The sequence below is a fragment of the Loxodonta africana genome, chromosome 3 (assembly GCF_030014295.1).
Source record: "Loxodonta africana isolate mLoxAfr1 chromosome 3, mLoxAfr1.hap2, whole genome shotgun sequence".
In the NCBI taxonomy this organism is placed as follows: domain Eukaryota; kingdom Metazoa; phylum Chordata; class Mammalia; order Proboscidea; family Elephantidae; genus Loxodonta; species Loxodonta africana.
This window is the reverse complement of record NC_087344.1, coordinates 44,495,970-44,639,491: the sequence shown is the minus strand read 5'-3', so window position 1 is coordinate 44,639,491 and position 143,522 is coordinate 44,495,970. Positions and strand designations below refer to the sequence as shown.

General features: G+C 45.1%; 3 protein-coding genes across 11 annotated transcripts in view; 2 read left to right on the top strand and 1 right to left on the bottom strand.

Moving 5' to 3' along the window:
* Positions 1 to 19,073, bottom strand: part of NMNAT1 (nicotinamide nucleotide adenylyltransferase 1) — a 41,084-nt gene extending 22,011 nt beyond the window's left edge. The window contains exons 1-2 of one of the 5 annotated variants that reach the window (XM_023552071.2): positions 18,518 to 19,073; positions 18,054 to 18,191 (exon numbers count right to left, since the gene is read on the bottom strand). The gene's annotated coding sequence lies outside the window, so the exon portion shown is untranslated. The other 4 variants (XM_064281252.1, XM_003413479.4, XM_064281249.1 and 1 more) reach the window with 4 other exon arrangements.
* Positions 19,074 to 19,295: 222 nt separating this feature from the next.
* On the top strand, positions 19,296 to 35,202 carry LZIC (leucine zipper and CTNNBIP1 domain containing). 2 transcript variants are annotated; one of them, XM_064281254.1, is made up of 7 exons: positions 19,296 to 19,365; positions 24,714 to 24,822; positions 26,711 to 26,846; positions 27,214 to 27,312; positions 29,028 to 29,123; positions 29,297 to 29,378; positions 29,878 to 35,202. In XM_064281254.1, exons 1-7 carry the CDS (start codon positions 19,311 to 19,313, stop codon positions 29,934 to 29,936), a joined length of 636 nt encoding a protein of 211 aa, XP_064137324.1. In that variant the 5' UTR covers positions 19,296 to 19,310; the 3' UTR covers positions 29,937 to 35,202. The 2 variants fall into 2 exon arrangements, with proteins under 2 accessions (XP_064137324.1, XP_064137323.1); XM_064281253.1 differs by having other exon boundaries at positions 19,309 to 19,422.
* Positions 35,203 to 58,730: 23,528 nt separating this feature from the next.
* On the top strand, positions 58,731 to 140,305 carry CTNNBIP1 (catenin beta interacting protein 1). Of its 4 annotated transcripts, none has more exons than XM_010593136.2 (5): positions 58,731 to 58,794; positions 99,172 to 99,257; positions 105,325 to 105,445; positions 106,414 to 106,504; positions 134,074 to 140,304. In XM_010593136.2, the coding sequence occupies exons 3-5, from the start codon at positions 105,350 to 105,352 to the stop codon at positions 134,130 to 134,132; spliced, it is 246 nt and encodes an 81-aa protein (XP_010591438.1). In that variant the 5' UTR covers positions 58,731 to 58,794; positions 99,172 to 99,257; positions 105,325 to 105,349; the 3' UTR covers positions 134,133 to 140,304. The 4 variants fall into 4 exon arrangements, with proteins under 4 accessions (XP_010591438.1, XP_023407842.1, XP_064137316.1 ...); XM_064281246.1 differs by lacking the exon at positions 58,731 to 58,794 and adding an exon at positions 80,038 to 81,010; XM_064281247.1 differs by lacking the exon at positions 58,731 to 58,794 and adding an exon at positions 98,405 to 99,022.
* The last annotated feature ends 3,217 nt before the right edge of the window (positions 140,306 to 143,522 follow it).

The window sequence follows — 143,522 nt, the reverse complement described above, 5'->3', positions numbered from 1 at the left end:
AAAAAAACCAAACCCAGTGCCGTCGAGCTGATTCCGACTCATAACGACCCTATAGGACAGAGTAGAACTGCCCCATAGAGTTTCCAAGGAGCGCCTGGTGGATTTGAACTGCCGACCCTTTGGTTAGCAGCTGTAGCACTTAACCACTACGCCACCAGGGTCTGTGATGTAAAAATGCAATTGTGTGTGTTCCCACACAGCCGAGTAACAGTGTTTTTGTTGGCACTCACTGCTCTGGCTCTCCAGTTCTACGTTCTGCTAAGGTGAGTTCTTTCAGCATGCAAGCATCTGACCTGTGGAAATGGTCTGAGTGTTCCCTGTGACTCCTGCTACATGTTTAATTGCTGCCTGCCCCATTCTTTTTGCCCCTATTATCAATGGCAGTCACCTGCTTCACCTCTTCAAAAAGGTAACAGTCTCAATGTCAGCAAGTACAGCTGGGATTTGGGCAGATTAAGTTTAATTTTTAACTGACACTTATTTCTTCTAGTATAAGAAGCCATTAAATGGGAAACAATGAGGGCACCAATGTTTCAATTTATGGATTCCCTACAGACCAGTCCCAACAGCTGAGCATTAGCCAATGTCTACAGGCATACTCAGTGAGGGGATTATGCCTTGAGACTTTATTTCAGAGTCTATATTAGAAATTAGTCCTGGGCCAGAAAAAGTCAGTCAGTCACTAACTTTGTCATTGGGCAAACAAAGTCAATGCAGTTTGATACATTCAAAAGAAAAAACTGCAGTTCTAAAAACCTGGAAATCCTAAAAAATCTTAGAATCCACGTAAGTGGTGGGGAGGGTGGGATGGAGGAGAAGCTGCAACACTCATTGTAATTAGCCTAACTCAGACTTGCCAGCTTCTACTGCAGGTCTGTGAGCAGCAAAGGCTATTTCTTTGCTCTAGAAAACCAGAATTTCCACAAAATGTTTTTTTCACCAAAATAGCAAATTAACATGAATTAGAAAAATGGCAAACATTATTTGTTCACTAATTATATACATTAATAACTTAATATTACCTGTAGGCTGTTTTACAGCATTAATTTACAGTCATGGTAAAGGGAGGGGCCCTGGTGGAGCAATGATTACATGCTTGGCTGCTAAATGAAAGGCTGACAATTTGAACCCAACCAGTGGCTCAGAGGAAGAAAGACCCAGTGATAATGCTCCTGTAAAGATTATAGCCTAGAAAACTCTATATGGCAGTTCTACTCTGTCACTTGGGGTCACTAGGAGTTGATATGGACTCAATGGCACCCAACAACAACAACCTTGGTAAAGAAACCAAGGTTCTACAGAGATGTGAATTGCCCAGAGCTAAGATGGACCTGGTGGTGCGGTCGTCAAGAGCTCGGCTGCTAACCAAAGAGTCGGCAGTGCACATCCATCCGATGCTCCTTGGAAACCTTATGGGGCAGTTCTACTCTGTCCTACAGGGTTACTGTGAGTCAGAATAGACTCAATGCCAAAGAGCTTTTTTTTTTTTTTTTAAGACTCACCTACCACCAGAATTAGGATTAGAATTTAAGGGTTAGTGCTTCCTGGCATTGTGCTTAAACCATGGATTTCTTGTAATAAGTATAAAATTAATTTATCACCAGTGTATTGATTTTTTTAGGCCCTGATCTTCTTGATACTGCAGCCAACCTCTCCTGACCAACTTGGTTGGTAATATCATCTTTACCTTCTTCACAATTGGTGAGTTGTGCAGTCACTCTGTCAAGTGCTTATTAAGTGTCTCCTATTTCCCAGACACTTTTAGAACAAAGATGGGGAAGAGAGGGCTCTCTGCTCTTCAGGAATTCACAGGCTGGATTCTTAAGAAAAAATTCACATTTAAAATTTAGGTCAAGGGAATTTTTTAAAAGTTCCTTAGTAACTCTTTTAGTTATCCTATTGAATATGAAACCAAATTAAATACAAATACTTTGTGTTTTAAAAGTCTTTACAATTACAACGTTAAAGTGCCAACTTATTCATTCATTCAATAAATAGTAACTGAGCAGGTGACGGCAGAGACCCCGATGACTTTAAGTCCGAAAGTGATACGGAAGAGTTGGACTCTGAAATGTGCAGGAGTTTTAGGAATATCTTAACTAATGCATTTTGGTTTTATTTTCCTTTATGTGTACTTATAAGAGTGATGTGTAATTTAAATAAAGAGTAAATCTAAATTTTTAAAAATGAAAAAACATTTATTAAGTGTGTCAGGCACTGCTCTAGGCCTAAGAAAGAGTCTCCCACTAAATCACTACTCAACAAGAGGCAGCGTAGTGTGATGGTGAAGAACACTGGCTTTAGAGACAGAAGAAGGCCAGTTCAAATCTTCCCTCCCTCAACTCTAGGACCTCAGGTGCGTTCCTTAACCTCTCTGAATTTCCCTTTCCTCATTTATAAAATGGGGATAAAAATATTTGCTTCACGGTTTTGCTGTAAGGCTTAAATGAGGTAATGTATGAAAAGTCCTTGGCATGCAGGAATCATTCAAAAAATAGTCACTGTCACCATCACTGGCATTGGCAATAATAAGAACACCAAACCCACTGCTGTCAGGTTGATTCCAACTCATAGAGACCCTATAGGACAAGGTGAATTGCCCCATATTGTTTCCAAGGAGCGCCTGGCAGATTTGAACTGTTGACCTTTTGGTTAACAGCTGTTACACTTAACCACTATGCCACCAGGGTTTCCAATAAGAACACAGCCTATGTCAAAGGAAAAACCTAATTTGGCCAGGTTTTGACCATTTTTGTTCCATACTAGGAAAGCCAGGAAACAAATTATATTTGGGTTTGCACTCAAGAATATATTTCTGAGATGATTCAACCAGTAAAGCGATGCTGTTTCCCTACCCTTTTAGGTTTTACCGTGCTGCTTATTCAGCTGGAACCGGTCCCGTAGGCAATAAAGAGGATGTTTTTAGTATTTGGTGTGGGATCCTTTGGTGAAGGAGTCTGCACTACAGGGTTAACAGTTTTGGCAAAAGACTGTGTATGTGTTATTTTGTTTTTTGTTTTTGTAGATACATTTTTTCTTTATTTATACTATGCTTTAATACAAAGTTAAAGCTATAAAGCCATGGTCATCAAACTAACCTTATAAGGTAACCAACACTTAAAATCTTGCCACAAGGAAATGGAAATCATATTTCCTGCTAATTTCCTCAGATAATGCCCTGCTTTGCATGAATGGGAAGAAAGGCATTTTGAACAAAAATTTTACATCCCTCTTTATCCTGTTTAGCTGTTGTTCTTGTGTGCTGTTGAGTCGATTCTGACTTACAGCAACCCTATATGACAGAGTAGAACTGCCCTACAGGGTTTCCTAGGCAGCAATCTTTTTTTTTTTTCCTTAAATTTTATTTATTTTGTTGTTGTTGTTGAGAATATACACAAGCAAAGCATTCATCAATTCAACAGTTTCTACGTGAACAATTGAGTGACACTTATTATATTCTTTGAGTTGTGCAACCATCTATGTATGTTTTTTAATATTGAATTTCTAATGGTTTATCTCATCCGTAAGCTTGGCTATATACAATATACCATTGGTCTTCAATACAGGCAGTTCATGGGTTACAAATGTCTGATTTACATACACCTTAGAGTTATGAATCAATCCCCATAAAGCCTATTATAGTAAAAATTCAATGCATATATAATGGCTTGTAATAACAAATGGACACTATTTTACAATGTGCATCAAAACATTATTATTATTACTGTCTTATTATGTTTAAGATGTTTTAGTGTATCTGAAGTGTTTAATGTTTTTTATGCATAGAAAGGTACACCATATACTGAGATAAATATTTGACTAAATGACATTAGATACAAACTGTACCTAACTGCTCCCATTTATGTACAAATTCAACTTAAAGACAGACTTAGGAATGGAATTCGTTCATAATTTGGGGACTGCCTGTATATATTTTCTACTTAAAAATAGAGACATGTAGATATAAAACAACTAGGCTTAACAGGCATATATAGAAGACTACACCCAACAACAGCACGATATACATCCTACTTCAATGCATATGGATCATTCTCCACGATAGACCACATGTTAGGTCACAAAGCAAGTCTTAATAAATACAAAAAGATTGAAATCATACAAAGTATTTTCTCTGACCACAATGGAGTGAAGGTAGAAATCAATAACAGCTGGAAAATATACAAACATATGGAAATTCAATGACACAAACATAGTGAAATTAAATGACACACTATTAAACTGCCAATGAGTCAAGGAAGACATCACAAATTTCCTAGAGTCAAATGAAAATGATAGTGCAACATACCAAAACTTATGGGATGCAATGAAGGCAGTACTCAGAGGGAAACTTACAGCAATAAATTCCTACATGAAAAAAGAAGAGTGATATCAAATCAACAGCCTAACTCAACAACTCCAGGAACTAGAATGAGAAGAACAAACTAAGCCAAAACCTACCAGAAGAAAAGAAACAACAAAGATCAGAGTAGAAATAAATAAAATTGGAAAAAGAAAAATGATAGAGAGAATCAATACAACCAGAAGTTGATTCTTTGAGAATAACAATAAATTGACAAATCTTTAGCTAGATTGACAAAGAAAAGATGCAAATAACCAAAATAAGAAACAAGAGAGGGGACATTACAACTGACCTGATAGAAATAAAGAGAATTATGACAATATTTTGAACAGCTATATGGCAACAAACTGGATAACTCAATGAACAATTTATTTTAGAAAGATCAGCACAAAGCTGGTTCCTATGGGGGAATGGTTAAAGATATCCTAAATGTCCATCTTTTCCAAACTGCTGTATCACTCCATCATCTCTAACATCAACTACTCCTCCCCTTCTCCCCTTCAGTCTTTGGTTCCCATAATTTGCTGCAACATCTCACAGAATTCACAAACTGTCAAGGAAATGGCTCACACAGTTGTGGAGGCTGGTCAGTCCCAAACTGGCAGGTCAGATGACAGGCTGCTGGCTCACAAGGCTGCTGAAACTGGCATATCAGGTCAGACTACAGGCTGCTGGCTTAAGTTCCAAGAACCAGAGGTCAGGTGATGACGAGCCAGATACAGGATCCAGAGCAAGAGAGAGAGCTTTGCCAGAGCATTCATATACATATATATATATATATAGGAAATAGACCATACCCTCAAGGATATTCTCCTTACCTAAGCAAGGCAGTACAAGGGTGTGACTTGAATAAGGGTAGTAAAGGTGGTGATTGGGGTAAAGTGGTGACTTGAGTCACACCCTCCAGTAAGGTGGTGACTCAAGATACATCTCACCCTAATCTTGCCTCATTAATATAATGGACAACTCACTCCCAAATGGGACCATAACCACAGGCATAGAGGCTAGGATTTACAACACATCACAAAATGGCGGATAATTACATCAAATTATAAAACGGAGGACAATTACATCAGACCACAGAGTAAAGTATGACTATGTAATTACATAACTACCAAATTATATCATTACGTAACTTCTAAACCACTGAAAATCATTGTCCAGCCAAGGTGACACATAACCTTAACCACCACAGGTTTCATACACCTTATTTGAATTAGCAGCAAGCTGTCCAATCACCTTGGTGGGCCAGAAGCACCTTATTTGCATAGTCCCACCCAATCCCTGTGTGGAAGTCATAAAAAATGGCTACAAGGACCATATTAAGTAATTCACTGCACTGCAATAACCTTTGAAATGGACTAATTTCTTCGAAGCACACAACTTACCCAAGCTGACTCAAGAGCAAACAGAAAGTCTCAACAGACCCATGACAAGAGAAGAGATTGAATCAGTGATCAAAAACCTCCCAACCCAAAAAAAATCCTGGGCCAGATGGTTTCACTGGGAAATTCTACAAAATGTTTACAGAAGAATTTACACCAGTACTGTTTAAACTCTTCCAAAAGATAGAAAAGGAAGGAAGACTCCCTAATTCGTTCTATGAAGCAAGCATAACCCTGATACCAAAACCAAAGGCACCACAAGAAAAGAAAACTACAGGCCAATATTGCTTATGAACATAGTTGCAAAAATCCTCAACAAAATACTAGTGAACAGAATCCAACAACATATTAGAAGTGTCATATATCATGACCAGATGGGATTTATTCCAGGAATGCAGGGATTAGAAAATCAATCACTGTAATACATCACATTAAAAGAACAAAGGAAAAGACCACGTGATCATGTCTATGGATGCAGAAAAGCATTTGATAAAATCTGACACTCTTTCTTGCTGTAAACCCTAAAGAAGACTGGAACAGAAGGGAATTTCCTCAATATGATTCAGGGCATATATGAAAAGCCAACAGCCAACATTATACTTAATGGAGAAAGACTGAGAGCATTCCCCTTGAAATCAGAAACAAGACAAGGGTACCTGCTCTCATCATTTCTATTTAATATCGTATTAAATGTCCTAGCCAGAGCAATAAGACAAGAAAAAGAAATAAAAGGTACCCAGAATGGAAAAGCAGATGTAAAATTATCTCTATTCTCAGATGATATGATCCTATATACAGAAAATCTCAAAAAAGTCCACAAGGAAACTTTTAGAGCTAACAGAGGAATTTAGCAAAGTTTCACGGTATGAGGTCAACAAACAAAAATCAGTGGGGCTATATACTAGCAATGAGAAATCTGAAAGGGAAATTAGGGAAATAATTCCATTTACAATAGCATCTAAGAGAACAAAATGCTTTGGAATAAACCTAACCATGGATGTGGAGGACTTATACAGTGAAAATTATAAAACACTGCTGAAAGAGATTAAAAAAAAATAAATAGAAAGATGTTCCATGTTCTTGGGTTGAAAGACTTGATATTGTTAAGATATCAGTACTACCCAAAGCAATCTATAGATTCAATGCAAACCCAATCAAAATTCCAACAGCCTTCTTTACAGAAATGGAAAAACCATTCCTCAACTTTATGTAGAAGGGCAAGAGGCCCTGAATAGCTAAAGCAATACTGAAAGAGAAGAACAAAGTAGGAGGACTCACACTTCTTGATTTTAAAACATATTATACAGCTACAGTAATCAAAACAGCCTGGTACTGGTATAATAGTAGACACATACACCAATGGGAAAGAACTGAGAGTCCAGAAATAAATCCACTCATCAATGATCAACCGATTTTTGACAAGGGTGCAAAGTTCATTCAATGGCGAAAGAAGAATCTCTGCAATAAATGGTGTTGGGAAAACCGGTTTTCCACGTGCAGAAGAATGAAACAGGATCCATGCCTCACACCATACACAAAAAAATTCAAAATGGATCAAAGATCTAAATGTGCAAACTAAAACCATAAAATTCCTAGAATAAGAAACAGGGGTGGCGCTGTCAGGTCTAGCTTTCAACAATGGATTATTGTGATATAATAACAAAACCATGAAAAGCAAAACACAAAATAAATAAATGGGACTTCATAAAAATTAAAAAATTTTGTTCATCAAAAGACTCTACCAAAAAAGTGAAAAGATAAGCTTACCGACTGGGAGAATATCTTCAGAAACCATATATCTGATAAGACACTAATAACCAAAATATATATAAAACTTCAACAACTTAATAAAAAGACAAGTAACCCAATCATAAAATGGGCAAAAAACTTTAACAGACATTTCACAAAGAGGTCATTCAAATGGCCACCAAACACATGAAAAGATGCTCAATGTCATTAGCCATCAGAGAAATGCAAATCAAAATCACAATGAGATACCATTTCACTTCCACTAGGATGGCTAAGATAAAAAACAGAAAATAACAAATGTTGGCAAGGACATGGGGATATTGAAACCCTTATCCATTGCTGGTGGGAATGCAAAATGGTACAGCTGTTGTGGAAAACAGTGTGGTGGTTCCTCGAAAAAACTAAAAACAGAACTACCATATGACCCAGTAATTCCATTCCTAGGTATATACTCAAAAGACTTGAAAGCAGAGACTCAAACAGAGACTTGGGCACCAATGTTCACTGCAGCACCATTCACAATAGCTGAAAGGTGGAAACAGCCTAAATGCCCATCAACAGATGAATGGATAAACAAAATGTGGTACATACATGTAATGGAACACTACTCAGCTAGTAGAAGAAATGAAGTCTTGATACATGCTACAGTATGTATTGAGCTTGAAGACATTATGTTGAATGAACTAAGTCAAGTACAAAAAGACAAATATTGTATGATCTTAAAAAAAAACAAGCCCATTGCTGTGGAGTTGATTCCGACTCACAGCAACCTTATAGGACAGAGTAGAACTGCCCCATAGGGTTTCCGACGAGTGGCTGGTGGATTTCAACTGCCAACCTTTTGGTTAGCAGCTGTAGCTCTTAACCACTGTGCCACCAGAGCTCCTGTATGATCTTACTCATTTAAAAAACAAGAAAAGGCAAATGTATAGAGATCAAAGTTTATTAGTAGTTACCAGGGGTGGGAGGAAGGGAGGAAGGGGATGGTTAATGGTGAAAGAAAAATTGCACTGATGAAGAGTAGGGTTACACAACCTATAACTGTAATTGCTGTAAATAAGCTGTACACTTGTAAAAAGTTGAATTGGCAAAAGTTGAGTGATAAATACATTTACAACAACCGAAAAAAGAGTAGCTGCTGAGGCCGCTTACGTACAACCAAAAACCTCATGGGATTTGGTTTCTTGGTTTGGAGGTTTAGGGTCATAGTTTCATGGAACATCTTAGTTAACTAGCCTAATAACATGTTTAATGTTTGTGTTCTACCTCCTAGTTTGTTGCGTAGTGTCTGGGGTCTTAAAAGCTTGCAAGTGGCCATCCAAGGCACAATAATTAGTCTCTATTCACCTGGAGGAACAAAGGAAGAAGGAAAGTCAGGGATAGAAGGAGAATAAGGAATGTGTGGCTAATTGCCTCCATGAACAAATGTCTCCTTTGCCATGAGACCAGAAGAATGGATGGTGCCCAGCAACCATTACTGAACATTTTGATCAAAGACTCCACAGAAGAATCCTGATCAAAAGGGGGGAAATGCAGAACAGAATCTCCAGTTCTCATGGACTTCAGACTTTCTGGAGCCATGGGGGCTGAATGAAGCCCTGAAACTACTGCTCTGAGATAATCTTTAAAACTGAAATCAAAAATATCCCCTGTGGCCTTAAACGCTAGCAAGCAGCCATCTAAGATGCATCAGTTGGTCTCAACCCACCTGGATCAAAGGAGAAGAACACCAAGGTCACACGATAACTATGAGCCCAAGAGACAGAAAGGGCCACATGAACCAGAGACTTACATCATCCTGAGACCAGAAGAACTAGATGGTGCCCGGCCACAACCGATGACTGCCCTGGCAGGGAGCACAACAGAGAACCCTGAGGGAGCAGGAGAACAATGGTATGCAGACCCCAAATTCTGATAAAAAGACCAGACTTAATGGTCTGACTGAGACTAGAGGAATCCCGGCGGTCATGGTCCCCAAACCTTCTGTTGGCCCAGGACAGGAGCCATTCCCAAAGACAACTCATCAGACATAGAACGGACTGGACAATGGGTTGGAGAGAGACGCTGACGAAGAGTGAGCTACTTGTATCAGGTGGACACTTGAGACTGTGTTGGCATCTCCTGTCTGGAGGGGAGATAGGAGGGTAGAGAGGGTTAGAAACTGGCAAAATCGTCACGAAAGGAGAGACTGGAAGGAGGGAGCGGGCTGACTCATTAGGGGGAGAGTAAGTGGGAATATGGAGTAAGGTGTATATAAGCTTATATGTGACAGACTGACTTGATTTGTAAACTTTCACTTAAAGCACAATAAAAATTATTAAAAAAAAAAAACTGAAATAAAAAATATCCCCTGTGGTCTTAAACGCTAGCAAGCAGCCATCTAAGATGCATCAGTTGGTCTCAACCCACCTGGATCAAAGGAGAATGAAGAATACCTAGGACACAAGGCAATTACGAGCCCAAGAGATAGAAAGGGCCACATGAACCAGTGACTACATCATCCTGAGACCAGAAGTACTAGATGGTGCCTGGCTATAACCGATGACTGCCCTGACAGGGAACACAACAGAGAACCCCTGAGGGAGCAGGAGAGCAGTGGGATGCAGATCCCAAATTCTCATAAGACCAGACTTAATGGTCTGACTGAGACTGGAAGGACCCCGGTGGTCATGGCCCCCAGACCTTCTGTTGCCCCAGGGCAGGAACCATTCCTGAAGCCAACTCTTCAGACATGGATTGGACTGGACAATGGGTTGGAGAGGGACACTGGTGAGGAGTGAGCTTCTTAGATCAGGTGGACACTTGAGACTAGGTTGGCATCTCCTGCCTGGAGGGGAGATGAGAGGGTGGAGGGGGTTAGAAGCTGGAGAAAAGGACACGAAAAGAGAGAGTAGAGGGAGAAAGCAGGCTGTCTCATTAGGGGGAGTAATTGGGAGTGTGTAGCAAGGTGCGTATGGGTTTTTGTGTGAGTGACTGACTTGATTTGTAAACTTTCACTTAAAGCACAATAAAAATTATTAAAATATATATATATATATATATGTATATATATATATATATATATATCCCCTGAAGTCTTCTTAAAACCAAACGATAGTTTAGCTTAACCAGAAATAAATGTCTGCCTTGAGCATTATGGTCTTCTAAGAACTCTCTATATGGGATCAACTTGACAACAGCAACTAGAAAGATCAGAGAGGAGCTTTAGGGGGCAGTGAGTTTACGTTACCGAGGGAGGAACAACTCAGAAAAGGAGGACGAGGATGGTCGCACAACCTGAAGAATGTAATCAGTGTCACTGTACATGCAGAAACGGCTGAGCTGGTATATGTTTTGCTGTATATATTCTCAACAACTGCAAAATAAAAGTTTTTAAAAAATGATACTGAGATCTCAGGAAATACAGACAGGGCACTGACTAAGTCAGCCATGGTAGATTAGAATTGTTGTTACAGTTATTCTACTTTTCTAAAAACAAACAAACAGATAAACCCTGTGCAAGAACTGAAAAAAAGAAAAATATACACAACCAATATCACTGAACAATATGGGTAGGAATTGCTGAATGAGAACCTATTATGCTGTGTACATTTTTACCAAAAATACAATAACATATTATTTTTAAAAAATAGAGGTATGTGGAGATGGAATTTCTAATTAGACACATGTCACAGTGAAAACATTTCATGGGGGAAAGGTAAAACGATGCCACAATCAAAGAATTTCTCTTTTTCAGATGAATTCCACTTTGCTAGAATTTAAAAAAAAAAGAAAAAAGTTGAGATTTTAATCAACAGTGGAGCTGCTGGATTGAGTTTGGCACATTAGGCAGCAAACCTTTCATCTCTTGTTAAGTTGGTGCTCTCACTTAAATCCTTAGGGCAAAATTATTTTTAATATGTGTTCCAATTAAAGAACCAAGTATTCCTCGTAGAGCTTTTTTCTTCTCAAATACAGGAAAAATGACCCCTGAACTTTACTGCTTGTCTGTGCTGCTGTCAGTGAGCAGCATGATCTCTATAAACCCAGCCCAGTGCCATGGAGTCAATTCTGACTCATAGTGACCCTATAGGACAGGGTAGAACTGCCCCAATGATCTCTATAGGTGAGCAAATAAGCTTGCCAAGTAACCTATTGTTCCTCCAAGGGAAGTAACACTCAACTAAGGTTGTTGTTTTGCAAGGGGAAGTCCTGGTTCCTTTTAAACCAAAGAAGCTGGAAGGATGAAAAGAAAAGAAAAAGAGGGGTGGGTTAGAATGTGATGTAAACAGCTATCCTTCTTACATCATTTCCATGCCACTCAATTAGATCCCATTTCTTCACCTGGTAGTGCTTTTCTCCGGCCTGGGGAGGAAACTTGGCTGGCCAGTGTGGCTTGTCCGAGGCCAGATCCTAAGCCCACGGTCTAAAGCTGGCATCCGGGCCCCGCCGGTCTCCTGCTGCAGATGCACATCCTCGGTAGGCCAAGTCCCTGAGTGACTGTCACAGCAGCACTGCCACCTGACAGCAAGCATACCACTGTCTCTCACCCTGCTGCTTCTGGATGAAATGATTGGTTGAACCTTAGAGCCACTACAACAGGACACATGTCAGAGTCAGTCATTTGGAAGAAAGCTGTCTTTAAGTATTAACTAGCACTGACAATGGATAAAAAGAAATAATTCAACTGAAATGCCAGGACTGACATCATAACCAAATTGACCCTACATAAGGATTTCCTATTAAATACTGCCAAGATCAGAAAGAAGGAAATATACCAATCTTGGTAATGAACAAAGGTTTAGTTTCAAAAGAACGTGATAACTCAGATTTGAACAAGCCAATTCTAAGAAATTGCAGTGGGAAATTTTTGAGTTAAATAATAATAAAAATAAGTTATCCTTATTTCCTCACCAAAAGGTCAGCAGCTCAAATCCACCAGCTGCTCCCTAGAAACCCTATGGGGCAGTTCTACTCTGTCATATAGTATCACTATGAGCCGGAATCAACTTGATGGCAAAGGGCTTGGAGGGGCTTGGGCACACAATACAAAAGGCCAAAAAAGTCACGATAACTCTAAGAATATTCTTGGTAACCCTGGCGTGAGGCTTCTGTGAATTAACATTTGCCTGCCCTTAAATATGAGAAAACTAGATCTTTGAAGGGAAGAGAACCTGAACTTATTCTTGTTTTCATCTACTGCCTATCTTCTTTCTTAAAATGTATGATAAGGGAAAAAGAAATAAAAATTTCTGAGTTTGGTAGAATTATAAGTAAGATTTACAAATGTGTCACTATGTTATTAAAAGTTAATACAACAATAAAGCTTTCAAGAAATGATTTCTCAATTACTTTCCTAAGATTGGAGTGAAGCACCTGGGTGGGAGAGGGTTGGGTGACAAAGCTGGTCATGAAGGGCTTCAGATGCCAAATTAGGAAGTTTGAATTTTGTCTCGTAGGGAAAGGGGAGACACTGGAGGGCTTTGACAGGAAATGATGTCCCTAGTGCACTTTAGAAATATTTGCTCATTCATTCATCATTGTTCACCAAATATTTCTTCAGCAATTACTATGTTGTAGATGCTGGAAATAAAGTAGTAAACAAAACTGTCAAAATTCCCTATCTGTGGGGAGCTAGTGATGAGAGACAACCAACAATAAAAATAAAGAAGCTAATTTTAAAAAAAAGTTGCTGTTGAGTCAATTTCAACTTAAGCAAACCTGACTGTGTCAGAGTAGAACTGTGTTCCACTGCGTTTTCAATGGCTGTGATCTGTCAGTAGATTGCCAGGCCTTTCTTCTGAGGTGCCTCTGGGTAGATTTGAACCACCAACCTTTTGGTCAGTAGATGAGTGCTTAACCGTCTGTGCCACCCAGGGATGCCAAGCATATTATATGAATAGTAAATAACCATAAGTGCTAATGAGACAAACGCAGCAGGGAAAAAGGATAGAGAGTGGTAGAATTTTTTTATTGTATTTACTTTTGTTGTGCTTTAAGTGAAAGTTTACAAATCAAGTCAGTCTCTCATACAAAAACTTATATACACCTTGCTATACCCCTAGTTGCTCTCCCCCTAATGAGACAGCACACTCCTTCTCTCCACTCTCTATTTTCATGTCTATTCTGCCAGCTTCTGACCCCCTCTGCCCTCTCATCTCCCCTCCAGACAGGAGCTGCCCACATAGTCTCATGTGTCTACTTGATCCAAGAAGCTCACTCTTCACCAGTATCATTTTCTATTCCATAGTCCAGTCTAATCCCTGCCTGTTGGCTTTGGGAACAGTTCCTATCTTGGGCTAACAGAAGGTCTGGGGACCATGACCCCCGGGGTCCTTCTAGTCTCAGTCAGACCATTAAGCCTGGTTTTTTAACTGCTCTCCTGCTCCCTCAGGGGTTCTCTGTTGGGTTCCCTGTCAGGGCAGTCACTGGTTATAGCCAGGCACCATCTAGTTCTGGTCTCAGGCTGATGTAGTCTCTGGTTTAAGTGGCCCTTTCTGTCTCTTGAGCTCATAATTACCTTGTGTCTTTGGTATTCTTCATTCTCCTTTGCTCCAGGTGGGCTGAGACCAATTGATGTATCTTAGATGCCCACTTGCTAGTGTTCAAGACCCCAGACAGAGAGTGGTAGAATTTTAAAATAGGGTGGTCAAGGAAAAGTCTTAGTGAGTGACATTTGAGCAAAGAATTGAAAGAGGCAAGAGAGTAAGCTACGCAGATACCTGAGGAATGAGATTTCTAAGTAAACAGTGCAAAGGTCCTGAGGCAGGAGCGTGCCTGTCATGTTCCTGGAGAAGCAGGAAGGCCAGAATGGCTGGAGCACAGCAAGTGATGGAGAGAGTACCGGGAGATGAGTCAGAGAGGTAACAGGGAACCACTACAAGGTTTTGAGCAGAGTGACATGATCTATTTTAAAAGGATCACTCTAGTCACTGAAGTTGAGAACTGACTACAGTGGGAAACAAGGGTGAAAGCAAGGACACTGGGTAAGAGGTCACTGCAATAATTCAGGTGAGAGCTGATGACAGTTTAGGCCAGAGTGGCAGCAGCAGAAGTGGTGAGAAGGTATTAGACTCTGGATATACTGTGAAGGTAGAGTTTACGTGATTTGCTGATGGACAGAATATGGGTTGTGAAAGAAAGGGAAGTCATGGTTAACTCCACAGTTTTTGGCCTAAATAAATAAAAGAAGGGCTACCTTTAATTAAGGAAAGACAGCCATGGAGCAGCTTTAGAGAAGATCAGGAGTTCAGCTTATAGAGATGTTAAATTTGGGATGTCTGTTAGATATGCAGATGACACAACCTTGCTTGCTGAAAGTGAGAAGGATTTGAAACATTTAATGATGACGATTAAAGACTACAGCCTTCAGTATGGATTGCACCTCAGCATAAAGAAAACAAAATCCTCACAACTGCACCAATAAGCAACATCATAATAAATGAGAAAAATTGAAGTTATCAAGGATTTCATTTTACTTGGATCCACAATCAACATCCATGGAAGCGCCAGTCAAGAAATCAAACGACATATTGCATTGGGCAAATCTGTTGCCGTAGAGTCAATTTCAACTCATGGTAACCCTGAGGACGGAGTAGAACTGCTCCATATGGTTTCCAAGGAGTGCCTAGTGGATTTGAACTGCCGACCTTTTGGTTAGCAGCCACAGCTCTTAACCACTATACCACCAGGGTTTCCTATCACGGTTTAGGGAAGGTTATTTATTTGGTTTACTTTAAGAGAAAAGAATTTAAACGTTGGTAGACTGAGGGGAAAGCACCATTAGGAAGCCACAAAAGCAATAAGAAAGTGAATAACTGATAGAGGAAAGTTCCAAGGAGACTGCAGAGAAAGGATTTCAGGTATAAATTAAGAGGACCCACCAAAACCAACCAAACCCACTGCCGTCGAGTTGATCCTGAGTCACAGTGACCCTACAGGGCAGAGGAGAACTGCCCCACGGAGTTTCCAAGGAGCGCCTGGTGGATTTGAACTGGTGACCTCTTCTTGGTTAGTGGCCGTACCACTTAACCACTATGCCACCAGGGTTTCCAAATTAAGAGGAAAGGTTAAAAAAAAAATGGTAGAAAAAGAATTTTTTTTTTTTTTAACAATTTGGCTTTATACATAATAGCCAGAAACTGGCAACAACTCAAATGTTAATCAACAGATGAATAAATAAGCAAATTGTGATACATCATACAATGGAATAATACTCAAAAATACAAAGAAAGCTACTGATACAAACAACGTGGATAAACCTCACAGACACTACTTTGAGTGAAGGAGGCCAGACACAAGAGTACATACTGCATGATTTCATTTATATGAAATTCTAGAAAAGGTAATCTAGTCTACAACGACAGAAGGCAGATCAGTAGCTGACTGAGCTGAAGGTGCGAGCAGGGTAGGGAATTGATGGTTGAGGGGTAGGGAGCTTCAGGGTTCCTGCTTGTAGAATCCACATTGTATCTCCTATGCCCTTCACTCAATGGCAACACACTCACCTAATCTCTTTGGATGGGCCTGTTCTATGTAAATATATATCCAATTTTGCATTTTACTATAATGATGATGATAACAATGGCCACATTCACTGAGCTCTTCCTATATGCTAAGCCATGTGCTAAGCACTCACATAATCTTTATCACAACCCAATGAGGTAGGTACTATTATCCCATTCTTATAGATCAGGAAGCTGAGGCTTACAGAGGTTGATAAACCTGCTTGAGATCTCACAGCTAATTAAGATACCTGACTCTCATGCTCCTACCCATTACACAAGACTTACAATGGAACAAGCTATCTACTGGTAGGCATTTAAAAGACAGGTGTTCAGACAGCCTTTGGTTCATGGTACTTTTTGTTAGACACTAGAGTCTCATCTGCCCCAACATTCCCCTTACCTAGCTGGAACAGCCTGCATTCCCCTGGAGCTTCCATCCCAAGTCCAAGCTCACATGTCCCCAACATTTCCAGCTGCTGAGCAGCATCTGAGTTCCCAGTTATGACTCGCAGCTCTGGGGTTACTTTCCCCAATGCTCTCTCCTGTGACTATTTACCTACCATATCGTTCCTTTTTCTCTAGTTTTTTCTCTGCCTCCTGTCTGAAGGCTATTTTTGTTTGAGAACTGGACTCCCAATGAACTTCTCTTACTTATGCACTAGGAATATGTTTTTCATTATCCATTAACTCTGAACAAGAACCCAAAAATAAGAACATCTTCAATATAAAAACACTGAATCAGATTAAGTCAATGAGAAAGAAGAGGGGCAAATGCAATGTGTGTATGGTAAGGCCTTTGCTGCACAGTTTCTAAGGTTGCACACACTAAAACCAGCACAACGGCCTGAATGGAACACTGTATTATCATCGTCAAAGTTAGGGGAAGTACGTTGTGAGCAAGTGTTTACTCAGCAAGTTCTTCAAACAGTAAAAGAAGAAAGCATATTTTCCAGTTTTGTTCTGTTTGACCCTGATCCTAACTATACGTCACCAATAGTTTGATTTTACTCAAACACAGGCACTTCCACATATTCACAGATTAAAAACTAAAGATAATCACATTAACATAATCGTCACTTACTTTTACAAAGGAAATTTTTTGAACCTAAAGCATTTTGTAAGGTAGGCTACTGGGACCATTCCAACCATTTTGTGAACAGTCTTATCTGAGGTGCACTAGAAAAGTGGTTTCATATCCAAATTATAAGTCTGAAAAACAACTTATGATAATAAGTAAGAAATTCTATGATCAGACAGAAGTGACAGAAACAACTCATTCTGTAGAGTTCAATGTTAAGCTTACTTGAAAGTTTGTCCCAGCAGGCTGAAGTAAAACTAAAGACGATATCCCTGAAACAATTTTGCTGTAAATCCTGATGTCCTGTGGGCTACTTACTGTTCAGGGAGATGGGTTTAGAACAGCAGAAAAATGATTTACACCCAATTTCTAGGTAACTTTTAAAATGCTGTCCAACAATTAGCTACTTCCTTTTTAAGAGGTGGGAGTGACCAATTGCTGCTGGGAAAGTTGATCTTCTTTTTCTACAACTCTGGAAAGACTGATTTTGGAGGAAAGAGAAGTGGTTCAGAATGGAAGATTCCCCTTCTTTGGGCCAAGCCTGAGAGGTAACAGCCTCAAAGAGCCTCTAGAAAGGGATTTTTTTTTTTTTTTGGAGGATTCACCCATTCTGTAAGGCCAGAACAAAGTTTACTGAGGCTTTTGGTTCCACAGAGATCAAAACAATTAAGTCAAAAGCCCTAGCCCCAAACTGGAATGTGACCTTACCTAAGGGAAAAAAAAATTTTTTTTTTAAGGGACAGTGGTGTCACTAGAGGGGTGTGGATCAGAAGGGTGACACTGTCAGAGGGGGTGACACCAAAATGACAATAAAATTTTTGTGCAGTTTCAGCAGAAATTACTTTTTATAAAAACATTCCAGTAATTAGTCACAACAACGAAAACACTTTCCATAAATCCAGCTCACATGGATCAATATATTCACAAGGCTGAAACTCTATGCTAGTTTACTTTTGAAACTTCTAGTGCCCTAGAGTCAGAGCTGTCATTATTACCCAACTACGGTGACGCTTCGGTCTCATCTGCACAGCATACAGCGCGTTTTGGTTGCTGCCGGTGTTTTTACGGTTTCTGATTTTGTCAAATTTTCTGGTGTTTCAGCTACGGTATTGTCGTAATTAGTATTTGTGAACCTATAACAATAACTTTTTTGAGAATGAAATAGTAATTAAAGGAAAAGAAGTGATATATGGGAATTACGATTTAAGAGTAACAGTAGTACAAAAAACATTACTAAAGATTTTGTATGGTTTGGAACAGGGGACGGTACATGGGGGGGTAGTGGTGACACCATGAATTACCACACTGGGTGACACCAAAACTAGTGAAGCCACTGCTCGGGTACCCTCAAAGACTCCCCTCCCCCATCTCGGACTACCAATACCTGCAACAAAAAGGAATCCCGGACTGACTCCCCTAGGAACCCGGTTTCTCTAGGGCTCGGGGAGAAGACGCTTACCAAAACCACATACGCCAACCGGCCAGAGTCCGCTGGGAGAACACCCGCGACTCGGACGACAGCTTAGGCAACACCTTCTGCCGCATCCTCATTGGTCGAGGAGCCTGGAAGAGCGCGCATCCGCCGGAAGTACTCCTCTTGCTTGTGTCCTCCGGGCTTGGGCCCTCAGGTAGGCGGGGCCCTGGCTCCAAACTTGGGGACCGTGGGGCTGGGGTAGGTGGAGAGAGGACCCCGGGGGCCTAAGTAGGTTGTCCAGGAATTGTTCGGGAGGGCTGGGAAGAGTTTTGAGCGACGCGGGTTCACGGCAAAGGCTGGCAGCTACCGGGGCCTGGTCGATCCCAGCTGCCGCGGGAAGTCCGGTAGCCTCAGGTTCCATCGGAAGATAGGATTCGGGGGTTGTGGTCGGAGCTCCTAGTCCAGATGGGCTAAATCCAAACGGTGCTCGATTCCAGTCCGGAAAAAGGTGTGCTTTCTGCCCTTGCCTTTTCCGCTTCTGAGTTTGACAACTTCCTTCAAGGCGTCACTGCGTGCGGAGTTTCCCTCAGTGACACTCTTGGGGTCGCTAGGAAAAGACCTCAGGCTGCTGGAGGCACCATCGAGGGAGAAAACGGGTTTCTCCCCCCACCCACACCCGCCCCCATTTTGTCTTCCTGGGAAGAGGAGAGGTGTGTGTTTCAATTTCAGGCAGCTCAAGTGGAGATTATGACAAATAAAACTACTTGTTGAATGGTTTCCCCTTTTCCAGCCAACTCCACCCCCAGATGGTTTGAACTTTGAGCCTCTCGTAGTCCTGATGAACAACGTCGCTTTTCTCAAATATATAACCCTTGGAACTGCAAGAATTGAAGGTTTATGCAATTTGGAACTAGTCAGCACCGTGCAGAATTAAAAGTACGCAGAAGCAGGTAAGCATAAATGAGCGCCTTCCACTCCAGATTAGTGTTTGATCTGGAGTTTACCAAACTGTTCCTGTAGTTTTGGTAAAAGGTGCACCACCTTTATTGAATGCTAGGTGGTGCCAGCGAGTTAATCTTTCAGGGATAAATCTGAAATAATATAGCACCAGCTTATGCCTTTTAAAGTGCCCCCATATTCCCTGAAATTTATTCAGAATAGCTCTACCCCCTTAAAATACATTAAGCCTTTATATACTTTATCCACTTATCAAATACCTATTCTCTATTAGGTGCTGAAGAGGCTGAGAGAGGAATCAGACCTGTTTTCTACTCTCAGAGTTTACAGTCTGGAGAAGACAGACGAATGTGGGAAAATGAAATCTGCATATTAATTCAAGGCAGAAATAAGTGCTAAATAGAGAATAAGATGTGGAATGCAGAGGAAGAAGCAATTAACTCTCATTATTTGTTTACCAATCTGCCCAGCATGGTACTAGGTGCTGGGGCATAAAGAAAAGGCAAAATCCCTACTCTTAAGCTCACAACCTAGTGATTGGGAGAGAAGCAAGGAAGGTACTGTGGAGAAGGTAACACTTGAGCTAGAGCTCAAAGAATAGATGACCTGGCTTGATAAGTACAAAAACTACAGGCTCAGACAGGAAGGATGAACAAATGCATGGCTTGTTCTCAAATAACAAGTATTCCCAGTGTCGTTGGACTGTAGGAAATTAAGCCTAAAAAGACACTTGTACTTTCATTTTGGGTTTCCCGCGACTCTTACCTGAAAATTCAAAGGATAACAAATAAAAACGTAAATGTGAATTTCTAGGAGAAACCCACCCAACTATTATATACAAAATGCAGCTATCATAAATTATACTTCTGAAACCTGTTTATATTTACATATCATAAAATGATGATGATGTAAGCTGATTTTAAAAGGTAGGGTAGTAAAAAATAAATTTTCACTTAATTGCATTCTATTTTGAATACAATGTGAGGAAACCTTTTCATATCAAACCAGATGTTGTTGTTGTTAGGTGCCGTCGAGTCGGTTCCAACTCATAGCAACCTTATGCACAACAGAACGAAACACTGCCCAGTCCTGTGCCATCCTTACAATTGTTGTTATACTTGAGCTCATTGTTGCAGCCACTGTGTCAATCCACCTTGTTGAGGGTCTTCCTCTTTTCCACAACCTTGTACTTTGCCAGGCATGATGTCCTTCTCCGGGGACTGATCCCTCCTGACAACATGTCCAAAGTATGTAAGACGCAGTCTTGCCATCCTTGATTCTAAGGAGCATTCCGGTTGTACTTCTTCCAAGACAGATTTGTTCGTTCTTTTGGCAGGCCATGGTATATTCAATATTCTTTGCCAACACCACAATTCAAAGGTGTCAATTCTTCTTCAGTCTTCCTTATCATTGTCCAGCTTTCACATGCATATGATGTGATTGAAAATACCATGGCTTGGGTCAGGTGCACCTTAGTCTTCAAGGTGACATCTTTGCTCTTCAACACTTTGAAGAGGTCCTTTGCAGCAGATTTGCCCAATGCAACACGTCTTTTGATTTCTTGACTGCTAATTCCCTGGCTGTTGACTGGATCCAAGTAAAATGAAATCCTTGACAACTTCAATCTTTTCTCCATTTATCATGATGTTGCTCATTGGTCCACTTGTGAGGATTTTTGTTTTCTTTATGTTGAGGTGCAGTCCATACTGAAGGCTGTGGTCTTTGACCTTCATTAGTAAGTGCTTCAAGTCCTCTTCACTTTCAGCAAGCAAGGTTGTATCATAATGCAGGTTGTTAATGAGTCTTCCTCCAATCCTGATACCCCATTCTTCTTCATATAATCCAGCTTCTCGGATTTTTTGCTCAGCATACAGATTGAATAGGTATGATGAAAGATTACAACTCTGAAGCACGCCTTTCCTGACTTAAAACCAATCAGTATTCCCTTGTTCTGTCCGAACAACTGCCTCTTGATCTATGAAAAGGTTCCTTATGAGCACAATTAAGTGTTCTGGAATTCCCATTCTTTGCAACGTTATCCATAATTTGTTATGATCCACACAGTCAAATGCCTTTGCATAGTCAATAAAACACAGGTAAATATCTTTCTGGTATTCTCTGCTTTCAGCCAGGATCCATCTGACATCAGCAATGATATCCCTGGTTCCACGTCCTCTTCTGAAACTGGCCTGAATTTCTGGCAGTTCCCTGTCGATATCACTGCTGCAGCCATTTTTGAATGATCTTCAGCAAAATTTTGCTTGCATGTGATATTAATGATATTGTTCTACAATTTCCACATTCGGTTGGATCGTATTTCTTGGGAATAGGCGTAAATATGGATCTCTTCCAGTCAGTTGGCCATGAAGCTGTCTTCCATATTTCTTAGCATAGACGAGTGAGCACCTCCAGCGCTGCATCTCTTTGTTGAAACATCTCAATTGATATTCCATCAATTCCTGGAGCCTTGTTTTTCGCCAGTGCCTTCAGAGCAGCTTGGACTTCTTCCGTCAGTACCATCGGTTCCTGATCATATGCCACCTCTTGAAATGGTCGAACATCGACTAATTCTTTTGGGTATAATGACTCTGTGTATTCCTTCCATCTTCTTTTGATGCTTCCTGCGTCCTTTAATATTTTCTGCCATAGAATCCTTCACTTTTGCAACTCGAGGCTTGAATTTTTTCTTCAGTTCTTTCAGCTTGAGAAATGCCGAGCGTGTTCTTCCCTTTTGGTTTTCCATCTCCAGTTCTTTGCACATGTCATTATAATACTTTGTCTTCTTGAGACGCCCTTTGAAATCTTCTGTTCAGTTCTTTTACTTCATCAATTCTTCCTTTTGCTTTAGCTGCCCGATGTTCGAGAGCAAGTTTCAGAGTCTTCTCTGATATCCATCTTGGTCTTTTCTTTCTTTCCAGTCTTTTCAATGACCTCTTGCTTTCTTCATGTGTGATATTCTTGATGTCATTCCACAACTCATCTGGTCTTTGGTCACTAGTGTTCAATGAGTCAAATCTATTCTTCTATATATATATTTTTTCAAACCTGATATCTCATACTAAATCATATCAAATCATCTAGTAATGATTTCTTTATGTGTAAAAATATATAAAATGCTTTTTATAAGTTATCCTAGGATTTTAGTTTTGATAAATGGTTATACCTAATATTAACAAAATATGTTTCCTGGAAGGAATATAAATTTAATTTTTATAAATGGAAAAACTTAAATGCCGTAAATGTTAAGGTAAATGTATACAGTATCAACACACCAAAATCAGTAGCTTTTCTCTGCATAAGCAATGATCAGCTAGAAGTTGTAATAACAAAAGAACCTCATTTTCAATATTAACAAAAAATACAGAACGTCCAGGAATAGCCAATATTCATGACCTATGTGAATAAAACCATACTTTAAAAAAAAAAACTGAAGATCATAAAAGAAGACCTAGATAAATGGAGAGATATATTCCTTGATAGGAAGATTCAAATTGCAAACATAGATTTTCTCATTAGTCTCTAAATTCATGTAATCCTTGTCAAAATTTCAACTGAATTTATAATGACCTTGAAAAGCTAATTCTCAAATTTATCTAGAAGAAAAATGCACAAGACTAGCCAAGAATTTTTTGAAAAAAAAAAAAAGAACAGTAATAAAAGGCAAGTCTTACCGATATTTATAATAGCACTATTCACATTAGCCAAAAGGTGGAAATAATCCAAGTGTCCATCAGCAGATGAATAGATAAACAAAATGTGGTGTATACAGACAGTGGGATATTATGCAGTCATACAAGGCATGAAGTTCCAATACGTGCTACAACATGGAAGAATCTTGGAGATATGCCAAGTGCGATAAGCCAGACACAAAAAAGACAAATATTGTATGATTTCACTTATATGAGGTACCTAGAATGGACAAATTTATAAACTCAAAAAGTAGAATTAAGTTTACCGGGGTGAGGATAACAGGGAGTTCCTGTTTAATGGGTATAGAGTTTCCGTTTGGGATAATAAAGAAGTTTTGGAAACTTAGTAGTGATGGTTATACAACATTATGAATGTACTTAATGCCACTGAATCGTACACTCGAAAATGGTTAAAATGGTAAATTTTAATGTTATGTATATTTTACCACAATAAAAAAATAAGAAAAAATGCAAGTCCTTATCAGTTATCAAAATACACTAGCCATAAACTTATTTAAAATAGTGAGATAACGGCTTAGGACTAGAATATGATCAATGAAACAGACTTGAGTCTGGGAATTTGACTTACAATAAAGGTAGCATGTTAGATCAATGAATAAAGGATGAGCTGTTTAGGTAGTAGATGGTGATAGGACAATTGGCTATCCTTTTGAAAGAAAATAAAAGACCCCTACTCTGTAGCATAAACAAAAAGTTGCAGATAGCTTAAAGAGCTAAATGTAAAAAAAAATTTATGAAAGTGTTAGAATACAAAGACGTATATTTTTATAAATCTTGGGGTGGGTAGGATCTGCCTTCATGGAACACGAAACTCAGAATACTCAGAGGACAAGAAAGGCCATTAAAAAACAGTAATTTATTTGTGACAACATCCTTAATTTAAAGTCAGGAGATAAGAGATAATATTTATAACATAATTACGAAGTTTTCATATCCATGTTATGTAAATTAATGAAAGAAAGATAATCCAGTAGAAAAATGGGCACATCCCCAAAGAAGAAATGTATATGGAAAGATGTTCATTCTCACAAATCATTAGGTAAACGCATATAAGACGTACAAGATAACCCTAGGGGTGTTCTGAATCCTGGAATGTTCTGTCTCTTGATGTGGGTGCTGGTTGCTGAGGTGTGTCCAATTGTGAAAATTTATTTGTACATTTATGTGTACTTTTCTATACGAATGCCGTACTTTAATAAAAAGCTTTTTTAAAAAGACCAGTACTTACTAAAAATTAAAAAGAATGCTATAATGAATCTTTTTATAAAGTAAGGTCACACCAGTCTATTTCTTTACAGATCTGCTTTTTCATCTAGCTATCTATTGAAAGTCAGATGGACCAATAACGAAGCCTTCTAAGTGGTTTGTCAAGTCGTTTAAGAACATTGTCAGGAATTTTTGTGGAATGCTACTATATAGGTTTAAATTTGTATCTAAATTGGGATTTTCTTTATGTAGCTATCTCACATCTGAAGTTCAAAAACAGTAGAGCCTATTTTAATTGCACTAGTATATTGAATTACTTCAAATAATGAAATATGATGCACTGTAACTGGGTTTATTGTTCTACATAGAAATTAAAATGGCTTCCAGAGGAAAAACGGAGACAAGCAAATTAAAACAGAACTTGGAAGAACAGTTGGATAGACTAATGCAGCAATTACAAGATCTGGAGGAATGCAGGTAATCGTATAATTGTATGTCGTTATGTTGTAAAATGGCTTTTTTCTGCAATAAGGTTAATTATAAACTCTGTGGGTTCAGGCCTATGTGTGATTTTGGTTTCCCCTGTGGTATTCTTCACAGTGCTTTGTCTATTGGTGAAAGAAACTTTGCATAGGCTTTGGAGTCACAAAGGCTAGGATATGAAAGCCTTTCAATTAATTACTAACTTCGTGTGAACTTGGGCAAAATACTTAACCTCGTTAAGTTTTCATGTCCTTATGTGTGAAGTAGAAATATCAATACCTACCTTGTTTTTAGTATTTGAAGCAGCCCTGCCTGATATCAAGTGAGAACATGCTATTTGAACTTCTGTTATGTGTTTTCAGCCTTATTTACTTAAAGGACCAAGACTATTCATTGAACTTTTTAACAACCTGTCAAGGTTGTTTTGAATATCACAGATGAAGAGCCAGCACTTGGCCCAAAGTAGGTGCTCAGTAAATGGTAGCTATTGCTATTTGCAGTAAATGTTTAATAAATAGTTTGTTAGACTAAATAAAATTGCCCTCCTATTCAGGTGACAATTAATGTAAGTACTGCATTGCTGTTGTATTTCAAAGTATACCAGGTACTACCATTAACGATGGAAACCCTGTGGCGTAGTGGTTAAGAGCTACCTCTGCTAACCAAAAGGTCAGCAGTTCAAATCCAGCAGGTGCTCCTTGGAAACTCTATGGGGCAGTTCTACACTGTCCTATAGGGTCACTATGAGTCAGAATCGACTCAATGGCAATTTGGTTTTAGTACCATTAATAATGATAATAATAGCTATTTACCAAGTATTTATATGCTAAGAACTGATACCTTTGAATTATGGTGTTGGTGAAGAATGTTGAATATACCATGGACTGCCAGAAGAACAAACAAATCTGACTTGGAAGACATACAACCAGAATGCTCCTTAGAAGCAAGGATGGCAAGACATCTTCTCACATGCTTTAGACATGTTATCAGGAGGGACCAGTGCCCGAAGAAGGACATCATGCTTGGTGAAGTAGAGGGACAGTGAAAGAGAGGAAGACCCTCAACGAGATAGATTGACACAGTGGCTGCAACAATGGGCCCAAGCATAATAACGATTGTGAGGAAGGCGCAGGACCCGGCAGTGTTTCGTTCGGTTGTCACAGGGTCTCTATACATCAGAACCAACTCGACAGCACCTAACAACACATTATATGCCAAACACTTTCCATATCTCATGTAATTTTCATAACAACCCTATGGAGACTGTCATTATCTGCCTGGGGGTGAGGGATGGGCAGTGGTAGTTCATTGGTAGAATTCTCCCCTTCTATGCCAGAAGCCCAGGTTTAACTCCCAGCCTGTGCAGCCACTGTCTGTCAGTGGAGTCCTATGATGCCGAACAGGTTTCAGTGGAGATCCCAGACTAAGACAGACTAGGAAGAGAGGCCTGGCGATCTACTTCTAAAAACTCAGCCAGCACAAACTCTGGATCACAACAGCCTGATCCCGTTGTGTGTGTTTCTGGGGCTAACTCAACAGCAACTAACAACAGCAACAACGTCATTGTCTGCAACTTAAAGAAGCTGAGGTTTGCTCAAAGTTGTACCATTGATTCATAGTCCACTTAAAAGAAGTTTGTTCAGTGTGCTTCATTGTGGTAAAATAAAAATGTTTTATTATCAAAGTGACCGCGTTGCAGGAAAACGTCCATACTGCTCTCTGAAGATAAGCATTATTAGCAGTTTGATAGTTACTTCAGCCTTTTTCCCCAGGATCTTTTTTATAAGTATATATATATATGTAAGATTTTTGTATACAGTAATGAGATTACTTTTTTCACCTGAAAGTCTTTTTTTATATTATGACATTCAATGTACTCTAGAGAGGAACTTGATACAGAGGAATATGAAGAAACCAAAAAGGAAACGCTGGAGCAGCTAAGTGAATTTAATGATTCACTGAAGAAAATTATGTCTGGAAATATGACTTTGGTAGATGAACTAAGTGGAATGCAATTGGTAAGCATAATTTACTCACATTGATGACAGAGTTGATATGTAATTTTCTTTCTTTTTTGTAAGTGTAGTTGTAGGAAACATACCCTGTGTTTTTTGGTATTACTTCAAGATGAGTGTCTACTTCTGCATAAAACAGTACGTATGTCCAGATCTTCATTTAGCTTGATGTTTGGCTTTAGTGACATGCATGGAAATAGCAAATAGGAACTAAAATTATAACAGCACTTGATGAACAAAGAAGACTTACCAATGACTGAGTATATAAATGGTCTCTTAGTGGTTTACTTTGTATGTATACTCCCTAAATATTATTGTAATGTCATTCATTGGAATATTTTGGTTGGTTTTTGCCTTTCTGTTTTTCTAGGCTATCCAGGCAGCTATCAGTCAGGCCTTTAAAACTCCAGAGGTCATCAGGTTGTTTGCAAAGAAACAACCAGGTCAGCTTCGGACAAGGTTAGCAGAGGTAAAGTTTCTTTAAATTGATCGGATCATTGTATTTGTTTCTTTTCCCAGCCTGAGAGTTTCTCCAATATGATATTCTAAAGCTTAAAAATTGAGCAGTTGAATTTAGAGCAGCAACTCAAACTTTTCTGACAGATTAGTCCTTTGAGCAGTTGTGATTGAAAAGGAATGTAGAAGTCAAAGCAGCACATGGCATTTTAAATTCCCACTGACTGCTTCAACTTATACTCCACCTTTAAGGTTTCACCTTTACTTCTGGAGCCCCAAGTTTAAATCCCATTTGGAATTCATTAGCAACGTTGCTTTGTGCTTCTGTGGCATCTCTCATCTAAGAATCTCCAAGACCTTTATAGACCTGGTACTTCAGGAAGTCTGTTTATAGACTTAAATATAATTGAGGCATTAATAAGTTATATGTACCCAGAAAACCATGGGTAATTCAGTAGCAGAGTGGTTAAGAGCATGACTTGGGTCAGACTGACTGGATTTGAATCCCTGCTCCACTACTAAGAAGTGTAACCTTGGACAATGTATTCAACCTCTTTGTGCCTCATCTTCTCCCTCTGTAAAATGGTGATAATGATAGTCCCTCGCTCTTATGGTTGTCATGAGGATTATGAATTAATATGTGCAGAAAGCACTTAGAAGGGGCCCTGGTGACGCAGTGGTTAAGCATTCAGCTGCTAACAGAAAGGTGGGCGGTTCCAACCCACCAGCTGCCCTGTGGGAGAAAGATATGGCAGCCTGCTCCTGTAAATATTAGAGCCTTGGAAACCCTATGAGGCAGTTCTACTCTGTACTACAGGGTCACTGTGAATTGGAATCGACTCGACTGCAATGGTGGTGGGTAATGCACTTAGAATAGTAACTATGCATAGTACACTCAGTGTTTCTGTGGTGGGGATGATATTTAACTGAAGTTCCAGAAGATCTAATACCAGTTGTACCATTCAAGCTGCAGGCCACATTTCACTTTAACGAAATGAGTTCTTAGAGGATAGCTTCTTTACAAAGGAAGCTACTGACCTACTACTTCTTCAGCAGAGTTTATAACTAAAACACAGCTAGTCCCCGATTTAGGAAGGAGTTCTGTTCTGTAGTCAGTTCTGACATGAGTCAAAAACCTTGTTTTTTTTTTTTTTTTTATTGCCTTTTATTATCACTATATAAATCTTTGGGGGTTGGAAGCTTTACATATGCTTACAAATATATTTTAATACATACATACACACATACGTAAAAAAATACACACATCCATGAAAAAATAGACAATGTTGGCATTTTCTCAGTTGTGGTAATAACTCCACTTGTGGAAGGTTCTGGATCACCTGAATTATTCCTGGGAATAAGGATGGTGTTGCTAGTCAGAAAATTAATGAGAGTTGTCTGTATGGTCCTTTTATGCACTGCAGCATTGTGTGTAGTGCATATTACTAACAATAAGATGTACCAAAAAAAAACAGATGGTCATAAGCCCGGTTTGTTGTAAGTCAAATATGTTTTAAGTTGGGAACTACGTGTAATGATTATGATTAGCTTTAATGTTTATTAGAACTGTGTAAAATCATTTATATCATGTTTGCCTTGAATTATTTCTATAGTTCTTCATGAATCAGCTAGAGGATTTTTTTAAGCACTAGGTCTGACAAGCTGGATTTTAACCACAGAATATTTTTCTCACTTAAACACTGTGTGCTTTGCATTCATCCACTGTAGATGGATAGAGATCTGATGGTAGGAAAGCTGGAAAGAGACCTGTACACTCAACAGAAAGTGGAGATACTAACAGCTCTCAGGAAACTTGGAGAGAAGGTACCAGTATTTTATTTAACATTTTAGATATAAAGAAAAATTGTGAAGTATTTGGTACAGAACTTTTTGATCCATGATCTACTTTGTGGTCCTGAGACATTCTTCACTGTGGTTCTTAGAACCACTCATAACATTTGCATGCACTAGACTGCAGTTTGTTTTGTTCTGTTTAGCTGACTGCAGATGATGAGGCGTTCCTGTCAGCAAATGCGGGTGCTATACTCAGCCAGTTTGAGAAAGTCGCCACTGACCTTGGTGAGTACCTTCGTATTTCTGAAAGCTGAACATGTATTACCATTCCAGACCGAAGGGCAGTGTGGTGGGGATAAATGACCTTTTCTTGAGTTTAGCGGTAAAAACAGAATGATTTTCTTCATAAATCCAATTCATTGGTTTTATTTCCCAATACTTTTTAATTCAAAATAATTAAATTTCATGCAGCTTTTTTTAGCTTTTTTTCTTTTTTACTATTTGTCAGCTAAATGTAACTATAAAAATAAATATCTTACATATTACATACCTTGAGCTGGAGTAAGAATTTATAGCCAATAAGTCACCCTCTGGGTGCAGCAAGATCGTTTGTGCAGAAGGAAGGGAATTGTGATGGCCGCGGAAGGTTAGGGGTTAACACACTGAGAACGGAGGCTGATTCTATTTTCTATTTCACGTTCTGTGTGAAAGATTTTTCTGTCTTTACGTACAACTGTAAATACATTTGAAATAACCTTTTTGATAATTGTGTCTTTCTCCTTAGGCTCTGGAGACAAAGTCCTTGCTTTGGCAAGTTTTGAGGTTGAAAAAACAAAAAAATGACATGGTATGGAATCTTGGGACCTTGATTACATTCTTGGAAATGACATTTTTCGTCTGGGGATTTTAAGTCATTGCAAAGAAATCAAGAGATTCTCAAACTGCATTAATAACTTAAGAAAAGATGACATAAAAATGTAGTGATGGCTTCTGTTGATGGCATTCGTCATTGTGCTTTGTGTAGGGCTACCTTTGTGAGTGATCTGGACCGGTTGGGATGGAAGGACTCACTGGATCTTACTCATTATGATTTGTCTGTGTAAGAGAGAGAAAAGATAATGGAGTTTCTCTGCCTGTTTTTATTAAGGCTTCTTGTTTGTAAGTGCTGAGAGTGAACGAAAAGATATGAACTAATGGTTCTTTCCTGCTGCCAGCTTTACTCATTGTAGTGAATAGTGTAGCAACATCAGTAGACCTCATATGTGTTCACAGAATTTTAGAGTTCAAAGTGGCCTTAGAAATCATTTTCGTTTTACAAACAAGGAAACTGAGGCTCAGAAGAACAAATGACTAGCTTAAAGTCACATTAGAGAGAGCTGAGGCTAAGACTCAGTGTCCTGACTCCCCGTTTAGTGTTCATTGAGTTTTATTTCTTCATACAGTTTAAAAAAAAACAATAACTAACATGTATTTGTGCAAGTGTTTATGAAAATTTGATGTCCCAACGAAAAGTTGACACTATACTAAGGGACCATTCCCTAGCCTGTATGCTCTCCCTGTGAATGGGGCCCATTGTGTCTCTGAGTTTTGAGCTTGGAACAATGGGAGCCCTGTTGAGAATCTCCTGAAGTAACTTAACCTCCTGCATTGTCTCGCCAGGGAAGCAATAGGAAATGGCAGCTAGAGGCCCTCCCTGTGTGTGCCCTCTTGCTGAAACCCAGAGGGAGGTGCCTGTAAGCTACTATTTACTCTTAAGTTTTTGGAGAAACACAAAACAAGTTGTGAGGAAAAACAAGCTTCTCTCCTGAGTGTTCACGTCTATCTGCATACTCATATATAGATACGTGCATATGCATGTGTGTTAGCCTATTTCCTAGGCTCTGGCCATTTTATATTCTTCCTCAATGTTCTTTTTCTTTGCACTTTATACAAATTAAAAACCTTTCTACAGCTTCTTGTATGCTGTAAACTCTACTAGGTGCTCTGCCAACAAATTAGGAGACCTCAGCTACATAAATGCCTTATTTGAACTTTTAATGGGTGATTTTTTTTAATATTGGTTTAAATGGTCAAAAACTTGTGTGTTGAAATTGTGATAAATCAAGAAAAAGAAAATTTCCTGCTGTTCATCTAGGGCTTTATGGTCAATCATCATTTCATTTTTCTATGTGTGGTTTTTAATTTAGGTGAAATTCAAAACCCAAAAAAAACACTGCCGTTGAGTCTGCTCCGACTCATAGCAATCCTATAGAACAGAGTAGAACTGCCCCATAGAGTTTCCAAGGAGCGCCTGGTGGATTCGAACTGCTGACCTCTTGGTTAGCAGCCGTAGCACTTAACCGCTACGCCACCAGGGTTTCCAGGTGAAGTTCACATAGCGTGAAATTGACCATCTTAAAGTTGAGTGGCGTTTAGTACATTTCACAATATTGTGCAACCACACCACTTCTATCTAGTTACAAAGCATTTTCATCACCTCAAAAAGAAACCCCATACCCATGAAGCAGTCACTTCCCGTTTCTCCCCTCCTCTAGCCCCTGGTAACCACTCATCCCATTTCTCCCACCCCCTCCAGCCCCTGGTAACCACTAATCAAGTTTATCTATTCTGGATATTTCATACAAGTGGAATCATAAACTATTTGTCCCTTTGTGCCCAGCTTCTTTCACTTAGCATAATGTTTTTGAGGTTCATCCATGTATCAGGACTTCATTTCTTTTTATGACTGTATAATACTCTATTCTATGTGTATACCACATTTTTTTATCCACTGTTCAATTGATGAACGCTTGGGTGGTTTCCACCTTCTGGCCATTGTGAATAGTGCTGCTGTGAACACTCATGTACAAGAATTTGCTTGAGTTCAATTGTTTTGGGTACCTGAAGACTTAGGGGAAACCCTCATGGTGTAGTGGTTAAGAGCTATGGCTGCAAACCAAAAGGTTGACAGTTTGAATCCACTAGGTGCTCCTTGGAAACTATGGGACAGTTCTAGTCTGTTCTATAGGGTCACTGAGTCGGAATTGACTTGATGGCAGTGGGTTTTTGTTTTGTTTTTCAGCTAGACATGGCAAAGTGATTAAGAGGTCAAGCTGCTAACCAAAAGGTCGGCAGTTCAAATCCACCAGGTGCTGCTTGGAAACCCTGTGGGGCAGCTCTACTCTGTCCTGTAGGGTCGCTATGAGTCGGAATTGACTCAACGGCACACAACACCAACAACAGCAGCAAGATACTATCAGTTATGGCTGTGGGATCTTTGGTAGGTTACTTGATCTTTTTGAGCCTCAATTACCTCATCTGTTCAATGGGGATAATAGGCCTACCTCATAGTATTGTTGTGCATTCTCTTCCTTACTGCATTGGCGCTAATCTACCATTTAAGTTCTATTTCAAGCACCATCTGACATATTTTGCTTCACGGATTTGGCATTTCATTGAGAAAAATAGTTTGATAAGTGAGTAAATTCTATGCAACTATAGTTATTAAATGACTTCCATACTGTGTCTCCTGTTCATATTTTGCTACATTTAATCATCTAGTTTTTTAGATCTCTTGGGAGGTCTCAGATTGCAGTAACCCTGAGGCAATGAACTTCTCAACATTCTTGGGTCAGACTAATGTTTTAATGAACAGAATTCCTGCATATTTCAAAGCACTGGGGCTGAGACAGAAATAAATTCCAATGAACAAGGGTCCAAATGGGCTGTTTTATCTAACCTAATAATTTAAAACAATTCCTGTATTTCGGTGTTGGTTTTTTTGTTTGATTTTTTTTTTAATCCTGTGACTAGATAAGGTAGGTATTCTAGGTTGGGGGTGGAGGAAGAAACTGAGCAAAAGAATGAGGAGTTGTTCCCAAGGTAGACTTGGAATTGGGACAGATGGATCGTTAACTTTGATTGTTAGCCTTTTATTGAAGACACTCAGACAAGGAATGGTCATCTTTAGCAATAAAAAAAAGACTGTGCAACTCCATCATCTTATTACAGTAAATGACGGACAGTTTGAAATTATTGCAGAAAAAACAGACCCAAACCATTTTGCCTAGAGCCTTTCAACCGCTTTCATCTGTTTTGTTTTGTTTCTTATTCTATTCATTACTAAGACCAAAGACTGCTCTTCTTTGCCCCTCAAAATGTTTTCAAGCATTAATATGTAAATTAAAACTGTCAGCATTCCCCCAGACCCCCGTGAACAAGCTGCAAGACTTAATTGCTTCCAGTCTGTCTGGCCAGGAAATTAAGATTTTAGAAACTGGGGAAACTACTATTTAATATTTTCATCAAGTTGCAAAAAGCAGGTTAAAAAATATGGCTTTCCTAGATATCACCCTAAAATATGGCCTCTTGACACCCTAACTCACTTTCTTTTTGAAATCCCCCTCTCTGCTCACACTAATAGCAAAGCAGAGAAATTATAATGCTGAAAGGACCTCAGACACCAGGGGTCAGTGATGTTCTCAAGAGCTCACAACAGAGAATCCTGAACTGCTGTTCCAAGCAGAGGGCCAGGAAAGTGGAGACGTTTGAGGCTGTCAGCTGGAAGCTTCCTGATGCCTGGTTGTTTTCCTTTGAGAAGACCACATTCCTCACAGCCTCAGACAATTGACTATAATTGAAAATAACAAATTATTTTTTTCTTTTGAGTTAAGGTAATGCTGGCAAAAGTTCTTTCTAAGATTACCCATCAGCCATGGATCCTCTGCTCCAACTTTTGGTAACCGTGACTGTGAACTTTGAAGCCTTCCCACGAAAAACTAATGAAGTCGTAATTTCATTACATGGTTTAAAAGCTTACGCCAATTTTGTCTATTCTAAAATGCCTTAGCGGGTCAGATACTGTTTTTTGCTACTGCTAAATTGTCATATTACATGGGGGTATTCACTCCCTGGAGAAGGACATCAGGCTTGGTAAAGTAGAGGGTCAGGGAAAAAGAGGAAGACCTTCAACAAGATGGATTGACACAGTGGCTGCAACAGTGGGCTCAAACACAGCAATGATTGTGAGGATGGTGCAGGACCAGGCAGTGTTTCATTCCGTTATACATAGGATTGCTATGAGTCGGATCCGACTTGATGGCACCTAACAACATTCTTTCCTATAAGTGGAGTTTGGTTTAATGATTTTTTTTTTTACCTCATGAAAAAAACTAAAATATCCTCCTTTAGTCCTGGCATTGTTTCCTATAAGTGGAGTTTGGTTTAATGATTTTTTTTTACCTCATGAAAAAAACTAAAATATCCTCCTTTAGGCCTGGCATTAGGCCTCCAATACTCATAAACTATGCTAAGAAGAAAACTGAGGCAATTACCTTCAATGGTAATAAAAGAGACAGGTAATTTAGGTAAAAGCAAATATTTGGTTTGAATTAGATTCTGATTGCCTTAACCTTGTGATTTGGCTGTGATCTTAGAAAATGTGGTGCTTTTATTATTTCATGTTAAAAAAAACTTTGTTAGCATCTCAAATTTTATAGCAAGTGTCTTGTAGGTGTTGGCAAATTATACCTTACAATTGGTTTACAAAGATCTGCGCTTATTCTCGTTTATTTAAATATTTTGTTTCATATTTACTTAGGAAAGAAGCATTTGTACTTTTGGAGCAATCATGGCAAAATGTCAGTCCCTTAGCCTCAGCTTTGCAGCATTTCTTTTTATACTATCTTCTAGAAGTTTCAGTGGTTTATTCCTCTGCAAGGAAATGCTTTGACCATGACTTTATAAGATTGCATATAAAGGAATATGTATAGGCATACCTAGGTCCACTTTCCATTCTCAGAAAGAAAATTGCAGACTCTGCCCTTACTTTATGAGAGTGGAGGAAAAATAAGGAATGTAAGCATATGCTCAATCCTGTGTGGGGCCTCTCCTGAGAGTCAGCTTGGACCTATGACATGTCTGTATCCCACGCGGTACTTCTGACCTATAGTGCTACTTTTTTTTTTAATTAATTTTTATTAAGCTTACCATTCCAATCAGTCTGTCACATGTAGGTTTACATACATCATACTCCCTTCTCCCACTTGCTCTCCCCCTATTGAGTCAGCCCTTTCAGTCTCTCGTTTCGTGCCAATTTTGCCATCTTCCCTCTCTCTCTTTCTTCCCATCCCCCCTCCAGTCAAGAGTTGCCAACACACTCTCCAGTGTCCACCTAATTTAACTGGCTCACTCTTCATCAGCATCTCTCTCCCCCCCGCTGACCAGTCCTTTTCATGCCTGATGAGTTGTCTTCGGGGATGGTTCCTGTCCTGTGCCATCAGAAGTTCTGGGGAGCATTGTCTCTGGGATTCCTCTAGTCGCATTCATATCATTAGGTATGGTCTTTTTATGAGAATTTGGGGTCTGTATCCCATTGGCCTCCTGCTCCCTCAGGAGTTGTCTGTTGTGCTCCCTAGCAGGGCAGACATCGATTGTGGCCGGGCACCAACTAGTTCTTCTGGTCTCAGGATAATGTAGGTCTCTGGTTCATGTGGCCCTTTCCCTACAGTGCTACTTTTGCCAGGATGGGAGATTAATGGTGCCAGGTTAATTTTGTGACAAGGTGTCTTAGTTATCTAGTGCTCCTCTAACAGAAATACCACAGGTGGATAGCTTTAGCAAACAAAAATTTATTCTCTCACTGTTTACAGGGCTAGAAGTCCTCATTCAGGGTACCAGCTCTAGGGGAAGGCATTGCTCTGTGTCGGCTCTGGGTGAAGGTCCTTGTTTCTTTTCAACATCTTTGGGCCCAGCGTTCCTTGGAAATCTCCATATGTCTTGGTATCGACCTTCCCCGGGGTCAAGGAGGTTCTTGGCGCAGGGACCCTGGGGCCAGAATATGCGCTCCACTCCTGGTTCTTCTTTCTTGGTAGTAGTAAGTTTCCTCCCCTCTCTGCTTGCCTCTCTCTCCTTTTATCTCTTGTAAGATAAAAAAATGTGACTCAAGCAAGGGTATGACTTAAGGGTGTGACTTAAGTGTAAGGCTGTGACTCAAGATACACCCCACACTGATCCTGCCTCATTAACATATCACAAATACAGGATAGTTACATCAGATCACAAAATGGAGGACAACCATACAATACTGGAAATCATGGCCTAGCCAAGGTGGCACAGATTTTTGGAGGACACAATTCAATCCATGACACAAAGCACCAGACAAATCGTGTATACTGGGTCCTTTTGCTTAGAAAAACTCAAAAGTGTGTGCTTTTCCCTGGTGGAGATTATGTCTTGAAATTGATGAGAAGAAAATGTGTTTTGGAAAAGTCTTAGAGTAATTGCTATTGGGAGAGGGGGGAGTTTATATCTGCCACCTCCTCTGATTGCGATGTCATTTCTTCTTTCATCAGTTATTAGTGCTGATGGATATGCCAGACACTTTCCTTAGCTCTCTCTCTCTCCCTTTTTTTTTAATCTCTAACATTTATATTGGATGTAATTCTTACCAAAAAACAAGACTCTTAAAATGTTTATGTAATTAATAGTTTTCGATATTCAGCAGAATCACTATAGAGGTTTACTGTACAATAACAGTTTTTTAATAGACCTAACATTAAAAAAAAGAAAAAAAGGTATCTGTGACTATATGATAGTTACCTGGGTCTTTAGAAACATTATTTCTGTATATCACATTATATCTATGTATTGTAAAGAGTATTATACTTGGAAATAATCCTGATGTATACAATTTGATCTAAATAATCTTTATAATTTTTTACTTCACCTTTAATCAACCTGGGGAAGTGCATATCTCATTAAGTTATTTTGGAGACTATTAAATGGAGAGAAAGTTGAATTACTTCATTTTCAATTGTAATTCTGTCACTGTCTTGTACATAATTTTTGACCCACTTTGTCAACTGGCCTTCCATATTTTCATGTAGGTATTTTGTGAAGAATGGTTAATAAATGTATAAATTGCTTTGCAACTACGTTATAGGGAACTGCATAAAAGCTAAATAATACTATTTTCATGAAAATAAAATATTTAAACTATTAAAATCCTCATCTTAAGGAGCTATTAAGAATACTAAATAAAATGGAGGCATTGTGTGTGTTTTAAATAAGGGAAGCTTCGTTGTTCATAGTTCCGATATTTGAAGTAGTGGGAAATGAAGATCATAAAATTAACTGGGTCTGTCTAATGTGGGAAAGAGCCTACAATTCTGTTTCCCCAGTCTTTCCCTTTCGTGGAGGTGAGGTAAATTACTTTTTCTGTTATATTTACTTTTAATGATATAACTTGTGCTAAAGAGATCTTATAACAGACCAAGACATCCTAACTGAAAGAATGTTACTGGATTTGTGGGAATTCCTGTGTTAATATTATAGTCTGTCTCAACAGGGTGTCATTAGCAGCAGAAATGGAAGGCAAATTAAAACCAGTCCCTTTATCTTTCCCAGACACTGCAGCCTCTTTAGCATGCTGCTTCTCTAAGTCTCTTACTCTGAAAAGAAATTAAATGGAAATTGCCTGCTCGTGGTTGTTTAAAAAAGTCACAAGTGTCACCTGTATGCTTGCTTGAGGACTCCCTGCCTCCTCCTCTCTGTGAGCCTGTCTTCTCTTTCCTGAGAAAGCTTTTCTGCTTATTAGTGAAATAAGTGCCCCTTTCTGTTCTGTCTGTACTTAGCCACCAATTAGTGTGATGAGCAGAAATGCTCCCATGCTGAGCGCTGCGCTGGGGGCATGAAGGAAGCTGACACTACTCCATGGTACAAGCTTCATCTCCCAGGAGAGGCCCTCAATAGGTTTGGTCTGCCTCCTGGGGTCTGTAGCTGTTTCAGCCCAACTGACATTAAAGCCAATCTAAAGATATTGCTAAAGCCTTTGGATTATTTAAGTGAATTGCCTCCACTTGGATTCAGCTAAAAATAGTTCACTTTCACTTCCCCCTGTTGTCCCAAAGTTACATGAACTTCCCCCTCAGCCTCACACCCCAGCAAAAATATTGATGTTGTTAGCAAGACTAGCTTCTTACTAAAGACCCAGGACAATCACTATGAGTGCAAGAATGGAAGCAAAAAAATGAACCCAAATTCAAGCTAAGCCCAAGAATGTGAGACAAGAAATCAGAACTGTGGGAAAAGACAGATTTTCTCTTCCCCTCAAATATTAATTTATGTATAAAAATTAATGACAGCACATAGCACTGGCCCAGACCAATGTAGACCTGTCCTAACTAGGTACCTACTCTGTCTTTTTCTCCTTCCCATTTGAAACCCGTGGTAGAACTAGTAGCCTTGGAGCAACTGGCAGAAGAGTGAGCATTCCTGGACAAGGTGGAGCTAGCCCTGACAGGAAGAAACTCAAGTTTACAGAGAAGGAAGTGAAAAAGGGATCAATTTGTTCCCAAAAACCGTTGTAACCATTTGTTATTACTGACAGCAAGTGCTTCTAGCCACCTAGAAATCATATACATTCTGCATCTATGGACTCAAAGACAAAATTGAGCTCAAGTATCCCAAGCTCTTCTGTAAATGATCAAAATAATTCTCAACTGATAGTATTATATTAATTTTATACCCTACAAGTTAAAGGCTTTGGGAAAAGTGAAAGCAGGTTGTTTGAGAACTAAAGCAAAGTGGCTTAGGATGAGGAAAGCAATTGTTGCTGTTAGGTGCCGTCGAGTTGGTTCTGACTCAGAGTGACCTATGCACAACAGGACAAAACACTGCCCAGTCCTGCACAATCCTCACAATTGCTATGCTTGAGCCTATTGTTGCAGCCGCTATGTCAGTCCACCCCGATGACGGTCTACCTCTTCTTCCCTGACGCTCTACTTTACCAAGCATGATGCCCTTCTCCAGGGACTAGTCCCTCCTGATAACATGCCCAAAGTATGTGAGACATAATCTCACCATCCTTCTAAAGAGCATTCTGGTTGTACTTCTTCCAAGACAGACTTGTTCATTCTTTTGGCAGTCGGTGGTATAATCAATATTCTTTGAATGCCTTAGCATAGTCAATAGAACAGAGGTCAACATCTTTCTGGTATCCTCTACCATTTACTTGGTTGCCATCAGAATGGAAAATGGCTTGATCATAGCTTCATTAATGTATTGGAGAGTATTATGCAGCAAATACACTTCCCTTCCTTGGGATGGAGTGTACTTCCTTGCACCGCTGTTTAGAGGTTGCCCATGAAACTAGATTTGGCCAGTTTGACTTGGTGTTCTTGTTCTTCTGCCAGTTATAAGAAGAATATGTCCCAGGTAAGTGATCTGACTCCGTAAAGATTGAACCAAAAACAAACAAACAAACCAGTTGTCAAGTCGATTCTGACTCATAGTGACCCTAATGGATAGAGTAGAACTGTCCCATAGGAGCAGTGAACTGCCTACCTTTGGTTAGCAGCCAAGCTCTTAATCTCTGTACCACCAGGGCTCCCCATAAAGATTATCGTCTAGAGAACCCTATGCAGCAGTTTTTCTCTGTCACGTAGGGTCTCTATGAGTCGAAAATTGACTCAACAGCTCCTAACAACAACAGTCTCTGGTCCAAGGAGAATGAGGAGTCTGAAGCAGACTTCTTCCTAATCTGCAGCTAACACCTGCTGATCCCAGCCCAACCCAGCAAAGTCAGCCAATCCACGACCTGAAGCAGACCCACCAGGCGATTTGCAGACCCATGAGCGAAAAACATAAACCCTTGTTGAAGCTACAAAGTTTTCAGATGGTTTGCAGCATTATTGCCACAGAGGCTGACAGATACAGTTCTTGCTCCATTTTAGTCCATCCTTCATGCTGTCACCATAGTCATCTATTTAAATGTAAACCTAACCATGTCACATCCTTATTTAAATCCTTCAGTAGTTCATGACTCTTGGAATAAAGACTCAAACTTTTAGCGGGACCTATGAAGTCCTGTATGTCAGGAGCCTGGCCTCTCTCCCCATCACTGTACACTTTTGCCACTCCAACCTCTCTCAGTTACTTGGTCTCACCATGCTCTCTTGCCTCCTCTTCATGGCATTTTAATGAGCTGGCCTGCTGCCTGCTGTATTTTTTGTTTAGTTAACTCCTACTCATAAGTGTCAGCTTAAATGTAACTTTCCCAGCTCTCCCTGACACTTTGACAAGGTCAGATTCCCAGTTACATGCTTTCATATCCCCTTTGTATTTCAGGTTTGTAGCACTTAACCACATTTGCAATGAATTATTCAATTGTACAGTTCGTTGCTGTCTGTCTCACTCACTGTAATGTAAGTTCCATGAGGGCAAGGATATATGTGTCTGATGTGCTGCTTTATCCCCCTGCCTCGCGCAGCGTCGAACACCTGGGAAGCACTCAATAAAAATTCCTTGAATGAATAATTGATTAAAGAGACTAGATATGCATGAACAAAAGTCAGGGGGTATATAATACATCATGTGCTGATGAAGATATGAATTGTGATTGAAAGGTCCAGTAAAAGCTTTAGTGATAGGTAGTGTGAATATTGGAACAAGGTCAGAAAAAGACACCTGCAAAGAAAACACAGTTTCTTGTTAGCCACAGAACCAGCTTATAGTAACTATCAAAGTTAGGTTTCTAAATGTTACTGAAATGGAAATAAAAGGAATGATAATAAGAGGAAATGTCATACCTGCAGAGGGATCGACAATGTGGAAAGACTGAACTTAGTGGAAGTAGAAATGAGTTTCAAACAGGTGAAGGTAGTCCTCAAATTGTGGGTTCTTAACTAATAGGGAGAAACTGTTTTACAAGTCATGATATATACATAGAAAAAAATTAAACCTACCAGGAATGACACAGGGTTTGAGATCTGAAGTGAAAATTTCATGAAGGTTTCGGTACAAAGTGCAAAGAAAGGAAAATCAGGGTGGAGGGAGTTGCAACATTAGAATGTCAACGTACTTATCACATGTGAACAAGAAAGACTCATCTCATGGGAAGACTTGGGATTCCTAGGGTCAGGAGTCACTAAAACCTATGAAAATCTGGTCTAGCCCCCTGTTTTAGTTATCTAGTGCTGCTGTAACAGAAATAGCACAAGTGGATGGCTGTAACAAATGGAAATTTATTCTCTCACAATCTAGGAGGCTAGAAATCTGAATTCAGGGCAACAGCTCCAGGGGAAGGCTTTCTGTCTCTGTCGGCTCTGGGGAAAGTCCTTGTCATCAATCTTCCCTTGAGTCTAGAAGTTTCTCAACACAGGGACCCTGGGTCCAAAGGACACATCCTTTTGCTGGCTCATCTTTCTTGGTGGTATGAGGGTCCCTCTCCTCTCTGCTCGCTTCTCTCTTTTATGTCTCAAAAGAGATTGACTCAACATACAGCCTAATCCTGTAGATTGTGTCCTGCCTCATTAACATAACTGCCTCTAATCCTGCCTCTTTGACATCATAGTGGTTAGGATATACAACACATCAGATCACAGACTGAAGACAACCACACAATACTGAGAATTGTAGCCTAGCCAAGGTGACACACATTTTGGGGGACACAGTTCAATTCATAACACCCCCTCCACTGCCCTCTTTCTTTTATATGCTATCACGGAAGGGAATCTGTAGAAGCCATTTGATTTTCAAATTCCATTTTGTCAGCAGTATACACAATAAATACAAAGTATTGCATTGGGCAAATCTGCTGCAAAAGACCCCTTTAAAGTGTTAAATAGCAAAGATGTCACTTTGAGGACTAAGCTGTGCCTGACCCAAGCCATGGTGTTTTCAGTCACCTCATATGCATGTGAAAGCTGGACAATGAATAAGGAAGACTGAAGAAGAATTGATGCATTTGAATTACGATGTTGGTGAAGAATATTGAACATACCGTAGACTTCCAGAAAAACAAACAGATCTGTCTTGGAAGTACAGCCAGAATGCTCCTTAGAAGTGGGGATGGCAAGACTTTGTCTCACATACTTTGGACATCTTATCAGGAGGAACCAGTCTCTGGAGAAGGACATCATGCTTGATAAAGCAGAGGATCGGTGAAAAAGAGGAAGACCCTCAATGAAATGGATTGACAGTGGCTACAACAGTGGGCTCAAACAGAGCAACAGTTGTGAGGATGTTGCAGGACTAGACAGTGTTTCGTTCTGTTGTACATAGGGTCACTACGAGTCAAACAAACTTGACAGCACCTAACAACAACATGTACAAATGAAACCTGAGTTTATTATTTTTTAAAAGGGAAAAAACATTAGATTTTTTTTTTTTACTTCCCATCCTTGTTTATTGTTAATTGATTTGTGTAAAAATGGCACAGTGTTGTCAGACTTTGTCATCCAACTTCACAAGGGAAGAGGATAATCACCAAGATCGTCGTTAGCCCAAAGCTGATTCCTATGAGGTAGAGGGCAGACATACTCTGCTCTCCAAACTTTTTTGCCAATTCTGATACCAGATGTTCCTCCCCGGCGCTCTCTACCTCTTTGCTGGGTTTGATAATTCATTCCAATGGTCACACAGAACTCATAGACCATATTCACATTTATGGGGTTTGTTAGGGAAGTAACAGGTTACTTACTCGGGATCAAGAGCAACTTGGAGGTAACAGGAACAACTCTGGATAAAGTTCTTCAGCCAGGATAGCTTCACCTCAGCTGTGCCTCCAGGCAGGCCTCTCTCTCATCCCTCAGCCCCCACTCTTGGCCTTTGCCCTTCTCAGGCAAGTGTAACAAAGCTCTTTAGCTCTTTGTACAAGAGGCATCCCCCCTCTGCCAGCAAGCTTCCTGCTCAAAGGCACTCAGCTTTCTAGCTCTGTGGGCTGGCACACCCACTGTAGCTACTTTGCTCTTTGGGCTGGGAAGTTCACCACACTGTCTCATGCTAATCTGGTTCTGTTGACAGTGTTTCTCTGCCACTGGACTCTGCTGTGTTTGCCATCTAGCACCATCTCCGGTGTTCCAGCTCTCTCTGTCTCCTGAATCTAGGAGGTTATCAGCGCAGGGACCCTGAGTCCAAACAATGTGCTCCACTCCTTGCTCTTTTTTTTTTTTATGGTAGTGAGGTACCCCCAGCCTCTGGGATTGACTCCCTTTAAGCCTAGCAGGATGGCAAAACTGACCATTCCCCTACAAGGGTTTCACCTTATTTGCATGGTCCTACCCCCAGAAGGGTTCCATGCACCTTATTTATATTACAAAACTGTCCAATCCCCTTGGTGGGCCACAAGCACCTTATTTGCATAGACTCATCTAATCATTTTGTGGGAGTTATAAGAACCATGTCTAGAAGGGCCATATAATAGTAATTCACTGCACTGCAATTTTTTTTTTAAATAATATTTTTTTTTGTTTTCAGTGAAAGTTTATACAGTAAATTAGGTTCCCATTTGACAATTTCTATACAAATGGTTCAGTGACATTAGTTACATTTTTCACAATTTGTCAACATTCTCTTTAATTGCATTCCGGTTGTTCTGTTTTCAGTTCTCTAGTTTCCCTCCCCGCTTATCTTCTCATTTTTGCTTTAGGGTAGTTACTGGCCTTTGGTCTCATATAGATAGTTTTTTGATGGTGCACTGTATTCACTGATAATATCCTTTACCTGTGGGTCAATCTGTTATCAGTTCAAGGTTCAAAGAGCATTTCAGGGTGATAGAGTCTTAGGGAGTCTTCCAGTCTCAACTGGTCCAGTAAGTCTGAACTTTTTAAGGATTTGAGTTCTGTTCTGTGTTTTTCTCTCACTCTACCAGGGTCCATCTATTGTGGCCCTGATCAGAACAGTGGGTGCTGGTCATCAGACACCATCTAGTTCTTCTGGTCTCAGGGTAGATGAGGTTGTGGCTCATGTAGTCTGTTAGCTCTACAGACTAGTATCTTCTCTAAGTGTTTGGTTTTCTTCTTTCTCTTTTGCTGTAATGAGTAGAGACAATAGATTAGAGTTGGTCTCTACTCTAATTGAGTAGAGATCAATTAGCCCTGTAGTTCGTTTTGTTTCTTTTTTTTTAATTGTAGTGAAAATATACACAACAAAACATATGACAATTCAACCATTTCTACATGTACAATTCGTGACATTGGTTACATTCTTCAAATTGTACAGCTATTCTTGCTGTCTTTTCCCAAGTCATCCCACCGCCAGGAATGTGCATTCAATGCCCCCTAAGCAAAAACTCCCTCTTTCCTCCTCCCTCCTACCATGGTCATCACTAATAATTTTTGGTTTCCATATTTTGCTTGTACACTACATATTTTGCTTGGAAACCCTGGTGGCGTAGTGATTAAGTTCTACAGCTGCTAACCAAAGGGCGGGCAGTTCGAATCCACCAGGCGCTCCTTGGAAACTCTATGGGGCAGTTCTACTCTGTCCTATAGTGTCGCTATGAGTTGGAATCAACTCGACGGCACTAGGTTTGGTTTTGGGGTTTGGTTTATATATTTGCTTATTTCATATAAGTGAGATCATACAGTATTTGTCCTTTTGTGACTGACATGTTTCACTCAACATGATGTTTTCAAGGCTCATCCATGTTGTGGCATGCAGTAGATGAAGGATTTTAAAGATTTCTTTCGCTATTAAGTATCTTGGTCTATTTCCCTTGGTTCCATAAAAGGCTCCATAGCTTGTGCTAATTAAAATGATTTCACCAGAAGGATCCTAGGGTGAAGCTTCTTTTTCTTTTTTTGCTGCCTGTGATGGCTCTCATGTTCTTTGCTTAAATAATTAATAATCATTACTATCTGTTATGCAGTGTGCAGGAGAAGATCTTGGATCCCAGGACATTTGCCTCATGCCTGTCCCCTTAGCATAAGCTTTCATGTTAGGCTCTTCATTAGCTGGCACCAGGGTGTAGATTTGCTTGCCCTTAGCCTTTAGTGTTTATTAACTATAAAAAAGGTCCTCCTCAGATTCACCAGCTGGGGGCAAATACTGCTGATAGAAGTAATTTCCTGAAAGAACAGTAATGAAGACAGTGAGGTGGGGGTGTAGAAAAAGCAAAACCACAAAATTCATTCAGATTGAGCAATCTTTGCTGGACTGAAATGTAAACTCCTAAGTGTCTGTCACATCATGGATGGCAAAGCCAGATCTCAGTTTACAAGTAGCAAAGGATTTAAGAAAGCCCCTAGCTAACCTTATGAACGGAAACAATGGTTTATAGTCTCTGGTAAATTTGAAAATTGCTACTATCTTACCAGGGTGGTGGAAACCCTGGTGGCGTAGTGGTTTAAGTGCTACAGCTGCTAACTAAAAGGTCGGCAGTTCAAATCCGCCAGGCGCTCCTTGGAAACTCTGTGGAACAGTTCTACTCTGTCCTATAGGGTCTCTATGAGTCGGAGTCGACTCGACGGCAGTGGGTTTGCTGGGTACCAGGGTGAAGTGTAGAAGGAAAGCTACAGATATTTAATAAGAAGGGGCCCTGCTACTTGTCTGTAACAAATGACTGGGCAGTCTGTACTTGAATAGGGTGAGGAAGGACTTGCTTGTCATGAGTGGTCTTTTCAGTCTCACCTGAAGGCACTGACAACATCGCAACATCTACACATATGAAATGCAATGACATGTGCTGAACCACTGTTCCATCACTTCTTCCCAGAGGGTAGAGGCTATTTGCTTTTGTTGTTGTTGTTGTTGGGTGCTGTTAAGCCGATATTGACTCACAGCGACCCCATGTGAGAGAGTAGAGCTGCTCCTATCAGGTTTTCTAGGCTGTAATCTTTATGGAAGCAGATTGCCAGGTCTTTCTCCCAGTGAGCCACTGGTGGGTTTGAACTGCCAACCTTTTGGTTAGCAGCCAAGTGCTTAACCATTGTGCCACCAAGGCTCCTTTATTTGCTTTTGAGGATAATTTTGTACTTAATTGGACGATAACCAGTAGGAAAAAAAGGTAATAAACAGACTACTTTGTTTAAAGAATAATAGACACTGAGTGTTTGGATCCAACTTGATGCCTTATGTTGATTTGTCTTTACTTGGTCCTTAGTGTGTTTGACACCGCATGGATAAAACACACTTACAAGAAATGGTGGCCTATCAAAACACTCAGCCGGAGAAATGAATATTTATTTCTTTGTAACGTTTTCAAGCACAGTACAAGCAAGCTTCTGTGATATAGGGAGGATCTACCCCATCAGATGCTGCAGAGACCACCACTCTGGGGACAGGTTGGCAGAGTGCCAGATGTGCACAGCTGCACACGTCCCACTCATGACACAAAATATGTGTATTCGCTGATCTACAAAATGCTTTCATCGTTGTGTTTAATAATTCCTTATTATCTCCAAACTAAAATTAGACGACAAGTATTTGCCAAGGCAAAACACAGGAGAATGGCATGGGACTGTGGCACTCTGTCTGCTGTGCACTCGGCCTCCTGATCACCGCCTGTCCCTAGAGAAGTTAGAGCTGCACCAAGTGGAAACAGGATGACAAATGTACAGACACAAAAGGCAAGATAATTTTTAAATTTTTTCTATATTACTAGAAAATGATTAATGTTTAAAATGTGGTTTTCATTCTTTCCTTACTTAAAAAAAAATGTTTTCCATTATTCGGTACAAAGTCTCTTCCTTTTTCACCCATTCTCACCTTGTCCCTGCTGTACTTGAAGGTAGGGAGGCCTTTTTATGAGAACTATTACCACCATAAGAAGAGCCCCTGGGTGGTACAAACGGTTAAGTGCTAGACTACTAACAAAAAGGTTGGCAGTTCGAACCCACCCAGAAGCACCTCGGAAGAAAGGCCTGGTGATCTGCTTCTGAAAGGTCACAGTCTTGAAAACCCAGTGGAGCACAGCTGTACTCTGCATACATGGAGTCACCGTGAGTCAGAACTGACTTGATGGCAACTGGTTTGGTTTGGTTGCCAAAAGGCCCCAACGGCTTCAAAATAGGTATCTTTCCCAGCAGCCTGCCATGCATAGTGCCTTTGCCACTTCACACTTGCCTGAAAGTTATGGTTATAGTCATCCCTTTGGTGTAGACAACAGAAGTTTTTGCTCCAGAAAGAATGATTTAAAGATACACATATGTTCTGGGAGCATAGAGAGGTCCTCCCCAAAGCTGAAGGGGAAAAAATACAGAATCATAAATTTAGAGAGAGAAGAGGAAGAGTTGGGGGATAAGGGAAGTATGAGTAGCTGGCCGATGGGAAGAAAAGTCCTGGGTGGGGTATTTACACATTTATTTATTCAGGTAATGATATTTGTTAAGCATCTACCTGGTGCCAGATACTGTGCTAGGAGGGAGCAGACCACAGTGATATGCCCCTTGCCCTCCTGGAGTTTATGGTCGTGCTGGGACTGCGGGGGGCATAGGTTAAGGAAATGTTCCATGAAGAAGACCAAAGGATGATAAATACTCAGCCAGGGTAAGTGGGGAAAAGTGAGAAAGAGCCGTTGAAGAAAAGGGAACTGCTCACTCAGGGAAGTCCCTGGGTGATGCAAATGGTTAAGCATTTGCCTACTAACTGAAAGGTTGGCAGTTCAAACCCATCCAGAGGTGCCTAAGAAGACCGACCTAGTGATCTGTTTCTGAAAGGTCACAGCCATGAAAACCCTATGGAACACAGTTCTACTCTGATACACATGGGGTTGCCATGGGTCAAAGGCAACTCGACCACATTCAGGAGTCTTGAAGCACAAAGAGGTACCCTATGATCAAGGAACCGGGAGAAGGCCTATGTGCGGCTATAGCCCAGTCAGCAAAAGTTGTTCAAGACCAGGCTGGAGCCAGATGGCACAGGGTCTTGGAGCCACGCTAAGGATTTTGAACTCCATCATGAAATGGAAGAGAAGTTGAGTAGCAGAGGACTGACATAATCAGTGCCTTTTAAGATGATCCTCTAAGAAAGGCCCAGTGATCTGCTTCTGTAGAGATCATAGCCAAGAAGATTCTCTAGCTGTTGCATAGGCAATGAACTGGGGGTGGTAGGGAGAGCCTGGAAAAGAAACTAGTTGTATTACCATTGCTGAAGTCAAGTTGAGAGCTGTTAGTGGACTAAACTGGGGTAGGGGAGTGAAGATGGAAGGAAGGAGATTCAAGATATGTTTGGGAGAGGAAGTAACATGGACTGGACGTGAGGGGTAAAGAAAAGAGTGGTGTTGAGGGTGCTATTTAAATGTCTGGTGTAAACAACAGGGTAGATGATGGTGCCCGCTCCTGAAGTGGGGAACATGGAGGAGAGGCAGATTGGAGATCTGTTAAGATACTATGTGTGAAGCTGATGCCAGGTCTCCTGAAAGCAGGGAACAAATACTATGTTAGGGGTGTCTCCCTCTCTCTCTTTCCCTCCTTCCAAATCTCAACTGTTTCTGTCAGTAACATTACCTAATTCTCTCAGGATTTTCCATGAGATGGGAGAGGGTCACACACTTATAGTTCTTGATTCAGTGAGAAAGAGAGAGTTTTCCTTCCACTTCCAATTCATAAAATTTCAGGAAAGGACTCAGGTTGGCTCAGAGTAGGGCACATCCCTACTTCTTAGCCAAGAATCAAGGGAATGCAGCAGCTGGATTGGTCCAGCTTGGCTCACGTCTCCCCTGTCGTTTTTTTGTTTTTACTTATTTATTTGGTGGGAGAGGAGGACAGAGTATTGTAATTGGCAGCCTCAACAGCACCCCTTGGGTTCTGGCAAAAATAACAGAAGTTCCCTATCTCCTGAACAAATAGAAGAAGCCTTCTGTCATGGATTGAATTACATCCCCCAAAAATACGCGTTATCAATTTGGCTGGGCCATGATTTCCAGCATTGTGTGGTTGTCCTCCATTTTGTGACTATAATTTTGTGTTAAAAGGATTAGGGTGGGATTGTAACACCACCCTTACCCAGGTCACATCCCTGATTCAATGTAAAGGGAGTTTCCCTGGGGTATGGCCTGCACCACCTTTTATCTCTCAAGAGATCAAAGGAAAGGGAAGCAAGCAGAGAGTTGGAGACCTCATACCACCAAGAAAGCAGCACCAGGAGCAGAGCGCGTCCTTTGGACCTGGGGTCCCTGAGTCTGAGAAGCTCCTGGACCAGGGGAAGCCTTCCTCCAGAGCCGACAGAGAGAGAAAACCTTCCTCTGGAGCTGACGCCTTGAATTTGGACTTGTAACCTACTGGACTGTGAGAAAATAAATTTCTGTTTGTTAAAGCCATCCACTTATGGTATTTCTGTTATGGCAGCACTAGATGACTAAGACAGAACTTGGTACCAGGAGTGGGACGCTGCTCTAACAGATACCTGAAATGCGGAAGTGGTTTTAAAACTGTGAATGGATATAGAAGTGACAGCAGCAGTGGAACAGCGCAGCAGAGAACCTGCAGAGCCAGAACCAGGACACCAGCATCAGACAACACTGGAGCCAACCCACAGAGTGAGAAAGCTGAATGCTGTGCGCAGGAGGCTTCCTGGCCGAGGAGAGTGCCTCTGGGCACTTATTGTTGGAGCCACTGAGCTTTGGAACACTTGCCCCAGCAGGGGAGACGTGGGCATGAGGCCCCAGAGCCGAGGGGCAAAACACTAGGAATCAGAAGCTGAAGAGACAACACAAGAAACCAAGCTGCCTCAGTCTCAAAAGGTATGGCCATGACCTCAGGGGTTTCAGAGGGTGGAGCCATGGCCTCTGGTGTTCCTAAGGGCGGAGCTGCCACTCAGATGGCTGAGGAGAATGGTGGGCCTAAAGCTATTTGGCCAGCTTTTGACCCCTCTGCCCTCTCATCTCCCCTCCAAACAGGAGCTGCACACATAGTCTCATGTGTCTACTTGATCAAAGGAGCTCACACTTCACCAGTATCATTTTCTATCTCGTAGTCCAGTCCAATTCCTGTCTGAAGAGTCGGCTTTGGGAAAGGTTCCTGTCTTGGGCTAACAGAAGGTCTGGAGACCATGACCTCCAGGGTCCTTCTAGTCTCAGACCATTAAGCCTGGTCTTTTTAAGAAAATTTGAGGTCTGCATCCCACAGCTGTCCTACTCCCTCAGGGGTTCTCTGTTGTGTTCCCTGTCAGGGCAGGCATTGGTTATAGCTGAGCACCATCTACTTCTGCTCTCAGGATGATGTAGTCTCTGGTTTATGTCGCCCTTTCTGTCTCTTGGGCTCATAATTACCTTATGTCTTTGGTGTTCTTCATTCTCCTTTGCTCCAGGTGGGTTGAGACCAATTGATGCATCTTAGATGGCAGCTTGCTAGTGTTTAAGACCCCAGAGGACACTCACCAAAGTGGGATGCAGAATTTGTTCTTAATAAATTTTATTATGCCAATTGATTCAAATGTCCACTGAAATAATGGTCCCCAAACCCCTGCCCCTGCTACGGTGGCCTTCGAAGCATTCAGTTTATTCCAGAAACTTTGCTTTTGGTTTAGTCCAGTTGTGCTGACTTCTCCTGTATTGTGTGTTGTCTTTCCCTTCACCTAAAATAGTTCTTATTTACTATCTAATTAGTGAAAACCCGTCTCCCTCCCTCTGTCACCACTCTAATAACTATCAAAGAATATTTTCTTCCCTGTTTAAACTATTTCTTAAGTTCTTATAGCGGTGGTCTCATAGAATATTTGTCTTTTTGCAACTGACTAATTTCACTCAGCATAACGCCTTCGAGATTCCTCCATGTTATGAAATGTTTCACAGATTCATCATCATTGTTCTTTATCGATGCGTAGTATTCCATTGTGTGAATATACCATAAGTTATTTATCCATTTATCCATTGATGGGCACCTTGGTTGCTTCCATCTTTTTGGTATTGTAAACAGTGCTGCAATGAACATGGGTGTGCATGTATCTCTTCATGTAAAGGCTGTTATTTCTCTAGGATATATTCCAAGGAGTGGGACTACTGGATCATATGGTAGTTCTATTTCTAGTTTTTTAAGGAAACGCCAAATTGATTTCCAAAGTGGTTGTACCATTTTACATTCCCACAAGCAGTGTATAAGTGTTCCAGTCTCTCCACAACCTCTCAAACATTTATTATTTTGTGTTTTTTGGATTAATGCCAGCCTTGTTGGAGTGAGATGGATTTTCATTGTAGTTTTGATTTGCATTTCTCTAATGGGTAATGATCACGAGCATTTCCTCATGTATCTGTTAGCTACCTGAATGTCTTCTTTAGTGAAGTGCCTGTTTATATCCTTTGCCTGTTTTTTAATTCAGTTATTTGTCTTTTTGTAGTTGAGTTTTGGCAGTATCATGTGGATTTTAGAGATCAGACGCTGATCGGTAATGTCATAGCTAAAAACCTTTTCCCAGTCTGTAGGTAATCTTTTTACTCTTTTGGTGAAGTCTTCAGATGAGCATAGGTGTTTGATTTTTAGGAGCTCCCAGTCATCTAGTTTCTCTTCTGCATTGTTAATAATGTTTTGTATACAGTTTATGCCATGTACTAGGGCTCCTAGCATTGTCCCTATGTTTTCTTCCATGAATCTTTATGCTTTTAGATTTTATATTTAGGTCTTCGATCTATTTTGAATTAGTTTTTGTGCATGATGTGTGGTATGGGTCTTGTTTCATTTTTTTGCAGATGGATATCCAGCTATGCTGGCACCATTTGTTGAAAAGACTGTCTTTTCCCTGTTTAACTAACCTTGGGCCTTTGTCAAATATCAGCTGCTCATATGTGGGTAGATTTATGTCTGGATTCTGAATTCTTTTCAACTGGTCTATGTATCCATTGCTGTAGCAGTAGCAGGCTGTTTTGACTACTGTGGCAGTATAACAGGTTCTAAATTCAGGTAGAGTGAGGCCTCCCACTTTGTTCTTCTTTTTCAGTAATGCTTTACTTATCAGGGGCCTCTTTCCCTTCCATATGAAATTGGTGATTTGTTTCTCCATCTCATTAAAAAATGTTGTTGGAATTTGGATCAGAATTGCATCGTATCTATACATCGCTTTTGGTAGAATAGACATTTTTACAATGTTAAGTCTTCCTATTCATGAGCAAGGTGTGTTTTTCTGCTTGTGTAGGTCTCTTGGTTTCTTGCAGTAGTGTCTTGTAGTTCCTTTGTATAGGTCTTTTACGTCTCTGGTAAGATTTATTCCTAAGTATTTTATCTTCTTGGGAGCTACTGTAAATGGCATTGATTTGGTGATTTCCTCTTCGATGTTCTTTTTGTTGGTGTAGAGGAATCTAACTGATTTTTGTATGTTTATCTTGTATCCTGATTCTCTGCTGAACTCTTCTATTAGTTTCAGTAGTTTTCTTGAGGATTCCTTGGGGTTTTCTGTGCATAAGATCATGTCATCTGCAAACAGAGATACTTTTACTTCTTCCTTACCAATCTGGATGCCCTTTATTTCTTTGTCTAGCCTAATTGCTCTGGCTAGGACCTCCTGCACAATGTTGAATAAGAGTGGTGATAAAGGGCATCCTTGCCTGGTTCCTGATCTCAAGGGGAATGCTTTCAGATTCTTTCCATTTAGGATGATGTTGCCTGTTGGCTTTGTATAAATGCCCTTTATTATGTTGAGGAATTTTCCTTCTATTATTTGCTGCGAGTTTTTATCATGAGTGGGTGTTGAACTTTGTCAAATACATTTTCTCCATCAATTGACAAGATCATGTGATTCTTGTCTTTTGTTTTATTTATATGATGGATTACTTGGTCATGGTGAATTATTTTTTGATATGTTGTTGAATTCTATTGGTTAGAATTTTGTTGAGGATTTTTGCATCTAAGTTCTTGAGGGATATAGGCCTGTATTTGCTTTTTTTGTGGATTCTTTACCTGGTTTTAGTATCAGGGATATGCTGGCTTCATAGAATGAGTTTGGGAGTATTCTGTCCTTTTCTATGCTCTGAAATACCTTTAGTAGTAGTGGTGTTAACTCTTCTCTGAATGTTTGGTAGAACTCTGCAGTGAAGCCATCCGGGCAAGGGCTTTTTTTGTTGTTGTTGGGAGTTTTTTGATTACCTTTTCAATCTCTTCTTTTGTTACCGGTTTATTTAGTTGTTCTACCTCTGGTTGTGTTAATTTAGGGAGGTAGTGTGTTTCTAGAAATTCATCCATTTCTTCTAGATTTTCAAGTTTGTTAGAGTACAATTTTACGTAGTAATCTGATATGATTCTTTTATTCAGTTGGGTCTGTTGTAATATTGTCCGTCTCACTTTTTATTGGGGTTATTTGCTTCCTCTCCTATTTTTCTTTTGTCAGTCTGGCCAATGGCTTATCAATTTTGTTAATTTTTTCAAAGAATCAGCTTTTGGTCTTGTTACCTCTTTCAGTTGTTTTTCTGTTTTCTATTTCATTTGATTCTGCTCTAATTTTTATGATTTGTTTTCTTCTGGTGCCTGAAGGTTTCTTTTGTTGCTCTCTATTTGTTCAAGTTGTAGGGATAATTCTTTGATTTCGGCCCTTTCTTCTTTTTGGATGCATTTATTGATATAAATTGACCTCTGACCACCGCTTTAGCTGTGTCCTAAAGGTTCTGATAGGAAGTGTTTTCATTCTCATTGAATTCTATCAATTTCTTTATTCCATCCTTCACGTCTTCTATAACCAGTCGTTTTTGAGCAGGTTATTGTTCAGTTTCCAAGAGTTTGATTTCTTTTCCTTGCTTTTTCTGTCATTGATTTCTACTTTTATTGCCTTACGGTCAGAGAAGATGCTTTGTAATATTTCAATGCTTTGGATTCTGCTAAGGCTTGCTTTATGACCTAATCTGTGGTCTATTCTAGAGAATGTTCCTTGTGTGTTGGAAAAAAAGTATACTTGGCTGCTGTTGGGTGCAGTGTTCTGTATATGTCTATGAGGTCAAGTTGGTTGATTGTGGCATTTAGATGTTCCGTATCTTTATTGAGCTTCTTTCTGGATGTCCTCTCCTTCACTGAAAGTGGTGTGTTGAAGTCTCCTACTATAATTGTGGAGCTGTCTATCTCACTTTTCAATGCCGTTAAAGTTTGTTTTATTTATCTTGCAGTCCTGTCACTGGGTGCATAAATATTTGACACGGTTATATCCTCCTGGTACATTGTCCCTTTAATCATTATATCATGTCCTTCCTTATCCTTTGTGACAGATTTAACTTAAAAGTCTATTTTGTCAGAAATAGTATTGCCACTCCTGCTCTTTTTTGATGGTTGTTTCCTTCATACATTCTTTTCCATCCTTTGAGTTTTCGTTTGTTTGTTTCTCTAAGTCTAAGGTGTGTCTCTTGTAGGCAGCAAATAGACGGACTGTGTTTTTTTAATCCATTCTGCCACTCTCTGTCTCTTTTTTGGTGCATTTAGTCCATTCACATTGAGCGTAATTATGGATAGGTATGAGTTTAGCTGTCATTTTGATGTCTTTTTTGTGTGCTGTTGACAGTTTCTTTTTCCCACTTAATTTTTTGTCCTGAGTAATTTATATATTGTCTTTTCCTCTTATTCATTATCATTGATTTTGTTTCTGCTGAGTCTCTATTTTTTTCTTGTATTTTATTTTGATGAGTAGGATTGTTAGTATCCTTTGTGGTTACCTGAATATTTACCCTCATTTTTCTAAGTTTAAACATAACTTTTATTTCTTTATATCACATTATGTTCCTCTCCATATGAAAGATCTATGACTAAGTTTCTCAGCTCCTCTTTATTGTTTTAATGTTGTCTTCTTTTACATAATGACATTGCTGTTTCCCTGTTTTGAGTGTTTTTTTATCTTGATTTATTTTTGTGATTTTCCCTATCTGGGTTGACATCTGATTGCTCTGTCCAGTGTTGTAGTCTTGGGTTGATATCTGATATTATTGATTTTCTAACCAGAGAACTCCCTTTAGTATTTCTTGTAGTTTTGGTTTGGTTTTTATGAATTCCCTAAACTTCTGTTTATCTGGAAATGTCCTAGTTTTGCCTTCATATTTGAGAGAAAATTTTGCTGGATGTACGATTCTTGGCTGGCAATTTTTTTCCTTCAACGCTTTATATAAGTCATCCCATTGCCTTCTTGCCTCTGTGGTTTCTGCCGAGTAGTCCGAGGTTATTCTTATTGACTCTCCTTTTAGGTGACTTTTCGTTTATCTCTAGCTGCTCTTAAGATTCTCTCTTTACCTTTTTTCAGCACGTTTGATCATGATATGTCTTGGTGACTTTCTTTTAGAATCTACCTTATGCGGAGTTTGATGAGCACCTTGGATAGATATCTTCTCATCTTTCACGATATCAGGGACACTTGCTGCCTACAAATTTACAATTCTCTTCATATTTTCTGTATTCCTCCCTGTTCTGGTACTCCAGTCACTTGTATGTTGTTTCTCTTGATAGAGTCCCCCATGATTCTTAGGGTTTCTACATTTTTTTTAATCCTTTTATCTGATTTTTCTTCAAATATATTGGTGCCAAGTGCTTTATTTTCAATCTCACCAATTCTGCCTTCCACTTGCTTAATTCTGCTCCTCTAACTTTGTATTGAGTTGTCTGATTCTATAATTTTATTTTTAACCTTCTGAATTTCTGATTGCTGTCTCTCTATGGATTGTTGCAGCTTATTAAATTTTTCATTATATTCTTGAATAACCTTTTTAATTTTTTCAACTGCTTTATCTGCGTGTTCCTTGGCTTGTTCTGCATTTTGTCTGATCTCCTCCCTGATCTCATTCCTGATGTCTTTAAGAGTTCTGTATATTAATCTTTTGTGCTCTGCATCTGGTAATTCCAGGAAGGCACTTTCATGCAGAAAATCTCTTCATTCTTTGTTTTGAGAGCTTGTTGAAGTGATCATGGTCTCCTTCCTTGTGTGATTTGATATGAACTCTTGTCTCTGAGCCATCTATAAGTTATTGTATTATTTTCTTTGCTTACTGTATCCTAGCTTCTTGTTTCGATTTGCTTTGATAAGCCCAAATAGGTTGCTTGAGTGAGTTAGCTTGATTATTTTCACCTTTGAAGCTTTAACATCCTGTCACCAGATGACTAGAGCTATTATCAGGTATATCAGCCTAGGAGTCCATTCACTTTTCTTGTACAGATTCAGCTCAGGTGTCCAGGTAGTTGGTCATCAAATGTGTGGTACAGGCTCTGTCCTACAGTCTTAGGGGGCAGGAGTGATTGCTGTAGGTACAGGTATCTGGTTGCAGCAGGGCGTAATGCTCTGAACAAGGCAGGGGGCTGAGAACTGTCCCCTGAGTGTCTGTGAGGAAAGCATGTCCCTATTCCCTAGAGCGCACAGGTGTGTGGGTTCTGCAGATGGACCACGGGTACACAATGCTTTTGGTTGTAAGTCGTGGGAATTACCAGTTATCCTTGGACCCCTGTTGCGAGTGGCTGGGTGACCTGAGTGGAGCGACCAGTCCTCAAGCCCCTGATGTGGGTAGGTGAGGACCCTGTTTAATAGGCAATGCAGTGTCAAACATCAAACACTCTCCTCTCTACCACACAGCTGAGACAGTTGTAGTCTGCCAACAGGACCTATTCTCCTGAAATAGGCCCACAAAGATCCATGCGGGGCGGAAAGGTATTCGACGTGCACGGACCATTTATGCCTGGACAGGAGCCACTTCTGTCCTGAGCTCCCCAGGTTAGTGGAGCTGGCAGGTTACCTTTTCCCCCAATTGTGAATTTATTCCTTCTCCAAGTCTGGGAGAATGGCTCAGCATGCTCAGTAGACATCAAGCCCAGGGACATCAACAGCCACTGAAGCTGGCTTGGGCGCTGGGGGCGCAGCAAAATATACACAAGTGCTCAGCTTTTGCTGAGAATGCTGGGAGGCTGTGCAGCTGGCTGTTTCTCCCTGAGGAAACTGCAGCTGAAGGCTACCTCCAACCCGCCACAGTCACTCCCGGGAATGGTGGCTGAGGGTTCCCGGCAATTCAGTTCTGGCAACTCCCCTCCACTTCTGAACCATCTGTCCCTCACCCTGCCACTCAGTCTGTTTTCTAACTTTGCCTTTGAAGTTCAGGGCTCCTAGCTTGTCATCAATACAGTCATTTCACTTGTTTTTTAGGGCCTTTGTTGTAAGAGGGTTCACTGGAAGCATCTCAGTACTCAGTCATATTGGCCCCGCCTCCTTTTTTTTCAAATTTGAGTTTTTTTCTATAATTTTCTCCCATTTTATCTGGTACCATCTATTGTGTCCCTGGTCAAAACAGTCAGCGGTGGTAGCTGGGCACAATCTAGTTCTGGTCTCAGGATAGATGAGGCCTTGGCTCACGTAGGGGATTTCCTTCCTTCTCTTTTGCTCCAGTTGAGTAGAGACCAATAGTTGTATCTTAGATGGCCTGGAGCAGTTCTACTCTGTAACACATGGGGAATCAACCCCAGGCAGTGCGTGTGAGGTTTTTTTGTTTTGTTTTCATTCCTTTTGCAGAGGGATGGGGAAGAAATGTAGGGGGAGGTGGAAGAGGATGGAACAGAAAAAGAATAAAAAGTTGAGAAAAGAGTTAGGAGGATTCTGAATTGGGGTTAGTGTCACATCATGTAACTAGTAAATTCAAATGTTGAAGATGAGGCCACACTTAAAGACATATGTCCCTTTAAAGGGGAAGGTGGATGTCAAAAGGAATTCACCTCTTGCCTAAAATGGGCTGTTTCTCCCTGTAGCTCTGTCCAGATAGAGCCACACTGTCCGTGTTGTTGTTGTTAGGTGCCCTGGAGTCACTTCAGAATCATAGAGAATCTATGTACAAGAAAAGAAACACTGCCCAGTCCTGCGCTATCCTCACAATAGTTGGTAAGTTTGAGCCCACTGTTGCAGCCACTGTGTCAATCCATCTCTTTTCCTCTGTTTTGCTGACCCTCTACTTTACCAAACATGATGACTTCTCCAGGAACTGGAGACATTTTAAACCTCTCCCCAGAAAAATGCACTCACTACAAATGCAAACAATATCCTGAGTTTTCACGGACCACGGAGGCCCAACCCGGAACTCTCTGTGAATCCATAGATTCCGGGTTAAGACTCCCAGACAGACAGGCCTCAAATTCAAAGGAGGGACTAACTGCTTTAAGGTAGCACTGTTCCTGGCTCAGTGACGCATGAAGACCACGCCTCTGTTTTGCAATTGCTTGTGTCCGACTCAAATTTTTCAGGGGTCTTGGGTAAACCGGACTCACCGGGGATTCCGCCCCGTCTGGCCTCCCCAGTTTTTAAACCCACACCGGCGTGTGGGAGAGGCCATTATTTTTACAGGATCACTGTGCTCCTGGAGCAGCTAGCGACGAGCCGATTGCTTTACCGCAGCGCCAGCTCCATCCTGAACCCAAATTCTGACCTCACAAAGCTCCCTACCGGGAGCCCCGGCTTGCCGCTCCTTCCCTGCCCCGGGCCTCTCTCCTCCCATTGGCTCCGAGCTCAGACAAGGCACCACCTGCGACTCAGTTCGACCCGCCCACTTGGTAACCCCGCCCACAGGCCCCTGGCTCCGCCCCACAGCCTGAGGAGCCCAATGCGTGTCCCCGTATGCCCCGGAGGACCCACCCTGCAGCAGGGAGCCCCGCCCCCGGCCTGAGGCAACCAATGCGCGTCCCTGTGCGCCCTGCAGGACCCACCCCGTAGCAGGGAGCTCCGCCCCCTGTCTTAGTTAACCAATGCGCTTCCCAGCGCCCCCGCCCACGCCCGCAGGCCCCTCCCCGGAGCTCCCACTCCCCGCGGCCTCCTTCCCTGGGCGGTGCCCTCGCCGAGCCTCCGCCGCCCGCGTGGAGCCGATGCCGCCCCCTCCGCCGGTCCCTCCCCCGGCAGCCTGGCGCCTCCCTCCCTTGCCGCCGCGGTGACTCACGGAGCGGGAGGCGGAGGCTTAGGCTGCTGCTCCCGCTGCTCTGCCGCTGCCGTTGCCGCCGCGGCTGCTCGGGCTGCGCGCTCCCCGGAACAGGCCGCCGCACGCCGCGCCCCGGACCCGCAGTCCCGCCGGTCGGCCGGGTGGGCGGCCCAGGTAAGCGCGAGGCCGGCCCACCCCGCAGCGCCCCGGCCGCGTCGCGCCGCTGCGGGGAGCCGCCGGCCCTTTGTCTCCCGGGGAGGGGCCGCGGGGGGCGCCCCCGACCTGCTCGAACCCACCACCCGGCCCGGCGGCGCTGCGCCCTGCCTGGGCCCGGCCTCCGCCCCGCCGAGCCCGCTGCCGCCTCGCTGCCCTAACCCCGCCGCAGACCCTCCTGCTTTCCTCACCTGCGCCAGGGGGACGCCTCCACAGGTGTCCGCGCCACCCACCGTATGGCTCACCCCCGGCGTCGGCGAGGGTTGTCATCGCCTGTCAGCCTTCCTGGTCCTCAGGCCCCCCTGACTCTTCTGTCACCTGCGCCCCACTCTCAGCACCCTGAGCCTCACTTACACTCTGTATAGAGTCCCTCCACATTTCCCCAAACTAAATGCTTCCAAGGTCTTGCGGCTGGGCCGCGCTTCCTCTCGCCTTGGCTTGATTTCCCTGATGTTTGACCATTTCCCCATTCCCACTCTCCCTGTGGAGTGTTCCTGGAAGGTACACCTGGAGGCACATGTCTCACCCATATGGCCTGTAAATGCGAGCCTGCAAAATTAACCCCTCAGAGCCCCAAAACTGCACTTCTCTCCTCGGTTTCCTCACCCCTGTCCCCAGCCGCCTTGCTTTTTCTTGAAGTTGGTAACCAAGACACTTAGGTCTGGACACCCAAGCTCTGTTAGGCCCCATGTTCCTCCCTCTCCTCTGTGTGTGGAACTTGTCTGAGCAGTACCTGCTGTCAGGTTGGCTCTTGGGAAGGCAAGGGAGCCTGTGTTGGCAGCAAATCAAGAGCTGTATGAATAATGAACTGTGTGGCTTGCAGCACCTCCTATCTGAGGATCTAAGTATGCTAGAGTTGTTAATTATTTTGTCTCCTGTCATTCACCGGACTTAGGGAAGCATGCCTGGTAGACCGCTGGGTAAATTGAGGTACAGGGTGTGTTGGTAAGAGACCTGGAGGCACCAGAGTTTGTAGTGAGGTACTGTGACCAAGTGCCCTGGCTCTCAGCTCCCTGCTACAACCACCAGGCACTTATTCCTGGCTCAAAACCCCAAGTGATACCGATCTCTTGTGCCATTAAAGTGTCCAGGGATACCAGCAGCTTTCTCTGATTTAAAGCAGAACTTTGAATTACAAGTAAAAGTTCTGGCTGTTGAATGCCAGTGTGTCATTCATGGTTTTCTGGTAGAGTTAGTGATCCGTGTAAATATCAGCCATCTCTGTGAGATGGACGCTCATTCATTAATTCATTCAGTACGTAGAGAGCACTGAGCATGTGCCAGGCACCGTTCCAGGCACTGAGGGTACAGTGGTGAAGAAGCCAGACACAGTCCCTGGCCTCCTGGAATTGACATTCTGAAGGGATAGCAAGACAGACAGACAATAAGCAAGGAAACAAGCGAACAAAATAATTTCATTTGTGGCAAGTGCTACGAACGTGGTTAGGGACCAGGACGGGTAAGAATTTGTAGGTGGTAAAAAAGAGTTTGAGTTTTATTGCAAGTACAGTTGGAAGCCATGGGGGGATCTTAACCAGGGAGGTGATACCATCTAATTTAAGGTTAAAGAAATGGCACTGGCTGCTATATGGAGATGGGGTTGTAAGCAGCAGAGGTAGAAGCAAGGATACCAGTTGGGAGACAGACAGTTGTAGCTACCAGGCAAGAGATGATGGTGGCTTGGGGGACCAGGGTAGTAGCGGTAGAAGTATAGTGAAAAGGTAGAACCAGGCTGTTCCCCTTGGGAGAGGCTGAGAGCTGTAGAGCAGTTTTCAGAAACCCAGCCTGTAAACTAGTTGCCATCAAATCAATTTCAATTCATGGTGACCCCACATGTGTCAGAGTAGAACTGTAATATATAAAGTTTTCTTTTTTGGGGGGGGAGGGCAAAAAAAAAAAAAACCCAGCTTCTTTAGTTCTCCTTGTTTATGTAGTTAGGAGGAAAGACAATTTTAGTTCAATTCAGTTTGAAGCAGTAGGACCCAGAAATTAATTTTTTCCTCTTTAAGCAACTGTTTACCTTGTATGACTCGAGTTCTTTCAGAATTGTGCCTTCCTTCTGGGTTCCTCCCAAGATGGCATCTTTTGGAAGGAAGTGAGGTTATTTTTTGTATGTGACCAATTCTATAGGGTTTTCAATGGCTGATTTTTCGAAAGTAGATCGCCAGGCCTTTCTTCCAAGGCACCTCCAAGGACTCCAGCCTCCAACTTTTTGGTTAGCTGCTGAGCACGTTAACCATTTGCACCACCCAGGGACTTTGGGGAACATAGACTGACACAAACATGTCTAGTAGACAATTTCTAGAACTGATCATGGTCAGGTTTAATTCAGCAACCCTTACGTAGCATCTGTTTTGTACCAGGTATTGTGCTAGACACTAGGAATACAGACATGAGTAAGGTAAGATGCTGCCCATGAGCTTACGTTCTGGTGGACCTTAGGATTTAAGTCAAAGCAGTCTCCATGTTATAAACAGCATCCTCACAGAATAGGCCACCCTGTCCTTGATGGAAGATGGTTTTGGGGTTTAAAAACCAATTAGAGGTGAAGGAGGGCAGAACACACTGAGCTTCATTCCTGCATCCGCCTGTGTTTTTTAAATGGGAAAATTATTGCCCTGCCTCTGTTGTAAGATGTTGCGCCAAGAAATCGAGACTGTTCTCATGGTGGTTGGGAGAACAACTCAGTGGCCGTGAACTTGAGCAGTTAACCAGGATTAAATGTGATCTACTTGCCCCTTGGAATCTGTGCTGTTAGAACATGTCAGAGTGGGAAGACCTTGAGGGTTATGTAGGCCAGCCTCCCTCCTTTTATGGTGGGCCCCTGTGGCCTCAAGAGACTGGGTTCCTCCTTGAAGCCCCGTAGCAGTTTCTGTATTTTCTTCTGGCGCCTGTCACTTTCTACCTGTATTTCAGCTCCGTGTGTATGCTTGTGACTCTAAGCTTCCTGAGCCCAGGATCCCTGTTGGGTTCATCTTTGCATCCCTTTATAGCACCTGCACCGCTGCCTTGCATGAAGTGTGAGCCCATCAAGTCTTGGTATCTTGTAGCACCTAAAACTGGAACCCAGGAATTCTGACCCTGCCTCTGTCTTTTCATCACACAATGATTTTTTTTGTTGTTGTTGTTATTGTGGTGAAAATATATGTAACACAACATTTACCAATTCAACATTTTTTTTTTTAATTATCAACATTTTTTATTAACTTTGAAATGAAGGGAGTAGGTTTTCATTAGTGAATGAAAAGCCCTGGAGTAGTAGCAGGCGGGAACAGGCTGTGGACCAGGTTTAGGGGTGCATATCCCCCAATAGGGGTTAATATGCTAAAATCCTCAGTGCTGGGAAGAGAGGACACGCTTGGCCATCAGCTGACTTGCTGCTCACCTCTAACTGGACCACCCCATTGCAGCTTCTCCCTTTCAGTATTTGTGATGGAGCGTCAAACAGAGAACAGAGAACAGAGAACAGCTTCTCATTCCCAGTTCCTTACCACCCTCCCCACACTCCATTCGTTCGTTGATTTAGGTTGCTGTCAAGGCTGAAATTCAGAGTTAAAGACTTGCCCTGTTATAATCTTGTCAGGTGGCTTGATGAAACTCTCCCTGTGTCCCTGTGCCTCAGTTTTCCCATCTGTAAAATGCGGAGAGTTTGAACTGCACTATCAACCTTGCTGTATTGTGAAGGTCAAACATGTGATTCCAGTGTAGAACACTGTCTTGGTTACCTAGTACTGCTATAACAGAAATACCACAAATGGTTGGCTTTAACAAAGAGAAGTTTATTTCCTCATAGTAAAGTAGGCTAAAAGTCCAAATTCACGGTGTCAGTTCCAGGGGAAAGCTTTCTCTCTCTTTTGGCCTCCTCATCATTGTTCCCCTGGACTAGGAGCTTCTCCACACAGGTACCCCAGGTCTAAAGGACACACTCTGCTCCTGGCACTGCATTCTTGGTGGTATGAAGTCCTGCCTCTCTGCTAGCTTCCCTTTCCTTTTATCTCTTGAGAGATAAAAGGTGATTGCAGGCCACAGCCCAGGGAAACTCCCTTTACATTGGATCAGGGATGCGACCTGGTTAGGGTGTTACAATTCTACCCTAATCCTCTTTAACATAAAATTACAATCACAAAATGGAGGACAACCACAGAATACGGGGAATCATGGCCTAACCAAGTTAGTACACACATTTTTGGGGAGGCATAATTCAATCCATGACAAACACGCTGAAAATGCATGGAATATCATGGAAACATCAGTCAAAGTGATTCCAAAAGGCAAATATGCTCATATTTCTGCCTGTTTAAACTGTTTTGATGGTGTCGTTTTTATAGAATAAATCCAAATCCTTTCTACAGTGTACAAAAGTGCCTGACCTGCCCCTTGCCAAACCTCCAATATCGCCATGTGTCATTTTCCCCTTCGTTGGCCTCCCTTTTGATCCTCAAAAATGTCATGACCTTTCCCAGGGCTGGGCCTTTCTGCTGACTGGTCCCTCTGCCTGGCTCAGAGCTCTTTGCTAGTCTCTTCCTCTCATCTCTCAGGCTCAGCACAAACCTCACCACCATACAGAAGCCACCCCTGGCACCCTGGACCAAGTCAGGTCTCCTGATGCACCCACTTGTAACTCTGGACTTGGCCTCCTTAGTTTTGACCTCAGCTGTGTAATGAGTTGATTATGTCTGTCTCTTCTGCAAGAATATGAGCTCCTCAAGGACAGGGACTATGGGTGACTTAATCCATGCTAAGTCCCATGGTCCGATGGAAAGTTCTCAATAAGTATTTGCTGAAAAAAGGAAAGAATAAATGTATTAATTGAAGATATTAATTTAATTCCTTCTCTGTAGGAAGTGCTGGGGTAGACCCTGGCTGATGTCCTGTATTCTGTCCACATCAACAGATTGGGAAGAAACTCCAAAGGTAGTCACAATAAGTTCACATTCAGAGTGAAGCTGCTCATTCAGAGAGAGACTTACCTCGGGGGAAAAAAAAAAGCAATTAAAAACAAAATTGTGCTTTAAGTAAAAGTTTACAGTTCAAGTTAGTCTCCCATACAAAAATGTATACACACATTGTTAGGTGACCCTAGTTGCTCTCCATGTAATGGGACAGCACACTTCTGCTTTCCACACCAGATATCCAAAAAAAAAAAAAAACAATTTGCTACTAACCTTAACATATACAAAATGTGCAGTAACCATTTAGATCTGACAGGGAAAATTCCATTTTGGTAGTATTTAGAAACTTTAAATGGTTCTAAACCTTATATTTGCAGATAATTAATAAGCACATGCTATTCATAATTCAAGAATCCCTGTGTAGTATAAACAGTTAACATGCTCGGCTCCTAACTGAAAGATTGGATGATCGAGTCTACCCAGAGTGCCTGAGAAGAAAGGCCTGGAGATCTTCCAAAAAAATCAGCCATTGAAAACTATATGAAGCGCTCTGACACACATGGAGTTGCCATGAGTCAGAGTCGACACAGTGGCAGCTGGTTGTTGTTGTTAGGTGCTGTCGAGTTGGTTCTGACTCATAGCAACCCTGTGTACCACAAAACAAAACACTGCCCGGTCCTGTGCCATCCTTACAATCGTTATGCTTGAGCCCATTGTTACGGCCACCGTGTCAGTCCATCTCGTTGAGGGTCTTACTTTTTCTGCTGACCCTGTACTTTACCAAGCACGATATCCTTCTCCAGGGACTGATCCCTCCTGATAATATGTCCAAAGTACATAAGACGCAGTTTTGCCATCCTTGCTTCTAAAGGAGCATTCTGGTTGCACTTCCTCCAAGACAGGTTTGTATGTTCTGGCAGTCCATGGTGTATTCAGTATTCTTCGCCAACAGCACAATTCAGAGGCGTCAGTTCTTCAGTCGTCCTTACTCATTGTCCAGCTTTCACATGCATATGATGTAATTGAAAATACCATGGCTTGGGTCAGGCACACCTTGGTGTTCAAGGCGACATCTTTGCTTTTCAACACTTCAAAGAGGTCCTATGCAGCAGATTTGCCCAATGCAATGGCAACTGGTGGTATTCATTAATTCAGCAAATAATTATTGAGCACCTACGGGGTACCAGGCTCTGTCCTCTGCCCAGCACTAACTGAGATTCAACATTTTTTACGTGTACAGTTCAGTGACATTGTACAACTATCACCGTTTTCCATTTCCAAATTATTCCACCATTGACAAACACTCAGTGACCTCCTAAGCAAAGACTCCCCTTTTGTCCCTCCCTCTCACTCCTGTTGTTGTTAGATGCCCTTGAGTCGGCTCCGACTTATAGCAACCGTGTGCGCAACAGAACGAAACACTGCCCTGTCCCAAGCTATCCCCACAATCATTGTTATGCTTGAGCCCAGTGTTGCAGCCACTGTATCAGTCCATCTCTGAGGGTCTTTCTCTTTTTCGCTGACCCTATACCTACTCCTGGTAATCGCTAATTAACCTCAGTCTCAGTGTATTTGCCTCTTTCATACAAGTGGGGTCATACAATATTTGTCCTTTTGTGTCTGACTAATTTCACTCAGCATGACATTTTCAAGGTTCATCCACGTTGTACCACATTATCAGGACTTCATTTCTCTTTATGGCTGAGTAATGTTCTGTTGTATGGATAGACCACATTTTGTTTATCCATTCATCTGTTAATGGACACTTGGGTTGTTTCCACCTTTTGGCTATTGTAAACAATGCTACAGTGAACACTGGTGTACAGATTTCAGTTTGTGTTCCTGCTTTCTAGGTCATATGGTAGCTCTATATTTAACTTTTAGAGGAACTTCAAACTGTTTTCCATGGCAGCTATACCATTCTGCTTTCCCACTAGCAGTGGGTGAAGGTTCAGACCATGCTTTCTTGTGAAGTCCTCACCAGGGTCCAACAGCCCCTCGTTTCACCTTGCTCACAGTGCAGATCAGCCCTTCCCTGCTGGATCTGCCTGCTCTCCAGCCCTGCCCACGGGGTGCAGGTGCTGTGGGTACTGACCAAGTTGTTATTTGACACTCGGCAAATATGAAGTGTAGCTCTCAGAGCGTGGTCTGTGCATTAAGACTATCTCGATCTGGATCTTGTTTCTGCCATTCTGAGCAGTGTGACCTTCAGCAAGTAACTTAACAGCTCTGTGCTTCAGTTTACCCTATCTGTAAATTAATAATACTTGTGAAGCTGTTGGGAAAATTAAGTAATACCTAATAGATGCTTAGAATCCCTGGGTGGCTGTTATGAATTGAATTGTGTCCCCAAAAACTATGTGTTATAAATCCTAACCTCCATGCCTGTGGTTATAATCCCATTTGGGAATGGGGTTTCTTTGTTATGTTAATGAGACAAGATTAGTGTAGGGTATGTTTTAACTACATCTCTTTTGAGATATAAACCAAAAACCCATTGTTGTTGACTCAATTCTGATTCATAGCAACCCTATAGGACAGAGTAAAACTGCCCTACAGAGTTTCCAAGACTGTAATCTTTATGGAAGCAGACTGCCACATCTTTCTACTGTGGAGTGGCTGGTGAATTGGAACTGCCAACCTTTCAGTTAGCAGCTGAGCGCTTAACCACTGTGCCACCAGGGCTCCTTCTTTTGAGATAGAAAAAACATTAAACAAGCAAGCCAAAGAAACTGAGATGAGGAAAGATTGATGCCAAGCCACATGGAGATCTCCAAGGAGCCAGGAAATGAACTGAAGAGACAAGAACCTTCCCCCAGAGCCCGCAAAGAGAGAAAGGCTTCCCCTAGAGCCAGCGCCTTGAATTCGAACTTCTAGCCTCGTAAACTGTGAGAAAATAAATTTCTGTTTGTTAAAGCTGTCCATATGTGGTATTTCTGTACAGCAGCACCAGATAACTAAAACAGTGGCATGAACGGTTAACGTGCTTGGCTGCTAATGGAATGCTTGGCGATTCGAGCCCATCCAGAGACACCTTGGAAGAAAGGCCTGGTGACCTGCTCCTGAAAGATCAGCCATTGAAAACCCTGTGGAGCACAGTTCTACTCTGACACACATAGAGTTGTCATGAGTTGGAATTGACTTGATGGCAGCTGGTACTAGTACTGGTATTAGATGCTCAGAACAGCACCTAGCACTTAATAAGTGCTTAGTTGAAATGTTAGCTGTTATTTTCACCATTACTGATTATCTGTTTGTCTGTCACCTCCTACCAGAATTTAAGCTCTTCGAGGGCAGGGGTTTTGTCTGTTCTGTGCACTGTTGTAGCTCAGTGCCTAAACTTTGTATGTGCTCAGTTAAATAGCATGGATTACTGAGGACCTGCCATGTGCTAGGCACTGTCGTGGGTGCTGTGGTTATAGCTAAGAACAAGACAGCCATGTCTGATAAGGCTTTTATTTCAGCCAGAGAGACAGACAGGAAACAAGTAAACAAGTGAACATAATAGTAGGATGGGGAAAGCGATACAGGGGAAAAAGAACAAGGCGGTGAGGTGGATAGTAGTTGGGATGAGGATTAGGGTCATACTTTTAGATGGTTCTGAGGATGTGACTTTTGAATGGAGACCTGGATGGGGAATAGGAGCCAGCAACAGAGATCCAAGAAACAGCCTCAAGTGGGCAGAGTTCAGCAAGGACAGGAGCTCTAAGCCTGGTGTGAATGGAGTGTAGTAAGCCTGGAGTCCACAGGGGCCAGCCTTTGTGGCCATGGTAAGGAAGTGAGATTTTACTCTTAAATTCTGAACAGTGGGAGTCACTGCACAGGCACTTTTCCTAGATTGTCAGAGAATATTGAGAGTAGGAGGAAGAACAGGATGCTAGGAGGGTAGTCGAAGTGAGCCATCCTTGTCCTAAGAAGACTCTTTGGAGGTCAGCACCATCAGTGAAAATTAATTGGAGGTTTCCCGTTTCTCTGGCCTGGGTACCCAAGAAGGGCTCTGGGTGGCGCAAGCAGTTTGCCATCAGCTGCTAACCTAGAGATTGGTGGTTCCAACCCACTCAGCGGTACTGCGGAAGAAAGTTCTGGCGATCTGCTGCCATAAAGATTGCAGCCAAGACCCTATGGAGTTGTTCTACTCTGCAACACATGGGGTTGCCGTGAGTTGGAATCATCTTGACAGCAGCGAGTGGGTACCCAGGAGACATGGGAACCATCAAGGCTGTAAAGGGATGTGTGTATGTCTGTGTGTCCTGCAGATTCTGTTGTGCTTTCTGCTTCTCCCTGAGTGTGTAAGTAATCATTTCTTGAGTTGAATGAATGTTACCAGCTGTTAGCATCTTCTCTTACCCCATGGGACGTCCATGTTCCCTGCCCATCTCTTCATGAGTTCAAGACTCTGCTTGGCAGTGACTTTTTAGTAACCTTGGAGTTTTGCTGCTGCCATTCCTCATACATGCACCAAGGACACAAACACACATACACATATCACAGTCTCTTTTTGGCGGAAGGGTGTATCAAAATTGACTGGACAGCGTTCCCATCCCCACCCACTTCCACTTCTCTTCCAGTCTCCTGTTGAGTATCACCAGGCCCTCTATAACCGCTGAAGACACACTGCCCCCTCTGGACACCTTCTGTTTGATCACTTCATCAGGAACACACTGGTACCTCGAAACCATTCCTCTCTTCAGTCTGGGTTGAGTGGCGTTGGGAAGCTCAGCAGAACACTCAGAGAGCTGGTGTTCCAAATCCGGGCTTCAAGTTGCCAGGAACCAGAGTTAACCACTTTGGACAGGGTGCCGTTGATGGCTTTTCAGATCCATACTCAGACATCCCATTGTCAGTGAGGTTCCATGGTGCCACTTGCTTGCCCACCTGAGAGGGCAGCTTGGGTTGTTGTCGTTAGGTACTGTCTAGTCAGTTCCAACTCATAGCGATTCTGTGTACAACAGAACAAAATGCTGTCCAGTCCAGCGCCATCCTTACAATCATTGTTATGTTTGAGCCCATTGTTACAACCACTGTGTCAGTCCGTCTCATTGAGGGTCTTCCTCTTTGTCACTGACCCTCTACTTTACCAAGCATGACGTCCTTCTCTAGGAACTGGTCCGTCCTGATAGAAAAGATGTCCAAAGTTTGTGAGACGAAGTCTCACCATCCGTGCTTCTAAGGAGCATTCTGGCTGTACTTCTTCCAAGACAGGTATGTTCATTCTTCTGGCAGTCCATGGTATATTCAGTATTCTTTGCCAACAGCATAATTCAAAGGTGTCAGTTTTTTTTCAGTCTTCCTTATTCATTGTTGAACTTTTGCATGCATATGAGGAGGTGATTGAAAATACCATGGTTTGGGTCAGGTGCAACTCAGTCCTCAAGGTGACACTTTTGCTTTTCAACACTTCAAAGAGTTCTTTTGCAGCAGGCTTGCCCAATGCAATATGTCGTTTAACATGAGTTAAAACCAAAACTGTTGCCGGCAGGTTGATTCCGACTCATAACGGCCCTGTAGGACAGAGTAGAGTTACCCCGTAGAGTTTCCAAGGAGAGGCTGGTGGATTTGAACTGCCGACCTCTTAGTTAGCAGCCAAGCTCCTAACTACTGCGTCACCAGGGCTCAAATAGGTGTAAGTTATTTCAGGGCCCTGGGCATTTCAGTGGCAGAATCAGAAATGCCTGTTAGTCATATGTCATCCGTAGCCTTGTAAAAACTAAACCCAGAGTGGGTGCCACCTTTTTCACACACAGCTGGTTTTCTTATCATGAAAGTGACACATGCTCATTTAGGAAATAAGAAATGAATGCTAACGGTGTTTTCCATGCATTGTCTCATTTAGTCCTCACGTAATCTCTGGGATGCGTGCCATTATTAGCATTTTACACAGTGAGAAGCGGAGGCCTAGGAAGGTTCAGTGCCTTCTTCGAGGTCAAGTGAGTCGGGGGCAGAGTCAGGTTTTGCACCCAGGCAGTATGGCTCCTGCAAGCTCTGGGCACCATGTTATATACTGCATCTCAGCAGAAATGATAGGAAGAAAATAAAAATCTCCCTTAAGATCAGTGTGGGTGAGGTTCTCAGGGTGCCAGCGTGAGCTCACTGGCCGCTGCAAGGGCTTTGGATCCTGGGCCTGTTCCCTGTCTTGTCTGACCTTGGGCAAGCTAATTAACCTCCCTTTGCCTTACTTTCCCCAACCATAAATGGGGATAATGATGCTCGTGCCTTCATAGCTCCCAGGGTCATTATGATGTTTGAGCCAACATGCTTTTGAACTTCTTTTATGAAAGGGAACTGAGCACCAACCGTTGTTATACACAGTTATTAATGACCTATTATGCCTGATCCTCCACCGACTCTTGTTAAAAAGGGAAGGACAACAGTCCTCAGGGGAAAGGGTGTCCTTCTGTGGTGGCCATAGAGGGAAAGAATGGACCAAAAAAATTTTTTTTTCAATGCATTCGAAGTTTTCCCTGCTCTGAAGTTTCCTAAGTACCGTGGGCTGGGAACGGCTCCGTTTTTCATAGTTGCTTATACTGGATAAGCTTCTGCAAGCAGGTGTGTGTATACTGTGCAATGTAACAGGATTGAGGACCACTGATGGCAGGGTGGTCAAGGGCTTGGCTTCTAATCCTTGCTGTGATGCCCTTTATAATAGAAGCCGGGAACGTACAGAAATACCAAGAAGCGATGGTTGTCTTCCATTCATCCTCCCTTCCTTCTCATTATTCATTGATTCATTTAGTAAATATTTGTTGTTATTGTTAGTTGCCATTAAGTCAGCTCCAACGCATATGCAACAGAACAAAACGTTGCCTGATCATGTGCCATCTTTATGATCGTTGGCTGCTCGAGTCCATTGTTGTGGCCACTGTGTATTTTGAGTGTCTTCCAACCTAGGGAGCTTATCTTCCAGCACTGTACTGGGCAATGTTCTGTTATGACCCATAGGATTTTCACTGGCTAAATTTCAGAAGTAGATTACCAAGCCTTTCTTCCTAGTCTGCCTTAGTTTGGAAGCTCTGCTGAAACATGTCCACCCCGCTGGCCTTTATAATGCTGGTGACATAGCTTCCAGCATCATAGCAATATGTAAGCCACTACAGCATGACAAACTGACAGATGGGTGGAGGAATAAATATTTATTGAACTTTCATTATGATCTGGGCACCTCCATAGACATTGAGAACTGTGGTAAGCAGAGTAAAAATAGTTCCTCACTGTACAAAACTGATAGTCTAGGGCCAAGGGGCTTATTAGCTAGTTGGGATCAAGTGAACTTTATTCTCTTTAAGAGAGTGCGTTACTGAGAGTGTTTTGAACTCTCAGGAGGAGAGTCAGGATGTAATTTCCAGGTGTACCTGCCTGCCCCAACCACTACCTGCCCTGGGTGGGCCTTAAGGTGAGGATTGTGTTTGGCTTTGTGGCAGAGCTAGGCAAGAGTTAACGGATTAAAGCCTCTATGTCACACCTAACAAAGGCTTCGCTTTGTGTGGGCATCTTTAGAAACACTTAGTGCCTTGGCAGCCCTGGCAGGTAAGAACCACTTCAAGCCTTAACTGTTTCACTGCTACTTGAGTTCAAGTCAGGGAGGAATGATCCCGGCAGTGGGCTTTTTCCAGACCTTTTTGTTTGGGGAGCTGGAATTTGAAGTTATGCCACCAGCCCAGTGCCTTTCTTATGTAACGGCCGCCAGACCTGGCCGCTCCAGAGTTCTCTGCCTGCCTGACAGGTCTCCCTCTGCCAACTTTGGCAAGCAGGCATATGGCGGCAGGCAGGCTGAGGGGCTGTCTGCAAGGAGCTCCCCAGCGTGGCCTCAGGGCTCCTGAAGGAACTGCGCATAGACACCTGGGTTGGTGTCCATGGAGTGGGGTGGGGGCAGGGTCCTCTGCTCCAAGCCTGCGTGGCACCAGGCTTCCAGGTTAGGGAGGCCTTGTCATTAACATGGAAAGCACACCGTGTTCTTCCTTTCTCCCTCCAGACAGGGCTGGGGCCCGGAGGACAGAGGCTGGCAGAGGAGTTGATCCATACTTTGGTGAGCGGAAGGCATAGGACAGTATGGTGTGCCCCTGGGTGATAATTATTTTCATCCAGCCCTGATACGTCCCTTTGTACAACGCTGTGTGCTAGCCAGCTTCCGCTTCTGTTGGAGCCCCACACTTACTCAGCATCTGATTTGGGGAGATGGTGGCATCATGAGGAGACCGGGTCACTCAGTGCACCTGGACTTGGTAAAGTGTGGCGGGAGCTTGGCAGTGATGCCGCCTCGGCTGGGAGAGTGTGACCCACTTCCACATCCTCTCCCACGTGGAGAGCTGGGTTGGAGGCTTTAGAGACCAGCTCCAATTAAGGCTCCTACAGGCCTGAGTCCCGCTGGGTATCCAGCCCACATGCTTCCTGCTGCTGGATTCCATGGTCCGGCGTCCTGAGCTGAATAACAACCCCATGGCCTGAATTTACCACCTTGCCATTCCAAAGTCCTGGATTCCTCAGGCCGGCTTCCTGCAGAGATCCAAGTCCCTGCGGGTTCATATGCCCCCACAGTGTGAGCCCACCCCTCCCTTCCTGCTAAATCACCAGGCAAAACCTGGACTTGGTTTCCAAGGAGATGGGCTAGCCTCGACCTCCTGGCCCAGGGAAGGCTCACAGTCTTCTGGCCCAGGCAGCCCCTGCTGCCGAGAGGTCCTCTGGCACTTGCCCTCCCAGAATATTCTTCTACTGCAGGAATGTCATACAGAACTTGTTTCAGACCCTCCAGGTTTCTTCTGTTCTCTCCAGGTAGGGGACATTTTAATCATTTTCTGTTTGTGATGTATGCTTCTCTTTTATGTGTGTGTTTGATGATTTGATGAGTTTAGGCTGGTAAAGTGGCATTTCTGAGCTCCTGAATGATCCAGTCTTATTTACAAAGGAGGGAGAAAGGCAGGATACTGCCAAGGTCAGCATTAGCTGGGCATGTGATCACAGACCTATGTGTTCCTGACTGTGTGCTCCACATTTACTCCACATTCAGCTTCTGGGGTGAGGCAGGGTGTGCACACACATACACACATATACATGCGTACATGTATACATCCATGCACATACACATGTATACACATACACATGTCTGTGCATGCTCATACACACATATGTATACACGTATACACAGACACACATATACATATAAACATACATATACACACTCACATACGTCCTGTGTCTGTCCACGCTGTTATCACAGACACAGCAGCCTCATAGGGTACATGGTGGGCCTCTGTTGAATCACTGGTGTTACAGGAAGATGGGGTGCTAGTGACTGTTAGGACATGGTGGGGCTTACGGGCAAGCAATCCGACTGTGGAAATGTCTCTCCAGCACCCACAGTTCTGCCTGCCTACATGAGCAGCAGCCTTCTGGAACTTATGCTGAGACTCAGTGGAGTGGAGTCAGGTGGAACAAGTACAGGCTTTCCTGGTCCTTCCTCCCCTCTGAGGGGTACCGCCTCCGCCTCCTGAGAGAGGTAGAGTGTTCTCACTCACCCTAAATTTGCATAGGTATTTCGCCAGCTGCCCACTCCATTTCCTGGTCTCATTCGAAGAGACTTGTGAGCGATGCTGGTGGAGATTGAAGTTCTCAACATCAGACATTGCACTGGGCTGGTGGGACCACCCAGATGAATATATTTCTTTTATGCTGACTTCTGACCCCATTCTACCTCCTTTAAAAAGAAATAATTTATTTTTTTGAGTCGGTAATGTATACCGTACAGAATTCAAAAGAATATATAGTGAAAACTCAGTCTTCCTCCCTCTCTGGGTTTCCAGCCACCTAGGTCTCCTAGCAACATCATGATAAACAGAGAACATATTGAAGTTGTAGGATTTCATTTTATTTGGATCCACAGCCAACACCTATGGAAGCAGCAGTGAAGAAATCAAACGATGCATTGCACTGGGCAGATCTGCTGCAAAAGACCTCTTTATAGAGTGTTAAAAAGCAAAGATGCCACTTTAAGGACTAAGGTGCACCAGGCCCAAGCCATGGTGTTTTCAATCACCTCATATGCATATGAAAACTGGACAGTGAATAAGGAAGACTGAAGAAGAATTGATGCCTTTGAATTATGGTCTTGGCAAAGAACATTGACTATACCGTGGATTGCCAGAAGAATGAACAAATCTTAGAAAAAGTCTTAGAAGAAGTACAGCTAGAATGCTCATTAGAGGCAAGAATGGCGACAGTTCGTCACACATACTTTGGACATCATGCTTGGTAAAAGTAGAAGGTCAGAGAAAAAGAGGAAGACCTCAATGAGATGGATTGACACAGTGGCTGCAGTAGTGGTCTCAAACACAGCAACAATTGTGAGGATGGTGCAGGACCAGGCAGTGTTTCATTCTGTTGTACATGGGGTCGCTATGAGTTGAACTGGCTCGACGGCATCTAACAACAACAAGGTCTCCTTTCCCAAAACAACCACTGTTAAGACCTTCACCTTGTGTATCTACCAGAGATACTCTATACATATACAAGTATGTCATACTCATGTACAGCCACACACACACAGTAATACACAGTGTTTCCACCTAATTTTTTTTCACTTAACAGTAAATACTGAAACTCATTCGGTACTATTATCTTCATCATTATTGTCATCTCTGCCATCATTTGGCTAGTACCTCTTTGAGCACTATCTGTGTACTGGGTATTATTATAAGTGCTTTACTTACATTAACTTATTTACCCCTCACAACAATTATATAAACCAAAAAAAAAAAAAACCAAACCCACTGCCATCGAGTGAATTCTGACTCAAAGCGACCCTATAGGACAACAGGGTAGAACTGCCCAATAGGGTTTCCAAGGCTGTAAATCTTTACAGAAGTAGACTGCCACATCTTTCTCCCATGGTACGGCTGGTGGGTTCGAACTACTGACCTTTCAGTTAGTAGCCGAACACTTAACCACTGTGTGACCATGACTCCTTAAGTAACTTCCCTAAGGTCATTTAGAACCACTTCACTCTTTTTAATGGCTCCATGCCCTTCTGTTGATTGGTTATACTTTAATTTTTTTTAGGCGTCCCTGTTGGGAACCCCTCACTTGTCTGGGAGTTTATCATACTGTGGGGCTTGTGTGTTGCTGTGATACTGGAAGCTATGTCACCAGTATTCAGATACCAGCAGGGTCACCCATGGCGGACAGGTTTCAGCAGAGCTTCCAGACTAACACAGACTAGGAAGAAGGACATGGTGGTCTACTTCTGAAAAGAATTAGGCAGTGAAAACCTCACGAATAGCAGCAGAGCACTGTCTGATATAGTACAGGAAGATGAGCCCCTCAGGTTGGAAGGCACTCACAATACAACTGAGGAAAATCTGCTGCCTCAGAGTAGAGTCGACCTTAATAATGTGGGTGGAGTCAAGCTTTCAGGACCTTCATTTGCTGATGTGGCACAACTCAAAATTAGAAGAAACATCTGCAAACATCCATTAATAATTGGAATGCGGAATGTATGAAGTGTGAATCTAGGAAAACTAGAAATTGTCAAAAGTGAAATGAAATGCATAAATATTGATAAACAGATACCATGATAAATGGAGAAAATACTGAAGTTGTCAAGGATTTCATTTTACTTGGATCCACAATCAGTGCCCATGGAAACAGCAGTCAAGAAATGAAAAGACATGTTGCATTGGGCAAATCTGCTGCAAAAGGCCTCTTTAAAATGTTAAAAAGCAAGGATGTCACCTTGAGAACTAAGGTGCGCCTGACCCCAGCCATCAGTCACTTCACATGCATGAGAGAGCTGAGTGATGAATAATGAAGACCGAAGAATTGACGCCTTTGAATTGTGGTGTTGGCGAAGAATACCAAATATACCATGGACTGCCAAAAGAATGAATAAACCTGTCTTGGAAGAACTACAACCAGAATGCTCCATAGAAGCAAGATGGCGAGACTACATCTCACATACTTTGGACATGTTATCAGGAGGGATCAGGCCCTGGAGAAGGACATCACGCTTGGTGAAGTAGAGCATCAGTGAAAAGGAAGACGACCCTCAATGAGATGAATTAACACAGTGCCTGCAACAGTGGGCTCAAGGATAACAATTGTGAGGATGGCAGAGAGCTGGGCAGCATTTCATTCTGTTGTACATAGGGTCACTATGAGTCGGAACCAACTCGATGGCACCTAACAACAGCAACATTGGGGAACATTTATGGAGCCCTGGTTGGTACAGTAATTAAGAGCTCAGCTGCTAACTAAAGGCTGGCAGTTCGAATCCATCAGCCGCTCCTTGGAAACCCTATGGGACAATTCTACTGTCTTTAGGGTCACTGTGAGTCAGAATTGTCTCAACAGTAATGGGCTTCTTGGGGAACATTTAGGTTTTTGTCTTTTATTGCTAGAGAGAAACAGGAATATTCGTCTCCATATATCTTTGTGCATTTGTATAAGTATCTATAGTTTAAATTCCTATAGGCTGAATTGCTAGAGCAAAGGGTATATAAGTTTAAAATTTTAGTATTACCCAGTTGCCCTCCACAGAGATAGTAACATTTTATACGCCCACTAACATTGTATGAGAAAACCTATTTCACCCATGTCTGGGCCAAAAGTTGTCAAACTTTTTGGTTGTTGCTAATCTGATAGGTGAGAAGTAATATATCGTTATAGTTTTTATTTGTATTTTCGTTATTAGAAAATAGAGCTCCTTTTTCTATTTTTAAGAGCCATTCATAAACAGTCTGTTATATCCTTTGCCCAATTCTCTCTTGGGTTATCAGTCTTTTTCTTATTCATCTGCAGGTGTTCTTTATATATTAAGGAAGTTTGCCCTCTGGCTGTAATGTGTGTTACAAATATTTTGCCCTATTTGTTATTATTCTTTTGACCATAGTTCTTTCCATGCAGAGTTTAGATTTTTTTTTTTCTTTGAATAGGGAATCTTTTTATTTTGGTAAGTATATATAACAAAACATTGCTGTTTCAACATTTTTTTACACATACAGCTCAGTAATATTAATTATGTTCATCATGTTGTACAACCATCACCAGTATCTGTTTCCAAGGTTTTCCATCACCCTTAAGAGAAGCTCGGTGGCCCCTAAACAGTGCCTCCCCCTCTCCCCAACCCCTGGTAACCACTAATAAACTTTGGTCTGTATACATTTGCCAAGTTCTAGATATTTCATGTAAATGGATTGTACCGTATTTGCCTTTTTGTGACTGACTTCTTTCACTTAGCATAACGTTTACAAGGTTCATCCATGTTGAAAGCTTTGATTTTTATGTAACCAGGTTTTTTGTTATTGTTGTTGTCATCGAGTCAGCTCCTACTCATGGTGACCCCATGTATAACAGAATGAAACATTGTCGGGTCCTGTGCTGTCTTCATGATCCTTGGTATGTTTGAGTCCATGGCTGCACCTGTTGTGTCACTCCGTCTCATTGAGGTTTTCCCTCACTTGCATTGGCCCTCTACTTTACCAAGCATGTTGTCCTTTTCTAGTGATATACGACCTTAAGTATATCCCACCTGAATTGAGAGACCATCTCAAGAATAAATTTGACACGCTGAACACTAATGACTGAAGACCAAACGAATTGTGGAATGACATGAAGGACGTCATATGTGAGGAAAGTAAGAGATTATTAAAAAGACAGAAAAGACCAAAATGGATGTCAGAAGAGACTCTGAAACTTGCTCTTGAATGGTAGTAGCTAAAGCAAAAGGAAGAAATGATGAAGTAAAATTGCTGAACAGAAGACTTCACAGGGCGGCTTGAGAAGACAAAGTATTACAATGACATGTGCAAAGACCTGGAGATAGAAAACCAAAAGAGAAGAACATGCTTGGCATGTCTCAAGCCGAAAGAGCTGAAGAAAAAACACAAGCCTTGAGTTGCACTACTGAAGGACTGTACAGGAAAAATACTAAATGACTCAGGAAGCATCAAAAGTAGATGGAAAGAATACACAGAGTCACTATACCAAAAAGAACTGGTCGATGTTCAACCATTTCAGGAGGTAGCATATGATCAAAAACCGATGGTACTGAAGGAAGAAGTCCAAGCTGCGCTGAAGGCATTAGCGAAAAACAAGGCTTCAGGAATTGACAGAATACCAATTGAGATGTTTCAACAAACGAATGCAATGCTGGAAGTGATCAGTCATCTATGCCAAGAAATTTGGAAGACAGCTACCTGGCCAACCAACTGGAAGAAATCCATATTTATGCCTATTCCCAAGAAAGGTGATCCAACAAAGTGTGCAAGTTAAATTTTGCTGAAGGTCATTCAAAAGCAGCTGCAGCAGTATATCAACAAAGAACTCCCAGAAATTCAAGCCAGTTTCAGAAGAGGATGTGGAATGAGGGATATCATTGCTGATGTCAGATGGATCCTGGTTGAAAGCAGGGAATACCAGAAAGATGTTTACTTGTGTTTTATTGACTGTGTAAAGGCATTTGACTGTGTGGATCATAACAAATTATGGATAACATTGAGAAGAATGGGAATTCCAGAACACCTAATTGTGCTCATGAGGAACGTGTACATAGATCAGGAGTCAGTTGTTTGAACAGAACAAGGGGATACTGTGTGGTTTGAAGTCAGGGAAGGTGTGGGTCAGGGTTGTATCTTTTCACCATACTTATTCAATCTGTATGCTGAGCAAAGAATCCGAGAAACTGGACTATATGAAGAAGAACGCAGCATCAGGATTGGACGAAGACTAATTAACAGCCTGTGTTATGCAGATGACACAACCTTGCTTGCTGAAAGTGAAGAGGACTTGAAGTACTTACTGATGAAGATCAAAGACCACACAGCCTTCAGTTTGGATTGCACCTCAACATAAAAAGAAAACAAAAATCTTCACAACTGGACCAATAAACATCAGGATAAATGGAGAAAGGATTGAAGTTGACAATGATTTCATTTTACTTGGATCTGCAGTCAACACCCAAGAAATCAAAAGACGTGTTGCACTGGGCAAATCTGCTGCAAAAGCCCTCTTTAAACTGTTAAAAAGCAAAGATGTCACCTTGAAGACTAAAGTGTGCTTGACCCAAGCCTTGGTGTTTTCAGTCACCTCATATGCATGTGAAAGCTACACGATGGATAAGGAAGACTGAAGAAGAGTTGACACCTTTGAATTGTGGTGTTGACGAAGAATGTTGAATATAACATGAACTGCCAAAAGAACAAATCTGTCTTGGAAGAAGTGCAAACAGAATGCTCCTTAGAAGCAAAGATGGTGAGACTGCGTCTTACATACTTTGGACGTGTTGTCAGGAGGGGTTGGTATCTGGAGAAGGACATCATGCTTGGTAAAGTACAGGGTCAGTGGAAAAGAGGAAGACCCTCAACGAGGTGGATTGACACAGTGGCTGCAACAATGGTCTCAAGCATAGCAACAGTTGTAAAGATGGTGCAGGACCAGGCAGTGTTAAGTTCTGTTGTGCATAGGGTCGCTATGAGTCGGACCCGACCCTGTGGCAGCTAACAACAACAAAGTAGAGCCTCAGCAAAAAAGAGGAAGACCCTCAATGAGATGGATTGACACAGTGGCTGCAACAATGGGCTCAAGCATAACAACGATTGTGAGGATGGCACAGAACCGGGCAGGGTTTCTTTCTGTTGTACATAGGGTGGCTATGAGTTGGAATCAACCTGATGGCACATAACGACAACAGTGATTGTTCTTTCCTGATGACATGTCCAAAGTAAGGGAGCTGAAGTCTCAACACGCTCGCTTCGAAGGAGCATTCTGGTTGTATTTCTTCCATGACTGATTTGTTCTTTTGGCAGTGCATGATATGTTCAGTATTCTTAGCCAGCATCACAATTCAAACACATCAGTGTCTTCCTTTTTCATTAGAAGATTTTTAAAATCTTTTCTTTTATAACTTCTGGCTTTTTTTTCACATTATTCTCTTTTCCCACTGTTTTCCTGGTGTGTCTCACTCCCTCCTTTTCCTCCCACTATATCAAAACATTGTTTTCTTCTAATGTATTTACTCTCTGTTTTATACATTTAAAGCTTTGCTCCATAACCAAGCGGTCAAACCTGGCGCCCCCAGAAATGGGGCAGACCGACAGCCTGTGCCTCCAGTGGGACATATACAACATGTGCTGTGGTAGTTTCTTACCAAAAATGTTTAACCTCAGTCTAATTCAGAGGTAACAAGTGGAGAAATCCAGATTCTGGGACATCCAAACTACAGCGGTCCAAGACTTAAAAAAAAAAGTTAATATTGTGATAAACAAAACCTGGTAAACCATTCTAGACTAAACCAGATGCTATCCTGTCAACTTTGACTCATAAGGACCCTATGTGGGTCAGAATAGAACTGTGCTCCGTGGGGTTTTCAGTGGCTGGTTTTTCAGAAGTAGGTCACGAGGCCTTTCTTCTGAGGCACCTCTGGGTGGACTCGAACCTGCAGCTTTTTGTTAGCAGCTGAGCACGTTAACTATTTGCACCACTCAGGGACTTGTTCTAGACCAAAAGAGGCTAATGAGTATGGTAAGCAGATACAACTGAGACACTGGATTAAAAAATCAGTAAAGGCCAGAGCTGGGGGAAGGAATCAGAGACTACTACTGGATCATCATGAAATTGCTTGAGGGTGATAATAGTATTGTGGTTACATTGGAGGATGCCCTTCAGGGAAACGTGTTGAGGTATTTAGCAAAGTATCATGATGTCTGCAGTTTACTTTGAAATGGTTTAGGGAAGTATACATATCCCCATACACACCTCCATAAAACCCAAGCCCACTGCTGTCAAGTTGATTCTGACTCATAGCGACCCTATAGGACAGAGTAGAGCTGCCCCATAGAGTTTCCAAGGAGCACCTGGCGGATTCGAACTGCTGACCTCTTGGTTAGCAGCTGTAGCACTTAAGCACTACGCCATCAGGGTTCCCCACACCTCCACAGAGAGGCGTAAAGCAGATGTGGCAAAAGGTAGCCATTGGTGACTCCAGGGGCAGGGTATTTGGATGTTCATTGTGCTATTCTTTCAGCTTTTCTGTGGCTTTGACATTTTTCAAAATAATAAGATGAGGAGAGAAGAAAAAAAAAAAAGAAAGAAACCTTTGTTACATCCGGAATTTATTTTGGGCTCTCCTGGGTTATTGCCCTAGGTTTCTGGGTCTTTCCCCATCTTTTACTGCACACATGGCCTTCTGTTTTCTTTTCTCTTAGGAACTTCTTTTTGGGCGAATCATTCATTTTGGGGCTTGGAAGTTTTGATGGACGAGGTATTTTTCTGGCAGACTTATATGACTTTTCTAGAAGCAGGTAAGAACTAGTGAATTCTGTGCTTTGGTGCCTGTAATATTATTTACGTTGCATTATGTGCTCCAGGTAAATTTGCAAGGAAGTTTCGTTTTCTGGGCTTTAAACAAAGTCTTCATCCTCAGGAATACCATCAAACTAATGTGTAGCATATTAACCTCTCAGCGTACCTTGATGTAAGCTTTTTCCTATCAGCTGAGAGTTTTTGCAAGAGGATAGGTCCTGCTTGCGTACAGCGGATATGGGCCTTATAAAGACTCCTGGGTTTCATTTTGTACAAGACAGTCTTGGGTGAGTAGTTGGTCTACAAAACCACAGACTTTTTGCCAGGGGAGCTCCAACAGGCCAGTTTTGCCAGGAGCTTCTGCTCCCTCTCAGTGGTTTGGTGAGTAATGGTTCGTGGCTTTGAGGAGGGGGAATGTACATAATTACAAATGAAAGATGGGGGTTTGACGTCTGAACTAGTTCATCAGGGTGTGCCTAGTTCTGGGTGTTTACGCCTGCACCCGGTGGAAATGGGGACAGTTTGTCTTTTGGACCCCTCACCACCGGCCCCTGTGGCCTCCAAGCCCATTTCCAGCAGCATTTCTGAGCTTTTCCACAGTGACCCTGGCCTTCAGCAAATCCTCACGGTGACTGTGGGTGAGTTCCTACTGTATTCACCACACCAGTTGCCCCGAGTTGATTCCGACTCATGGCGACTGCATGTGTGTCAGAGTAGAAGTGTGCTCCGTGGGGTTTTCAATGGCTCATTATTCAAAAGTAGGTCACCAGGCCCTTCTTCTGAGGTGCTTCTGGGTGGACTCGAACCTCCAACCTTTCCATTAGCAGCCGAGTGTGTTAACCATTTGCACCCTCCAGGGACTCGCCTGCTGTATTAGGTGCTGTGTTTCCCCATCTGCTCAGAGCGTGGGCGTTTTCCTGCTCATCCCTTACCTCCATAGGCCTTGTGTGCAGACTGGACAATGGACAAGGCCTGTGATCCATCAGTTTTCCTGCCTGACACCATTTCCCCAACGAGTTTATTGAATCCACACATGTGAGACCCTGAGTTGTCTTTCAGACATTTTGATTATCAGCTCGCTGAACATTTGGGGAGGAAGGAAACTGAGTCCTAAACAGCCTCTTAGAAGGAGGCTTCCTCCTTCCTTGGGTTATTTTTTGTTGGGGAGGTTGAGAAGGAGGAGGACAGTCACAGCTCAGCTCCTGTGTAGTAGAGCAGAGCAGTTATCTAAACAAACGGTGTGGCTTCTATGGTGCTGTGTAATGATCCCTGGCAATTTGTAGCCCCCCCGCCCATGTTTGCAAGATAAACAGACACACCTATCTTTTTACACAAATTAGCACATACCTGTATGCTGACAGTCTATAGAGAAGAGGTGGCGGTAGCCCTAAAACTTGTTTTCTTAAGAGCTTGATATTGGAAGGGTCGTCCCTGGGTGGTGCAAATGGTTAAGTGCTTGGCTGCCAACACAAAGGTTGGAAGTTAAAGTCCATCGGGAGGTGCCTGGTAATCTACTTCTAAAAAATCAGCTGTTGAAAACCCTATGGAGCACAGTTCTATTCTGACACACATGGGGTCGCCATGAGTCGGGATCGACTCAGCAGCAACTGGTACTGGTGATATTCAGCAAGAAGGCAGTGCTGGGGGGCCTCTTAGTGGGGTCCCTAGGATGACCATCCCCAGAGCTGAGGCGGGGGGCTGGCTCTGGAGGCCAAGAGGCTGCTGGCCTGCCACCTCTGCAGGTACTGCTGGCAACCCCAGTTGGTTCAGTGACCTCAGCCTCACCACAGGAAGCTGGAGGCTTTCCTGGCCCTGGGATTCTGAGAGGATGCAGGGAACCTGGTTCAGGAAGCCTGTTTATTTGAACCAATTCTAGGAAACTTGAGTGGAGGAAAAGCGGTGGAGGGAGTGAAGGGGACCTGGCGAGGGGTGGTGGTTCTTGAGCAGGCAGCCTGTTGTGGGGCCATCTGTGGCCACCCTCAGGGCACTGGGAGGGCTGGGCTGGGTGAGAACACTATTGCCCCGTGAGATTGAGGGTGGCACGAATGTGCTATAGGGTTCTGAGTACAAAGACCTTTATTCAGCTCATGGAGAATTCAGTCTCCTCCTGATAAATAGCAAGATATGATTTATATCTTCTTCGTCTTAAAAAAATTTTTAGATTCCCCAATTTAATCAGCATGTTAAGTTGTGACTCTGTGAGATAAAGTGGTTGTCCTAGCTGTCCACAGCAGGGCTTGGGGAGCTTCTCTTGGTTGGAATTTCCATTCTGGACTCATTCCCTGGTGGTGACCCAAGCTTGGAAACCTCCTGACCAGGCTCTTCCCTGGCATTATTAGTTTTGGAACTGGTCCTTCCAGCCTAAAGTTGACTTCAGCTGGGGCTCTAAAAAGATTGACCAGCAGTGCACATCGTCTTCGCTAGGGGGCTTAATCACCATGCCAGGGGCATCTCTGGTGGTAGTCCAAGTCGCTGGAGAGCAAAAGGGACTATTAACCTAAACGGTGGTGGTTCGAACCCACCCAGTGGCACCATAGAAGAAAGGCTTGCGCCTGTAAGGATCACAGCCAAGAAACCTATGCGTTTCTACTGTAACACACGGGGTCACCATCAGTCAGAATCAACTTGATGGCAACGGGTTTGGTGTTTTTTTTGGTTTGCAACCAGCTTGCACTGATGGTCTCTCTCTTTTTTAAATTGCGGTGAAAATATACACAACACAACATTCAGCAATTCAGCCGTTTCTACATGTATAATTCATTGACATCGATTACATTCCTCATATTGTGCAGCCATCATCACCGTCCTTTTCCAAATTATCCCACCACGCTGGTGGTCTCTTGACACCGCTGCTGGTGACGCTTTGGCCAGGTGCGCAGCCGAGGGTGAAGGTCGGTCCAGCCTGGGAGACCTGGGGCCCAGGCGTTGATGGAAGTGCAAGGGGAATGCCACTGGAGAGCTGAGGGTCCCAGCCCTTCCATTCACTTATAAATAGACGAGGGCTCTGGATTCTGCATTATCCATCCCACTGGAACCTGCCAAAGGCTGAACGTCATGAGTCAGATTGAATTAGAGGAAAATCCGCAGCCGGATTTTGTAGGCGCACCGGTTCCTGACTTCAGGTTTCAGGCTCTGACTTGGCCAGCTGTCAGGGCTCCAGCTGTTCTCAGGGAGGAAAAAAAAAAGTCTCTTCTTGAACTAGGCCAGAAGATACCCTTCTTTCCTTCTGTCCTTGCTCTCCTACTGTGCAGGGACAACGCCACTGCACGTCTTTCTGGTCGGAACCACAGAGCCTAGTGACTTAGCCCAGGACTGTGAGTGTGCCTGTGTGGCCGGAACCTTCTTCAGGCACAACATTCCCTTCTTGTTTACACTGTTGTTGGCGGAATTGCAAAAGGCTGTCAGGGTAGGCTGCCAGACCCTCTTTCTTAGCCATAAAAAGGTGGTTTTCATCCAATCCAGGGCTTGAAAAGGCAGCACGTTCTGAATAACTTTTTCTGCCAGTCAGGCCAGAATCACAAGGATAAATGTTTTAAGCCAGAAGTTCTAAGCAGATGCGTTATGCCAATCCTGTTGTATAGACATTACATAGACACATAACCAGTTGCTGTTGAGTTGATTCCAACTCATGGTAGCCCAGTGTGTGTCAGAGTAGAAATGTACTCCATGGCATTTTCAATGGCTGATTTTTCATAGATGTAGATTGCCAGGCCTTTCTTCCAAGGCACCTTTGGGTGGACTCGAACCTTCAAACTTTTGTTAGTAGCCAAGCTTGTTGACAGTTTACACCAACCAGGTACTCCATATACACATTTAAATTCCTTGATGTTTTAGGATTAGTTGAGGGGAGGGCATTCTAAGGCAGTGGGGGGATGGGCTTCCATTGTGGCTCCCAGGTGAGTCTTACACAGGCTTCTCATCTATTCATTACTCCACAAGCATTTATTGAGTGCCAGGGGTGTCTGGCAGCACTGTTTTATCCATCAGGATTCTTTGACACAGAGCCTAAGACCTACACGCTTTTCAGGGTCCACAAAAGTTTTGGAGACCTGAAGAAAATGTATCAGCTCCCTCTACGCTTACATGAGGATTATATTTAATGAAAGAGGTGGGTACCTTTTAATATGTCTCTGAGTCAGGCTGCCTAGGGCCTATGAAGACCTTAAAATCACTCTAGGATTTGCCATTCAAGAACCCTCAGTCTGATACTGGAAACAGAGCTGCAGAAGCCCAGGTGTGTGAGAACACAGACCTCCAGGCAGACCAGAGAAGGTAGGGATTGAGCAGAGAAGAGTAAGTAAACAAACAAACAAACAAAAAAATGAATAAGGGTAAGGAGGACATTCCAGGCTGAAGGAACAGCAGATGCAAAAGCTCAGAGGTGTTGATGGAGCCTGGTGGTACATTTGGCAGCTTTGAGGTGGCCCCAGAACAGGGTCTGTTAACCTCGGTGCTGTAGACTTTGGGGCTGGATGGCTCTTTGTTGTGGGGAGCTATCCTGTGCAACATAGGATGTTTAGCAGCATCCCTAGCCCCTGCCCAGTAGCACCCTCCTAGTCATGACAATAAAAAAAAAATGTCTCCAGACAATGCCAGATGTCGGTGGGTTGGGGGCAGGCAGAATCGGCTAGTAAGAACCACAGCCATAGAGGCAATGCCGTGGAGGACATGGACCTGAGTGCCTGCCCTGCACAGGGTGGGTGGAAAGGAGCATGTTCTTTCTCCCTGTCCCCCTGTCTTGCGTGCAGGTCCTGGGAGCTGTCTAGAGGCAGCTTCTTCATCATTTCCTCTGAATTGCCTGCCCCGGAGCCCTTTGGTATGTGCAGTGTGCCTGCCCTTAGCCATGGTGCGAGAGCAGCTTGTAGGCCTTATTCTGCGGGTGTGTTGTCCAGATACCACAGAGGCCTTCAGGGACAGGAGGGTGAGAACCACGGAGCCCTCATGGTCAGTCCAGGTGCCTCCTTCCAAGCAAACTCGGCTGCTCTGTGTTGACACCTTCCCCGGGTAGCCAGGACAGCTGGGCACGGATGGCTGTCTGGGTGCTGGTTGTTGGTGGGGGCGTTTTGAATGAGGTCAGGTGGATTTGATCTTCATTCTGCCAGAACATTCACTGAGGGCCTTCATCAGGGTGGTCAGTGCCTGGTGAATGAGCTTCCTGGCTGTGAAAGGACCGGAGTGCTGAGGAATGAAGTGTTCCAGGGTAAATGTAAAGAGGCGCTTGTGGTCCGAAATCCCTGCTGTGTTAGCAGAGGCGAGAGAGGCCCACCTGCAGCCTGAGAGGTAGAGGAAGCCATTTATATTTGTACTTCACAGCTGTCTCCACTCAAGGAGGAGGCCCGGTGTGGCCAACATGGGAGATCCAGCATGGAATACAGACAGGACGGGGCGGGGAGGATTGCAAGCCTTTCCCCATTGCCTTTGTTACTACTTCAAAGTGAATTTTTTCCTAACTCTTAATATTGATTTCAACTCTACAGAAAAGTTAAAAGAGTAGCACAGTGAACACCATGTACTTTTTGCCTAGGTTTACCAATTGTTAGGAATCTCTGGGTGGTGGAAACAGTTACGTGCTCAGCTCTTAACTGAAAGGTTGGAGGTTCAAGTCCACCCAGAGGCAGAAAGGTCTGGTGATCTGCTTCCGTAAAACCAGCCATGAAAACCCTATGGAACACAGTTCTACTCTGACACACGTGGGGTTGCCATGAGTCAGAATTGACTCAAGGGCGACTGGTTTGGTAATTTGGGTTACCAAATTGTTAATATTTTGCCGTATTTGCTTACACACTCCCTCTCTCCACACATACATGCACGTGCGTGCACACACATTTTTTTCTGAACTGTTTGAGAGTAAGTTGCAAGCATTGAGACAGTTCACCAGTGTCTTAGTTACCTAGTGCTACTGTAACAGAAATACCACAAGCAGATGGCTTTAACAAACAGAAATTTATTTTCTCACAGTTGAGGAGGCTAGAAGACCAAATTCAGGGTGCCAGCTCTAGGGAATGGCTTCCTCTGTCTGTTGGCTCTGGGGGAAAACCCTTGTCTCCTTTCAAGATCTGTGGACCTGGAGTTCCTTGGAGATCACCATGTGTCTTGGCATCAACCTTCCCCTGGATCTAAGAGGTTCTCAGCACAGGGACCCCAGGTCCAAAAGACGTACTGCATTCCCGGCGCTTCTTTCTTGGTGGTAGGAGATCCCCCTGATTTCTGCTTGCTCTTTTGATCTCTTTTATATCTCAAAAGAGATTGACTCAAGATAAAAATTAATCCTGTAGTTTGTATCCTGCCTCATTAACTTAACTGCTTCAAATCTTGCCTCATTAACATCATAGAGGTTAGAATTTACAATACATAGGGTAAGTACATTAGATCACAAAATGGAGGATAATTACATAGTACTGAGAACCATGGCCTAACCAAGTTGACACATATTTTGGGGGAACACAATTCAATCCATAACAGCCCATAAATACTTCAGCCTGTATCTCTTAAGAACAAGAATATTTTACAACAGGACTGTAATATAATTATCACAGTCAACAAATGTAATATTGATATAGTAGTATTATTTAATAAATACAGCAAAAAACCAGTTGCCATTGAATCAGTTCTGACTCATGCCAACTCCGTGTTTGTCAGAGTAGAACTTCTCTCCGTAGGGCTTTCAAAGGCTGGTTTTTTAGTAGATCGCCAGGCCTTTCTTCCAAGATGCCTCTGGGCGAGCTTGAACCAGCAGTATTTCAGTTAGCAGCTGAGGGCATTAAATATTTGCACCACCCAGGGACTATCTAATAAATTCTCTATATTAAATTTTCCAAGAGGCCTGGTTGCACAGTGGTTAAGCTCCTGGCTGCTAACCATAAGATCAGTCTGCACCCACCAGCTGTTCTGAGGGAGAAAGATGTGGCAGTCTGTTCTGTAAAGATTTACAGCCTTGGAAACCTTATGGGGCAATTCTACTCTGTCCTATAGGGTTGCTACAAGCCGGACTTGATAGCAACAGTTTTTTATTAAGTTTTCCCCATTTGCCCAATAATGACCTTTATGGCTTTTCCCCCCTCCCCATCCTGGATCCTACTAAGGACCATCCACTGTATTCTATTGTCATGCAGCCTTACCTTCATTTCCAATTGATCTTGGGTTGACAGTACTTGGGGTTGGCTTTTTTTTTTTTTTTTTCCTATAAGGTGGATTTTCATTTTTAGTTCAGTTGAAGTGGGTACTTTTTTTTATATATAGTTTAAATGAAGTTTTACAGAGCAAACTAGTTTCTCATTAAACAATTAATACACATACTGTTTTGTGACATTGGTTGCCGACCCCACAACAAGTCAACGCTTTCCCTGTCTTGACCTTGGGTTCCCCTTTACCAGCTTTCCTGTCCCCTCCTGCCTTCTCATCTTTGCCCCTGGGTGGTATGCCCGTTTAGTCTCATTTTGTTTTATGGGCCTGTCTAATCTTTGGCTGAAGGGTAAATAAACCTCAGGAGTGTCTGAGCTATAAGGGTGTCAGGGGCCATACTCTTGGGGTTTCTCTAGTCTGTGTCAGACCAGTAAGTCTGGTCTTTTTTGTGTGTGAGTTAGAATTTTGTTCTACATTTTTCTCCATCCCTGTCTGGGACCCTCTGTTGTAATCCCTGTCAGAGCAGTCGGTGGTGGTAGCCAGGCACCATCTAGCTGTGCTGGACTCAGTCTGGTGGAGGCTGTGGTAGTTGTAGCCCATTAGTCCTTTGGACTAATCTTTCCTTTGTGTCTTTGGTTTTCTTCATTCTCCCTTGCTCCCAAAAGGATGAGACCGGTAGAGTATCTTAGATGGCTGCTCATAGGCTTTTAAGACCCCAGGTGCTACTCACCAAAGTAGAATGTAGAACATTTTCTTTATAAACTATGTTACGCCTATTGAGCTACATGTTCTGGAGACCGTGTCCCCACAGCCCTCAGCCCAGTAATTTGGTCCCTCAGGGAGTTTGGATGTGTCTACGGAACTTCCATGACGTTGCTTTGGACAAGTTGTGCTGGCTTCCTCAGTACTGTGTACTGTCTTACCCCTCACCAGAGATAACCTAAAGTGGGTATTACTTCTATCAATTTCTGAGCCAGACGGGGCTAATAGGATAGCGGGAAAAAGCATGGGTGAATTCAAATCCAAGCATGTCACTGATTAGCCACGTGGCCTTGGGCAGATTACTTAGCTCTTCTGAGCCTCAGTTTCCTCATCTATAAAACGAGAATAATTCCTACCTTACAGTCTTGTTGCAAGGACTCAAATTAAATGAGACAAGGTCCTGAACATGACTGACATCAAGCCTGGCCCTTAGAAGATGCCCCAGCAAGAACAGTGATTATCACTGTTGTTTTATAACGTCATCCAGCTTCACACGGAGCAGGAAGGAGCTTTGGGTCAGGTTTGAATCTGGGTTGATGATCTCAGGACAAATTCCTACCCCAAGCTCATCCCCTAGGAATGGGGCCACATCCTGCAAAGTCCCCGACTGGCCAGAGCCCTCATTAGGGGACCCGTTTGGCTCATGCAGGCAGAGCAGGGCTGGGGAATGCTGAGCCTGGCTTCTGGATCCAGGAGGCGGAAACGTGGAATTTATTAATTAAGGCGGGTTGCTCATGAGGCCTGAGAGCACAGGAGGTTGCAGTTTAATTATTGAGTGTGGAGCATGTGGCACTTCTCTCGTGCCCTGGTTTTGACATCGCTGGAGGGCTGGGGTGCGGCGTGGTGTGCGTCCCAGCAGGAGCTTCATTTCAGGCTGCAGTGCCACACTCTGTCCTGACCCTGAGCCTGTTTTTATTTGTTGTACACTGAAGAGCAATATAGCAGTGATCAAGAGTCTGGAAATCTGGGTTCAAATCCTACTCTAGTATGAACTAGCTGGGCAGTCACAGATGGGTGACTTTGTCTCTCTGCCCCTCAGTGTCCTCATCTGTAAAACCTAATAGAGTTTTGCGAAGATTAAATGACTTGATAAATGCAAAAGGTTGAGAACAGTGCCTGCCAAGTAGTAAGCCAGAAATATGTGTTAGTTATTGCTTTAAAGAAGTCCCTGAGAGAAGAAAACCAAAGACACAAAGGAAAGATTAGTCTAAGGGACTAATGGACCACAGCCTCCACCAGACTGAGTCTAGCACAACTAGATGATACCTAGCTACTACCACTGACTTCTCTGACAGGGATCACAACAGAGGGTCTCAGACAGGGCTGGAGAAAAATGTAGAACAAAATTCTAACTTACAAAAAAAAAAGACCAGACTTACTGGTCTGACAGAGACTGGAGAAACCCTGAGAATATGGCCCCCAGACACCCTTATAGCTCAGTAATGAAGCCACTCCTGAGGTTCATTTACCCTTCAGCCAAAGATTAGACAGGCCCGTAAAACAAAATGAGACTCAATGAGCACACCGACCTAGAGGCAAGGACTAGAAGGCGGGAGGGGGCAGGAAAGCTGGCAATGGGGAACCCAAGGTCCAGAATGGAGAGTGTTGACATGTGGTGGGGTCAGCAACCAATGTAGCAAAACAATAAGTGTATTAATAGTTGAATGAGAAACTAGTTTGTTCTGTAAACCTTTATCTAAAGCACAATAAAATAAATATATAAAAAGTCCCTGAGTGGTGCAAATGGCTAATGTGCTCAGCTGCTAAATGAAAGGTTGGAGGTTCAAGTCTACCCAGAGGCTCCCTGCAAGAAAAGCCTGGCAATCTGCTTCCAAAAAATCAGCCATTGAAAACGGTATGGAGCACATTTGTACTTTGACACACATGAGGTTTTTGTGAATTTTGAAGTCAGGTGATTTTGATCCTCCCCCCCTCCCAGGAACGTTCAGCAACAATGTCTAGAGACATCCTTGGTTATCACAACTGCAGAGGAGGTGCCACTGGCATCTAGTGAGTGAATGCTAGGGATGCTGCTAAACCTCCTACAATGGGCAACACAGTCCCCGACACCACAGAATTTTCTGGCCTTGAATGACCCTAGCAGCAAGCTTGAGAACCCCTGCTTTAAGCACCCCAAGTGATGTGGGGGTGGAATGTGGAGGTGGGGTCCTGTACTGCCCCAGCATCTCCTTGTCCCATATGTGTCATTTCTTTGAGCCAGTTGGGGGCTCACGGACAAACCGGGAAGGAAAAATGGAGGAAAGGAAGCTGCTGGCATTTTAAACCTTTGAATTCTTATTGTTTGCTTAATTTTACCCCCACCCCTGTATCCTGTAACAAAATATCAAATACATTGTCTGTGTCACCTTTTGAGTCTTATCGTTAATTTTTGTTCTTCTTAGGTGCGGTTGAGTTGATTCTGACTCATGGCGACCCCATTTGTTGCAGAGTAGAACTGCCCCATAGGGCTTTCTAGGCTGTTATCTTTATGGGAGCAGATTGCCAGGTCTTTCTACCACAGAGCCTCTGAGCAGGTTCCAGCTGCCAGCCTTTCAGTTAGCAGCCTAGCACTTAAACCTTTGTGCCACCAGGGCTCTTTTTATCATTAGTAATGCTAACTAATATTTATTGCCTGCTTGCTATGTATCAGGGCCTGTGGCAAGTGCTTTATATATTCTCTCATTTAATTTTCACCAGCAGCCATTGAAGTGGTACTGTTATCATTCCCGTCTTACAGATAAGGAAACTGAGGCTTAGAGATAGGAAAGGTTGTGAGCTGTCTAAATTTAATTCCTGATCTTCCCCCAACACCATTCCATTCCTGTCTCCCCCTTCTCGGTTGCTAGGAACACAGACCTTCAGCAGCTCAACCCAGAAGCATGAGAGTCATGCCCCCCACCCTGTCACTGTCCTGCCTGAACCCAGCCACTCCATACGCTTAACTGCCACCTCCCTCTTCTGAGACCCTGGCATCTTTTGCCAGGACTCCTGCCAGGGCCTGCTTCTCACCTCCCCACTTCTTTTCCTGTGGTTTCCTTTCCATTTCAGCAGTCAGGATGGCCCTGCCAAAACTTAAGTCAGACCAGGTCGTTCTCTCCTTAAACACGACTTCACAGTAGCTTACCTTTCATACAGGTCAAAGTTGGGGTTCTCATAGAGGCGTCTATGGCCCTAATGGTGCCCCCCAGTTCATCTCCTCTCCTCTGTCCACTGCTCTGGCCGCACACACAGGCTTTGTTGCTGTCCCACCAAAACAGCCGTATGCTCATACAGCTTCCACACTCTCCTTGGGGTCTCCCGTGGCCCCTTGGTCACCTCCTTCCACTCTGACCACACTATCGAAAGTTGTACCCCTCACCCCCACATTCCCATGCCCCTTTACCCCCTTCGGTTTTTTATCATAGCGCTTATTACCTCCTTTTGTGTTTGTTATCTACCTATCGATTACTTTTTGCTTATTGCCCACTCTCCCCCTCACTAGATTGTACATAGGAATTCTTTTTATTGTGCTAAAAAATATATATCAGAACGTTTGCCATTTCAACAATACTCACGAGTATAATTCAGTGATATTAATTAATTTCAACCATTACCATTATCCGTTTCCAAATTTTTCCATCACCCTGAACAGAAACTCAGTACCCCTAAGCGGTGACTCCCTCTTTCCCCTCCCTCTTATTCCTGGTAACCACTAATAGTTCCAATGGCCTTTGAGTTGATGCCAACTCAGAGAGACCCCATGTGTGTCAGAGTAGAACTATGCTCCAGGGCTGATTTTTTGGAAGTAGATCACCAGGCCTTTCTTCAAGGTACCTCTGGGTAGACTCAAAATTCCAACCCTTCTGTTAGCAGCTGAGTACGTTAACTGTTTGCGCCACCCAGCGACCCCAACCACTGATAAACGGGTCTGTATACTTTTGGCTGTTCTAGGTATTTCATGTAAGTGGGATCACACAATATTTGCCCTTTTGCGACTCGTGTATTTCACTCAGCATAATGTTTTCAAGGTTCATTCATGTAGCATGAATAAGGACTCCATTTCTCCTTCTGGCTAAGTAGCATAGGGATTTTTGACTGTTTTTCCACCGATGCATCCCAAAACATAGTAGGTGTGTGATACATTTGTTGATTGGTTGAGTGACCAAGTTGCTCCAAGGCCACACAGCTGGTAAGTGGCAGGGCCAGGATACCGTCTCCTGGGAGCCTCCATGACAAGGCCATCTTCTGGTGCCCTCTCTCCATGAAGCCTGGCTACATGGAGCCTTTCTTGCATACTGGCCCTGCACAAAGAGTTCCCTATTTCCTCCAGTTCCTCCCTGTGTGTGTCTGGCCGTGCATGCTGGTTTATGTGCTACTGTGTGTTTTGCTGTTGTGACCTAGCATGGCTCCATAGCCTTATTTCTGTGTATCGGCATAGTTCGTGTGTAGAAGATGGAAGAAGGGCCCGTCCAGACTCACCTGTCTGAGATCTTCAGTGGTGTCACGGGAATGGGGTACAGTTTCTGTGCACCCATCTCACTCTCCCTGTCTTTCTCTTCCTCAGGCTTCCTTGGGCAGCTGACTGTGAGCTGGTGATAAGGGACACTTGGTTCATATGCCTTGTTCTGGATTTTATAGGCAGGAGAGAAGCTTTGTGGTTGTGGGTCCCAGCTGCTTTGGGGTACTCGGCGTCTCTCCTTCAGTTCCGACTTGTAGCTGGAGGCGGGGGCCTCACCCTCACTGCAGAGGGGGTAAAGGAGCTGGGAACAGGTAGGGCTCAGTATGTAGGGCCTGGCCCCTCAGGAGCTGTTGGGTGCCAGCATAGATGCTCAGTGGAGGTGTGTTCCTCCTCCTCAGGCTTCCTCGCCCTCAAGGCTGCTTGCTTGTAATTCTGCCTCCTTGACCTCTTCCTTAGCCACAGGACCTGGCCCCTGGAGAAAGCCCCAGGCTGGGCTCTGCATGGCCCCAGACTGCCAGCCACTCTGGCTGCTCTGAGTACTGATCTCTTGCTTCTTGTTTTAGGCTGAAGAATTTGCCTGGAGCAGTTCTCAGGGGAAGGCAGCCTGTGAATTTACCTTAGCTCTATCCTCCCCACTGGCTACCTGGCAGTCCTGCAGCCCCAGCTCACTGTCCCAGCAGCCAGCAGGGCCTCCTCTGTCCTGCTCCTTCCTGCAGCCCACCCCGCCCAGTGCAGCCGTGCACAACAAGCAGCTGCGGCTAGTCTGCCTGGGCCTGCTCTCTCTTCTCCCTGTGCTTTCCCACCCTCTCTTCACCCTCTTCCTCTCCTCTCACTTACTCCCCACCTGCCATCTCTCTTCGATTCCTAAAGACCTTTGCCATTCTCCCCGTCCCTGGCTTCCAGCATCTTCTTGGCCTTCTTCTCACTCTCCAAGAGTTAGGATGTAGCCTTGGGAAGACCCTCCCATGAACCTTGAAGCACTGTTAGCTAACCTACCTGTGTCTCTGCCTCTCCCTACAGACACTACCACCTGTGCTTGACTGTCCCCACCCCCAGCCAGGAGGCAAACCTAAGACTGAGACTCCATCTGAGCCTGTGATGCTGAGAGCTGGTCCAGGACAACACTCTCACAAAGCAGGCGGGCAGACAGCACAGAACAGCATGTGGCTGCATGGGAACGGAGGCACGTTCCCAGTTCCGTAGACCATTGCATGGGAACGGAGGCACGTTCCCAGTTCCATAGACCATTACGAGGACAGGACAGATGAGCTTCTGCCTCTGCCCCACCCCTTGTGTGTGTGTGTGTGTGTGTGTGTGTGTGTGTGTGTAGCTTTAAACAGACAGTCACACATGGCAGGTGCTATGATGGAGCCTGGGGTAGGCCTGACCTAGGCCGGGGTGCCTGGGTGGGCCAAAGGCAGAGCATACAGCCCAGCCTCCTCCCTGTCCCCTCTCCTCCTCCCCAGAAAATCCATCTGTTTCAGGCCGGGTTCTCTACAGACGCAAAGCCAATAGGAGATAAAGATAGAGGGGAAGATTTATAGCTATGTTTTAATTTATTTATTTTTACTTATTTTAAGGAATTGGTTCTTGTGATTGTGAGGGTTGGCAAGTCTGAAATTTGTAAGGCAGACTGGCAGGCTGGAAACTCAGGCAAGAGTTGAGATTGCAGCCTTGCACCCGAAATTCTTAGGGCAGGCCAGGGGCCTGGAAACTCGGGCAGGATGTCTATGCTAGTCTTACAGACTTCAACTGATTGGATGAGGCCCACTCCCATTATGGAGGATCATTTCCTTTATGTAATACCTTCCCTGCAACATCTAAACTAGTGCTTGACCAAACACTGGGCACCACCCCCCCAGCCTAGTGGACATATAAAATTCACCACCACACCCCCCTCACACCCCTCCGAGCAGCTCTCACCTGCATTTCGAGGCTTTTCTACGTGGACTCCCTGTCGTCACCTTGAGAGCCACACTCTGACTGAGCTCATTCGATTCAGCCCCAACAAGTCTTCTTATTATCTAAGCAGCAGGACTGTTCTCCCAGGCAGACATTCAGAGCCCTTTGTGCCCTCCCGGAGCCCCTCCCTGCACCCTTCTCCACACCCCTCTTCCGGATCTGTTGATTTTGAAGTCTGGAGCAGCCTCCTCCCTCGCCCACTCCTCCCATTTCTGTTGCCAGCATCTGATCCAGGACCACCATTCACACCATATCCTCGTAACATCCTCCGTGGCATCTCCCAACTCTGGTCCCATGGCTTTGCCCCCCCCATCACTTGCACACTGGCATCACACTGATCCCCGCATACCCTGCCTTTCCGCAAAAGTCCACTGTAATGGATTGAATTGTGTCCCCCCCCAAAACATGTGCCGGAAATCCTAAACCCCCGTACCTGTGGGTGTAATCCCATTTGGGGGTAGGACTTTCTTTGTTATGTTAATGAGACCATGCCAGTGTAGGGCATGTTTTAAGCCAATCACCTTTGAGATATAAAAAGAGCAGATTAGGCACTTAGAAGGAAAAACAAACAGAGGGGAAGATGCATACCATGTGAAAACTGCCAATGAGCAGAGGAACAGAAGCTGAAAGGAGACAAAGATCTTCCCCCAGAGCTGAGAGAGGAAGCCTTTCCCTAGAGCTGGTGCCCTTAAGGCGGACTTCTAGCCTCCTGAACTGTGAAAAAATAAATTTCTGTTACAGCAGCACTAACTAAGTGACTAAGACAGCTACTCTGCTCCGTAACTTCTGACCGGGCTCGGGCAAAGCTCAGAGCAGACCTTCCGGACTCTCTCTCCTCCCTGTATTTCTGCTCTGGGCATGGTTCCACCAATCCCCTGAGTGCGCTGTGAGTCTGTAGGAGGTACCCCCTCTCTGTGCACCAGCCTCACTAGTTCCCTCCCTTTATTCAGGTCCCGCTTCTTTCCCAAGTGCCCCCGCCCCATTCCAGTCCATAGTGTTTCCCAGACCTAGTGGCTACCACAATTTGTCTGTCTCCAGACACTTCATGGATGTTCCCTGTGGAACCAACTCTGTCTGAAAGAGGAATCCACTGCTTTCGAACCGCGCTGGGCATCTCCGTGCCCAGGAGTCTGTCCTAGCTATTGAGCCTGCCTCTCTTTATCCTGGGACCCAGGAAGCTCCCCACCCCCACCATTCACAGCCACGCATCAGTCTGGGCTCCTGCCCTGTAATCCTACCTGAGACTTCCTGAGCCTTCTCGCTCCGGCTCCCCAAGCCTCAGGCACACCTTTTCTTCTTCCAGTTTCAAAGGCCTTGTCTCTTACTGCCCTTGGGCATTTGCACACGTGCTGAACCTCCTGCCAGCTCCTCCTAGTCACTCCCTGGGGATGCTTTCCCTGTCTCCCAGGGCTGGATCAGGCTCCCAGCTGCATCCCCGGGGCACCTCATTCTTACCCACTCGTCACCCTGGCTGAGGATGGATTCACCTGGGGAATGACTTGAGTAATGTCTGCCCCCCCACCCCGCAGCTCCCTGCGAGCCCCTCATCACAAGCTCACCTGTGTGTGCCTGTTTTGCACACCTCTGTATCCTCAATGTCTAGCACAGGGCCTGGCCAGAAATAGATGCCCAATCATTTGGTCAGTAAATGAGTGAACTTCCATGCTTACTGAAGAGCGGTTCCCTGTGCCTACAATGCCCTTCCCCTCCTTCTCTACCCAAAAAACTCCTATTCATCCTTCAAGACCCAGTGTCTTCTCCAAGTGCCCTTGGCAGCTAGTCCTGCCCTCCCTTTGTGTTCTCATAGATTATTGAACACCTGGGGCTTTTTTCCCCTCTTGTCTCTGAGCTCCTCAGGGAGAGTGCTTGGCACAATACATCACATGTGGTTGGCACTCAGGAAGTGTTTGTGTCTTAACCTAACCTCTCCTATGGCCTGTCGTCTCATATTGTTTGATTTCTGTTTGCCTTGTATAGTATTCCTCAGTCATTTGGTCAGCTCCTAGAAGACAGGCCCAGGGACTTGGAGCCTCAGTTTCCTCCTCTATAAATTGGGAACACTGACCTGATGATTATAAAATGGCAGATAGAACAGCTGGCTGTGAATCCCTGGACAGTCCCCATGCTTTTGACCCCTTTCCCTTAAAGTCCCCCTCTGCTTCTGGGAAGGGTCTGAGCCCTGTAGAGAGTAGAAGGATAATTGTCTGTCATGGTAGTTGAAGTAATTGAAGCCCTTCAGACATGGGAGAAGGCTGGCTTTTTTCATCTCTTTTTGAAGGAATGTGGGGACCAGGGTGGAAAGTTCCCCAAGGTTCCTTGGTATTTCAGTGCTTTGATATCTAGAGGAATGAGAAGAGCATTAATTGCTGTTGATGGTCTATTCCTAGAGGGGGTAGTTTTATGGGGAAAGGGGTAGCAGTGGCAGGTGATAGCTCTTCCATCCCAGGACTATCTGCTGGTTGAAGGGACACGCACTTAGAGGTTTCGAATGGTATGTACCATTAGGGGAGGCTTTTGAAACCTCACTTTCTCTGGAAAACACATTTTCCTCAGCCCCTTGTGTAAGCAAATAGCTTTCTTCGCAGAAATTGTGGAAAACAGTGGAAAAGGGGTTTCAACATTTCCTCGGCCCTGCACCTCCCTCAGAACAGATTTCTCAAAATGTGGCACACAGACCTCCAGCCCCAGAGTCACCTGAGGCCGAGTGTTTTAAATGCAGATTTCTGGGCCCGCCTTTCTGTCGTCTTTGCAGGGGCTGAGAGCTGGTTACTACCTCTCAGCCCCGTCTCTGGGTGGCGTATATAGGGTCATGAGGTCTGTGTGCCATATGAAAAAAGTGGTGCGGGCTGGAGCAGGTGGGCAAGACTCTTTGGCTGCCCTGGCCTGCCTCTTCCTATGCTTTCAACCTGTTCGCAGAGGACTTCTGGGAAAGCAGAGGGCAGCCGCAGCACCCCCCTGCCCACATCCCCGTTAGACTATACCGCAAGTGTGACGCGAGCAGTGAGATTGTCTGTGGAAGGCAGAAGAAAAGAACGTTGCCTTCTTTGATTTCTGGAAGAGGTATGTTTGGGACAAATAGGCATGTGACCAGGCTAGCAGGTTGTAAATTCACTGCAAGAGTGTTTTATGTGTCCTGGGGGGCAGGGGTGCGGATCGTTAACGTGCTTAGCTGCTCTCTGAAAGGTTGGCAGTTGAAGTCCACCCAGAGGCATCTTGAAGAAAAGTCTGATGACCTGCCACCAAAAACTCAGCACAGTTCTATTTTGACACACGTGGGGTCGCCATGAGTTGGAATGGACTTGATGACAGCTGGTTTGGTGTTTTGGCTTTTGGTGTTTTATGTGTGTGTATAACGTGTCTGTGTTCATTTATGTTACGTATACAACTGCAGATATTCATTAAGCACACAGACATACTTAGATGAACTATCTGAGCCCAAAGGAGGTGGAGCTCCACGTACCTGGGCCGCCATGTCATGTTTTGTCTGATGGGCGGAATGCCATCTCACCTAGGTGTGGGACCTGCCCATCCTGAAGTGATTCATTCTGGTCCACGACATCTCTGAGCACAGCCCATCAATTAGCAGCGGTGACTAACAAGGAGAAGAGGTGTGCTATGTTGAGCAGGCTGACCTGCTTTGGCCGGAAATGACAAGCTAGTTTAGCTGCAGTCAGCACCTTCTCCCAGAGGTCTTGGCGCAAGTTCTCCAGGCTGGCCTGACCCACAGGTATTGCTGGGCCATGGCTGAGCCCATGGCCGTGAGCTTCCCGCCAGCATTTCTGGTCCATCAGCGTGGGGCATGGGTTCTGGCTTGAGCCCGGCAGCCGTCGGGACCCTCCTAGATCTTCACATGACTCGTGTTCTGTGTTTCCACAGGGCGGCACCTTCCTATTTCTCCTTAGCCGCTGCCCTCCCCGTCACAGTTGAGCACCTGTTTGCCTGAAGTTAATTTCCAGAAGCAGGTAAGGACTGAGGGAAAGGGCTCTCCAGTGTGGTTCTAGAACAGTGTCGGGAAGGGGGCCTGGGCTCTCAGGTGCCAGGCTGACTGCGGAGTTAACTCCTCCTGTTTCTCTTCTCCACCGTTCCCAGTCATGCTCGTTCCTCAGGTTTGCAGGCTCTTAGGGTGGATGATGTGGTGCTGCTGACTTGGTTTAGCTGTTCGATCACGTGCAGACTCTGAATTACTATGTGATATCAGCTCTGTAAATCCCATACATTACATTGTATTTGTGTGCAGTGTTGCACTTTAAATACAACAAACTATAAATACACTTTTTTAAATGCAAGCATTTAAAATACACAATGATTTGTTTTTAAATGGACAGAGCAAAAGACAAGTGCCAGGACCCATGGGGCAGAGGCGACTTGTGTATCTGAAGGACTCCCCTTGCTGTCTGGTCCAGCCTGAGGTTACTTGATATTGGTCTAACAGGTGCAAGACTGTCCTGGATCTAAGTGTATTTTCTAACTAATGTAAATGTGGTGTTCAACAGCATTAGCTTCAACCTTATAAATAAAAAAGAGTGCAGGCGACTGTGTCTGTGTTCAGGACCACTCGTGCTGTCAGAGGAGCCGGTGCTCAAAGCAACTGACCAGAATGGGTTGCCTTTCCTAGATGGGAGAGACCCAGGCCGGCAGCCTAAGTCTCTGATTGCTGCATGATCGCAATATTCAGCAATCATTCGGGTCCCTCCTGCCCTTACCTCCTAATCCTTCTAAAGCGAGATCAGCAGCTTAGAAGCTGGCGGTCACATATTGGTAGAGGTTAGGTCCCTGCCGAAGCTGTGTAAGAGCATGATGTCTGAGGACACCTCTTACAAATGACCTCTCATGTCCCCTGGAGAACGTAGCTTGGCCTCTCATACCTAGAGCTTTTCGCCACTTTATAGGAATCTGTGCAATGGTTGGGAGCCACTTCCTCACTGTTCTGCCTGGACCAGCTGCGTTTCCTCCAGCAGAACTGATGGGAGACTGTGGGGACAGTGTGGGGTACATTTGTGTGTCAGAAATGAATCCATGTACCTCAGTATCTCTTAATTGCCTTTACCCCAGTCAGATAGAATTTTCTGGGGTTGCACCCTCTTTTCGCCTAACACGTAGCCGTCCGTGGCATACTATGTAGACACCAACCTCCTCCCTCACTATTTGCTTGGATGGTTGATGGTTGCCTCTTCTCCCCTCTCCCATTTCCCTTTCCCTAGTCAGCTTCTTGGAGCCCTGGTGGCATAGTGGTTAAAAGCTCAGCTGCTGACCAAAAGGTAGGCAGTTCGAATCCACCAACTGCTCCTTGGAAATCCTGTGGGGCAGTTCTGCTTTGTCGTGGATAGGGTCACTCTGAGTCAGAATCAACTCTATGGCAACAGGTTTTTAGTCAACTTCTAGAATGTTATGTCTTAAGAGAGAGAGAGTGTTTTGTCTCTGACTTGGGCAGTAACACAGAGAGACTTCTGTAGACTTCAGAGTGGAAGCACCACTACATTTCAAGCCATGGGATGATGATGAGGACTGCTGGGAGACCGTAACAAGAAGCGTCATTACTCTCAGATCCTCCCCAGAGAGCCGCATGAATAAGTATGTCCAGATTAGTTGGAATTTATGTAATTTAAACACAGTTTGATGGAGACTGGTTCTTGCTCCCTACAGGGGAGAATAAGAATTCTCAAGTGAAGTTAGTCTGGTACCTGTCAGAGTTGTGATGCGTGTTTGCTTGCCTAGGCAGCAGCCCAAGCACACTTTAACACACCTGTGGCACAGCAGCCACAGAAACGTCTGTGTTTGTGTTGATTGTGATTTATTCTATTCGTTGTTAATTTTCCTCTCTTCGTACCCTTACTGCAGGTCCTGTTTCAGATAGAATTATGTAAACCAGCCATTCTAGACCATTTGGATTGAAGTGCAAAGGGCTGGAACTTGTGCTTGTGGGCTGCTCTGGGCGACTCCTCTCTTGTAGGCAGCAGAGTGCTGTCAGCTTGTAGCTGGAGCTAGAAGAATACTAGATAACCAGACTATTTAGAAATTATAAGTTAAGAGTATTCCCTAAAGCAAGAAGAGCCAGGTTAAGAAATGGTATCTGCCAGGGAAGCCTGGTGAAGTGAGAGTACTCTGGCTCCAAATGTCTGCCCAGGCAGCTGCTCAGACACCCAGTTATATCCCAGGCCCAGCAAGCCCCCTGCCCATTATATCGTGAGGTATCAGAGGCCCTGGGGGCAGTGAGGACTCGACGGGATACCCAGGAGAAAGCATCCTGTGAGTACGGGTTGTTGGACAAAGCAAAATTTCTGCTCTGAAGGATATCTAAAAATGTAACATGACTTTGTGATGTGGAACAGACATCCCCTCTGTAAGCACCTACTGTGCACCAGGACCCCCAGGTAGGTCCTGGGGATGTGCCTAAGGGAAACAGACATACATCCTTGCCTAGGTAGAGCTGGCGTTCTCCGTGAACAAGTCGATCTTGCTCTGGGCCCTGGGACTGGAGCGTGGCTTCTGATGCCAGGACCAGGGCAGGTGTGATATGTATTCCACCTCAGGTGTTCACTGGGGGCTAAGGATTGGCTTGCTTGAACCAGATTGGAAAGTTCCCTCCCTGAGCCTGTTGGGGTGGTGAGTGGGGGTGTGACACACACTGGAGCTGTGGTTCTTTTATGTGTGGCGACACCTAGTGGCCTGTCACTTGTATCTCACACTCACAAACCAAAAAAAAAAAAAACCAAACCGGTGCCTTGGAGTCCATTCTGACTCATAGTGAGCCTATAGAACCCAGTAGAACTGCCCCATGGGGTTTCCAAGGAGCAGCTGATAGATTACAACTGCCAGCCTTTTAGTTAGCAGCCATGGTAGCTCTTAACCACCAAAGCTCTCATGCTCATGAGGGGAGCAAATGAAAACTAACCCTTGGTCATAATACAGAATTGGAAGATTTTTACTCCTGGAATGCCTGGCTCTCAGTTTGAAGGCTTTACAGAGCACTTCAGGTGCCCTTTGGAGAACACGGGAGTCCCTGGGTGGCGCAAACAGTTAATGCACTTGGCTGAACTGAAGGGCTGGAGGTTCAAGTCCACCCAGAGGCACCTTGGAAGAAAGGCCTGGTATATACTTCTCAAAAATCAGCCATCAACAACCCCACATAGCACAGTTCTACCCAGCACACACGGGGTTGCCAGGAGTCAGAGCCAACTCAAACTCGAAGACATCTGTTAACTGGTTTGGATAACATGATCATTCAAGGAGGGAGCCCTGAGTAGCGCAGTGGTTAAAGCACTCATCTACTAACCGATAGGTGGTTGCTGTTGGGTGCCATCAAGTTGGTTCTGACCCATAGAGAGCCTATGTACGACAGAACCAAAAGGGAGGTGGTTCGAACCCACCCGCTCCTCCACGGGAGAAAGATGGGGCCGCCGCTCCACGGGAGAAAGATGGGGCAGTCTGCTTCCATAAAGATTTACACCCTTAGAAACCCTATGGGGCAGTTCTATGCTGTCCTGCAGGGTCACTATGAGTCAGAATCGACTGGATGGCAGCAGGTTTTCGGTTGGATCATCCAAGGCACATGCAATTACTCAGAAACAGAAGTCCTTTGAGAAAGCTAAATTTGGTTATGGGAGACTGGACCAGGCACTTTGGTCTCTTAACATGATGACATGGGATCCTGAATTGACGTGGATATTGTAGGATGGGGGCTGTCTCCATATTCCATTCAGCCAGTGAGGAAGCACCACTATCACTCAGCACCCATCGGGTCTGCTGGGGAACACAGTGGTGTGCAAAGCCCTTCACTGGGGAGGTGGGGGGTGGCATTATGTGACAGTCTAACAAGATGTGTCTGAAAATCAGGACAATAAGATGGGGTTAGGAGAGTGACCGGGGTGGGAGGTGCAGAACCTGTGTCAGTTACGATGTCAGGGAAGTCTTTTCTGGGAAGACAGCCTCAACCTGGGACCTGAAGGATGAAAAGGAGCCAGTTCCAGGCTGAGGGGACACCCTGTGCAAAGGCTTCTGGGGGAAAAAGAGCTGCTTGGAAGAAGCTCCATTTCAGTTCTAGAAATGGAAGGCAGAGTGGTAAGTGGAAACATGAAGAGAAGCCAGGATGGAGAGCGAGCCAGGGCCGGGTCTACATGCTTTGGAAAGGCCCTGGCAGGGGCCTGAAATTTATTCCAAGGTAGCATTTAAAGCAGAAGAGGGATATCAGCGGTTTTTTTGTCCTTTTTTTTTTTTTTCTTCCAAACTAAAGATTATTCTGGCAACTGGATAGAAAGAAGGATGAGAAGTGGGGAGAGGACACGATGGCCGTGGGAAGAGGTGGAGAGCCATTCCCCTGGACTGAAGTGCAGGTTTACCTGCAGGGCTGCAGGCAATGCCGGGAGCCTGAGTTCACCTCCAGACTGTGGAGCGTGTCGGGGAGGTGGAACAGAAGGCAGTGAGAAATGGGATGAGGACAAGTTGACAGGAGAAGTTGTCCTAGAGCCAAGCTTCTTTTTGCCTCAGCATGCTAGGAGCTCAGAGTCACCCACAGCCTCTTGTCCGAGAGATATGACTCTATTTTCCAGTTGTTAATCAGCCCTTTTCTGGGCCCAGGCTGAGGGGGAGGGGACAGAAAGTAGACTAAGGGAAATCTGGGCGTTAGTGGGGAGCCCCAGAATGGTGCAAACGATTAATGCACTTGGCTGCTAACCAAAACGTTGGAGGTTTGAGTCCACCCAGAGGCACCTCAGAAAAAAGCCTTGGTGACCTACTTCTGAAAAAGCAACCATTGAGAACCCTATGGAGTGCAGTTCTACTCTGACACTCATGGAGTTGCTGTGTGTCTGAATTGATTTAGCAGCAAACTGGCTGGTTTGGGTTGTAGTGGTGGAGAGGAGACCCAGCCATTTCACACACAGGCACACAGAACACACGCCTGCTACTGAAGCCCCAATTGCCAGTTTTGCAGTCTGTTGTGTGGCTTTTAGGGCGAGGGCCCCATTAGCTTACAGGGAGGAGCAGTTGACAAGTTTATACCGGAGGCTCTGCAGAGCTTCAGAGTCCGCCCTTTGCCAGGAGAGCTGCCTGGCCCGGGAGAGCCTGCCTGTCCAGGGTTCCGTGGGCCCTGTGGGATGCCCGGGCGTGAGGCGCCCTTGGCCTGCCAGCTCAGTCCCTTGGTCCTCCAAGTGCAACTCCTTGGCACCAGGGCCATTCAGGCTCCACCCCCACCAGCTGCTGCGTTATTTCTGACTCATCCAGGAGTTACAAGTGTGTAACCAAATCCCTCCACACCCGGCTTCTTCCCCTCCGGCCCCTCCTGGAGGGAGGACTCTCGGGGCTTCTCTCCTGGCACCTTTCTGAGTGTTGGGTGCCTGGTGCACCTGGACCCAGCTGCTGGTCTTCACAGCCACCTGCGGAGTCTCCCTTGGACAGGTGGGGTGGGTTGTGAGGGTGGTGTGGCAAGCCCGGGCGGGCACCCATGCCCTGCAGCCCCAGGCTAGCCTTTCCCACTGAGGGACTCCTTGGAGCCTGGCGGGGGAGCTGGCCTCTTGCTCATGAAGCCGTCTTGGGAATTGGGGGTTGGGTGCTGCTCTCGAGGTTTCCTGAGCCAAAGGGCCCAACCAGCTCCCACTGGTCACGTCACTTTTGTTCCCTGTGGAAGTTGCTGGCTTTGAGAACTGAGGACTCCGTGGCTTTTTGCACCACATTCCTGACTGGGGAGAGTGACCTGCAGGCAGGAGCCTGTGGAGAGGGTGGCTGGAGGGCATAGCTGGCCTGAACCTGGGCCTCTCAGTCCCCTGGGCCCCGCAGCTCCGCTCACAGAGGCGCAGGCAGGCTGCCCCCTTCCGCTCCTGCTTGGTCTGGCTGTGTGGGGCAAGACCACTCACCCCTGCTCCAAGCTCTCAGGAATAAGACCCTGAAGTGTTATGCTGCCTGATAAACCCTAACAGAGTGCCCGGGTGTCCGGTGGGAAGAGCTCCCTGGGAAGGTGTGGGGCACCCAGGAGGTGTCTGTATCTGGTGTGTGTCTGCCTGACCCTGCCCTTCAGTGCTGCTCCTTGCTCCACAGGGATCCCCAGCACTGGGCCGGGGGGATGAACCGTGAGGGGGCTCCCGGGAAGAGTCCGGAGGAGATGTATATTCAGCAGAAGGTCCGAGTCCTGCTCATGCTGCGGAAGATGGGCTCAAACGTGAGTGCCCCAAACTCTGCCCAGGGCGCGGACCCGCTATGCAGGGCGGGCAGGGGGACTGCGGCCACCTCCTGCAGCCATCGTGCTACGGGACGGTGCTGCTGGACCTGTGGGTGGCTCATGGTGACCAGTCTTGCCATCCCCATAGTCCTGACCTTCCTTTCCTCTGTCTCCCAATGCCCGAGCGACTTCTCCCCCAGAGAGGCATCAGGGCAACTGGGAAGGCCGGGCATGGAGAGCTGGGCAAAGGGTAGCAAACGACATTGGGGCATCTCAGAAAGAGTGGCTTCAGCTGGCTGTCACTCCAGGAAGGGCCCTGGGTAGACTAGATGTGTTCTCAGATTCAGCCAGAGTGGCAAGGCCTGTGCACCCCAGGGACCGAGTTTTGGAGGTGGCTGCGGGGGGAGGGGTGCTGCTGTGGAACTGAAGGCCTTTAGGGCTGTTTGCCCCAGCTGCTGGGGAGAGGGGTCAGGTCTCAGGAACAGAGGAGAGGCCACTGCAGGGGTGGATTATCTCATAGGCAAGGTAAGCACTGTGCTTACCTTGCTTACCAGATCATCTGTAGTGAACAATTTCAAATAGGTTTCACCACAAACCCTTGTGAAATGGTTTACTACAGATTAGTAAATAAGCAAAGTAAACCCTTGCTTACCTTGCTTACGAGGTCATCCGCCCCTGTCAGGGATTGCAAATTTAAAAAGAGGCTTTGATTCCGTAGGGAGGTGCTGTGGTGTTGGGAGAGAGACAGATGTTAGTGTACCTAAAAGCAGAAGTCTTTGATGTAGTGAAAAAAATGTGAAATTGTTCACTACAGATGATCTGGTAAGCAAGATAAGGGCCATGCTTACCTTGCCTATTGGATAATTCTTGCCTGGCCACTGCTCAGGGACCGAGGGCTCAAGGGGCAGGGCGGGGCCTTTGGGGAGCAGGTGCACGTGGCGCTTACCTGTGGCGCTCCCCCCTTGCAGCTGACGGCCAGTGAGGAGGAGTTCCTGCGCACCTACGCAGGTGTGGTCAACAGCCAGCTCAGCCAGCTACCGCAGCACTCCATCGACCAGGGTGAGTCCAGCGGCAGCACAGAGCTATGGCTCCTTTAGAAAGCAGCCCTCTTGGCTGGGTGGTGCACGAGAGAGATGTGGGGCAGATAGGCAGGGGCCGCAGCTCCCTCCTCCCCACAGCTGGCCCAGCACCACAGCCACATCCAGACATAGAGTCCAGGGAGCCTCTGCAGCCTTCTGCTTGGCCTGTCTCCTTCCCCAGGCCGGAGCCAAGGACCCAATCACGCAGATGATAGGGTCCCTTCTAGGCCTGGAGGAGGCAGGAAATGGAAGGGCACTGGGGTCCACCATCACTGCAGAGGCTCAGGTTGTTGCATTTCCTCAGCCTTTGACATCAGCAGTGCCCTGGCCCCTGCCCACCCAGCACCCTGTCCAGGAGGAGCAAAATCCTCCTTGTGTGCTAGGACAGGGCCGTCACTGCTGGCCTGGCTGTGGCGGGAAGGGCTGCCTGAAGGCTCTGGAGGTCTCCTTGCACCCAGGGGCATTGAATGTGTTTTGGGTAACCTCAATCAGTGATGATAATGATACTGAACCAGAAAAGTAAATAAATAAATAAAACCCATTGTCATTGAGTTGATTGTGACTCATAGCAACCCTGTAGGACAGAGTAGAACTGCCCCATAAAGTTTCCAAGGAGCACCTGGTGGATTTGAACTGCCGACCTTTTGGTTAGCACCTGTAGCATTTAACCACTGCACTACCAGGGTTTCCAATAATGATAATAGGTAGCATTTATTGTTGCTGGATGTCATTGAGTTGATTTTGACTCAGTGACTTCATATGACAGAGTAGAACTGCCCCATAGGTTTTTTTTTTTTTTTTTAAATAATTTTTTTTTCTGTTTTAGGTGAAAGTTTACACAGCAAATTAGTTCCCCTTTAACAATTTTTATACACATTGTTCTGTGGCATTGGTTACAATTTTACAATGTGTCAGCATTCTGATTATTTCCATTCTGTTTGTTCTGTTTCCACTAATTTATCTTCCCCTCCTGCCCCTTGCCTTCTCATCTCTGCTTTTGGGTAAATGTTGACCTTTGGTCTCATGTAGTTAATTGTTTAAGGGAGCACATTACTCATGGGTGATACTGTTTATAAGCCAATGTGTTATTTAGTTGAAAGGTGATCTATAGAAATAGCCTCAAATCCAAGTTCAAAGCTTATCTTAGGACAATATTCTTGGGGACTCCTCTAGCCTCTATTGGTCTAGTAAGTCTGGCTTTTTTTAGGAATTTGAGTTTTGTTCTATATTTTTTCTCCCATCTATCCAGGACCTTCTGTTGTTTCCCTGGTCCAAACGGTCCATAGTGGTAGCTGGGCACCTAGTTCTTCTAGTCTCAGGTGAGAGAACGCTGTGGTTCATGTGAGCTGTTAGTGCCGTGGACTAGTTTCTTCTTTGAGCTTTTGGTTACTTTCATTCTCTTTTGTTCCACCCATAGGGTTTGCTTGTCTGTAATTTTTATAGGAACAAATTGCCAGGTCTTTCTACTGCAGGTAACGCTTATTGAGTGTTTAGTTTGTAGCAGGCACTGAGCTAATGCTTGATCTACATCATTTCATTTTAGATAGCTACGATTTGTGTTGCCTCCATTTAATAGGTAAAAAAACAGGGGTTTGGAAGCAGTAAGTCACCATCCTTGGTCACACAGCCATTACTGGGGCCCAGGATACAGACCTGCAGCCTGACTACAGAGCCAAGCTCACAACCACTGGAGCTGAGGCTGTGGTAGGCTGCTGGGCTGCTCCGCGATCCTTGGCAGCCACTCAGGGCTCTCCCTTTCTTGGGCCCATCCTGACAGTGCAGCCAGTCATCCTTTCCTTCTTTTATTCTTTTTATGCTGAGTTGGAATTATTGGCCATAAGATATTCCAACCTCTGCGTGTCCAGGCATGAGTGGGTTCCCAGAAGCGGAGTGCTGACGGTGCATCCAGCAGGGTGAAAGGCAGGCCTGGCCCATGGGGGCTGTTTGTCTGGAAGCTGACCTAGATCCCCAGCCAACCCTTGTTCTCCTGGATGTTGTGGGGCTCTGCCCTGGTACAGGGGCTGGTTCCCAAGCTCTGATGCTGTGCGTGACCAAATCTGTGTACGCAATGCAGCACAGTCTCCACCAGGCTCTCCCATGCCTCAGGCCACTCCTGGGACAGCCGCCCACCTCACAGCCTGCCCAGGCAAGTCTGCTCAGGTGTGTCGGCCAATGCAGCCATCTCAGGGGAGGGAGGTGCCAGGCATGGAAGCTACTCCCCCTCTCCTCTCAGGGTCTTTTCCCTTCGAGGGCTGGCCTGGGTCCCTTTCCATTGGCTTTTGAACCATATCTGAAACCCTCAGGCTTTTTTGCTCTTAATGGAAAAAATGTAAATAAGCTATAGGACAGTCTTTCAGTATAGAAAAAACTGAATAGCACATACACCCCCCACCCACATTCTCACACATGTACGTGTACTTTAAAAAAAAAGAAAAAGAAAGGCTGAAAGAATATTTTATCGGAGGTAGGACTATAAGAAAGTTACACCTCCCAAGTCATACATTTTGTAAAGCTAATTTGTTTAACGTTACACAGGTGCCTCTTTTGTAACAAGGAGAAATTTTTAAAACTATGGGCACCCAGGTGGCACAAATGATTAAGTGCTCAGCTACTAACTGAAAGGGTTGTGGTTAGGGTTTACCCAAAGGTGCCTCGGAAGAAGGGTCTGGCAGTGTGGTTCCAGAAAAATCAGCCATTGAAAATCTTATGGAGCACGGTTGTGGTCTTTCACAGTGGGGCTGCCGTGAGTCGGAATCTACTCAATAGCATCTGCTTCGTTTTTTTTTTTTTTTTTTTTTGGTTTTCAAAAAATATGTTTTTAAGCAAGCTCTTTTTTATCTCTCTGAGCTAAACCAACAGTTGAGAATGAAAATGAACTCCACTGAGTTGTTTGAGAAGGTCACAGTGACCTCACCTTGCTGTTGTTGATCTGGCCTTGAAACTGCTGAGCACCTAGATGTGACACGGTGGGCCTCAGAACCCCCCCTCCTGGACATGGGGTGTCTGTGGGCAAGCCCATCTGCCCTCTGGTGGGGGGTTCCTGGAGCCAGGGAGCCTGGGAAGAATGTCTGGGGAGGTGGGTGGGGTGGGCATGGTCCTTTCTGCTGGGCAAAGCATGGACTGCCTGGCTGGCTGCCAAGGCCCGACCTGCATGGAAAGACAGGAGACAGAGGAGGCTTGAGGACCCCTGTGGACTGAGTGAGGTGGGCAGGGAGCAGCCACATTTACAAGAGCTCCTGAGCATAGTACTATTTTGTTTTTGTGCCCAAAGACAACATAGACAAGCACAAAAACAATGACAACCAAATGGCCATCAGTCCAGTATCTCCACTCTGGGGGCACAAGCCTAGGAGCAGGCCCAGGAATTTCTTTCAGAGCCTTGGAGCTCAGTGGATCTCTGCTAAAATTCTATTCTGGCCAACCTGCAGGAGATGCTGGGTGTTGTCCCGCCTGTTGCTGCAGGGCATACTGGTGTCAGAGGCTCCAGGTGCTGCCCAGGTGGCAAAAGCCCTGGATTCTTGCTTCCAGTGCTTGGGGAGGAGGCAGAGACCCCCATATGAATGGCTGCCTGAAGCCTGTCATGAGCGCCTCCTGCCCACTAGGTGGCACTGTCTCTCAGCAAATGCCCCATTCTATCTCCCACTGGTGCTGGTAACTTTTCCATCTTCAGCTCTTCCCTGTGATATTCCCTAAAACTGAAGAAATGTCTCCAAGTCCCAGGCTCCCCTAGGTTGGGAGGCTTGAGGCTGCCCCACCAACAAGACAGCACTCGGCATTAATCTTAGACCCCAGCACACTTCCCCTCTAGGGAACTGGGATACTGCTTGCCCTCTCTGAGGCCCCCAAGGGATTATGGGCAGGCTCAGGGCCTGTTCATCCCTCCACCCACTGGCTCTTGTGCAGCTGGCTTTTGTGCCCTGGCCTACCCCGTCCTGTCAAGCACCTGCTGGGTACCAAGTGCTGTGCCAGAAGCAGGGGACCCACAGTCAAGCCTGCAGGGGCCTGTACCCTGGAGGTTACTAAACATTCCAGCACAGGGCAGGGGGCCTCCCGAGTGTTAAGGGGGACCCTCCTCAGTTCTTAGCCTGCCTGCCTGCTCTGCTGGCCTGAGACCACCAATGTCAGCGTCCTTCTAGAAGCCCACCTTTCCCTCCCTTGGGCTCTGTCTATCTGTCTGTCTCCCTCCCTTCTCCTCCCCTCCTTTCTCCATTTTCTGCATACCTCTGCCTAGTCTCTTCTTTTCCCTTAATACGTGCTGCTGTTCCCCACATTCTGTACTCCTGTGAGTTCAACAATGAGCTCTGGTCAACAGCGCCTTCCAAACACAGACCCTCAGCCCAGACTGCCACCTGACCCCTAGACCTCTGTGTACAGCTGTTTACTGACAGCTTGCCACAGACACCCCAAACTCAGCTGTCTAGATTTATAACCTCTCCCCTCTATTCTCTGCTGTGATCAATGTGCCACTAAATACCCAGGATCTCAGGAGACTCACCCTTGAGTCTTCTCTTCCCCTAATATCCAGTAAGTTACTGAGTCTTTTTTTTTCTTTCTTTCTTTTTTTATTGTACTTTAGATGAAGGTTTACAGAATAAATTAGTTTCTTATTGAACAATTAATACACATATTGTTTTGTGACGTTGGTTACCAGCCCCACGACACATCAACATTCTCCCCTTCTCAACCTTGGATTCTCCATTACCAACTTTCCTGTCTCCTCCTGCCTTCTCGTCCTTTTCCCTGGGCTGGTGTACCCATTTAGTCTTGTTTTATTTTATAGGCCTGTCTAATCTTTGGCTGAACGTGAACCTCAGGAGTGACTTCAATACTGAGTTAAAAGGGTGTCTGGGGAGTTACCAACTCCTTTCAATTATCCTGCCTTAATGTACCTCAAGTCTGCTTCCTCTTCCCCATCGTGGTCTGAACCCCTGTTTTGGTTTGACCCCATGTTAATTCTTGTCTGTTGTTGTTCGTTGCTGTCAAGTTGATTCTGTCTCATGGCAACATCATGTGTGAGGTAGCTGCAAATAGCTCCTAGCTGGCATCTTGACTTCTCGTCTTACCCCCTCCAGTCTACCTCCACCTCATAGCCAGAGCAACTACATCAGCAGGTCTCTCCCCCACTTCAAATCTTTCACTGGCTCCCACTGCTTCTATGTATAAAATATTGATTGTTTTCCTGGTTATACAGTAATGCCTTATCATTGTAGAAGATGGGGTAAAAGGAGAAACAGCAGAGAAGTTTATAGGATAAAGAATCCTACTACACAGCTATAATCACTGTTAACTCTTACTAGATTTCCAGTCCCCTTAGCGTGACAAGCAAGACACCCTTGTTCTCACCCTGCCCACCCCCGACACCTCACACGCACCATTAGCAGCCACAGTGAATGGCTTTCGGCTCCCGTCTTGTCCATAACTCTTTTCTGCCTCTGTTTGCCTCTCTGCTGTCAGGAACCAAACCCTAACTTGCCACCCTTCCCTGTCTGCCAGGTCAGGCTGCGGACCCTTCTGATTTCCATCCATGTGTGTACACCTGGGGGCGCTGCTTCCCACACTGTCTCCTGTTCAGCCCCTTGGCCAGCCTCAGCTCCTTGAGCTTGAGACCGTGGCTACCATCTTCGATTTTATGGGCCAGACACCAACAGGCCCTCAGTGAGTGCTCAGATGAATGACCAGGCCAAGTTGTGGATCCTGTGGACCCCCAAGAAAGAGCGTGACATGGGATGAATTCTCTGAGCACTATCTCCCGGTCCCCAAGGGTGACCAAGCGGACCTGACAGCCAGACCGGGCTCAGCTTTGAACCAAAGGAAATCAGTGCTTCCCTGGGAAGGTCGCCTTGCTGAGTAGGCCCAGCTGCAGGCATGGGGTGGAGAGCGATCGTTCTTAAGCAGGCTGAGCAGAACGCTGACTCTGTTTCTTTTTTATCGCCAGTGCTGTTCTCTGTATATCAAATATTGATTTTTTCCTGGTTTTAAAGAATGCACAGTCATTGCAGAAGGTTGGGGAAAAGTAGAAACAGCAGAAAGGTTTAAAGACTAGCAGACAGGAAGAATTCTGCTATGTAGCAATAATCACTAATTTAAAAAAAAAACAAAAAACCCATTGCCATCCAGTCGATTCTGATTCATAGCAGCCCTATGGGACAGAATGGAACTGCCTTTATAGGGTTTCCAAGGAGCAGCTGGCAGATTTGAACTGCCGACCTTTTGGTTGCAGCTGAGCTCTTAACCGCTGCTCCGCCAGCACTCTAACACCTCTGGTTAAATTTCCTGGCAGCCTTTTTTAAAATGTGTATGTATCTCCATTGTAAAATTAATATTATACAGTACAAACATTTTAGTATCCATTTTAACACCCATTTTTCACCTACGATGATTGTACTGTTTAACAATTTTAAAGAAAACATTTTAATGATGGCCTAGCACTCAGCCATGTGACCATGTCATATTTAATTGACCAATCCCTTATTGCTGGGCATTTGTTTCTCATTTTTACTTCTAGTTGTAACAGCAGGCATTTATTGATTTCTCCCTGTGTGCCAGTTTCCTTGTCAAGTAACAGACGAGGGCTATTTCAATGCATTCTCATGACAACCCTGGGAGGTGGCTGCTGTTGTAGGCCTCACTTTAAGATGAGAAAACAGGCAAAAATGTAATCAGTGTCATTCAGTTGTGTTGGTAAATGTTTTGGTGTGTATAATTTCACTATAGTTTTAAAAAAAAAAGAGACAGAACAAGCTCAGAGAGGTTAAGTAACTTGCTCAAGGTCACACAGCGAGGCAGTGTGGGTCCAGGATGTGATGTACATGGGACATCACTGTGTATAAATCTTTATCCTCTTTATTTGTTTTAAGCTAAATTCCAAGAGTGGCTTACAGGCTATGTGCATTTTTAAGCAGAACAGTGTTTTACCAAAGGAGCAGGTTAATTTAGGCACAGTTACGTGATTGTAGCCGACGCTATTTCAGGAGGAGGTAGGAAAAATTGGGAAGCGCTTCCTGCTGCCTTTGTATTTATTCTGGGCCCTTCACTTGCAGGCGCCTTTGAACGTGTGGCTTCTCTGAGAGTCCCTCTGTTCCTGCCTCAGCAGGAAGACAGGGACTGGGCACAGGCAGTGTGCCCACAAGACCCAGTTCCAGGCCCCAGATGGCACTTTGGAAAGGCCTCCCCATAACCAGTTGGCTGCAGAACTGCATCCCTGTGCAGTGCCTTGGACAGGCCCCATCCAGGCACCAGGGGGCTGAGGGGACCCCTCCCCAGACACAGCCCATTTTGTCAAGCAGGCTGCTCATCCTGTGATTGGCCTCTGCCCTATCCCTCTTCTTGTACCCGAGAGCCGTGGTACTGCTCTGGTGGCTCTCGGCCTGTCCCACCCCCATCTGACTACATGCATTCTCCAGGTAGCTGTTCCGGGAAGATTCCCCATGCCTCCAGCCCGCCTGCTGTCTGGGTTCTACTGGCTGTGCCCCTAGGAAGCCGAGGCTGCTGGCTCAGAGTATACGCCCAGAGAACCTAAAGTAGGTCACTCGGTCTCAGAGTTATGCTGGGGACCTTGTTAAAATACTAGTGGTCATGAGCAAACCGGCAAGGAACCAGAGTCTCCAGGGAAGTGGCCCAGCACTTTATAATTCACCAGCAGCCCTGCTCTGTCCACCACCCACTGCACCCTCTCCACAGCCCTGTGGGTAGCCCTGCGGGTGGTTGGCATGTGGGCTTCTTCTTACAGCCAAGTGCAGGAAGTTCTTGCTGGAATCCTCCCACACATCCGTCGAGCCTCTGTTCTTTCACTTCCTCCAGGAAGCCCTCTGTGACCCCTTCCCAGGTCCACCGGTGGCCAGCTCCTGGAGTTCCCTGCAAACCTTTGTCAGTTGTAGCCGCTATCATGTTGTGTCGGGAGCTCCCTGGAGCTGTGCTCGGTGCTGTGTTTACAGTTACGTGTTGTTGCTGTTGGGTGCCATGGAGTCAGGTTCTGACTCAGTGAACAGAGTACAGCTGCCCCGTGGGGTTTCTCGTCTGTAATCTTCACAGGAGCAGATCACTGGAGCTTTCTCCCGTGAAGCTGCTGGGTGGATTTGAACCATCAACCTTTTGGTTACCAGCTGAGCATTTAACCATTGTGCCACCAGGGCTCCTTCACAGTCAGCCTTAGCCACACTCCTGGCCCAGAGTAGGTGTTTTGTTGGATTGAAGCATAGACTGAGCCAAACCTCAGGGAGACTGAATTGTCACAAGTGGCTTCTCCCGCAGGAGGCTGGTGGGGCTCCTCCTTGGCACATGGCCCCCCACTGCTGGGTGTCTGCCGAGGTTCCCGGGTCCCCTCTCTCCCCATGTGTAGGGATAGCATCAAGCCTTTGCCCGAGGCTCCAGACGATAACAAACCCTGGACTGAAATTATAGTCAGGCCCAGTGAGAATTCCAGTATATAGGACAGGAAACTAATTTTTCTTAACTTTAATTAACACTTACATAAGAATTACCTATAACCTAATAATAATACAATTGAACCAAAAAATCAGGTGTGCATTGACTGAAACTGGGGAATCCACTAGGAGAATTTGGTATATGATAACGTGTCACAGAAAGATTAGAAGCAATCCCAAGGAAGGGTCCAGAATGTGATGAAATGCAGGGAGGTTTTTCGATTCAGCATTCTGGCTCTGAAGGGCCTGCTTTGACCCTTCAGTAATCAGTGTATGGTGTTCTGTTGTTTATAACTGAGAACAAATAATACTTGAAAGGCTTCAAAGCCCCTCATAGGACTTCATTAGCCCCCCAGCACCCCAGCAGGGGGTGGGCCTCTCTCATGGAGAAGGAGCATCGGGGGCCCCTCGGTCCAGTGATTAGACAACTCCACTCACACTGACCATCCCTGCTGTGTGCCAGGGGCGAGGCCAGATGATGGCACTGCCACCGAGCTGCTGGCCCTGCCACCGAGCTGCTGGCCCAGCGGGGCAGACAGACTCACGGACGGATGTGTAAAGAGCTTGGGGCACACAGGTAAATGTGTGACTAATTCTGTTGTTGGTTATATTTTTGTTGTCGATTTGTGACTTAGGAGACCCCTTGTGTTACAGAGTAGAACCACTCCATTGGGTTTTCTTGGCTGTAATCTTTATGTGGCAGACTGCCAGCCCTATTTCTTCAGCAGTACTGCTGAGTGGGTTTGAACCGCCAACCTTTTGGTTACTGGCTGAGCACAAACCATTTGCACCACCCAGGGACCTTTAAAGTATGACTGATTCTGAAGGGAAGCCCACCTCCAAGGCCACAGAGAGAAGGTGCCATGTGAACTGAGCCCTGAATCCAGGAAGTATGGAAAGGTGTATATAGACAAATTCGGAGTGTGTTAACCTCCTAGGGCTACCATAGCAAAGTGCTGAAAACTGGGTGACTTGAAACAACAGAGATGTATTTGCTCACAGTTGTGGAGGCTATAACTCCAAAATGATGGTGTTAGTAGGACCACGCTCCCTCTGAAGGCCGTATAGGGAGAATGTGTTCTGTGTCTCCCTTAGCTTCTGGTGTTGCTGGCAGTCCTTGGCATTCCTTGGCGTGCAGACATGTGGCTCCAATCTCTGCACCGTTGTTACATGGCATCTCCATGTGTCTGTGTTTGCTTTCCACTTCTTTTAAGGACGCCAGTAATATGGGATTAGGGCCGAGCCTAATGACCTCAACTTGATAAATCTGCAAAGACCCTATTTCCAAATAAGATCACAGTCACAGATACTGGGGGTCAGAACTTGAACATATCTTTTGGGGGGCCACCATTCAACCCATAACAGAGGGAGAAGGGTGTTGAGGCCAAGGGAGCCCCCTTGAGTGTGGACCCAGTGGAGTGCCAGTATTTGGTATATTCATATCCCTCCAAGAGTCCCGTTTGGTGCTTGCCAGGCAGGTGGCGAGTGGCTGGGAAGATGAAAGTGTTCTGGATGGAGTGGATTCTGAAGGAGCAGGGGTCCCCATGCACCTAGAGGGGAAGACGGCCAGGTCAGGTGGTTGTCCAACAGAGTGAAAACTGAAGGGGCGGAGGTCATGGGACAGAGGCTGAGGCTGGAGGGTGATGGTGACGTCTGTGTAGGTGAGAGATGACACAACACATTCCTGGGTCATATCGGTGGGACGTTGAGAACTGGGAACCACAGGCAGGGGTGAACAGGCGATGTGGAGTTTGAGACCAGAGCCGAGTGGAGTGGATGAAGATGGTGCCTGGTCCAAGCAGCTGATGTGGGAAGGCAGGAAGAGGAGCAGGGGTGGGAGGAGGGGTGAATCCTGAGTGGGAGGTGCCAGCGGGGTCCAGGAGGGGGGCGGAGTGTGGGTCTGGAGCTCAGGTGCTAAGAAGGGATTGGGAGCGTGGGTGAGGGTGGAAGCGTGGAATCGAGTGAACAGGCAGAGTAATGGAGGGAGAGCTGTCACCCCACCCTGTGAGCCAGGCAGAGGCCCTGAAAGGAGAAGGGTCAGCAGGATCACCGTCTGCACCCACTGGGCTTAGCAATCAAGAGGTCACTGGTGACATTTACCAAAATAGTTTCTATGGAGCCAGGGCTGGAAGCCAGATTGTATGGGTCAGGAGCAAATGGGAAGTGAGCACATGGAAGCAACAAGGACAGGCATCTCTTTCAGAGTGTTGGCAGAGAAGGGACGAAGCTTCTATGGGGTTAGACCAGGGGACAGTCTGCAGCATTGAGTTATCAGATGTGTGGTTCACAGACCACCTGCATCTATATCACCTAGGATAGTTGTTAAAAGTGCAGATTACCGGGCCCTGCACCAGCCCTGCTGAATCAGAATGTCTGCCAGCAGAGCCTGGGGAATCTGCGTTTTAAATAAGCCCCATGGAGATTGTATGCCTGCCAGACTTTGAGAATATGGGAGGACTTTGATGAAGCCCTGATCATCTCTGACCCGTGGATGGACCAGCCCACCTCCTCTCCCAGATTCTGCCCCTTCTCCTGCCCAGTCAAGCTTTTGGTCTGGGGGAGCTTATATTTTGGGGGACCAAGAATTTGAATGAGGAGAATGAGTGCGTCACTTGGGAAAGCAAACCACCAAGACAGTGTGTGTGTGTGTCTGTGTGTGTATTGGGCTCAGCGGGAGTGGGGAAGGTGGGGGTAGGGGTTGAGGCAGGTTTGGGAAAGCACATTTACGCTTCAGGCAGGTAGACTAGAACCCCAAGTTATGACCACACAAATGTGGTTTTGTTGCTTGATGCTGTTGATGTCATCCCCGAGCGGTTCATTTGGTGGGACAGGTGCTGTTCATCACATTTTACACATGGGGAAAACTGAAGCTGAATGTGCAGGGGCGTCCCCTGGTCCCACAGGTGATCAGAGTCAGACCCAGGCCCAGATCATAGCTTTCTACCTGGGTCCTGATGTCCTCGCCTTCCCTGAAGCCTGGGAAGCCCTTCATCTGCCAGTGAGCTCTCAGCCAGTGGATACAGGAGCCCGGTGCTGCGCCTGGAGCAGATGGCCCCTCTGCTCATTCACTGGCTGGTGGCCTCGGGTACATGGTTGATCTGGTTGTCAGCTTGGAGCCCCAGTAGGCGCCACTGAGTCTGGTACCTGCTTTGGCTGCTGAGACCTTGGTGGAGCAGAGGCTGCTGTCCCCATAGCAACCAGAGTGTCATGCTGTCTCTGGGTAAAAGCCACCCCCTGGGAACCTTGGAGCATCAGAACTCAGATGAGCAGAACGTCATCTCGAAGCCTGGGGCTGCTAAAAACAGTGTCTACCTCCGGGTGTGCTGGGAGAAGCCCAATCCTGGCTGTGCCCAAGGCTTATCCCAGTAGATACTTTTCCCTTTGGCCATGTCTGTGACCTGTTTTTCCAGGCAGCCTCGCTGCTGGTTCATTTCCCCAGAGCTGGTCACTGGGACACTGCAATTTTGGGTAGCCAGGCAGCTGATGCTAGTTGGTGTTGACAGCAAGGTAATGAGCTCATGGGGGGAGGAGGAGGTACCCAGCCAAAATCATATGGCCGAAAAGGCAATAGGATATCCAGAATGGGATCGTCCTGAGCAGTTTGGAGCGTGTGGTCATGTTTTCTCTCTGGCCTGATCTGCCAGGTGCGTGGAAGGTGGGCCTTTGGGTCCCAGGACACAGCCCAGAGTAACTTCCTACACTGATGATCACCCGCAAAGCCCCCCCCCCCCCGCCCACCATCAGCCATGGGAATTTGGAGGCTCAGGGTATCGGGATTGTATTTCTGAGTTTTCCAGGTCCCATTCACTTCCTCTCACTAGAAAGGTGGAAGACCTCAGAGGTGTTCCAAGGTCATAGATATTTGGCCTGACTGTTTTGGAGACAAACAGACCAAATGTCCAACCCGAGAACGGTCCTGGGAAGCTCCTGACAGTGCATGGAGCCTGTAGGAAAGTGCCGCAGAAGCTCCAGGTCCCCGAATGCTGTGTCATGGGGAACAGGGCTCAGTGATGCAGAGGCTCCAGGTCCCCAGAGTGCCGTGTCGTGGGGAGCTGGGCTCAGGATGCTGCAGAGGTGCCAGGTCCCCGGAGCGCCATGTCGTGGGGAGGTGGGCTCAGGGTGCTGCAGAGGCTCCAAGTCCTCCCAGAGTGCCATGTTGTGGGAAGCTGGACTGAGGGTGCTGCAGAGGCTCTGGTCCCCAGAGTCCTGTGTCGTGGGAAGCTGGGCTCAGGGTGCTGCAGAGGGTCCAAGTCTTCCCAGAGTGCCGTGTCATGGGGAGCTGGCCTCAGAGCTCCACGTTTTCTCCAGTGACACCGCACAGGGCTATGAGGCCTCGGGGGTGGTCTCCAGCCTTTGGAAGCTGGACCAGGCTTTCTTTCGTTTTCTTTTTTAACCATGTGGCAGAATTTCTTGGGTAGGGTTTCCCCACAGCCCTTTTCCTTCTCCCCGGCCAACTTCAGGTGCAGGCCTGAACTGGACTTGGCCGAGCTGGGGGAGTGGGATGGGTCGGCCTGTCCCATTGGCACCCAGATGCTTTTGTGGAGTAAAGCAGAAACCACACAGCAAGAAGGTTCCCCCATCCACAGACCAAGTTGCATTGTAACCTCTGGGGAGGTGACAGCCACATTCTGCCCTCTGTCCTGGGATCAGCCAGTTCTCTGATATGTAGATTAGGGGCCGATATAAGGGCTCAACTCCCCCTTAGCACATCTCACAAGCCTGTAGATTCCTTGTTCCTTCTTCCCCCAACCCCAAGTTTCTCCTTGAGAGGCTGAGGGGAGTACTGAACAGTCCTATCTGTAGGAGGGGCTGTGAGCTCCAGGATCTGCCTGGGAAAGGGCAAAGGGCTCCACTTGGTTTCCCCAGCAGGTCTGTGAAAGGGATTGTGTGTGCCTCCACACCACTGTCAGCCTTTGAGGCTGCAGCCGGCTGGCTTGAGGCCCTGCTTTTCTGATCTTTTTCATCCACATGGCACAGTGGTTAAGAGGTTGGCTGCTAACCAAAAGGTCAGCAGTTCGAATCTACCAGGCGTTCCTTGGAAACCCTGTGGGGCAGTTCTCCTCTGTTCTGTAGTTTCGCTATGAGTCAGAATTGACTCAACAGCAGTGGGTTGGGTTTGGCTTGATTTTGGTATCATCAGCCTGCTAACCAAAAGGTTGGTGGTTCAGATCCACCCAACAGCTCCTTGGGAGAAAAAACCTGGCATTCTGCTCCCGTAAAGATTGTTGTTAGGTGCCATTGAGTCAGCTCTGACTCATAGCGGCCTTATATATAACAGAATGATATGTTGCCCGGTCCTGCGCTATGCTCACAATTGTTGCTATGCTTGAACCCATTGTTGCAGCCACTGTGTCACTCCATGTTGTTGAGAGTCTTCCTCTCTTTTGCTTGCTGACTCTCTACTTTATGAAGTATGATGTCATTCTCCAGGGATTGATCCCTTCTGATAACATGTCCAAAGTACATGAGATGAAGTCTCACCATCCTCACTTCTAAAAAGCATCTGGCTATACTTCTTCCAAGACAGATTTGTTCGTTCTTCTGGCAGTCCATGGTATATTCAGTATTCTTCACTAACGCCATAATTCAAAGGCATCAATTCTTGTTCAGTCTTCCTTATTCAGTGTCGAGTTTTTCACATGCATAGGAAGCGATTGAAAATACCATGGCTTGGGACAGGTGTACCTTAGTCCCCAAAGTGACATCTTTGCTTTTTAACACTTTAAAGAGGTCTTTTGCAGCAGTTTTTCCCAGTGCAATGTGTTGTTTGATTTCTTGACTGCTGCTTCCATGGGTGTTGATTGTGGATCCAAGTAAAATGAAATCCTTGATAACTTCAATCTGTTCTCCGTTTATCATGATGTTGCTTATTGGTCCAGTTGTGAGGATTTTTGTTTTCTTTATGTTGAGGTATAATCCATAGTGAAGGCAAAGTTGTGTCATCTGCATATCGCAAGTTGTTAATGAGTCTCCCTCCAGTCCTGATGCCACGTTCTTCTTCATATAGTCCAGCTTCTTGGATGATTTGGTCAGCATATATTTGAATAAGTATAGTGAAAGGACATAACCCTGACACACACCTTTCCTGACTTTAAACCATACAGTATCGCCTTGTTCTGTTTGAATGACTGCCTCTTGGTCTATGTACAAGTTCCTCATGATCACAATTAAGTGTTCTGGAGTTCCTGTTCTTCATAATGTTTTCCATAATTATGATCTACGCAGTCAAATGCCTTTTCATAGTCAGTAAAACACAGGTAAACATCTTTCTGCTATTCTCTGCTTTCAGCCAAGATCCATCTGATATCAGCAATGACATCCCTCGTTCCATATCCTCTTCTGAATACGGCTTGAATTTATGGCAGTTTTCTGTCGATGTACTGTCAAAAAAACCTGGTGATCTGCTCTCATAAAAATTGCAGCCTAGGAAACTCTATTGAGCAGTTCTACTCTGTAATTCATAGGGTCACTATGAGTCGGAATCAGCTCGATGGTGCCAAACAACAGTAACAATAATCATCAACCCAAATATATAGCCATGGGCCAACAGGAATGCACCCCGGCAGTTCAGGAAACGTATTTAGGTGCTGTGTGTCTAGACGAAGAACCTTTGAAAGACTTTACCTGGGGACTTCAGAGAGCAGGAGCGATCCTCAACAGACGCTGGGGCTGTGTCAGCATCCCCTGGGGGGCTTTTCCCAGCAAAGGGGAACCAGGGCTCCCAAAGGGCCATGTCCATCCTTCCAGTAAGCTGAGAACATGGGCAGAGGGTGGATGCCAGTTGCTGGCTGGCTGGGCTGGTCCCAATTCACCCTGAGCCTGCAAACAGACCAGTGACCCCATTGTCTGCCTTTCACCCCCCGCCGGGGGCCAGCTTCCCTTGCCTAAGCTCCTACATATTTGTCATTTTTCTCTCACCAGTCACTTGACTGGACTCTGTGAAAGGGGCAAAGCTGGGATTGGGCGTGGGCTGGGAGGACCGGGTGCCCTGCCCTGGACCAGAGAGCTGTGTCCCCAACCCACCTTGGCCCTGATTTCTGCCCCAGGTGAGCCATGGAGTTCGTGACATGGCAGGGGGCAGGGGCAGAGGTGGGGGAGGTCTCCCAGGCTGGTACTCAGGGTTTCATAGTAAGTTTTCTTCACAACAGCCCTTGGCTGCTTTGGTGTTTTTCTTTTCCTTTTTTTTTCACCACGATAAAATTTGTCATGTTAACGGTTTTTAAGTGTACAATTCATTGGCACTAATTACATTCACAATGTTTTGCTACCGTCACCATCACCTATTTCCACAACTTTGTCATCAACTCTGCCCATTAAGCAATCACTCCCCATCCCCTCTTTCCTCCAGCCCCTCATAACCTCTAATCTACTTTTTGTCTCTATGCATTTGCATATTCTACATATTTCACATCAGTGGGATCATACAGTATTTGTCGTTTTGTATCTGGCTTCTTTCACTCAGCACAATATTTTCAGTGTTCATGTTGTAGCATGTATCAGAACTTCATTCCTTTATATGACTGAGTGATAGTCCAGTGTCCTAAGGTGGTGCAGATGGTTAATGTGCTTGGCTGTCAACCAAAAGGTTGGAGGTTCAAGTCTACCCAGAGGCATCGTGGAAAAGGCCTGGCAATCTATTTCTGGAAAGTCAGTCATTGAAAACCCTGTGGAGCACAGTTCTACTCTGACACACATGGGGTTACCATGAGTTGGAAATCGACTCAATGGCAACTTCTTGTTGTTAGGTGCTGTCGAGTCGGTTCTGACTCACAGTGAACTTATGTACCACAGAACGAAACACTGCCCAATCCTGCGCCATGCTCACAATCGTTATGCTTGAGCCCATTGTTGCAACCACTGTGTCAGTCCATCTCGTTGATGGTCTTCCGCTTTTTCACCGACCCTCTGCTTTACCAGGTCCTTCTGCAGGGACTGATCCTTCCTAACAACATGTCCAAAGCAGTCTCGCCATCCTTGCTTCTAAGGAGTGTTTGGTCGTACGTCTTCCAGGACAGATTTGTTTGTCCTTTTGGCACTCCAAAAGCGTCAGTTCTTCAGTCTTCCTTATGCGATTGAAAATACCATGGCTTGGGTCAGGTGCACCTTAGTCTTCAAGGTGACATCTTTGCTTTTCAACACTTTGAAGAGGTCTTTTGCACCAGATTTGCCAAGTGCAATGTGTCTTTTGATTTCTTGAGTGCTGCTTCCATGGGTGTTGATTCTTTATCCAAGTAAAATGAAATTCTTGACAACTTCAGTCTTTTTTCCGTTTATCATGATGTTGCTTATTGGTCCAGTTGTGAAGATTTTTGTTTTCTTTACGTTGAGGTATAATCCATACTCAAGGCTGTGGTCTTTGATCTTCATCAATAAGTGCTTCAAGTCCTCTTCACCTTCAGCAAGCAAAGTTGTGTCATCAGCATAACGCAGGTCATTAATGAGTCTTCTTCCAATCTTGATGCCCATTCTTCTTCATAGAGTCCAGCTTTTCCGATTATTTGCCTAGCATACAGATTGAATAGGTACGGTGAAAGGATACAACCCTGAGGCATACCTTTCCTGACTTTAAACCAAGCAGTATCCCCTTGTTCTGTCTGAACAACTGCCTCTTGATCTGTGTGAAGGTTCCTCATGAACATGATTAAGTGTTCTGGAATTCCCATTCTTCGCAATGTTATCTATAATTTGTTATGATCCACACAGTTGAATGCCTTTGCATAGTAGGTAAAACACAGGTAAACATCCTTCTGGTACTCTCTGCTTTCAGCCAGGATCCATCTGACGTCAGCAATGATATCCCTGGTTCCACGTACTCTTCTGAATCTGGCCTGAATTTCTGGCCGTTCCCTGTCGATATACTGCTGCAGCCACTTTTGAATGATCTTCAGCAAAATTTTATTTGTGCATGATATTGTTCTATAATTTCCGCATTCAGATGGATCACCTTTCTTCGGAATAGGCATAAATATGGATCTCTTTCAGTCGATTAGCCAGGTAGCTGTCTTCCAAATTTCCTGGCATAGACAAGTGAGCACTTCAGTGCTGCATCCATTTTGTTGAAACATTTCAGTTGGTATTCCATCAATTCCTAGGGCCTTGTTTTTCACCAATGCCTGTAGTGCAGCTTGGACTTCTTCATTACCATCAGTTCCTGATCGTATGATACCTCTTGAAATGGTTGGACATTGACCAGTTCTTTTTGGTATAATGACTATATGTATTCCTTCCAACTTCTTTTGATGTTTCCTGCGTTGTTTAATATTTTCCCCCATAGAGCCCTTCACTATTGCAACTCGAGGCTTGAATTTTTTCTTCAGTTCTTTCAGCTTGAGAAGTACCCAGCGTGTTCTTCCCTTTTGGTTTTCTATCTCCAGGTCTTTACACGTGTCATTATACTTTGTCTTCTTGAGCCACCCTTTGAAATCTTATGTTCAGTTCTTTTACTTCATCATTTCTTCTTTTTGCTTTAGCTGCTCTGTGTTCAAGGGCAAGTTTCAGAGTCTCTTCTGACATCCATTTTGGTCATGTCTTTCTTTCCTATCTTTTTAATGACCTCTTGATTTCTTCATGGATGATGCCCTTGATGTCATTCTACAACTCTGGTCTGCGGTCATTAGTGTTCCACATGGCAAATCTGTTCCTTAGATGGTCTGTAAATTCAGGTGGGATATACAAGGTTGTACTTTGGCACTCATGGACTTGTTCTAATTTTCTTCATTTTCAACTTGAACTTGGATACGAGCAATTGATGGTCTGTTCCACAGTTGGGCCCTGGCCTTGTTCTGATTGTTCACATTGAGCTTTTCCATTGTCTCTTTCCACAGATGTAGTCGATTTGATTCCTGTGTATTCCATCTGGTGAGGTCCATGTTTCTAGTTGCCGTATATGTTTGTGAAAAAAGGTATTTTCAGTGAAGAAGTTTTTGGTCTTGCAAAATTCTACCATGCAATCTCCAGCATCGTTTCTATCTCCAAGGCCATGTTTTCCAACTACCGATCCTTCTTCTTTGTTTCCAGCAGCAATTAGTTGGTTAACATTCATTGTGTAGCTGGACCACATTTTGTTTATCGATTCATCTGTTGGTCCAAAAAAAACACTAAACCTGTTGCCATTAAGTTAGTTCTGACTCACAGTGACCCTATAGGACAGGTAGAACCACCCCATAGGGTTTCCAAGGCTGTAAATCTTTACAGAAGCAGACTGCCACATCTTTCTCCTGTGGAGTGGCCAGGGGATTTGAACTGCTGACCTTTCAGTTAGCAGCCAAGTACTTAACCACTGCACCACCAAGGCTCCTCCCTTGTTGATCATTTTGCTTTTTTGCTCCTGGGTCTTAGTTTCATTCTGACAGGATGGATATGTTGGTCCAATTTCTATTGAGAGGCCTGACCAGCCTCAGTGTTCTGAGGGACCAGGGCAGGTCAGTTGTTTCCCTTCTCCAGAGAGGAGGTGGCCCTGTGTGCCACAGAGTGAACACAGGGATGTTGGAGTCCTGAGCTCTCCCTCTGCCCCTGACTCACTGAGTTGCTTCATCTCTCTGAGCTTCAGTTTCCTCATCTACAAAATAAGCATTTATCCACTCATTTATTGTTTAGAATTTATTGAGCCCTACTGTGACTCAGGAACTTTTCTGGGTCCTGTCAGTGTGTCAGTAAACAAGACAGACTTTCCCTGACCACGTGGAACTTATATTCTAGTGGGGGGGAAACACACCGTCTTAGTTACCTAGTGCTGCTGTAACAAAAACACCACCAAGTGGGTGGCTTTAAAGAACAAAAGTTCATTTTCTCACAGTTTCAGAAAAAACAAACCTGTTGTCTTCAAGTCAATCCCAACTCATAGCAACCTTATAGGACAGAGTAGAACTGCCCCATAGGGTTTCTACGAAGCAGCTGGTGGATTCAAATAGCCGACCTTTTGGTTAGCAGCAGAGCTCTTAGCTACTGCACCACCAGGGCTCCAAAGTAAAAGTCCAAATTCAGGGCAGTGGCTAGAGGGGAAGGCCCTCTCTGTCAGCTCTGGGGGAAGATCCTTGTCTCTTTCAGCTTCCAAAGCCCCAGTGTTCCTTGATTCCTTAGCGTATGATCTTCAGGTGGCATCTGTCTTACCCCCGTTGTTCTTCCTTCTGTGTCTAATCTGCTCTTTTTATAACTCAGAAGTGATTAGGTTTAGGACACACCCTATACTAGTGTGGCCTTGTTAACACAACAAAGAAACCCAGTGTCCAAACAGGATCACATCCACAGGGATAGGGGTTAGGATTCCAACACATATTTTGGGGGGATACGACTCAATCCACAACACACACTGAGATCAGATCAATATGTAACACTCTAGACAGTGATGAGGACTCTGAAGAAGACTACAGCTACCTGAGGGATCAGGACACAGGACAGTATTTCAGAAATTGTGGGCCAGGAGGGCCTGTCTGAGATGTTTGCACAGAGACCACCATGACGTTGTAAGAGCTGTGAGATGAACTTCAGGAAGAGCATCGAGGCAGAGGAACAGCAGGGGCAAGTTACATGTGTTTGAAGGCCAGCCAGGAGGAGCAGAGTGAGAGGCCAGGGGATGTATAAAAGGAGGTGAAGGGCAGTCAGAGGCCAGATCATGTTGGGGCTTGTTGGCAGTGCGTGGAGTTTGGATTTCTCTTAGAGTGTGATGAGAAACCTTGGGATCACATCCTCCTTTGGGGAATCTGGCTGCTGTGTAGAGAATGGACTGTTGGGGGCCGGCATGGGGAGACCAGGGAAAGGCTGACATAGGAGCCCAGCGGACGTGCCTGTTGGACATCCCAGTGGAAACCCAGATGGGCAGTTGGACGTGTGTCTTAGTCACCCAGGGCTGCCATTACGAAATATCACAGGAGGTGGCTTTCAAGGACAGGAATTTATTTTCTCACAGTTCAGGAGGCTAGAAGTCCAAATTCAGGGCATTGGCTCTAGGAGAAGGTCTTTCTTTGTCTCTTTCCACTTCTAGTAGCTTCTGGCAATCCTTCGTGTTCCTGGGCTTGTAGATGCATCCACCTCGGTCATCACATGGCGTCCTCCCTCTCTTTGTGTCTCTCTCTATTTTCCCTTATTATAAGACACTACTCAAAAAGGATTAGGTTTAGGACCCACCCTACTCCAGTATGGCCTCGTTAACATAACAAAAGAAAACGCCTATTTCCAAACAGGGTCACATTCCCAGGTACAGGGGTTAATATTTCAACTTATCTTTTGGGGGGGGACACAATTCAATCCATAACAATATGCAAATCTGGAATTCAGGGGAGAGGTCTGTGCTAGAAAGATGAGTTTGGGAGAGATCTGTCTGTGGACGGTTTTCAAGTAAGAGGACAGCCTGAGATTATCTGGGGAGTGATTGTAGATTCTACACTGTAGGTGGAGAAGAGCAGTTCCTAGGTTTGAACCTGGGGCCCTCCCACATTTAGTGATTGGGAAAAGGAAGAGGATCCAACAGAGGAGACTGAGAAGGAATAGTCGTGGAGGTAGGAGGAGAACCAGGAGAGGGACTGAGTCTGTCTCCACACAGGCTGCTACTGTGTGGGAGCCTGAGCAAGAACCATCTCTGTCCCCCATGGCCCTGAGATGAGTCATAGACGTGGAAACTCCTTGCTGGAGAAGAGGACTTTGTGATGGGGAGTCTGGGGGCAGCCTGCCAAGCCCTTCATGCCTTCAGAGCCTATTCACAAGGAGTTTGGGGAATGGAGTTGCAATAAGCCAGGGACACAGTGGGCAAATCCCACCTTCTTTGCTAACTGCATCGTAAGAATCAGCATGAATCCAATTCTCAAAGTATGGAAATGGATCCAGTCCTCACTTTCCCACTTCTTCATCCTCATCACCAGCAACTCATACAGGACTCCTGCTCTCAGCCCCAGCTAGCCAGAGCTAGGTTAGAACTCACACATTGGAAGGACACCTTCTTTTAGATTGCCAAACAGACAGATGCCAGCCCCTTCTGGCTCTCACTGCCCCTGTGGATTCATTAATTCTCTGGAACGACTCACAGAACTCACAGAGAGTATACCATACTTAGGAGCCCTGGTGGTGCAGTGATTACATGCTTGGCTAGTAACCAAAAGGTTGGTGGTTCAAACCCACTAGCCACTCAATGGGTGAATGATGTGGCAGTCTGCCTCTGTAAAGATTATATTCTTGGAAACCCTGTGGGGCAGTTTTCTAATCTGTCCTAAAGGGCTGCTATGACTCAGCATCGAACTCGATGGCAGTAGGTTTGGTTTTGGAGTTTTTATGCCATGCTTATGGCTACAACTTTATTACAACCAAAAAGGATACAAATGAAGAACACATAGAGTGAGGTCTGGGAAGGGTCACAGCACGGAGCTTTCACGTCCCAAAGAGGGACACGCTACCCTCTCCTGTGTGTGGTCACCAGCCAGGAAGCTCCTCTGAGCCTCAGGGTTCAGGGCTTTTATCAGCCTCACCACATGAGCCAAGGTAGATTATATCATGCTTAGTCAGCATCAGGCCCCAGGTTGTCCCTCTTGGTCTGGTCAGCCCACATTCATTAGCCTCAAGGGTTTGTATGGCTTGAAAGAACTGAGAACAAAGGTCACATGGCTTTCTGCAAGGTAGTTGCACACCTCACAGGGATCTTGGAAGGCTATGCCCTGACTTCCACTTCCTCACTTATCCTTCCCCAAGAAACCCATCCTCAGACACTTAGATGGATTTGAATGAGGGTGACTTGATATTGAGTTGTCGGTGGGGGCAGAAAAGCCTCCAGCCTCAAAACTCCACCCTCAAAACTCAAAGAGACACAGAAGGACACTGCCTGGAATCTCAGCCTCTTTGTTCACAGGTCATGATTAAATCTGTGGTAAATGATTTCTGGGCTGATGAGTAACAGTAAAGAACTTTCAGGTGAACATCAGACTTTATCTTTTCAACAGGTGGTACTGGGACAGCTAGATAGCTACATATAAAATAATGAAGTTGGGCCACTACCTCACAACTTATACAAAAGGTAACCCAAGATGGATCATAGGTCTAAATATAAGAGCTAACACTATAAAACTCTTAGAAGAAAACATAGTAGTTAATTTCATGACCTGGGGTTAGGAAGTGTTTTCTTAGATATGATGCAAAAAGCACATGCAACAACAAAAGAAAAATAGGTAGATTGGGCTTCATCAAAATGTAAAATGTTTGTGCTTCAAAGGACACCACCAAGAAAGTGAAAAGATAACCCACAGAATGGGAGAAAATATTTGCAAATCATGTATCTGGTAAGAGACTTGTATTCATAATACATAAAGAACTCTTACAACTCAATAATATATTAAAATTGCAGTTTAAAAATGAGCAAGGGACTGGAGCAACAGAGGAAGAAGGAGAGTCAGGAATAGGAGGAAGAAATGGAATATGTATCTAATTGCCGTCATGAACAACTGCCTTCTTTGCCATGAGACCAGAACTGAATGGCACCTGGTTACCATTACTGAACATTTTGATGGAAGATTCTATAGAAGAGTCCTGATCAAAAGAGGGAAAATATAGAACAGATTTCAAATTCCCATGGAATCCATGGAGGCTAGATGAACTCCTGAAACTATTGCCTTGAGATAATCTTTTAATCTTAAACCAAAAATGTCCCCTGAAAATTTCTTAAAACCAAATAGTTTAGCTAATAAAGAATGGCTGCCTTAAGCATTGTACTCTTTTAAGAACTATCTATATGAAATCAAATTGACAACAGCAACTTAAAAGATTAGATAGGAAACTTAGGGGGCACCAAGTTTATTTTAATGGGGGAAGAAAAACTTAGAAAAGGGGGCTGAAAATGGTCATACAAGTTGAAGAATGTAATCAATGTCACTGAATTGTACATGTAAAAATTGTTGGATTGGTGTATGTTCTGTGTATATTCTCAATACCAACCAAAAAAATAATATATATATATTTTTTAAAAGGAAGCTTAATCATTTAGGACAGAAGAGGGAATTTTTCTTGTACCAGGAAAGGGAAACTGACTTTGTAATCTTCATGACTAAATAACATAATGCATTTTCCTTAAATAAAATGTAATCTTTTACCAAACTGCTTTAGTTTACAATTGGAGATATATATGACTCATTAAAACAAAAGACCTTCAAATTGGGGGAAAAAATGGGCAGAGGATTTGAATAGACATTTCTCCAAAGAATATATACAAATGGCCAATATTCACACAAAAAGATGTGCTGTATTATTATTCCTAAGTATTTTATATTTTGATGCTCTTATAAGTGGAATTGTTATAACTTCATTTTCAAATTGTTCATTGCGAGTGTATAGAAATACACACTGATTTTTGTATAGTGATCTTGTACCCTGCAACTTTAGTAACTCTTATTTCTACTAGTTTTTAGTGGATTTCCTAAGACTTTCTATATACAAGGTCTTGTGATCTACAAATAGAGATAGGCTTACTTCTTTCTTTCCAATCTGGGTATCTTTTCTTTCTTTTCTTTTTTGTCTAATTGCCCTGGCCAGAACCTCCAGTACCATGTTGAACAGAAGTGGGGAAAGCAGATGTCCTTGTTTATTCCTGATCTTAGGGGTAAAGCTTTCAATCTTTTACCATGAAAACGGTAAATGCTCTTTATTAGACTTCTATTCCTAGTTGTTGAGTGTTTTCATCATGAAAGGGGTTGAATTTTGTCAAGTGCTTTTTCCGTATCTATTGAGATGATCATGTGGTTTTTTTTTTTAACTGTATTGATAAAAAAAAAAATTTTTTTTTTTGTATTGATATGGTGTATTAATTGATTTTCAGATGCTTAACCAACCTGCCTTTCCCAGATAAGTCCCACTTAGTCGTACCGTAGAAGTCTTTTTATATGTTGTTGGATTTGGTTCGCTAGTATTTTGTTAAGGAGTTTTGCATCTATAATCATAAGAAATACTGGACTGTAGTTTTCTGGTGATGCCTTTGCCTGATTTTGGCTGTCCTTATCTTTTAATGTGTCAGAGACGGTAGAACAGAAGTGACTCCCCTCCTTAGCTCACCCACATCTGGTAGGAAGGGATAGATAGATGCCCTGAGCCCACATTCAGACAGCATCATCAGAGGTACCAATGGGGAGCACACAGCCTCGTCTGTAAAATGAAACAGGAACCCTAGCTGATGGCCTGGAGGCAGTGGGCTGGGCCTACTGGCCTCTTAGCAGCGTCTTCCTGCTCTGAGCCCAGGGCTTCCAGGACAACGTTAGTATCCAAGGGAAGTACCATATGCTGGCCTTAAAAGGAGATAAAGAAACCATGGCAGTCTACTCTGAGGTCCCTCCCAGCTCTAAAGAAATGGTCAAACCATGTAACAATAGAGCAGCTCATCCTCCCTATTAGGTGTTGTTAACTGCCGTTGAGTCAGCCTCTGACTCATGGCCACCCCATGCACAATGGGATGAAATGCTGCCCAGTCCTGCGCCATCCCCATGATCATTTGCCACTTGGATCATTGTGATCCGTAGGGTTTTCACTGGCTGATTTTCAGAAGTAGATTGCCAGGCCTTTCTTCCTAGTTCGTCTTAGTCTGGAAGCTCTGCTGAAACCAGTTCAACGTCATAGCAGCACGCAAGCCTCCAATGACAGGCGGGTGGTAGCTGCTCACGAAGTGTAGGCTGGGAATTGAAGCCAGATCTCCCGCACAGGAGGCAAGAATTCTGCCTCTCCTTGCTAGGTAACTGGCCCAAATTTCATAAAGAAGAGAAGAGGGAAGGTTAGCATTCTTGGCCAGAGACCTGCAGGTCCATGTCCAGGACCTCATCAGATGACATGCACCACGCCAGGCTGATGATAAGGACAGTCAGAGAATGCTCTGCAAGAGCCTGCCCCCTCTTTGGCCCCAAAGGAGAGCACATCTCTGTGGAAGGGAAAACAACATGGTCCCTTAGAAACAGAACAGGGAACAGATGGGCGATAGCTCTTCATGCCCTGCCCACACCCGCCCCCCGCAGCAGTAGAACGGGAGGCTCTGTAAACACTGACTGGACCCCCAGGCCTGCCTCCCTCCCTTCCCCCAGTCAGGGAAGGGGTGACCAGCTGGCAGTTGGGAAAGTGGGACTCTTGGAAAACCTGTGGTTCAGGTGTATTGTGAAATAGTCTTCAAAGTCCCTGTGTGACCTTGAGAAGGTGACTTCCTTTCCCAGACCTCAGAGTAAGGACAGGTATACACTGGACAGGCTATATGTCAGAAGGCCCTGGGCCGGGCTGTGGCTTCTGAGGAGAGGCAGCCAAGTGGATGGCCTGCTCCCTCTGCAGACTCTCCATCCCCCAGGGTAGCAGTGCTATTTCTGTGCCTGCAGCTCACTCCGGAGGCCCACGGTCCCTGTGAGAAAGCCCATGAGGCAGCCCAGGAAAGAGGCAAGTGGGCTGCCTCTGCTCACTGCCCCCGAGGCACCTTCTGCTGACACTTACGGTCTCCCACCAGCCCCTTCCTGGTTAGTGGGCTGGGAGACAGCACTCAGGAAGCGTCGGCATCTGTTAGGTAACCAGCTCAGCTGCCATGTAGGGTATGATGTCATCTTGGATTCTGCACTTGCTAGGAAAATTCTGCCTGCGGTGATATTGCGTGGTCCCAAGAATGGGCCGAGAACAGAATGTTCCCGAGAAGAGAGGAAGGATTGTTGGGCTTCCCAAGCAAAGGAGCCGCATCCCAGGAAGCAGGCAATTTGAGCTCCTTTCTGGAAGCTGATTTCCGCTTTCAAGGAGTCACTGGGTGGTGCAAACGATTAAGCACTTGACTACTAACCAGGAGCTTGGCGGTTCCCACCCACCTGGAGATCTGCTTCTGAAAGTTCATAGCCATGAAAACCCTGTGGAGCACAGTTCTACTCTGCCACACATGGGGTTGCCACGAGTCAGAGTCGGCTTGACAGCAACTGGTATTTCCCTTTTCAGGAATAGAAGTTGTGCAGTAATGGGTGGGTGGGTGACAACGTAGTTTTCTAAGCAGCACCTTGATGCTCTCATGCCAAGCGGAAGGCGTGGCATGATGTTAGGTCCTTGGGACTGAGCCCTCCTTCCCTAGCACCCCAAGGCTAGTGTCTCCTCTGTGCGTCCGGGTGGCAGAACAGTTAGGGAGGAGGCCAGCACAAGGCTACCAGTGTAGGGGGACTCCCACATAGTATGGATAAGACTGCTGGCACCCTACCTGGGGGGCTGGAATCCTGCCCTCTACCCCAGCTCCCTTTCACATGTAGAAGCCCCATTGTGCACCATCCACACCAGCCCACCCTTCCAAGGCTTTTCCTATCCCTGTTGTCTCGATCCTCCCCCTCCCCAGGGAGAATTCTTCCAGTAGCATAGAAGAGAAGTATGTCAGAAAGGCTATGGCAGCCCGACTGTTACTGTGTGGGCACAATCAAGAGCTGCCCTTCATGGAAAGGGCCAGGGACAGGGAGGTGGGTGGACCCTGCTCACTCACCCTGCAGGGCCCTGGCCATGGTCACTGCCTTCCTTCCCAGGGAGGGCAAATTAGCACTGTGCCTTCTCTCTCCTCTCCCTGCCTTTCCTGGCTGCGTGTCAGAGCCTGTCTTCTGGAAAACAAGACAAAGTGATTTCATGAGTGCCTGGACCCAAATCTCAAATTCAGGATTAAGAAAATACTATAAAGATTGGGGCATTATCTGTTTCCACAGGAAACAGGCGACAGCCTGGCTGGAAATGGGCCTGGCCAGGCTCCTTTGAGCAGGTGTTGTTGAGTTTGGGCATAGGAGAAGCTATTGCAGGAGGAATGGCTATTAGAAATCATAAGGAGCAAGAGCCTCCAAAGGGATCAAGACAAGAGTCTTGAGAAGCAAGAGACAGGTTCCCAAGGACTCCTGGCCTTGGTGACCATGGACAGGGAGTGTGAGCAGAGTCCTGTTCCCACATCCGAGGCCCTGAGTTCAAGTCCTCGCCCATCTCTGAGCCTTGGCCCTGCAGCGACTTGCTGACCCTATGCCCCTGGCCAGGTTGTAGGGAGACCTGGAGAAATGGTGGACTTCCTGCGAAATGCTTTGCACTTGGCCCATGGGCTGAAGCTCCACCTCGGGGTTCACGCCTCCTTGCCTCAACCCAGATGGTGCCCAGGTGCCGGCAGCCCATCCAGCAGTTCTTTCCCTCCGGTCTGCAGGTGCCGAGGACGTGGTGATGGCGTTTTCCAGGTCGGAGACGGAGGACAGGAGGCAGTAGCCGTAGACCCCTCGAAACACCCTGGAAGCTGGCACGGGCCCAGAGATCTGTGTGGACCGGAGGCCGGCTGAGTGGCAGCACACCCTTGCCCCACTGCCTTCCCTGCTTCCCCACCCCTCCCCCTGCCACTCACCTGGGCGGCATCGAGGGCGACCCCAGAGGTGCAATTACATGGGCTTAAAGGGATGGACTTTGTGATTGGCTACAGGACGAAACCTTTTTATTTTTAAATCTTGACCAATGGAAATCTTTTCTTTTTATTTGTGACTCTTTTTTTTAAAAAAGTAATTCCTTGGGATGCTCTTCCCTGGAAGCTCCCGGAGCCCTGGTGCTTTATTTAGTACATTTTTGAGGCAATGTAAAGAGGTCTGATTTGATTGGCTGCCTAAACTGGAACTGGATTTTGATTGGCTGGTTAGTGGGGGGACAGCCTTCTCTTTGATTGGCTGCAGGTGTTCTAATGATGTCAACAGCTGCTCTATTTTGAAGGCAGGAAACATGTTTTGGGACGTTGGTTATTATATCTGACTTGAAAAAAAAAAAAGAAACCAAGTGCGCTTTGCAATATTTATTACACAAAGAGCTTGCTGCTGCTTTTACATTTTTGGTTTGTGTTTGAATTTGATTGGCTTTTGATACGTGTGTTTGGTTTCCCTTTGGCTGACCCATGACTCCCGTTGCCATGGAGTCACCCCCACTTCGCTGCTTGCGGTCTGTTCCTTTCTGAGGCCCTGGAGTCCACCTGGAGAGCGCGTTTGCTTTAACAGCCACACCTGCTTCCACCGACAAGGCGACCCCAAGCGCCCCCAGCAGGGTCCACAGCTGGAAAACTGGGCCTGCAGGAGCTCTGTGTTGTCCTGGGCGAGCAGCCCTGAGCTAGAGGTGACCATTATTAGCAGGATTTATATGCACCAATTTTGGGAGCTGGCGAGCAGCCACCAGTGTGGCAAGGATGAAATGGCTCAGGCACCTTTCCTCTCCAGCCAGGCTATGCTAGCCAAGGAGTGCGGCCAGGGCAGCTCTGGCCTCTCAGCCACCCCTCCATACCCACTTCCTGAGGCCTCCTCCAGGGGCTCCTCCTGGAAAGGGAAGAGGTGGCCCCCAGCTGTGAGACCCTGCAGTGTGGCAGATGTCTCTCTGCCCAGGAGCCTGGAACCCACAGAAAAGCTCAAGCTGGGCTCACAGACCTGGAAGGCCTTTGGCCCTCCAAATCCCAATCCCAGACCTGCCCCAGCCCGACTCCCAATGCTTCTACCGCTGGGGCCACGTGGTCCCAGCCTGCACTTGGAGGCCCTCCTCTGAGTGCCACCCCACTCTGCACTGCCTTTGGGAGGGACATCGTCATCACTTACTTATGAAGGGCCCTCTTGCCAGCTGGCTGGGGTTTCCTTGAGCAAGTCCCACCTGGCTAGTCCCAACCCCAGCCCCCAGAAACTTGTTTCAGAGCAATAGTCTGAGCAGGTGAGGCCCAGGACTGGTAGATAGTGTTAGCATAGGGACCTGAAGTCTTCCCACCTGCCCACCTCCTTTCCCTGGAGGGTGTCCCCCCTCCCCCGTCTCCTATGTTGCTTACGGGTGTGGGTCCTTTGGGGATAGTGGGGGAAGATGCAGAGGCCTTAGGGAGGGGAAGCCTCCAGCTTGTCCCAGTGGTATTAGATGGCTGAGACCCCCTTCTTGGCCTGGGTACCCGGAACTGGAAGAAGACTCTGACAGCCGAATCTTCATGCCTTCTCAGGCTGAGGGCCTCAGAGGCTTCTGTGTGTAAAGCAGCGTGTGGGAGCCCCTGCCAACATGTCTTGGGCCCAGTCCCCCCGGGAGAGCCCCATTGTCAGTGGGTGGTTCATGCTGTGCTCTGACCATGGCCAGAGCCTTGCCCCAGAAGGAGGACTTGAGTGTCATGGCCAAGGCACTCACATCCCCCAGCTCACAGTGGACCCTGGGACAGGTTGGCCAACAGTTAACCTGCAAAGGCCAGGGATTCCCAGGGATGAGGACGGGGGGACACATCTATAGCCCAAACCCAGCAGGGCCCTGACAGCGTCTTCCCCAAGGAGGGGTAGTACGTGTGTTGCGCAACATGTGTATGTGGGTGCACGCATGCAAGCTTGCACACACACCCTCACGCCTAGTTCAGTGGCCTGGCCCTCCAGCTGAGCCCCTGGGGAGAGGTGAGTTTTTTAAGTCCCCTTTCCCTGAGGTTGTAACATCTGGAATCAAGTGTCAGCGCCAGTACTGCTGGATGCGCCCCTCTTTCTGTAACTGTAGTTTTTATAAAGGGTCTTCATCCAGGTCAGTCATGTGTCCTCTGCCGACATGTCCTCGTCAAGACCCCAGGGCTCGCTCTTGTAATAATGGCCACCCTGATCAGTCTCATCTTCTGAAGAAGAAAAGGGAAAGTGTTGCTTCATATTTCCACTAAAAATATATCTGTTGGAGAAAAAAATTAACAATAAAGATTTTTAATAGCTTGGTGTGTGAGTTGATTTCTCTCACAGAGGCGGGCACCCTGACTGGTGTCTTTGCATTGCTTGACATCTGCTTCTGGTGGCCCCAAGGAGGTCCACGGTGGTGATGAGAACACCTGAGTTCAATGGCTGGCTGAGAGCTGGATGGGAGCTAGGGGTTTGGAAGAACTCCCAGGCGTGTCCGGCCCAGCTAATGGGTGCTTAGGAGGTTGGTCCCCTGTTTGTCCTAAAGATTCTGAGTATCATCCCAGAAGGGGTGGGGTTAGTTATCTCTAGGGGCGACCTCACCCTTCCATGCTCTTGAACAGACACACTGAGCACCCCATGTGGGTTTGGAGACCATCACAGACACCCCAAAACCCTCATGTGACAGCAGTGGCCTTAGAATGCTTGTAACAAGAGTCCAAAATAATATTCTTTCAGTCTTCCTGTTGGTGCTTGGCTGTATATTCAAGTTTGGAAGCCGAAGTCATTTCTGTTTTAGGAATTTTTGCTTTGGTAGCATTTTTTAGGATTTTTCATTTCCACCCTGCACAATCCCACTTTAAGTCTTCACTGCTTTGCTGCTTACGTGGACTCCCTGTTTGGATTTCCTTTTCAAAGAGTTTCACTGGGTTCTCGATGTGATGGGGTTTATAGGATATGGGGGTGCACAATCAAAATCACCGAATCTTGATGTTGGAAGAGATGTTGGAGGTCATCTAGCAGCCCATCCAGTGGCCAAATGGCTGGGTCCCCTCTGGAACGTCTCCGAATAGAGTTTGTCCAGCCTTTGCTTGAATACTCTCTAGGACTGGGGAACTAACTGCCTCACAAGTTAACCTGTTCCTTGTCCAGGTAATTTTATATTGAGTTGGTCTGCCTTTTGCCATAACATCCCTGTCCAGAAAGGAGTTTATAGGTATTGACGGAAAAACAAAAACAAAAGATAGCTGTGTTAGCAAAAAAAATTAAATAGAGACACATGTTCAAGAGCCCAGCCCACCTTAGGTAAATTTTGTGTAGATTCCTTCTCCCGTCAGTGTTCTGAGTGACACTGTTGGTTGTAGTTAATCTAGTTAATCGGCTCTTCTAAGCTGGGCCACTGAGCAGAGGACAAGGAGCTGGCTGGCCCTGATCTTACCTGCCCAGTGCACCCCCGCCCCTCCCCAGCAGAGAGCCTGTAACAGAAACCAGGAAGGAGGAAGGTTGCTCCCAGAGCTGTCTAACCTGTCAGGTCTCTAATGAGAATTAGGTCATGTAAGATGAGAAAAGGACACTCCAGCAGGCGAAGGGAAAGCATTTGACAGCACAGGCTGGGTCTTCCAGGGTCCCTCAGCCCACACAAGCAGGCAGCATTCTGGGTTTGCTTTCCCAGGTATAGGTGTGGGTCCAGTAATGACCCCAATGGGCAGGATTGGGAGTCAGAGGCAGCTGGGGGTCAGGCTGAGCTTGGGGGAGACCTGGAACAGGCAGGGAGGGAGGCAGAGCACCCCGTCTTTTGTTGGTGTAACCCAGGCCTGGGGAAGGGGAGGCTGAGAATGAATGAAGCGCTTCTCTCTGTCCCTGCAGGTGAATAGCAGCTGTGAGTCCAGCCTTTGAACAGAGCCCTTTGTATGAGGGAAATGATCTCCTCCATGGGGCCTGGGAGTAGGAAGAGGGCAAAAATCGACTTCCGAGGAGGGGGGTGGCACTCCATGGTGCCCCAGGGGATCCCACCGCACCTGTCCCTCCTGAAAAGGTGGGTTCTCTCCAGCTGCTCCTGGCCATCTGCCTCTTTCCCAGAGGATGAAAGAGGCCCAAGCAAAACTGAGACCACATGTAGAAATCCCTGGGCTGTCCAATGGAGGAATTTTCTCTTCTAAGCAATGTCTGGGTGCTTGAGAGATTTGGGGAGTGATGGGAGTGTGTGACGACCAATCTTAACGAAAAGTCCTAATCAGAGGACGAGGGCAGAGAAATTCTTTCTGGATCTCTGTCACTGTATTGCCTTTACCTTTCCTGTTGATAATTGGGACTATCTCCCTCATCAATGGGGTAGACTTCCCAGGCTGGTAGGAACTTCCCAGGCTTCCCAGTGGGGCCTTCCCTTCCCTGGGGCAGGGAAGTTGGGAGCTGTTGACACTGGAGCTGAACCACACCCTGCCCGCTCCACCCTGCCTGGGCCTCTTCCGGAGTGTCTAGAGAAGGTGGATTGTGTACAACAGATGGCCGCCTTGTTGGCACACCTGGGAGAGCCCAGCCACACCCTCCACAGCCCAGGAGATGACTTCAGACCAGAGTCTGAGTCTCTGAGGTTTTCTGCCTCCCGCCCTTGGCCTTGACTGTGTTCTTCTGTAGAAGGAGGTGCATTTTCACAAACATCTTTTTATACAGGTGTCTCCCATGTCTGGAAACGCTGGTAGTGTAGTGCTACGGCTGCTAACCAAAGGGTTGGCAGTTTGAATCCACCAGGCGCTCCTTGGAAACTCTATGGGGCAGTTCTACTCTGTCCTATAGGGTCGCTATGAGTCGGAATCGACTCGACAGCACTGGGTTTTTGGTTTTTGGTCTCCCATGTCTGAGACGTGGTTAAGCTTTTCTCTGCCCAGTTTTAATAGCATAACTAATGAGCTACTTGTGTACAAGCTCTACCTCTTCATACACGTCATCCTCAGAAATGTATGAAATATTTTATTGTCCCTGTTTTGCAGTTAAGGACAGAGGGGTTAAATAGTTTGCTAAGGGTCAGCAAGTTTCAGCTAGAATTTGAACCAAGGTTGTCTGACCCCAGAGTCCATTCTTCTAACCACTTCCACTTTTGACAGGGGTGGGCGGAGTGGGGGATTAATCCTGCAGTCACTAAGCCACCCAGTAGAAGGCCAGTGACACAGAGGCCCCTTCACCCCAGTCCCTCATTTGGCTGATCTGTCAAAGCCGAGACCACTCAATGTTTGAGCCTGTTCTCCAAGGCTGCCCATGTCTGGCTGTTGTCGTTAGGTGTCATAGAGTCGATTCAGAATCATAGCAACCCCATGTGACAGAGTAGAGTTTCCTTGGCTGTAATCCTTACAGGAACAGATCACCAGGTCTTTCTCCCTCAGAGCCTCTGGGTGGGTTTGAACTGCCAACCTTTCGGTTAGCAGCTGAGTTCTTAACCATTGTACCACCAGGGCTCCTTTTGTAATGGTTAGTCTAGAAAATCCTTTGGGGCAGTTCTACTCTGTCACATGGGATTGCTATCAGTTGAGATTGACTCAGGGCACCTAACAACAATACTTTCTTTACAGAAGTAGGCCTTTCTTCCAAGGCACCAGTGGGTGGGTTTGAACCCCCAACCTTTCATTGCCGAGTGCTTAACTGTCTCGCTACCCGGGCTCCTTTGTCTGGCTATAGTAGGTTGTTGACAAGTATTTGTCACTTAAGTCCTGTGCTGGGCCCTTATTCCAGTCCTCATCTCCAGGTTGCTCTCAGCCTCTTCACAAAACTGTCTCCCACCAATTTACATTCCTGGCCCGGTACCCCTGCACCTCCCCTGAACACCAATCCTGACTCCCGCTCCTCGCCCTTCATGCCCCTCTGATGCCCACCCAAGCACACCTGACAGTTCCCTTCCAGGCTAGGCTAGTGTCTAGGACTGCTATAACAGAAGTACCACAAGTGGATGGCTTCGGCGAAGAGAAATTTATTCTCTCAGTTCTAGGAGGCCAGAAATCCGAACTCAGGGCACCAGCTACAGGTGAAAGCTTTCTCACTCTGTCAGCTCTGGAGGAAGGTCCTTGTCATCAATCTTCCCTGGTCTAGGACCTTCTCAGTGAAAGGACCCTGGGTCCAAGATGAGCTCTGCTCCTGGCACTACTTTCTTAGTGGCATGAGTTCCCCCTGTTTCTCTGCTTGCTTCTCTCTTTTATATCTTGAAAGAGATTGATTTAAGACACAACCTAATCTGGTAGTTTGAGTCCTGCCTCATTAACATAAATGCCACTAATCCCACCTCATTAACATCATAGAGGTAGTATTTACAGCACATTGGAAAATCACATCGGATGACAAAATGCTGGACAGTCACACAATACTGGGAATCATAGACTAGCCACATTTTTTGGGAGGGACACAATTCAATCCAAAACAGCTGGTTTTTCTAGAATAAGTTCCTCTTCCACTTTACTCCTGCCTACACCTCTTGTCAGCATCTGGCAGTCACACCTGTCCCCAAGTGAGGTCAGCAAAAGCACAGAATCTGGGGCCTAAAGTCCAGGGTCAGAGCCCTGCCTCACTACTGAGACCTCTGTGCCCTTGGGCAGGACTCAGCCTTACTTTTCTCATCTGTAAAATGGGAATAATAATAAAACCTTTGATAAACTACACAAAAATGTTTTGAATCCAATAAAGCCCTAAAGCAAATATTCTCTCTCAACCTCAGTTTATACTTTGTACTCTCACAGTATAAATCTGTCTATCCCCATGGGTGGGAGCGGGGGAGACATGAAGGTTTAGAGCCAGAACTCTGGAGTCAGATTGGCAACCCAGACTGAAGCCTAGATCTGCCTCTCAGCAGCTGTGTGACTTGGGGCAAATTATCTAACTTACTGAAACATGGAAGACATAAGAGCATCTACTCCATGGGTAGTTGTGAAAATTAATGAGATAATGCGTATGACAAGCTGAGCACAATGACTGCACACAGTAGGTGGTCAGAACATATGGTCATCCTTAAGCCATTGTGATGGGTGTCCCCAGGCCCCATCCTCTCTGCTGATAAGTCATTCAGAGCAATGGCCTGTCTGCAGCTCTTTGGGTGTGGTGAGGAGCACAGCCCCAGGTCCAATTAGGTGCTTATTAAATGCTTCTTTGATGAAGATGAAAGAGCTGAGATGATCCCTTGATAGAAGCCAAGGCAAGGCTGCCGCCTGCTCCCCACCTCCACCTCTGAGCCTGTCCCTCAGCTAAGCAGCTTTGCCGTGGGGGAAGGGTGTTCATTGGAGCAGGGTCCCTCAGCCTTCTTCCCCAGAACCTTCCAAGGGGAGGGAAGGCCCCCAGATGGATTTTGTCAGGCTGGGCGGTAGGGAGGGGCCACGGCAGAGCCTGGGGGTGGGAGTCCTGTCTTCCCCGGGCCCTCCTGCTTGCCTGGTGCTTAGACTCCAAATAGAATCAGAGCCAGCCAGGGAAGGGGATAAAATTAAATCCTTGATCATGATCAAGTGTTCAAAAAATAATCACAGCCAGTGACTCCTTCCCACTGCAGCCTGCTCTGCCTCAGAGCAAACAGGAGGAGGAGAAGGAGGAGGAGGAGGAGAAGGGAGCTGCTGTGCCAGAGTGCCCAGCACCCCTCCCTCCCCGCCTACCCTCCCCTCATTGTGCTGGTCCCAGGCTAGAACTAGAGGGTTCCCGCTACTCCAGTCCCACCCTGGGATGGAAAGGCGAGGGAGGTGGAGGCTCACAGAGGGTGAAGACTCATATGGGGAGTCTCATGGAGCTGGAACAAAGCCCCTGTCTGCCTTGTGGGGTGGCTGCTAAGTTGCGGGGGGGACCTTGCCCAAGGAGGCAGGTCCTAGACTCTGGGCTCGATGGGGAATTGCACAGACCTGGGTTCGAATGCAGATTCTATAATAGTGGGCAAGTCACTCAATGTCACTGAGCCTGTTTCTTAATCTGGAACAGGGGAATAATAACGGCACCTCCCTTGTTGGTTGTTGTCTGGATTCAATGTCTGAGGGCCAGCATTGGCAGGCCAAGGGTGAGAGGGTGTGGAGGAGGGTTGTGGAGGGAGCAGCCTGCTTCAGTTCAAGCAATACAGGATGTATACAGGTTTCAGTGGAGCTTCCAGACTAAGACTAGGAAGAAAGCCCTGGCAATCTACTTCCAAAAGTTAGCCAGTGAAAACCCTCAATCAAACAAACTATTGTCTGACATAGTGCTGGAAGATGAGCCACTAGGTCAGAAGTCACTCAAGATACACAGTGGCCACAACAATGGACTCAAGCATACCAACAATCGTGAAGATAGCACAGAACTGGGCAAGATTTCATTCTGTTTTACATGGGGTCACCATGAGTCAGAGCCAACTGTACAGTAGCTAGCAACAACAACATTGTCTGGAGAGAATTTCAAAACAATAAAACCGAGAAAAGGTCTGGTTTGCTTTTTATTATCTCCGTGCACCTGCCAATCCTAGCCACAGGTTAAGGGCGGACTGCTGTGGGATGCCCCCAACCTTTAACCTCCCCTTTAGGCAGGAAGCCAGGCTGCTGCCTCCCCTCACAGTCCCACCTGCTGCTTCTGAGCAGAGAGTAGATCACAGAGGTGGGCTGGGGCCTGAGAGAAAGCCCAGTGTGGGAGGCCCAGCTCCCTACAGCCCCAGCTTTAGGGGGGACACAGTGGTTGGAAAGCCCGCCTCCCATGGCAATGGGTGCTGCCAGACCCCAGACCTGGCTCTGATATGCCTAAGTGCCACCATCTGCAGAATGGGGAGTGGCCACATCTCCCCGCTTTAGGGCACAGGCTGCTCCCTGGGCCCAATCTTGGAAGGGGCCGACCTGCCTAGGGGCAGCCCCTGAGGGAGATGTGAGGCTCTTGTGTCTGGGCAGGGCTGAGCTTGGGATTCCAGGAGGCCTATGGTGCTGCCAGGAACGAGGACTGAGGTGTACCTTGGCCAAAAAGCTAAGGAAGCTGAGAGGAAATAATGAGGAGGTAAAAATAGCCCTTTGTTGACCATATGCTGGCACATCCTTGAGTGTCCTTGTGTGAAAGAATACCGACCACCCTGAGAAGAAAGCCAGCAAGGCCCAGGCCTGTTGAGGGGAACTAGGGCTACATGGGGAAGGGACCTGGCTGAAGCACCCCATCTGGAAGCAGAGGGGTCCTAGGGCCTGGGTGTGGTGGCCTCACCTTCTGCTGTTTCCACAGACCTTTCCACCCCCAGCAGTGCCCAAGGCAGCCTCCCCAGGTGGCCTCAGCTGGGCTGAAC

What these genes read in the sequence shown, in the direction of transcription:
- LZIC (XM_064281254.1), top strand. Translation starts at nt 19,311, where the DNA reads ATGAACAACGTCGCTTTTCTCAAATATATAACCCTTGGAACTGCAAGA. An exon ending in TTCGGACAAGGTTAGCAGAG is followed by an intron (nt 27,313 to 29,027) that starts GTAAAGTTTCTT and finishes CATCCACTGTAG; the next exon opens with ATGGATAGAGATCTGATGGT. An exon ending in GAAAGTCGCCACTGACCTTG is followed by an intron (nt 29,379 to 29,877) that starts GTGAGTACCTTC and finishes CTTTCTCCTTAG; the next exon opens with GCTCTGGAGACAAAGTCCTT.
- CTNNBIP1 (XM_023552074.2), top strand. Translation starts at nt 105,350, where the DNA reads ATGAACCGTGAGGGGGCTCCCGGGAAGAGTCCGGAGGAGATGTATATT. An exon ending in TGCGGAAGATGGGCTCAAAC is followed by an intron (nt 105,446 to 106,413) that starts GTGAGTGCCCCA and finishes CCCCCCTTGCAG; the next exon opens with CTGACGGCCAGTGAGGAGGA. An exon ending in GCAGCACTCCATCGACCAGG is followed by an intron (nt 106,505 to 134,073) that starts GTGAGTCCAGCG and finishes TCCGGTCTGCAG; the next exon opens with GTGCCGAGGACGTGGTGATG.